Source organism: Ahaetulla prasina, chromosome 5, assembly GCF_028640845.1.
Source record: "Ahaetulla prasina isolate Xishuangbanna chromosome 5, ASM2864084v1, whole genome shotgun sequence".
In the NCBI taxonomy this organism is placed as follows: Eukaryota; Metazoa; Chordata; class Lepidosauria; order Squamata; family Colubridae; genus Ahaetulla; species Ahaetulla prasina.
Window position 1 is genome coordinate 1543602 of NC_080543.1, and position 137691 is coordinate 1681292.

General features: G+C 50.1%; 7 protein-coding genes across 17 annotated transcripts in view; 3 read left to right on the top strand and 4 right to left on the bottom strand.

Annotated features, from left to right (window-relative positions):
* Window positions 1-23094: 23094 nt before the first annotated feature.
* On the top strand, window positions 23095-27518 carry LOC131199596 (uncharacterized). 2 transcript variants are annotated; one of them, XM_058185536.1, is made up of 2 exons: window positions 23095-25011; window positions 26291-27518. In XM_058185536.1, exon 2 carries the CDS (start codon window positions 26299-26301, stop codon window positions 27451-27453), a length of 1155 nt encoding a protein of 384 aa, XP_058041519.1. In that variant the 5' UTR covers window positions 23095-25011; window positions 26291-26298; the 3' UTR covers window positions 27454-27518. The 2 variants fall into 2 exon arrangements, with proteins under 2 accessions (XP_058041519.1, XP_058041518.1); XM_058185535.1 differs by having other exon boundaries at window positions 23095-24777.
* A 204-nt stretch (window positions 27519-27722) lies between these two features.
* Window positions 27723-42366, bottom strand: HPX (hemopexin). Of its 4 annotated transcripts, none has more exons than XM_058185902.1 (10): window positions 40107-42366; window positions 32263-32384; window positions 31030-31106; window positions 30407-30633; window positions 30089-30242; window positions 29717-29929; window positions 29383-29499; window positions 28973-29103; window positions 28586-28730; window positions 27723-28030 (listed from the first exon to the last, which is right to left on the bottom strand). In XM_058185902.1, the coding sequence occupies exons 2-10, from the start codon at window positions 32277-32279 to the stop codon at window positions 27747-27749; spliced, it is 1365 nt and encodes a 454-aa protein (XP_058041885.1). In that variant the 5' UTR covers window positions 32280-32384; window positions 40107-42366; the 3' UTR covers window positions 27723-27746. The 4 variants fall into 4 exon arrangements, with proteins under 4 accessions (XP_058041885.1, XP_058041884.1, XP_058041883.1 ...); XM_058185901.1 differs by having other exon boundaries at window positions 40102-42366; XM_058185900.1 differs by lacking the exons at window positions 32263-32384; window positions 40107-42366 and adding an exon at window positions 31783-31902.
* A 4181-nt stretch (window positions 42367-46547) lies between these two features.
* Window positions 46548-63370, bottom strand: TRIM3 (tripartite motif containing 3). Of its 5 annotated transcripts, none has more exons than XM_058185791.1 (12): window positions 55807-56170; window positions 55052-55226; window positions 52469-52709; window positions 52079-52230; window positions 51791-51971; window positions 50810-51533; window positions 50611-50714; window positions 50363-50530; window positions 49768-49936; window positions 48929-48999; window positions 48391-48531; window positions 46548-47691 (listed from the first exon to the last, which is right to left on the bottom strand). In XM_058185791.1, exons 2-12 carry the CDS (start codon window positions 55180-55182, stop codon window positions 47539-47541), a joined length of 2235 nt encoding a protein of 744 aa, XP_058041774.1. In that variant the 5' UTR covers window positions 55183-55226; window positions 55807-56170; the 3' UTR covers window positions 46548-47538. The 5 variants fall into 5 exon arrangements, with proteins under 5 accessions (XP_058041774.1, XP_058041775.1, XP_058041776.1 ...); XM_058185792.1 differs by lacking the exon at window positions 55807-56170 and adding an exon at window positions 55550-55747; XM_058185793.1 differs by lacking the exon at window positions 55807-56170 and adding an exon at window positions 55397-55413.
* An 878-nt stretch (window positions 63371-64248) lies between these two features.
* LOC131199725 (FH2 domain-containing protein 1-like) lies at window positions 64249-70283 on the bottom strand. The gene is made up of 10 exons (XM_058185797.1): window positions 69330-70283; window positions 67270-67331; window positions 67087-67189; window positions 66922-67007; window positions 66736-66836; window positions 66448-66518; window positions 66152-66259; window positions 65572-65642; window positions 65141-65420; window positions 64249-64992 (listed from the first exon to the last, which is right to left on the bottom strand). Exons 1-10 carry the CDS (start codon window positions 69756-69758, stop codon window positions 64426-64428), a joined length of 1878 nt encoding a protein of 625 aa, XP_058041780.1. The 5' UTR covers window positions 69759-70283; the 3' UTR covers window positions 64249-64425.
* Window positions 70284-94117: 23834 nt separating this feature from the next.
* On the bottom strand, window positions 94118-101184 carry ARFIP2 (ADP ribosylation factor interacting protein 2). 2 transcript variants are annotated; one of them, XM_058184750.1, is made up of 9 exons: window positions 101040-101184; window positions 100347-100454; window positions 99025-99133; window positions 98608-98703; window positions 98336-98469; window positions 96101-96322; window positions 95329-95486; window positions 95067-95241; window positions 94118-94964 (listed from the first exon to the last, which is right to left on the bottom strand). In XM_058184750.1, the coding sequence occupies exons 2-9, from the start codon at window positions 100443-100445 to the stop codon at window positions 94809-94811; spliced, it is 1149 nt and encodes a 382-aa protein (XP_058040733.1). In that variant the 5' UTR covers window positions 100446-100454; window positions 101040-101184; the 3' UTR covers window positions 94118-94808. The 2 variants fall into 2 exon arrangements, with proteins under 2 accessions (XP_058040733.1, XP_058040734.1); XM_058184751.1 differs by lacking the exon at window positions 98608-98703.
* TIMM10B (translocase of inner mitochondrial membrane 10B) lies at window positions 101045-102710 on the top strand. The gene is made up of 3 exons (XM_058184757.1): window positions 101045-101209; window positions 101296-101391; window positions 101518-102710. Exons 1-3 carry the CDS (start codon window positions 101171-101173, stop codon window positions 101686-101688), a joined length of 306 nt encoding a protein of 101 aa, XP_058040740.1. The 5' UTR covers window positions 101045-101170; the 3' UTR covers window positions 101689-102710.
* A 142-nt stretch (window positions 102711-102852) lies between these two features.
* Window positions 102853-137691, top strand: part of DNHD1 (dynein heavy chain domain 1) — a 94130-nt gene continuing 59291 nt past the window's right edge. Inside the window, exons 1-26 of one of the 2 annotated variants that reach the window (XM_058184723.1) lie at window positions 102853-104761; window positions 104840-105016; window positions 105350-105553; window positions 105685-105795; window positions 105890-106046; window positions 107232-107483; window positions 107651-107794; window positions 107948-108035; window positions 108333-108598; window positions 109285-109528; window positions 109610-109767; window positions 113646-113771; window positions 114171-114447; window positions 114542-114669; window positions 115007-115205; window positions 115403-115494; window positions 115596-115812; window positions 116105-116230; window positions 116541-116638; window positions 116731-119752; window positions 119858-119990; window positions 128003-128195; window positions 128284-128587; window positions 128689-130414; window positions 130503-130711; window positions 131275-131479. In XM_058184723.1, the coding sequence (XP_058040706.1) occupies window positions 103746-104761; window positions 104840-105016; window positions 105350-105553; window positions 105685-105795; window positions 105890-106046; window positions 107232-107483; window positions 107651-107794; window positions 107948-108035; window positions 108333-108598; window positions 109285-109528; window positions 109610-109767; window positions 113646-113771; window positions 114171-114447; window positions 114542-114669; window positions 115007-115205; window positions 115403-115494; window positions 115596-115812; window positions 116105-116230; window positions 116541-116638; window positions 116731-119752; window positions 119858-119990; window positions 128003-128195; window positions 128284-128587; window positions 128689-130414; window positions 130503-130711; window positions 131275-131479 (9872 nt within the window). In that variant the 5' untranslated portion in view covers window positions 102853-103745. Of the gene's footprint in view, window positions 104762-104839; window positions 105017-105349; window positions 105554-105684; window positions 105796-105889; window positions 106047-107231; window positions 107484-107650; window positions 107795-107947; window positions 108096-108332; window positions 108599-109284; window positions 109529-109609; window positions 109768-113645; window positions 113772-114170; window positions 114448-114541; window positions 114670-115006; window positions 115206-115402; window positions 115495-115595; window positions 115813-116104; window positions 116231-116540; window positions 116639-116730; window positions 119753-119857; window positions 119991-128002; window positions 128196-128283; window positions 128588-128688; window positions 130415-130502; window positions 130712-131274; window positions 131480-137691 lie in introns of those variants that run through there. The other variant, XM_058184725.1, reaches the window with a different exon arrangement.

Sequence of the window (137691 nt, forward strand, 5' to 3'; positions counted from 1 at the left end):
TTGTCACCCTTTGCTCTTGTGGTTCCTCTAATACTGGCAGCAATAAAGGCTCTTGGGTCACCACGCCTTCTTGAGTCTCTTGAAGTTGTTCTAGCACTTGTATTTCGACTTTCAAAACTGTAGAAAGAAAATCCTTTGCCTTTAAAACAGTGTCAATTCTATATCTCCTTCCTTGATAGAATAGTGCCAGTCCAACTGGCACCTCCCATCTGAATTGAATCTGATGTTTTTTAAGTTCTTGTGTAAAAAGCAAATTCTTCCTGTCTCTTAACATCCTTGAAGGAATCTCTTTCAACACCTTCAACTCCTGTTCTCCAATTTTTAAAGTTGTCTGATATGAAACTTGCAGAATTTGATTTCTCATAGTCCTTTTCACAAAATAAACCACAATGTCCCGAGGAAGCTTTCTCTGTCTTGCAATCCAAGAATTAACTCTATATATTTTATCAATTTGGTAAGCTACCTCTTGGGGTCCGCTTCAATAAATTCAGCCAATGCTTCTGATATAATTTTCTTAAGTCTTCTCACGCTCTTCTGCATACCACGAATTCTAAGAGCTCCTTCCATAAGTTTATATTGTAATATCACAACCTGATCTTCATTTTGATCCACTTTTTCTGAACACCTTTCATTTCATCTTCTAAATACTTATTTGACTGAGAGATCTGTTGCATTTCCACTTCCAATCCTTCAATTTTTACTCAGTCCTTGAACTGCCATAAGAATATCTTCTCTTATTTTTGCATTAAAATTCTCCATCATCTCTTTTTGCGTATCTTCAGAAAGTTTTAATTGTTCTTTCAATATTTCCTCAAGACTTGGTTCAGATCCCTTCTTCCAGAAGGCTTTAAAGGTTTAGCTGCCATTCTGTCTTCAAAAGAATCAGGAATTCAAACTTAATAACTCTCCTTCCTCCTTTCAGTATAAAAAACTCCGTTTGTAACAATCCACAAGTAACGCTGCTTCATCGTACTAAAAAATTTTACTTTCACTTTTAGACGCCATTTTAAAAGTCAATTAATCAAAGACAAAGAAAGGTTTCAAATTTCAAAAAGGGAGTCGGTACTTGCCGTGCTGATTCTACATCAAAGTTCGAACGCTTGTGAAATTCCCGTCCTGCTTGGAATATCAATCAATTTAATAAGTTCTCTAGAGCAGAAGCAACATTCCTCTCCTTCCCTGATAAAAACAGGGCGTGTTGAAGTTGGAAGGAGTGGAATTCGTGGGGTCATAAATCCAGGAAAATTCGCTCTTAAGAGCAAACCCCCTGTCAGACCTGCCACTCTTCCACAATTCTGATAATCTCTTTCACCCAGAGATTATGCTAAGCTCAGTGAACAGTGATTTATTTTCTGTTTCACTGACTTTTACAATCTTCTAACACGGAGTGCTCTGTTTGAGCACCCAGCAGGAGGGTGACGTCACTGGAGCCTAATTTGATATCATTCTTAAGCACCGGTATCATTTGAAACAAAAATAGAAACCTGGGCAAAACATTCATTTTTATAGCCGCTATTCTTCCCAACAAGGATAGCTGTAACTTCTTCCAACTCTCCATTTCTTTCCATACCTTCTGCCACAATACCTCATAATTATTTTTGTATAATTTGACATTTGAAGCTGTAATATATATTCCTAAATATTTAACCTTTTTAACGATTTCAAAACCTGTAGTTCTTTCTAACTTCTTTTTGTTGTAAAACGAAAATAATTTTATGGTTGGGGTCGCCACATCGTGGGGAATTGTATTAAAGGGGTCGCAGCACTATAAAGGTTGAGAACCACTGATCTAGTCCAACCTCCTGCTGAAGCAGGAGACCCTATATCATTTCTGACTAGTGGCTGTCCAGTCTCTTTTTCAAAGCCTCCAGTGGTGAAGCACCCACAACTTCTGAAGGCAATTTCTGTTCCATTGGTTGATTGTTCTCAGTCAGAAAATGTCTCGTTTTCAGGTTGAATCTCTCCTTGTTCAGTTTCCATCCATTATTCCTTGTCTGGCCTTTGGGTGCTTTTGAAGATAGGTTGTCCCCCTCCTCTCTGTGACAGCTCCTCAAATATTGGAACACTGCCATCATGTCATTAGAATGCTATTTGATTTTTTTCCCCCTTACTGATAAGCTTTAAATAAAATTACAGCATAAAATATTGTTTTAAATATGCTATGGATATTGTATCTAATAAACTCCTATAATGAAAAGGTATTTGGGTGTAAGTATTTAGAACTGTGTCCAAATACGTATTCTATAATGAATAGAAATTTCTCAAATATACCTTTATTAGTTTTTAGAATTTATTTGGTACCAACACCAGGCTTCCATGCATTTCATCAGCCGAGGGCCCAGGGTAGGGGTGGAGGGGTGGCGGTTGTTATTAAAGAGGTTCTGAGACCGAGGGAGGTCACTGTACCACAAATAGCTGGCTGTGAATCCCTCTGTGTGAAGTGGGGTCATGGGATACAGGTGGGTTTGCTGCTCACGTACCTGGCTCCTTGCGGCATGACAGCTGCCCTGCCCGAGCTATTGGAGGTGATAGCCGGGGTGGCAGTTGATAACCCCCAGACTTATGGTCATGGGGGATTTCAACCTGCCATCGACCGGTGAAGCATCTATTGCAGCTCGGGAGTTCATGGCTTCCATGACGGCCTTGGACCTGACCCAAGTAGTTGATCCCATGCACACAGGGGGAAACACGCTGGACTTGATTTTTGTCTCTGGACAGTGGCTGAAAGATCTTGAATTAGGGGATTTAGTGATTCAACCCTTGTCACGGTCTGATCATTCTCTCCTTCGGCTGGACTTTCGAACTGCCAACCAAACAGCAGGGAGACGGAACCGACTTGTTGGTTCCGTCCCAGGCGCCTGACGGACCCAGAGAGGTTTCGGACGGAGCTTGGGCCATTTCCTGAGGACCTGGCTCATGGCTCGGCTGAGGAACTTGTCGCCGCCTGGGAACAGGCGGCGGCGGGGGCCTTAGACTGTGTCGTGCCTTTGCAGCCTCTGACCCGGTGTCGATCTCGACCAGCCCCTTGGTATTCTGAGGGGCTGAGAGAGATGAAATGCCGGAAAAGACGCCTAGAGAGCGCCTGGAGGACCAGCCGTTCTGAATTGGACCGAACACTAGTTAGGTCTTATATTCAGACCTATCTAATGGCGATAAGAACGGCGAAACACGAGTATTTCGCCATTCTTATTGCATCGGCAGATAACCGCCCAGCTACTCTGTTTAGGGTGACCCGCTCCCTTCTTGTTCAGGGAGCCAGGGATGATCCCTTGCAGGGACGGGCTGAGGACTTTGGAAAATATCTGCACGATAAAGTCGCTCAGATCCGGGATGGGCTGGATGCAGTTTGGGTGGATCCAGACGGGATGACGGAGGCAGATCTTGGAGATGTTGTCTGGGATGGGTTTGACACTGTGGTTCCTGAGGACATGGACAGGATACTGAGGAGGCTGAACGCAACCACATGTTTATTGGACCCGAGTCCCTCCTGGTTGGTGCTGGCCACACAGGAGGTTACACGAGGTTGGCTCCGGGAAATTGTGAATGCTTCTTTGATGGAGGGTGTCTTCCCTACCGTCCTGAAAGAGGCAGTGTTGAGACCCCTCCTCAAGAGGCTTTCCCTAGACCCAACTGTTTTAGCAAATTATCGTCCAGTCTCCAACTTTCGCTTTGTGGCGAAGGTGGTTGAGAGTGTGGTGGCGCATCAGCTCCCTCGGTACCTGGATGAAACTGTCTGTCTAGACCCATGCCAGTCCAGTTTCCGGCCTGGGTACAGCGCGGAGATGGCGTTGGTCGCGCTGGTTGATGATCTCTGGAGGGCCCGGGACAGGGGTTGTTCCTCTGTCCTGGTCCTGTTAGATCTCTCAGCAGCTTTTGATACCATTGACCATGGTATCTTGCTGCGACGGCTGGAGGGGTTAGGAGTGGGGGGCACCGTTTTTCGGTGGTTCTCCTCCTTCCTGTCCGACCGATCACAGACGGTGTTGGCTGGGGGGCAGAGATCGGCCGCGAGGCGCCTCTTATGTGGGGTGCTGCAGGGGTCGGTTCTCTCACCCCTCCTGTTCAACATCTATATGAAGCCGCTGGGTGAGATCATCCTATCTCTCTGACCGTTCGCAGACGGTTTTGGCAGGGGGGCAGAGGTCGACCCCTAGGCGCCTCACTTGTGGGGTGCCTCAGGGGTCTGTTCTCTCGCCTCTCCTGTTCAACATCTATATGAAGCCGCTGGGTGAGGTTATCCGTGGTTTCGGGGTGGATTATCATCTGTACGCTGATGATACTCAGCTGTACATTTCCACCCCGAACCACCCCAATGAAGCCATTGAGGTGATGGGCCGGTGTCTTGAGGCCGTGCGGGTCTGGATGGGGAGGAACAGGCTCCGACTCAACCCTTCCAAGACAGAGTGGCTGTGGGTGCCGGCGTCCCGGTACAGTCAGCTTACACCATCGCTGACTGTGGGGGAGGAAGTACTGACCCCAGGAGGAGTGCGAACTTAGGCGTTCTCCTGGATGATCGGCTGTCCTTAGAGGAACATTTGACAGCCGCCGGGGAGCTTTTATCAGGTCCACCTGATCCGCCAGTTGCGCCTTCCTTGACCGGGACGCCACGCACGGTCACATTCACGCCACTTCCGCCTGGACTATTGCAATGCTCTCTACATGGGGCTCCCTTGAAGAGCACCTGAGGCTCCAGTTAGTCCAGAACGGCCGGGTGATAGAGGGAGCACCGCTGTTCTATATAACACCTATCCTCGCGGCCTACACTGGCTACCGTAGTCTTCCGGTGCAATTCAAGGTTTTGGTTACCATCTTTAAAGCGCCCATGGCTTAGGACCGATACCTTCGAGACCGCCTTCTGCCGCTGATTGCCTCCCAACGACCTGTGCGCCCCACAGAGTGGGCCTCCTCAGGTGCCGACCAAACAATGCAGGTTGGCGACCCCAGGGGAGGGCCTTCTGTGGCGGCACCAGCCCTGTGGAACGAGCTTCCTCCGGGATTACGACAACTCCCCGACCTCCGGACCTTCAGAAGGGAACTGAAGACTTTATTATTCCAGCGTGCGGGACTAGCCTAAGAATAAAATGTTTTAGTTAAATTTTAATGGGGGTTTTACTGGTTTTTATTGTTTTAGTGATCAGGCCAGGATAATATTTAGTTTTAACTGGGTTTTAATGTTTATTTATTATATTGTTTTTAATATGCCTGTGAACCGCCCTGAGTCCTACGGGAGATGGTGCGGTATATAAGTTTGATAAATAAATAAATAAATAAATCCGTGGTTTTGGGGTGAGGTGTCATCTGTACGCTGACGATACGCAGCTGTACATTTCCACCCCAAACCACCCCAGTGAAGCCGTTGAAGTGGTGTCCCGGTGCCTGGAGGCCATACAGGTCTGGATGGGGAAAAACAGTCTCCAGCTCAATCCAGCCGAGTGGCTGTGGATACCGGCATCCCGGTATAATAAGCTGAGGCAATCGCTGACTGTGGGGGGCGAATCTTTGGCCCCCACGGAGAAGGTTCGTAATCTAGGCGTCCTTCTGGATGCACAGCTGTCATTAGAAGAACATATGACAGCTGTCGCCAGAGGAGCTTTTTATCAGGTACGCTTGATACGCCAGTTACGTCCCTTCTTGGACCGGGATTCCTTATGCACAGTCACTCACACCCTCGTCACTTCCCACCTGGATTACTGAACCGCTCTCTACATGGGGCTCCCCTTGAAGAGTACCCGGAAGCTTCAACTGGTCCAGAATGCGGCCGCGTGGGTGATAGAGGGAGCGGCTCGAAGCTACCATATAACACCTATCCTGCACAGGCTGCACTGGCTTCCGTTTGCCTTCCGGGTGCAATTCAAGGTGTTGGTTCTCACCTTTAAAGCGCTCCATGGCTTAGGACCGGGTTACTTATGGACAGCCTCCTGCTACTGGTGGCCTCCTATAGACCAGTGCGACCAGTGAGAGGGTCTCCTTAGGGTGCCGTCGGCCAGACAATGTCGACTGGCGCCCCCCAGGGGGAGGGCCTTCTCTGTGGGGTCTCCAGCCCTCTGGAACGAGCTACCCCCAGGGATACGCCAACTCCCTGACCTCCGGGCCTTCCGGCGTGAGTTGAAGACTCTTTTATTCCATATGTAAGGAATAAGGACTGGCCTAATTCCATATGTAAGGAATAAGGACTGGCCTAATAGTTTTAATGGGGATTTTAATACTTTTTTAGTATTTTCAGCCTATCTAAATTAATTCTTTTAAATCTGTTTTAATTTTTGTATTCGTTGTTCTTAGTTGGCTGTAAACCGCCGAGTCCTTCGGGAGAAGGGCGGTATAGAAATTGAATAAACATAAACATAAACATTTATAGCCTATTGTCTTGAATAGTTAAACCTGCAACAATAGAATCTGTAGTAAATTCAAAACTTTCTGATTAGCCACATGCTAAATTCTTCATTGCTGGCACAATCTTTTCTTTCTTTTTCTCTGGAGGCAGAGAGTCAACCTCTAGAGAAGAGTTCTGAGGCAATGAAATTCCTTTAGAGCTGCTAGACATATGCAGTGCCTTCAACCTTTCACTGTTTAGCCTCCAGATCCTTCATCATCTTGGTTGCTCTTCTCTGCACTCTCTCTAGGATCTTTTTTGTCATCGTGATCAGAATTCCTAGTGTGACCTCACCAGTGCAGGAACAAAGTGCTACTGTCACTTCACATGAAGTTGATGCTGTCCCTCTATTGAGCCCAGGACTGGGCTGGCTTTTTTGGCTGCTTCAGCATACTGCTGGTTCAGACTTCAGTGACCGGTGCGCTCAGACTCCTTGATCTCTCTCGCAGTTGTTGCTGTCCGGCACTGCCTATTCGGGGCCTGGTTTTTTGTTTGTTTGCTTGTTTTTGCCCAAGTGGCAGGACCTGGCTTTTCTCACTATTGAGCTGCATCTTGTCGGTTAGGACCAATGCTCGAGTCTGTCGAGATCTTCCACAGGGTTAGCAAACCCCAATTCTAATCCTGGGATGTAAACCATCTGGTCTTGGTGATTGGAACTCATCTAAAGTGCAAAGGTGTTTTCTTACTATTTTGCCTGTTTCGACCTGCTTTCCTATTTTGTATCTAACAATTTTGGTAGATTGGGATATTTTTTTCCTTTTCTGTAAAAACGGGTGCAAAGAAGAAATTAAGCAGTTCCACTTTCTCCCTGCTGCCTGTCACCTTCTTGCCATCTTCCTCCAGTACCAAACCAATCATTTCCTTGATTTTCTTCTTATTCCTTACATATGGAAAAACTTTGTTATTTTGGGCATTTGTTGCAAGTTTTAGCTCATTCTGTGTCATAGCTTTCCTGAAACCCTCCTTGTAGATTCGGGCTATCTGCTGATATTTTGTTCTAGTTATGGGCACCTCATTCCACTTTTTACACTTTATTGCCCCCCAACAATCTGGGTCCTCATTTTACCTACCTCTTGTCTGATGTCCTTTGTTTTTCTTTCCCTGTGGTATTGTTTCTGCTTGGGCCTTCATTTCTCATTTTTCATTGTTTCTCAGGCATCTTGAATCGTTTTTCCCTTTGATTTCTGTGGACGGAATCCTTCCTATTCCTCCTCTTAGTTTGTTGAAGTCAGTCAGCTCTCTAAATGTCTGACATTGTTACCTGTACCTGTATTATGGTGAATTCTAGTATGACATGGTCACTCTCCCCAAATTCTTGTGATCCGAGGCACCTCTTACGTGGGGTGCCGCAAGGGTCGGTTCTCTCGCCTCTTCTGTTCAACATCTATATGAAGCCGCCGGGTGAGATCATCCGTGGTCTTGGGGTGAGTTGTCATCTATACGCTGATGATACTCAGCTGTATATTTCCACCCCTAACCACCCCAACGAGGCTGTTGAAGTGATGTCCCAGTGCCTGGAAGTCATACGGGTCTGGATGGGGTGAGCTATTGGCCCCCGCGGAAAGGGCTCACAATCTGGGCGTCCTCCTGGATGTACGGCTGTCTTTAGAAGATCATATGACGGCCGTCGCCAGGGGAGCTTTTCATCAGGTTCGCCTGATACGCCAGTTGCGCCCCTTTCTGGATTGGGCTTTCTTATGCACGGTCGCTCATGCCCTTGTTACATCCCGCCTGGACTACTGCAATGCTCTCTACATGGGGCTCCCCTTGAAGGGTACCCGGAGACTCCAACTGGTCCAGAATGCGGCTGTGCGGGTGATAGAGGGAGCACCTTGTGTGTTGTGACCCAGGTTCCTGGACCCGGACTCCTGGACTCGGATGATTCAGAAAGTGAGGGAGAAGACCTGGCAAGCCCTGCTTCTTTTGGGCCCTCTCCCTCCCTGGCACCCACTCAAAGGGAGGAGGAGGGGCCGGCAAGGCCTGATTCTCTTGAGCCTTCTTCTGATTTGGCAACGCCCCAGGAACAGTTTTGGAGTGATGCAAGACTGCGCAGACGTGAACGGCGCGCGCAGCAGAAGCAGCGTTGGGATAAGGCCAAGGAATGATGGTCATGCAGTGACATCTGCAGAGACTATAAATAGGAGGCGGGACTTCCTGGTTTTTTGTCTTGGACAAAGCAATGAATTTGCGCGGGCAAACTATCAATGGAGGGAAGAATATATGGCTCCCGAGGACGTGGACAGGTTGTTGGGGAGGCTTCACGCCACTACATGTTTACTGGACCCGTGTCCTTCCTGGCTGGTACTGGCCACTCAGGAGGTGACACGAGGCTGGCTCCAGGGGATTATCAACGCTTCTTTGTTGGAAGGGGTTTTCCCTGCCGCCTTGAAAGAGGCGGTGGTGAGACCCCTCCTCAAGAAGCCCTCCCTGGACCCAGCTATTTTGGGTAATTATCGTCCGTTGCTGTGAGAGTGCTGTGGCGCGACAGCTACCCCAATACCTGGATGAAGCCGTCTATCTAGACCCGTTCCAGTCCGGCTTCCGACCCGGATACAGCACGGAAACAGCTTTGGTTGCATTGGTGGATGATCTCTGGAGGGCCAGGAACAGGGGTTACTCCTCTGCGCTGGTCCTATTAGACCTCTCAGCGGCTTTTGATACCATCGACCATGGTATCTTGCTGCGCCGGTTGGGGATTGGGAGTGGAGGCACCGTGTATTGGTGGTTCTCCTCCTATCTCTCTGACCGTCGCAGACGGTGTTGACAGGGGCAGAGGTCGACCGCGAGGTGCCTCACTTGTGGGTGCCGTGAGGGGTCGATCCTCTCGCCTCTTCTGTTCAACATCTATATGAAGCCGGGTGAGATCATCAGTGGCTTTGGGGTGAGATACCAGCTGTACACTGATGACACTCAGCTGTACTTTTCCACCCTGGGCCACCCCAATGAAGCTGTTGAAGTGCTGTCCCGGTGTTTGGAAGCCGTACGGGTCTGGATGGGGAGAAACAGGCTCAAGCTTAATCCCTCCAAGACGGAGTGGCTGTGGATGCCGGCACCCCGATTCAGTCAGCTGCAGCCGCAGCTGACTGTTGGAGGCGAGTTATTGGCCCCAAAGGATAGGGTGCGCAACTTAGGTGTCCTCCTGGATGAACGGCTGTCGTTTGAAGATCATTTGACGGACGTCTCCAGGAGGGCCTTCCACCAGGTTCGCCTGGTTCGGCAGTTGCGCCCCTTCCTTGATCGGGATGCCTTGTGCACAGTCACTCATGCACTGCTACCTCTCGCTTGGATTATTGTAATGCTCTCTACATGGGGCTCCCTTGAGGTGCACTCGGAGACTTCAGTTAGTCCAGAATGCAGCTGCGTGGGTGATAGAGGGAGCACCTTGTGTGTTGTGACCCAGGTTCCTGGACCCGGACTCCTGGACTCGGATGATTCAGAAAGTGAGGGAGAAGACCTGGCAAGCCCTGCTTCTTTTGGGCCCTCTCCCTCCCTGGCACCCACTCAAAGGGAGGAGGAGGGGCCGGCAAGGCCTGATTCTCTTGAGCCTTCTTCTGATTTGGCAACGCCCCAGGAACAGTTTTGGAGTGATGCAAGACTGCGCAGACGTGAACGGCGCGCGCAGCAGAAGCAGCGTTGGGATAAGGCCAAGGAATGATGGTCATGCAGTGACATCTGCAGAGACTATAAATAGGAGGCGGGACTTCCTGGTTTTTTGTCTTGGACAAAGCAATGAATTTGCGCGGGCAAACTATCAATGGAGGGAAGAATATATGGCTCCCGAGGACGTGGACAGGTTGTTGGGGAGGCTTCACGCCACTACATGTTTACTGGACCCGTGTCCTTCCTGGCTGGTACTGGCCACTCAGGAGGTGACACGAGGCTGGCTCCAGGGGATTATCAACGCTTCTTTGTTGGAAGGGGTTTTCCCTGCCGCCTTGAAAGAGGCGGTGGTGAGACCCCTCCTCAAGAAGCCCTCCCTGGACCCAGCTATTTTGGGTAATTATCGTCCGTTGCTGTGAGAGTGCTGTGGCGCGACAGCTACCCCAATACCTGGATGAAGCCGTCTATCTAGACCCGTTCCAGTCCGGCTTCCGACCCGGATACAGCACGGAAACAGCTTTGGTTGCATTGGTGGATGATCTCTGGAGGGCCAGGAACAGGGGTTACTCCTCTGCGCTGGTCCTATTAGACCTCTCAGCGGCTTTTGATACCATCGACCATGGTATCTTGCTGCGCCGGTTGGGGGGATTGGGAGTGGGAGGCACCGTGTATTGGTGGTTCTCCTCCTATCTCTCTGACCGGTCGCAGACGGTGTTGACAGGGGGGCAGAGGTCGACCGCGAGGTGCCTCACTTGTGGGGTGCCGTAGGGGTCGATCCTCTCGCCCCTTCTGTTCAACATCTATATGAAGCCGTTGGGTGAGATCATCAGTGGCTTTGGGGTGAGATACCAGCTGTACACTGATGACACTCAGCTGTACTTTTCCACCCTGGGCCACCCCAATGAAGCTGTTGAAGTGCTGTCCCGGTGTTTGGAAGCCGTACGGGTCTGGATGGGGAGAAACAGGCTCAAGCTTAATCCCTCCAAGACGGAGTGGCTGTGGATGCCGGCACCCCGATTCAGTCAGCTGCAGCCGCAGCTGACTGTTGGAGGCGAGTTATTGGCCCCAAAGGATAGGGTGCGCAACTTAGGTGTCCTCCTGGATGAACGGCTGTCGTTTGAAGATCATTTGACGGACGTCTCCAGGAGGGCCTTCCACCAGGTTCGCCTGGTTCGGCAGTTGCGCCCCTTCCTTGATCGGGATGCCTTGTGCACAGTCACTCATGCACTCGTTACCTCTCGCTTGGATTATTGTAATGCTCTCTACATGGGGCTCCCCTTGAGGTGCACTCGGAGACTTCAGTTAGTCCAGAATGCAGCTGCGTGGGTGATAGAGGGAGCTTCGCGTAGCTCCCACGTAACACCGCTCCTGCGCAGACTGCACTGGCTACCTGTGGCCTTTCGGGTGCACTTTAAGGTTTTGGTCACTACCTTTAAAGCGCTCCATGGCTTAGGGCCTGGGTACTTACGGGACCGCCTGCTGTTACCTCATGCCTCGCACCGACCCGTACGCTCTCACAGAGGGACTTCTCAGGGTGCCCTCCGCCAAGCAATGTCGGCTGGCGGCCCCCAGGGGAAGGTCCTTCTCTGTGGGGGCTCCCACACTCTGGAACGAACTTCCCCCGGGTTTATGCCAAATACCTGACCTTCGGACCTTCTGCCGCGAACTGAAGACACATCTTTTCATTCGCGCGGGGCTGGCTTAAATTTTATTGGTTTTAAATTTTTTATTATTAATTTTAAGGGGTTTTTAGTTTTATATATTTTAAAGTTTTTTAGGCCAATCATAAAATAAGTTTTTTAATTTGTATTTTAATTGTATATTGTATTGTCTGTTTTACCTTGGCTGTACACCGCCCTGAGTCCTTCGGGAGAAGGCGTATAAAATCAATTAATAATAATAATAATAATAATAATAATAATAATAATAATAATAATAATAATAATAATAATAATAATAATAATAATAATAATAATAATAAGTAATTCTGGCCTTATCTATAATTTCCTCGTTATCTCCAGAAACTTGGCAGGCCCGTGGGTAGACGTGGCCAGGACATTTTTTTTTTTAATTGAAAAAGTTTTAAAAAACAAAAACATTTCCCCACCTTTTCCCCCTCCTCCCAGAAACCCCTCCCTCCCCCGGCTTCCCGGGTCAATCACAAGGTATTGTTATACAACCAAACATAGGGTAAAATTTTCCCTTCCAATCCAATTAACCTCATCCAAATCTTTTCATCTCCCAACCCCCTCCCCATTACATAAAATAACTTCCTAATTATTCAAAGGCAATCTGATATTTCTTAATCTGATATCTGTTTTGTAGATAATCCATTTTTTCCATTCAATTAAATATCTTTCCTGCGTATTGTCTTTTAAAAAAGCTGAGATTTTAGCCATCTCAGCCAAATTAATGACTTTCAGTATCCATTCTTCTATTGTAGGTACCTCTTCTTTCTTCCAGTATTGTCCAATCAACAGTCTTGCTGCTGTTATTAAATTCAGAATCAGTTTAGTCTCAATCCCTGTACAATCCGTTATAATTCCCAAAAGGAAAAATTGCGGCAGGAACTTTATCTTCTTCTTCAGTACATTTTGAATAATCCACCAAATTCTTATCCAAAAGGCCTTAATTTTCTTGCAAGTCCACCAAATATGAAAATATGTAGCATCATCACAATCACACCTCCAACATTTCGCTTGGATATCAGGATACATACATGATAATTTTTTGGGATCTAAGTGCCATCTATAAAACATCTTAAATTCTGTGCTTTGTGTAAACTTAACATTTCTAACCGGGGAGCTGCCAGAGGACTGGAAAAGAGCTGATGTAGTTCCCATCTTCAAAAAAGGAAAAAAAACAGATCCAGGAAACTACAGACCAATCAGTCTGACCTCAATACCGGGGAAGATTCTGGAAAAGATAATCAAGCAACGAATCACCGAACACCTAGAAGCAAACAAAGTAATAACCAAAAGCCAACATGGGTTTGTCAAAAACAGATCATGCCAGACTAATCTTATCGCATTCTTTGACAAAATGACAAAATTAGTAGACCAGAGGAATGCTGTCGATATAATTTACTTGGACTTCAGTAAAGCATTTGATAAAGTAGACCATAACCTACTACTAGATAAAGTAGAAAAATGTGGGTTAGACAGCACCACCACCAGATGGATTCGTAACTGGCTGACCAACCGCACTCAACGTGTAGTCCTCAATGGAACTACATCCACATGGAGGGAAATATGCAGTGGAGTACCCCAAGGCTCTGTTTTAGGCCCAGTACTCTTCAACATCTTCATCAATGACTTGGACGAGGGGATAGATGGGGAACTCATCAAATTTGCAGATGACACCAAGCTGGGAGGAATAGCCAACACTCCAGAAGATAGGCTCAAGTTACAGAAAGATCTTGACAGACTTGAACATTGGGCGCTATCTAACAAAATGAAATTCAACAGTGAAAAAAGTAAGGTTCTACATTTAGGCCAAAAAAACAAAATGCACCAGTACCGTATATGTGGTACCTTGCTCAATAGTAGTACTGAGTTAGTTTTTAGTTTGTGGGTTTTAACTTGGGTTTTAATTTTTTATATTTTTAATTATTAGGCTTTTGAATAAGTTTTTTAATTGTTTTTAGAATTGTATTTATTGCTTTTAAATGCCTGTAAACCGCCCTGAGTCCTTTGGGAGATAGGGCGGTATATAAATATAAACAATAAATAAAATAAATAAATACCTGTGAGAGGGATCTTGGAGTCCTAGTGGATAACCATTTAGATATGAGCCAGCAGTGTGCAGCAGCTGTTAAAAAAGCCAACACAGTTCTGGGCTGCATAAACAGAGGGATAGAATCAAGATCACGTGAAGTGTTAGTACCACTTTATAATGCCTTGGTAAGGCCACACTTGGAATATTGCATCCAGTTTTGGTCGCCACGATGTAAAAAAGATGTTGAGACTCTAGAAAGAGTGCAGAGAAGAGCAACAAAGATGATTAGGGGACTGGAGGATAAAACATATGAAGAACGGTTGTAGGAACTGGGTATGTCTAGTTTAACAAAAAGAAGGACTAGGGGAGACATGATAGCAGTCTTCCAATATCTCAGGGGCTGCCACAAAGAAGAGGGAGTCGGGCTGTTCTCCAAAGCACCTGAGGGTAGAACAAGAAGCAATGGGTGGAAACTGATCAAAGAAAGAAGCAACTTAGAACTAAGGAGAAATTTCCTGACAGGTAGAACAATTAATAAGTGGAACGACTTGCCTTCAGAAGTTGTGAATGCTCCAACACTGGAAATTTTTAAGAAAATGTTGGATAACCATCTGACTGAGATGGTGTAGGGTTTCCTGCCTGGGCAGGGGGTTGGACTAGAAGGCCTCCAAGGTCCCTTCCAACTCTGTTGTTATGTTAACCCAGATTTTCTCCCATGTTTCCAACATTATTGGTTCCTGAATATTCTGTGCCCATTTTATCATACAGTCCTTTACCAAATCCTTTTCCGAATCTATTTCAAGCAACACATTATACAATCTCTTTATATGCTCCTGGGTCTGATTTCTAATTTGCTTTATTAAATTTTCCTCCCTTTGCATTATACCAATTTTTTGATCTTCTTTCCATCTAGCACTTATTTGCCCACATTGAAACCAAGTATAATTCCTCCCTTCTTCATTTAATACCTGTAATGATTTTAATTGCAATCTACCTCCTTCAACATACAAAAGTTCTTTATAAGTAATCATTTCCTGTTTCTGTTCTATATTTATATTCTCTATTGCTTGTCTGGGGCTCGCCCATATAGGAATCTTGTATTCTAATTTATAGGAATATTTTTTCCAGACCCGCAAAAGAGCACTTCTCAAAACATGATTCTTAAAAGCCCTATCCACTTTTTTTTCATAAAATAAGTACGCATGCCATCCATATAACAAGTCATAACCTTCTATATTCAAAATTCTTTCCTCTGTTAAGTTAAACCAGTCACTTATTACTGAAAGGGCTACTGCTTCATAATATAATTTAAAGTTAGGCATTCTTAAACCACCTCTTTCCCGTGAGTCCTGTATTATTTTCATTTTAACCCTCGCCTTTTTACCCTGCCATATAAATTTGTTAATCCCAATCTGCCAGTCTTCCAAATTTTTATCCTTTTTAATTATTGGTATCATCTGGAACAGAAACAAAAATCTAGGTAACACATTCATTTTAATAGCCGCAATCCTTCCCAATAGGGATAACTGCAATTTCTTCCAGCCACTCATATCATTCTGAACTTTTTGCCATAGCAAGTCATAATTATTCTTATAGAGTTTCTTGTTCGATGAGCTAATATAGACCCCTAAATATTTAACCTTTTTTACTACCTCAAATCCTGTCATTTCCTCTAGTTTTTGTTTCTGTTGTATAGACATATTTTTAATTATCACTTTTGTTTTATTCTGATTTATTTTAAATCCTGATACCTTTCCATATTTATCAATTACTTCCAACAAAAATCTACTTGAATTTATAGGATTCGTTAACATAACCACTACATCATCTGCAAAAGCTCTAACTTTATACTCATATTGTCTAAACTTAATTCCCTCTATTTTCATTAATTCTCGTATTTTATCTAATAATGGTTCCAGAGTCAAAACAAACAATAATGGTGATAAGGGACATCCCTGTCTCGTTCCTTCATAATCTTAATAACTTCTGTCAAGCTACCATTTACTATAATCTGTGCTGTTTGCTCTCCATAAATCGCTTTAATTATTCTAATAAAACAGTCTCCAAATTGCATTTTCTCTATTAATTTAAATAAAAAATCCCAATGCAATCGATCAAAGGCTTTCTTTGCATCCAAAAAATAAGTGCCGCTGAAGTATTCTTCTTTTCCAAATATTCCAATATATTAATAATCTGTCTAACATTATTCCTCATCTGCCTCCCTTTATAAAACCAGATTGATCAGTATGAATTCTTTGTTGTAAAACTAACATTAATCTATTTGCTATTATTTTACAAAATCTTATAATCATTATTTAAAAGTGAAATCGGCCTGTAGTTACCAGGTTTAGAGCAGTCTTGCTCCTCTTCGGTATCAGTGAAATAAAAGATGTTTTCCATGACGGGGTATTCCCACCCTAATTGTATCTGATTAAATAATTCTTTAAGTGGGCCTAATATTTCATCCTGTGTTTTTTATAATAAGTTGCTGTAAGACCATCTGTACCAGGGTTTTCCCATTTTAATTGTTTAATTGCCTCCACTATTTCTCCAGTAGCTATCGGCCGATTCAACTCCTCCTCTGTTCTAATGTTAGAATATTAACCTTATAATCTTTCAAATAATCATAAATGTCCCTATTCAATATTTTGTCTTTTGCATCTATCACCAGTTCAATAGCAATAAATCTTCCTTGAATATCTGCCTCAATTAACTTAGCTGGTATATCCTTCCTGATATATACAACAATTCCATGCTTCTTTTCCAAAGCTGATGCAACAAAATGGTTACCCAATTTTGAATTAATTAAATATTTTTGGTCTGATAATTTTATATGTGTCTCTTGCAAACAAATCACATCATTTTTAAATTGTTTCAAGTAGTGAAATATTTTCCTTCTTTTCTGAGCTGAATTCAAGCCATTAACATTCCATGACAAGATTCTATTTGCCATTACTGGCCTCCTGAAGCTTTGAAGCAGACAACGGAAGCTCCTCCTCCGGTATCTTCCGTCTAGCTCCTCCCACAGCTTCCATACTGGGATCCTGACTTTTACTTTGAAGCTGTTGCTCTTCTTACGCTTAAGGGCTCCTCTTGTCACCCTTTGCTCTTGTGGTTCCTCTAATACTGGCAGCAATAAAGACTCTTGGATCACCACGCCTTCTTGAGTCTCTTGAAGTTTTCTATCACTTCTATTTCGACTTTCAAAACTGTGGAAAGAAAATCCTTTGCCTTTAAAACAGTGTCAATTCTATATCTCCTTCCTTGATAGAATACTGTCAGTCCAACTGGCACCTCCCATCTGAATTGAATCTGATGTTTTTTAAGTTCTTGTGTAAAAAAAGCAAATTCCTTCCTGTCTCTTAACATCTTTGAAGGAATCTCTTTCAACACCTTCAACTCCTGTTCTCCAATTTTAAAGTTGTCTGATATGAAACTTGCAGAATCTGATTTCTCATAGTCCTTTTCACAAAATAAACCACAATGTCCCGAGGAAGCTTTCTCTGTCTTGCAATCCAGGAATTAACTCTATATATTTTATCAATTTGGTAAGCTACCTCTTGGGGTTCCACTTCAATAAATTCAGCCAATGCTTCAGATATAATTTTCTTAAGTCTTCTCCTCGCTCTTCTTGCATACCACAATTCTAAGAGCTCCTTCCATAAGTTTATATTGTAATATCACAACCTGATCTTCATTTTGATCCACTTTTTCTGAACACCTTTCATTTGTCTTCTAAATGCTTATTTGACTGAGAGATCTGTTGCATTTCACTTCCAATCCTCAATTTTTTTACTCAGTCCTTGAACTGCCATGAGAATATCTTCTCTTATTTTTGCATTAAAATTCTCCATCATCTCTTTTTGCCTATCTTCAGAAAGTTTTAATTGTTCTTTCAATATTTCCTCAAGACTTGGTTCAGATCCCCTTCTTCCAGAAGGCTTTAAAGGTTTAGCTGCCATTCTGTCTTCAAAAGAATCAGGAATTCAAACTTAATAACTCTCCTTCCCTCCTTTCAGTATAAAAAAACTCCGTTTGTAACAATCCACAAATAACGCTGCTTCATCGTACTAAAAAATTTTACTTTCACTTTCAGACGCCATTTTAAAAGTCAATTAATCAAAGACAAAGAAAGGTTTCAAGTTTCAAAAAGGGAGTCGGTACTTGCCGTGCTGATTCTTCATCAAAGATCGAACGCTTGTGAAATTCCCGTCTGCTTAGAATATCAATCAATTTAATAAATCCTTTAGAGCAGAAGCGACATTCCCACTCCTTTTTCCTGATAAAAACAGGAGCGTGCTGAAGTTGGAGGGAGTGGAATTCGGTGGGGTCATAAATCCAGGAAAATTCGCTCTTGAGAGCAAACCCCCTGTCAGACCTGCCACTCTTCCACAACTCTGATAACCTCTTTCACCCAGAGATTATGCTAAGCTCAGTGAACAGTGATTTTTTTCCTGTTTCACTGAGTTTTACAATCTTCTAACACGGAGTGCTCTGTTAGAGCACCCAGCAGGAGGGTGACGTCACTGGAGCTTCCCTGGCGGAGTTTGCTTTTAACAACTCTCAGCACACCTCTACTCAAATGACCCCGTTCTTTGCCAATGTGGGGTACCATCCGCGGCTCTTCCCTCTGGCACCACCGGACTCTCCTGTTCCCGAAACACAGACCTTCCTGACGGAATTGCATGCGGTCCAACAGTTGGCACGTCAGCAGCTGGATCGGGCAAAGGAGGACTACAAACGATCCGCCGACCGCTCCCGACGGGCAACGCCCCCGCTGGCGGTTGGAGACCGGGTGTGGCTCTCCACCAAACACCTCCCATCCAACCGCCCGGTAAAGAAATTGGACCATCGATTCATCGGCCCATTCCCTGTTGAGGCAGTCATCAACCCGGTAGCCTACCGACTGACCCTGCCACGATCCATGCGGATCCACCCCGTCTTTCACCGGTCCCTTCTGGTTCCTGAGGCCACACCGAGTCCCCTTCGGTGCCCAACAGCACCTGTCACTGTCGCCGAGGACGGGTCGGAGGAATACGAAGTCCACAGCGTACGAGATTCCCGCTGGCTGAAGGGTCGTTTCCAATATTTGATCGCGTGGAAGGGATACAAGACTGATTTCTCCTGGGTAGATGCCTCCGACGTTCATGCCCTGACGTGGTGCAGGCCTTCCATGAGCAGAACCCAGCCCGACCGCATCCCGATCGTCAGCCCCGGGGGAAGGGCCCTGCGGTGAGGGATAGTGTTGTGACCCAGGTTCCTGGACCCGGACTCCTGACTCGGATGATTCAGAAAGTGAGGGAGAAGACCTGGCAAGCCCTGCTTCTTTTGGGCCCTCTCCCTCCCTGGCACCCACTCAAAGGGAGGAGGAGGGGCCGGCAAGGCCTGATTCTCTTGAGCCTTCTTCTGATTTGGCAACGCCCCAGGAACAGTTTTGGAGTGATGCAAGACTGCGCAGACGTGACCGGCGCGCGCAGCAGAAGCAGCGTTGGGATAAGGCCAAGGAATGATGGTCATGCAGTGACATCTGCAAAGACTATAAATAGGAGGCGGGACTTCCTGGTTTTTTGTCTTGGACAAAGCAATGAATTTGCGCGGGCAAACTGTATCAATGGAGGGAAGAATATATTCTTGAGTAATTCTGGCCTTATCTATAATTTCCTCGTTATCTCCAGAAACTTGGCAGACCCGTGGGTAGACGTGGCCAGGACATTTATCTATGTAAATAAAGAAGAAGAGGAGGCCTTTGACGGACTCTTTCTTGGGAGTATTGGGGGAGGGAAACAGAACATTGTGGCTCCCGTGTAACACCCCTCCTGCGCAGTCTGCACTGGCTCCCGGTGGTCTTCCGGGTTCACTTCAAGGTACGTGTTATCACCTTTAAAGTGCTCCATGGCTTAGGGCCGGGATATTTACGGGACCGCCTACTGCCACCAGTAGCCTCTCACCGACCAGTGCGCTCTCACAGAGAGGGCCTCCTCCGGATACCATCAGCTAAACAATGTCGGCTGGCGACCTCCAGGGGGAGGGCCTTCTCTGTGGGGGCTCCTACCCTCTGGAACGAGCTTCCTCTGGGGCTTCGTCAACTCCCCAACCTCCGGACCTTCCGCCGTGAGCTGAAGACATTGTTGTTTCGACGAGCAGGACTAGCGTGAACATAGTTTTAAATTGGGGTTTTAAATCAGGGGTTTTAAACGGGGTTTTAAATTTTTATTTAAAAGTTTTAGGCCATCAATTGAATAAGTTTTCTATACTGTTTTAGCTGTTTTATATGTATTATATGTTTTCTGTTGTTTTTATTGGCTGTGAACCGCCCTGAGTCCTTCGGGAGAAGGGCGGTATACAAATATAATAAATAAATAAATAAATTTCCACCCCCTTCTATCATTTCATCTCTGTTAGTAAGAATTAAGTCGAATGTAGCTGATCCCGATTCCTTCATCTACCTTTTGGGTAATGAGCTGTCAGCCAGGCAGGTCAGGAGCCTATTTGGTCTCCCACTCGCTGCGTAGTTTGTTTCTCAGCTGATGTTAGAGCAAAGTCCCCCATTGCTGGAGTGGCACCTTATTTAACCGTATAGCAAAAGGTCCATCTATTTCCTTTGCCTGGCTGGGTGGCTTGTGCTATATTGTCAGGGTTCCAAGTGGTACCCCCAACGAAATCAAACTCCAAGGCTTGAAGTTCCTCAAAGCTAATTTTTATTAGAGATGTCATATTGGCACATCTGGGAAAACCCGAATCTGAAAGCTTCTGGGTTTTCCTGACCCAAAAGAAGATTCAAGACCTTGCCCACATCTCCCAGATGTCCACCACAACTCCGATCAGTTCTTTCTTGGGCAGAAGACATCCTCCAATTTCTTCTTTGCATAGCTGCCAGACACCATGGTCTGGAACTTTGTTACAGCTAAATCTACTTCACTCTTGCCATCCCCCTGTCCAACTTCCCACAGTAGGATTGTGGCAGGCCTGGACCCTGAAGGCACAAAGGTAATAAGGCTTCCAGGCATGACAATTATTCACCCCGATGCATTCAACGCTTCAGGTTGCCCCCCCCCCTCCAAGTTTGGGAAAGCAAGTTATGTCCCTGGTCACACTGGGGCAAGGGCACAGGAGTGGCACTCGTTCCTCTAGGCAGAGGGTTCCTGTTCTGTGACACTCTAGCTGCCACTATACACGATGGCCAGCCAGCCCACCTACCCATTACCCAGGGTCCCCAGAGGCCTATTGCACAAGGTCAGGGGGCTCCCCAGGGCCACGTGCCATTAAAGGCGCACCGTTGGTAAAGGGGAGGGGGCAGGAGTGAAATGCTCCTGGTTTGGACCAGATCACCCGATCCAGTAGTGATGGTGGCAGGTGGTTTAGAGAACCGATAGCAAAAATCCCTCCCCCCACAATGCCCAGCTGAGCCACACGATCATCAGAGGTTTTTTTTTTTTTTACTTTTAAAAGCATTTTTTCTTCGGCACTCAGCTGGGTGCTAGCCAAAAAACGGGGGGTGGGGGTGGGAGTCCATTTTTCCTCCCAGTAGACTTCCCTTCAGGGAAACCTGCTGGGAGGAAAAACGGACACTCCCCCATTTTTTAGTTTGGCTAGCAGGACTCCCCTCCCCCCTTCTTTTGGTTTGGCTAGCAGGACCCCCCCCCCCCCCGTTTTTTGGTCTGGTTAGCAGGCTTCAGGGAGGAAAAATGGGGTGGGGGGGTTCATTTTTGAGAGAAAGAGAAAAAAAGGAGGAAGGAAGGAAGGAGTACAAACCTGGAACTAGACGCAGCTTCAGAGGATAATCCAGGGCTGGAAGGGACCTGGAGGTCATCTAGTCCAACTCTGCTCCAGCAGGACATTGTTAATGAGTTTCTGTCTTTTGATCCCCGTCACATGGTTACATAGCCATGCTCACCCAGTCACATGACCCCCACCAAGCCACGCCCACAGAACTTGTAGCAAAAAATTTTAGATTTCACTCCTGGGAGGGGGGCTACCTACAGCAACTACTATGGAGCAAACAATGAAATTTTTGAAAATGCCCACCTAGGGCTTAAAATGGGCATCTTGGCAGGAGAGAAGAAATGTGTGCAACAGAGAAAGTTTAGTTGCTGAGGAGATATTGCAAATTATAAAACAATACAATTATTCTTGTTTTATTATATATTATTATTTTGTAAAAATATTATCCTTATGATTCTTGATGAATGTATCTTTTCTTTTATGTACACTGAGAGCATATGCACCAAGACAAATTCCTTGTGTGTCCAATCACACTTGGCCAATAAAAATATTCCCTTCCCTTCCCTTCGCACTGGTAATGTTTTATATACTTAGAATAAAACCATGTTTGAATTAAAAATCTATAAAAAGACCTGAAGTTGGTCCTTTATTTATCTAGGGAAAGCAGAAAACCAGCAGCAGAGCGGGGTTTCTGCCTCAGATGCCAGGCTGTGGCCCGGGCAAGAAAGCTTGGGCATGACACATCTTGGAGGTCTGCATACCAAGCTGGGCAACCGGGTGGTAGGCCTCTGAATCCTGGGCCAACTTGAGAAGGCAGCCCTTGGTGCCACTCAAACAGAGTCCTTTGCAGCCACGACCGCTATGATGCTCTGAAGAGGGCAAGCATCAAAGTGCCCTGGGAGCCAAGGGCAGCGAGGAAGAGTCTCGACAGGCAGGCAGGGACAGGGCACCAGCAAGAGAAGCAATGCAACAGTCCCCATCTTATGCCACTTTGTACCATCAATTTTTTTCTTCCCCAAGATTTTGTAAGTACGATGCCATATGCAAGAGAGCATTAGGAGGGAGACAAAGGTGCCCCCCCCGATCACAGCTGGGTCCCCCTCCCCAGCATGCAGCTGCACCAGGGGTGAAATGCTCCCGGTTCGGACCGGATCTCCCGATCTGGTAGCGATGGCGGTGGGTGGTTCGGAGAACCGGTAGCAAAAATCCCTGGCCCCGCCCCCTGCCCCTGCTGAGCCGCGCCATCATCAGGTTTTGGGTTTTTTTACTTTTAAAAGCAGTTTTTCTTCAGCCGAAAAAATGTCTTTAAAAGTAAAAAAAAAAGCCTTTGATGATCCTGCGGCTCAGCTGGGATCATCAGAACCTTTTAAAAGTTTTTGTTTGTTTGTAAAAAAAAAAAAAGGTTTTAGAAGACTCCTCTGGCGATCCCAGCTGATTTGCCTCATCACCAGAACCTAAAAAAACATATTTTCTACAAACTCTTCGGCTGAAGAGGTTGTTAAAACAATCCTTTTAAGAAGTTCTGGTGATGAGGCAACTTCAGCTGGGATAGTCAGAGGAGCCTTTTAAAATCTTTTTTTCCTCTGGTGATCCCAGATGAGTTGCCTCATCATCACAGGCTTTTAAAATCACTTTTTTACAACCTCTTACAACAGCCCCCACCCATGCCCCCCCAATGCCCCGTCTCCACTTGCCTTATTGCTGCTTCTTTTGGGCTTGCAAAGCCATGCTTTCCTTTGGCTGCTGCAATCAGTTGCATCGGCTAGCAACTCAATCTGCCTGCCTCAATTGGGTAAGTAAACTATTAAAAAAAAGTTAATTGGGTTTTCTTTTTAAGGAGTTGGGTTTTTTTAGACAGCAATTTAAAGTTAAGGAAGTTTTAAATTTAGCTGCTTATATCTAAAACAGGGGTTTCCAACCTTAGTAACTTTAAGGCTTGTGGACGTCAACTCCCAGAATTAGGGTTAGGGTTAGCAAAGTTAGGTTAGGGTTAGCAAAGCTGGCTGAGGAACTCTGGGAGTTGAAGTCCACAAACCTTGAAGTTACTAAGATTGGAGACCCCTGATCTTAAAAAATACAAATAAAATAAAATAATAAAATATTTGTGCAGCTTTCTGAGATTTGGTGTGTTTCTGTAGTGTTCCACTCTAACTACACAAACACACAAAATCTCACAGTGGCATTTTGTGTGTGTGTGTGTGTGTATGTGAGTGAGTCAGTTGTGGTGTGTGTGTGTAAAGTGTGAAAGTTGGTTTTTGAGCTTTTTGTGGCTGTGTGAGGTTCCTGTTTGTTGCAGGGGCCATTTTGGGTGAAGTGCAGCTGCTTTTACATTGTGTGTGAGTCAGTTGTGTTGTGTTGTGTGTGTGTAAAGTGTGAAAGTTGGTTTTTGGTACCTCTTATTGTTTTGTATACTTCGTTTATTATTTTTATTATTTATTGTTATTGGCCACGCCCACCCAGTCATCTGACCACCAAGCCGGTGAATAGCGCAGGCTGGTAAAGCCTGTTATTAAGAACACAAAGCCTGCAATTACTGCAGGTTCGAGCCCGGCCCAAGGTTGACTCAGCCTTCCATCCTTTATAAGGTAGGTAAAATGAGGACCCAGATTGTTGGGGGGGCAATAAGTTGACTTTATAAAAATATACAAATAGAATGAGACTATTGCCTTATACACTGTAAGCCGCCCTGAGTCTTCGGAGAAGGGCGGGGTATAAATGTAAACAAAAAAAACAAAAAAAAAAGCCACGCCCACATAACCAGTAGGGAAAATTTTTAGATTTCACCCCTGAGCCTTGCCCTCTTTCCCCAGCACTGGCAAAGGGGCTCAGGTCTTGTGCAGTTGCCAATCTCCTCCAGCATCCATGGGCTCCTGCACCAGAGCCCTTGCCTGCCAGTAAACACCCATCCCCCTGCAGCTTAACCCTTCCCCTTCTGGCTGGGTGTCTCCTAGTCCTGTGAAAGAGAAGCGGGAGCTACCCTGAAGGTTCCAAGGAGGGGGCATGGAAGTCACTTCCTGCTCCAGAGCAGAGGTGCTTCCTCTGGGGCTCGGCCAGGGCCAGGGCCAAGGCTTCAAGGGCATCTCCTTTCAACGGGGCCAAACAGACCAGAGCAGCTGGGCACCAACCAGCCAAGCAGGGCAAACTCCAGAGCCTTCAGAGCTTCAAAAACTGGCATGCAGGCTCCCCTTCCTCAGGAGTGGGGAGGCGGCTTTAAAAAGGGACAAGACACAGCCAAATAAATAGGACTCCTCCCACCCAGGAAGAGAGAGGGGACAGAGGCCCAATGAGCACAGCCTGTTTGAAGGGTTGGGATTCAAGCTGCCTCCACCTGCCGGCTCCCGCAAAGCCACCAACAGGCAGAAAACCAGGTGGGAAACCCCTAAGAGAAGGCATGAAAGTCACCTCCGCATTCTCTCCAGAATGGCACTTATCCACCCAATCCCCACAGAGAATCTGGAGCGGGTCCAGGAGGCCCAAGGCAAAACCTCGGAGTAGGTGGCTCAGGTGGGCGGGGCCAAGATAAGTTGGGGATTTATCAGGGAGGCAACAGGTACCAGCAGGTGCCCAGTCCAGGTGGAAGCTTGCAAGAGCCAGGCCGACAGGTAAGGCTAAGCCAGATCTCTCCCCAGCCCAAGATCCAGCTGTGGCATCTCTTGAGGCCATTAGCAGGGAACTGGGCAGGCAGAATCCCAGGGAAAAACCTGAGAAGGGAAGCTCAGAAAGGGGAGGCTCTCTTGTCCTTGAGGAGAGGGCTCTGGGTTATGGGCAAGCTGTTCATTGCCCCTGCCCCCACCCAATGGGGGCTGACCCACCAGGCCAGACTATTTATCTGTGGGACTGTATGCTTGGGGTGGGGCACACACTGACCAAGGTAAAAAACCCGTTTCTTCTCAACCATCTTGACAAAGATTTGAACTCCCCCTTCCCTGGGAACAGGCTGCCCTGTCCCTCTTCCCCCCCATGCCCAGCTGACCCCTGGCAGTGCTTGGCCAAGGATACAGGAGGTGAGCCAGGCCCTCGATGCCCTTGGCGATCTCACAGCACAGGCCGGGAGGGTGGGCCCCTCCTCCTCCTCTTGCAGCCGACTGCCTGCCTCCCCTGGAGGGCAGCACAAGGACAGAGAGTCCTGAGGATGAGTCCTGCCCAGCCTCCCAACAGAGCCACAGACTGGGGGAGCCGGGCCCCTCCACCCTCCTCTCTGGCCTTGGAGAAGGCAGAGTTGCTGTGGGGATCACCAGCTTGGGTCACCCGGAGAATGAGCTCAGTTCAGCTAGACTTGCCTGTGGCTTGTGCTGGGGGAGGGGGGTCATGAATGAAGTAATAACTAGCTACCTGTCTCCATTTAGGCCTGGGGTGGCTTCCCTACAGGTTGAATGCAGAAAATTAAACGTTTTTTGGAGACATGTCACATAAGACAGGGAGGGAGGGGGGCTTGCCTGCCTCTTTTCCATCCACCCACCCACCCACCTTATCCCCCATGGGGCCCTGAGGCCAAACCTCCAAGAATTCAGCCACTGTGTTCATAGCTGGGTGTTTCGCACCTCCCAGAACTTCAACTAGTCTCAGCCACTACCTGGTCTGCTCCTTTCTGACCACAGGCCGGTATACCACGGATCCCTCCAAAGCCCCTTGGCCCAGTCCTTCCACAGCCAACCAAAGAAGCCAGGAAAATCCCTCCGTGGGCTTCCAGTAAACAGGCCACCCAGACGGGCGGAAGGGGCATCCAGTCAGGGAGGTCGGCTCTTGGGGGGAAGGAGCGAGACCCGCAGTACTGGCTGGCTGGCGGGTCAACAACGCCGCCTCGGGCAGGGGGCGGGGGTCCCGGGCTCCGGCCTCTTGTCTCGCGGCAAGCCTCCTGAGCCCTCCCGCCTCTCCTTGCAGGACGCGGCATGGCGCTCTTCTCCCAGTGCCTGGAGCCGGTGGGCTTCCTGCAGTCGCTGCGCTCGCTGGCCCTGGGGGTCGTGTCCCACCTGCAAGGCTCGGCCACCGCCGAAGAGCTGGCTTTCGTGCGCAGGGAGGTGGAGCTGCTGGAGCGCGAGCTGGCGACGGGCCCGGGGCTGCTGGAGGACGGCGGGCTGGACGCCTGTGAGGACTGCGTGGCCGCCGCCTTCGGTCACCTGTGCCTGGCGGTGCGGGCGGCGGCCCCCGCCGCGCAGCTGGAGACCGAGCTCTTTGTGCAAGGCTGCGAGCGGGAGAAGCTGGAGCGCCGCCTGCTGGTCCTGTGGCGCCGCCTGCAGGGCAACGCCGTGCTCACTCTGCAGCGCCCCCTGCTGGAGCAGGCCGTGCAGCGCCACCGCCCGCGCCGCCCGCAGATGGCGCTCTTCTGCCAGAAGCTGAACGCCGTGCTGGGCGCCGGGCTGCTGTGCCTGCTGTGCCAGGCGGGGCTGGCCAAGCGTGACCCGGCGCTGCTGCTGGGCGTCTGGGACCAGCGCGTGGCTGCACTGCACAAGCGCATGAAGGAGGCACTGGCCCAGTGCAAGGGCTACTTCCACCAGCAGGCCCAGGAGGACGTGGAGCGCGCCCTAGAGCAGGCCCTAGAGCAGGCGGCGCCCCCCGACCCGGCCCAGCTGGCCACCTTGCTCCTGCGTCAGCTGGAGCAGAACTACGATTGGCTCTGCTGGGCTGTGATAGCCTGGCGGGCGGAGGGCAAGGCGGAGGGCGAGACAGGTAGCGGGGAGGTGCTGGCCCAGGGCAGCTTTGTGACGGCGCAGGCCGCTGCGGGGCTCCACCTGGTGGCCTGCTACCGGGAGAGCCCCTCGGCCCTGGACAGGGCTCGCACCAACCAGCTCATTGGTGAGCTGGAGTGGAAGCTGCCCAACCCGCCGCCTGAGGTCTACGCCAGTTTGGAAGCCGAGCCGGGCCGAGCCCGTGGCTACCTGGCCCGCCGCATGCTGCAGAAGCTGGCCGAAGGGCTGGGGCCTGACGTCACCCTCCTGGTAGTGCCAGGGAAGTTGGAAATGAAGAGCAGCTTCCCGCTGGCCGCCAGCTTCCTGCACGAGTACCACCACCGCCTGGCCTCGGGCACCGTCTGCATTTTCGCCTAAGCCCACGAAGCCAGCGGGCTTCCGCAGTCCCAGCTGACAAACGGCTGAGTCAAACAGCTCGCAATAAAAACCTCTTCTACCGAACCGGACTCATTTTGCCCTTCCTGCACCCTCGTCCCCTCTGAGCCAATGACATCTGTGCCCGGGGGAGGGAGGGCCTTCGGTGCCATCTTGGTCAAGCCCCACACTTCTGGTCTGCAGCGCTCCCTGCCGAGAGGCCGCCACACACACACAAACACAAACCGTACACAAAAACAAACAAAGCAGCATTGACACCATGGCTGAGACATGATTTATTGAGGGTTGTGTCCAGGGTGATGCCCTCCCCAGGGAAGAGGCTGGGGAGCCCCTGAGGAAGAGCAGTGGAAAAAGACAGCTGCCGTGTTCTGGGCTGGCGCCGGGACGGTAGCAGCACTGAGCTTGGCCACGTCCTGGTACTGGTGGAAGTCAGCCCCCACAAACAGGAAGACCCCCTTGGTGGTGCAGATGGCGCTGTCCACATGGGGATGGGGGAGGAGCCGTGGTGGTCCTGGGCGACGAGGACTCTGCTGCAGGTCAATCGGCTGGAGGTGATTTCCTGGGAGGGAGGGAAGGAGGGAGGGGGCATGTGGTCAGAGGGAGCCTTGATCTGGGATGCCAGGCTGGGTGGGGTTGGCCACCAACAGAAACAGTCCTCTTGTCTTCCCCTGACTTTCATGCCTCCCCCTTCCATGTCTCCAAAGCCCCTCCTTCACTCATCTGTTTCCTTTCTGCACAACTTCTTTGCACGCACACACCCATCTAAAATACGGATGGGATCTTGCTCAGCCCCAAGAGTGACTTCCAGGGCTTGCACCTCCCTGTTGCTGCCAGACATTTCCCAAGTGAATGACACGGTTTCAGATCAATATCTTGGGGGGGGGGGGTTTCTTCACCTGCCTTTTGAGTTAGGACCAGAGCTAAGGTTGTTTTTGTTTTTGTGTTCCTTCTCTAGCCGATCAGAGGTCTAAGCCACTTGCAACACAGATTGCTTTGGAATTTAAGTGGCATCAGGGCCTAGCTTGACCAAGAAGGGATGTCGTCTTTGGGAGGGATTGCCCACTGAGCCCCCTTATCAAGAAAAGTGACCATCCACCCCCGCTTGGTTGCACACCTTGGATGATGTAGAGCACCGAAGAATAAGGGCAAGTGAAGGCAGCATCTGCTTGGGACACACCCAGCTCTTCCACGAGGGGCCGGGGATAGCCCTCCACCCGGCTGTAGCCGTGCTCAGATCTATAGATGGTAACCTGGGAGTCCTGCAGGGAAGGGGGAGTGAAAGGTCAGCCGCTGAGCCTCAGATGCCCTCCCCCACCCGAGTTGACCTCCGAGACTGGCATCCCCAGGATGCTCTGTTTGCTGCTCCATGCTTTGTTTCCGTTCGGTGGCTCTGGTGGTGACCCACCGCTCACTTGTCCACCCCTAAGGGAGCACCCTGCGATGGGGCAGAGCCCCGGATCTTTTGAAGGATGCCAAAGTCCAGCCTCCCTCGGCAGCTCACCTGGATGAAGTAGAGCTTGTCTGCCCAGCTGAAGGCGGCATCCACCTCCCCCTCCAGCCCTGACCAGGTGTGGTTCAAAAGCCAAGCATGCAGCCCGTCTCGCACAGAGTCCACCCGGAAGTAGTGACCCCCTGAGGAGAGCCGGCAGCAGTTGGAGGCCCCACCAGGATGACACACTCCAGCCCAACCCTCCCCTGGAAGTGGAGACAGGCCACCTCATGCCCTCTGGCTGGGCCGCACAGCACCTGGACCAGGGGAGTCCCCTTAACTCACAGTCAGCTTCACTTAGAGCTAACTCAGGGCCATAGCCCAAATTCACCCACCTCCTCCACTACATTCCCTGGTTGAGCTGCCCTTTGCAGCACACAACATTTCCCCTGCCTGCCACCACCACCATCCTGCTTGCTTACCGCGAAAGGCATAGATGCGCCCAGGATCATCAGACGAGAAAGCCGGGAAAGGACGCCCACTGCAGGCGTTGAGGATGCCCCAGAGCGTGGCGTTCCTCTGGGACTCCCTCCCGTGGCCTATCGGGGTGCAGGGCAAGGCAGTGAGACAGATGCCACCATTTGGATCCCAGCCAGGAAGAGCAACAGCACCACTACCCCGCCTCCTTCAGGAACCAGGACTGAGCCCCACAACTTTGCCCACCCCGGCACCAAAGTTTTCCTGTGTCCCTCTTGCAGGCCAGGCGCCTGTCCTGGGCTCAGCTGCATCTTTCTCAGCAGCCATGAGGTGACCTACCTCTGCCAGGGCAGCGCATGAAGTAGTCCCGGGCATCCCGCGGGTAGTGGGATGGCACACTGCCCCGCAGTGGATCAAAGCGCAAGAAGCGGATGCCTTGGAAGCAGTAGTAGCGCTCCAGCCAGCGTACGGCTGCAGTGCAGTTGGAGATGGCCGGCCAGGCACGCAGCTTCACTGCCTTTGTCCGCAGGTCATAGGTGAATGCCTTCGGGCCTGCAGGGAAATGGTAGGTGGGTCAGTGCAGGAGGCCAAGATGGTGGCCCGGGGGGTGGGGGTTGCAGCCGCCGCCAGAGTGAAGGAGCAAACGGCTTCCTCCATCGGGCAAGACACAGAGACCTGCCTTGGGCCCTCGAGCGAGGGAGCCTTTCTTACCCTTGAAGAACACAATGGTTTCAGACGGGCATTCCTTCGGATGGCATTCCACGGCTGCGTCCAGGTCGGCTGGGATGCCCGGGAACTCCTGCTCAATCAGCTTGGGGTAGCCATGTCTCAGCCTCCCTTCATGGTACACCCAGACTCTCTTGCCCTGCAAGGGGATGCAAGACTGCCATTTTGCACAGACTCCTCAACCACCCGTCCATGCCTCTGGACGCACCTCTGCCCAAGCTAGCCAGCCCCTCCCTGTCACAGCCTGGCAGCCCCTGGTGGCTCCAGCTGCCCCTCCGAAGGTCGGCTGCAAGTCAGCAGTACCTGGAAGAGCAAAACATTGTCGTGAAGACTGTCTGGGTGGTCGTGGTAGTGGATTCGCAGGGCTGCGTCAACGGGGCCTTGGATTTCAGGCCAGGAGTCCTCTATGGGCTCCGCAGCACCGGTGAAGCCCTTCCAGACCGAAGAGCCTTTGAAGAAGACCATGGTGCCCATCTCGTCTAGCGTGACGGCGTCAAAGCCCTCCTCATCAGCACAGCGCTGTATTAACTCTGGGCAGAATAGTGGAGGTAGCAGTCAGTGACACCCCCACCCTGCAGTGATGGTCCCCTCAGCAGGAGCCTCTGTTCTGCAGAGGAGGATCATTTCCACAGCAGCCCCATCCCCACCCCCCATCTGCAGGCCTGGGAGACTCCTCTGGCTGAGGGTGAAAGTCAGAGGGACCGAAGTTCTGTCCTCCCAGCCAGAGTTCTTCTGGCCGTTCCTTAGTGTTCCCCTGGCTGAAGACTTCAGAGTGGGTCCAATGGGCTCCCCAGGAAAAAATTCTGCCCTTCCCACACCCCTCAGGGAAGGGGAAGGAGATTTGGGGGGAGCAGACTTTCCCAGATGGGATCCCAGCAAAGAGCAGCTTGCAGGCTCTGCTTCTGCCCAGAGGGCAGCCCACTTACCAGTGCTGTTGGCTGGAGGCTCCGAGCCCAGGTGATGCCAGATGCCGATTGTCTTGTTGCCATGGCCGCCGTGTCCCCTGCCAGAGAAATCCCCCCCCCCCGTTAGCGTTGGCCTTTCAGGGCACCCCCTTTCACAATCCAAGGGCCAAAAAGGATCCCCAGTCAGATCCTGGTTCAAGGCTCCTATTACAAGTCCCATCATTCAGAGAAAATGGACGGCCCCCTGAGCACCAAGGCTCTTCCAAGGACTGTGCTTGTCCCCTCCTCCCCATGCCCTCCCCCTGGTCCACAGCCACTCACAAGGGGTGGGTGCCCACTAGCGCCAGGGCCCAGCTGAGGCAGAGAGCTGCAGAGAGGCCACCCATGTTGCTGCACTGCCAGGCCACCCCTGCTGCCTGGCTTCTTATATCAGGGCAGCTGGATGTTTCCCAACTGGGGAAAGCACCCAGCGCGTTGCTTAAGCCGGGCCACCCCTTTAACCCCTTGCACCCTGTCATGGCTGCTCTTCCCTAGAGGGCAGTACAGCCCCCCCCCCAAGCACACACCTTCCCCCCACTCCAGGCTAAACAGCTGAGTTGGATCTGGTGCTAAAATCAATGCCACACCCCCAGAAGTCAGTTCCCACCACCAGCACCAGAAAAAGATCAACCGGACTGCTGGGAATCTCTCAATGGCCTGGGTGAAGTTGAGCCACTCCCGCTCCTGCCCCCATCCTGAGACACCCCAGTGCTACTACAGAAGCAGATGCAGAACCTTGGGGGGAGGCAGCTGTGGGGGAGGCCCAGGGGTTTCTTTGGGCTCAGCAGGCCCATTGAGTGGGAGATCTGAAACGGGGAAAGACGCTCGCCTGCTCCCTTCCCCAGCTGGCCCCGAGCAAGAGCCGGATGGACAGGCTCTGCGTATCTGCTCTGTGTACTCAGTGGACAAGAGCCCAGGCTCAGGAATGCACCTCCTGCCCCTCCCACCTCCCTTGCTTCTCTATCAAGCTGTCTGCCGAGCTGAAGGCTTCCAGAAAGTGACACACACACCCCTCCGCACCTCTCCAGGATCTCTGGATGGCAAGCCCTCCCTGGAAGGGGGTTATTTGGCTGTCTGCTCCAAGCAGGGAACAATCCAGGCCCAAAGCAGCCGTATGGCCAAAACCTTGCAAGTCTTCCCTTCAATGGGAGCGAAACCAGAAATCTAGCTCTCCAGCCTCTTCTTAAAAACGTCCAGTGATGGAGCACTCCTAACCTCTGGTGGCAAGCCATTCCACTGCTTGATTGTTCCCACTGTCAGGAAATTCCCACTTCCTTCTCGGTTGGGTCTGTCTTTAATGATCTTCCACTTGTAACTTCTTGTCCTGCCCTAGAGTGCTTTGGAGAACAAGACAAGAAGTACTGGATGAAAGCTTACCAAATTTAAGGGGACTCCTTAGTTACAGGCAAAATGATGACCTCCAACATTACAAACAGCCCCACTCTCAGAGCCCTGGAGGTGATGTCTTTATTACGATAGCTAACTACTTTGTCAGCAATCATCCTATCAAGGCATGAAACGGGTCCCACAAGGGTTTTCAGAATCATTACAAACTGGCTTGAAGGAAGATGGCAAAGCTATCAAACCTGCGGAGGAGACACGCTTGGGTGGGAAACCCAACAGCCTACAAGACGGAAATAAAAGCCAAAGAAGTGAAAACGACGGAATAAAATTTGGCCGAGACAGGCTTGATGGCCCTTGGCTGGAAGAGAAAAGGCTAGGGCAGAACTCTAGGATGGGCATCTTAGGCTCAATAATAATTATCTGCAAAAAGAAAAAATCTGCAGAAAAGTGGAACGCAGTTTGGTGCTGCATCCACATAACCAGATTCCCTTTCTTGCCACACTTGTAAAGCGAATCACTGCAATTGTTAATCACATGGTTGTTAAGTGAATCTGGTTTCCCCATTGACTTTGCTGGTCAGACAGTTGCAAAAGGGGATTACGTGACCCTGGGAAATTGTGACCGTCATAAATAGGAGTCAGTTTCCAAGTGTTTGAATTTTGATCATGTGACAGTGGAGATGCTGCAATGGTCATCAGTGTGAAAAAGTCAAGTCATGTTTTTCAATGCCACTGTAACTTTGGACGGTCATTAAATGAACTGTTTTAAGCGGCGAACTACCTAAAATCGGAGTGTGCTGCTCTGTGATGTTCTTGGGCACTTATAACTTCTCTGCAGCAACTTTTCTAAAGCATCTGGGGGGGGAGGGGAGTACATCCAAGGACCACCCTCCACTGCATTAATGAGGATTCCCCCCTAATTGTTGCAGTTTTAAACGCACTGTGAAACGTTTGTTGTATTTAGAAAAATGGGCAAAGACCCACCACACAAACGCTGGAGATCCCAAAGCTGCAGATTTAGAGGGGTATTAAAGTTCAGTGCATTTTTTTTTTATTGAAAAAGTTTTAAAACAACAATTAAATTTTTCCCCCTCCCCCACCTTCCCCCCTCCCTCCAAAACCCCCTCCCTCCCCCCCGACTTCCCGGAGCAAACACAAGGTATAGTTCATTAAACAGTCATACATTAAATTTTTAAAATCTAACACAATTATAATCCTTCTCTCTCACATAACCTGACTTCTTCCATTAAAATCAAAAACATCATCCTTCATTCAAAGGCAATCCGAAATTTCTTAATCTGATATCTATTTTGAATATAATCAATCCAGTTCTTCCATTCATATAAATATTTTTCTTGAGTACTGTCTTTCAAGAAGGCTGAAATTTTAGCCATCTCAGCCAAATTGGAAACTTTCAATATCCATTCTTCTATTGTGGGTAATTCTTTTTTCTTCCAATATTGTCCAATCAACAGTCTTGCTGCTGTTATTAAGTTCAAAATCAACTTAGTCTCAATCACTGTACAGTCCGTTGTTATTCCCAAAAGAAAAAATTGCGGTAGGAACTTTATCTTCTTCTTCAGAACATTCTGCATAATCCACCAGATTCTTATCCAGAAAGACTTAATTTTCTTACAAGTCCACCATACATGAAAATATGTAGCATCATCACAATTACATCTCCAACATTTCGCTTGCATATCTGGATACATACATGATAATTTCTTAGGATCTAAATGCCATCTATAAAACATCTTATAAAAATTTTCCCTTAAATTCTGCGCTTGCGTAAATTTAACATTTCTAACCCAATTTTTTTCCCATGTTTCCAACATTATTGGTTCTTGAATATTCTGTGCCCATTTTATCATACAATCCTTTATTAAATCTCTTTCAGAATTTATTTCTATCAACACAGTATACAATCTCTTTATATGCCTCTGGGTTTGATTTCTAATTTGTTTAACCAAATTTTCTTCATTTTGAATAATACCAATTTTCTGATCTTCTTTCCATCTAGCCTTTAACTGTCCATATTGAAACCACGTATAATTCCTCCCTTCTTCTTTTAATGTATCCAAAGATTTTAATTGTAGATTTCCCCTCTCATTGTATAAAAGATCTTTATAAGTAATCATTTCTTGTTCCTGTTCTATATTTATATTCTCTACTGCGTGCTGAGGACTTGCCCATATAGGAATTTTATAATTTAACTTATAATAATATTTTTTCCAGACACGCAGAAGAGAAATTCTCAACACATGATTCTTAAAAGCTTTATCTACTTTCTTATCATACAATAAATATGCATGCCAACCATATAATAAATCATAACCTTCTATATTCAAAATCCTTTCCTCCGTCAAATTAAACCAATCACTTATTACCGAAAGAACAACTGCTTCATAATACAGTTTTAAATTAGGCATTTTTAATCCTCCTCTTTCCCGTGTATCTTGCATTATTTTCATTTTAACTCTCGCTTTTTCCTTCCCATATAAATTTATTAATTCCAATCTGCCATTCTTCCAAATTTTTGTCTTTCTTAATTATTGGTATCATCTGAAACAAGAACAAGAATTTAGGCAAAACATTCATTTTTATAGCTGCTATTCTCCCCAACAAAGATAATTGTAATTTTTTCCAAGTATTCATTTCCTTCTGAATCTTTTTCCATAACACATCATAATTATTCTTATACAATTTTACATTTGATGAAGTAAGAAAAACTCCTAAATATTTAACTTTTTTTACAATTTCAAATCCTGTTATTTCCTCTAATTTTTCTTTCTGGTTCTTAATCATATTTTTGGTTAACACTTTTGTTTTATTTTGATTCACTTTAAACCCTGAGACCCTTCCATATTGATTAATTACTTCCAACAAATATACACTTGAATTTATAGGCTGAGTCAACATAACAACCAAATCATCTGCAAATGCTCTAACTTTGTATTCATGTCTTCTAATTCTAATACCCTCTATCTCCCTTAACTCTCTTATCTTATCCAGTAAAGGTTCCAAAGACAAAATAAACAATAAAGGTGATAAAGGACACCCCTGCCTTGTTCCTTTCGCAATTTTAAAACTATCTGTTAAACTACCATTAATTATTATCTGAGCTGTTTGCTCTCCATAAATTGCCCTAAGTATTCGTATAAAACCATTTCCAAATTGCATTTTGTCTGTTAATTTAAATAAAAATTCCCAATGCAAACGATCAAAAGCTTTCTCTGCATCCAAAAATATAAACGCTGCCGGAATCTGATTTTTCTTTTCCAAAGAAAAGAAAAGCCTCTGGTGGCTCAGACTGGTAAGACAGTCTGTTATTAACAGCAGCAGCTTGCAATTACTGCAGGTTCAAGTCCCACCAGGCCCAAGGTTGATTCAGCCTTCCATCCTTTATAAGGTAGGTAAAATGAGGACCCAGATTGTTGGGGGCAATAAGTTGACTTTGTATATAATATACAAATGGATGAAGACTATTGCTTGACATAGTGTAAGCCGCCCTGAGTCTTCGGAGAAGGGCGGGATATAAATGCAAATAAAAAAAATATATATATTCCAATAAATTCACTATCTGCCTAACGTTATTCCTCATTTGTCTCCCTTTTATAAAACCAGACTGGTCAGTATGAATCCTTTGTTGTACAATTTCCATTAACCTATTTGCCATTATTTTCGCAAAAATCTTATAATCATTATTCAAGAGTGAAATCGGTCTATAATTCCCAGGCTTAGTACAATCCTGATCCTCTTTTGGTATCAATGAAATAAAAGTAGTCCTCCATGATGGTGGCACTCCTCCTCCCATCAGTATCTGATTAAATAACTCCATAAGTGGACCAACTATCTCATCCTGTAACTTTTTATAATATATTGCTGTAAGTCCATCTGTGCCCGGGGATTTCCCTATTTTTAATTGCTTTATTACCAAAATAATTTCCTCAGAAGTTATAGGCCGATTCAACTCTTCCCTTTGTTCATTAGTTAAACCTTTAACCTTATATTCTTTCAAATATTTATCAATATCCATATTCAGTATTGTATCTCTGGCATATAAATTTGTATAATATTCCAAGAAAGCTTTTTTAATTTTATCCTGTTGAAATCGCACTTTACCCTTGTATTCAATTCTTTCAATAGTACCTGCTTTCTGTCTTTTCCTTAACATATAAGCCAACCACCTCCCTGATTTATTGGCATTAAAAAAAGTATTATGTTTAGCATATTGTATATTGGTTGCCACCTGATCTGCCATTAACATATTAAATTGACTCTGTAATATCTTTATCGCCTCAGTAGTTTTTAAATCATGTGGATTATATACCAATAATTGTTGTTTCCTCTGAATTTCCTCTTCTAAATCACTCCGCTGTTTTTGTAATTTTCTCCTCTGTCTACTATTAATATATATCAAATTTCCTCTCATAAAGGCCTTGCTAGCGTCCCACACCATTTCTATCGAAGTTCCCTTACCCAAATTATAATCAAAAAATTCTTTCATTTGTTTTTTACATTGATTTACATTATCCTCATATCTAAACAATTTTTCATTTATTCTCCATGATCTTCTTCCACCTTCATATTGCAACTCCATCCATACCGGACTATGATCAGTTAAACACCTTGGAAATATCTTTGTTTTCCTAACCCTAGAAAGCAAGTCATTGGTAATTAATATAAAATCAATACGTGAAAAAGATTGATGCCTATCCGAAAAATAAGTATAGTCTCTATCATCAAAATTCTGCCTTCTCCATATATCTTTCAACTCAAAATCTTCCATCAAATCAAAAAAAGATTTAGGCAGTTTTGCATACATAGGAATTTTCTTAGAAAGAGTTCTTTTATCTTTTCTAATGTCCATTACACCGTTCCAATCCCCTAATATAATAAACGTTTTATAGTCCCAAAGAGTCAATTTTTCATGTAACAGTTTATAAAATTTTTCTTGTTGTTGATTAGGTGCATATATAGGTGTAGGTGTATATATATATATATACACCTACACCATATATTAGGTGTAGTGGCTCTGCACTACATCCTACAACATCTTGAGTCTCCAAAGACCTATGCAAGGGTCCTTTTTGTAGACTTTAGTTCAGCATTCAATACCATCATTCCAGACATTCTTCTAACTAAGCTAAACCAGCTACAGGTACCGGAACAGACTTGTAAGTGGATCACAAGCTTCCTAACAAACAGGAAGCAGCAGGTGAAGCTAAGCAAGATCACATCAAATACCTGTACAATTAGCACAGGGGCCCCCCAAGGCTGTGTGCTCTCCCCACTTCTCTTCTCTCTGTATACCAATGACTGCATCTCCAATGATCCATTTGTTAAGCTACTGAAGTTCGCAGATGACACAACAGTGATTGGTCTCAGTCGAGACAATGACGAATCCGCATATAGACGAGAGGTCGAACGACTAGCCTTGTGGTGCAACCAAAACAATCTGGAACTGAACACACTCAAAACCGTAGAAATGGTGGTAGATTTTAGGAAAAACCCTTCCATACTTCCACCTCTCACAATACTTGACAACACAGTATCAACAGTAGAAACCTTCAAATTTCTGGGTTCTATCATATCGCAAGATCTCAAATGGACAGCTAACATCAAAACATCATTAAAAAGGACAACAAAGAATGTTCTTTCTCGCCAACTCAGTAAGCTCAAACTGCCCAAGGAGCTGCTGATCCAGTTCTACAGAGGAATTATTGAGTCTGTCATTTGCACCTCTATAACTGTCTGGTTGGTTCTGCAACCCAACAAGAAAATCACAGACTTCAGAGGATAATTAGAACTGCAGAAAAAATAATTGCTACCAACTTGCCTTCCTTTGAGGACCTGTATACTGCACGAATCAAGAAGAGAGCCGTGAAAATATTTGCAGATCCCTCGCATCCTGGACATAAACTGTTTCAACTCCTACTCTCAAAACGACGCTATAGAGCACTGCACACCAGAACAACTAGACACAAGAACAGTTTTTTCCCGAAGGCCATCACTCTGCTGAACAAATAATTCCCTCAACACTGTCAGACTATTTACTGAATCTGCACTACTATTAATCGTTTCATAGTTCCCATCACCAATCTCTTTCCACTTATGACTGTATGACTATAACTTGTTGCTGGCAATCCTTATGATTTATATTGATATATTGATCATCAATTGTGTTGTAAATGTTGTACCTTGATGAACGTATCTTTTCTTTTATGTACACTGAGAGCATATGCACCAAGACAAATTCCTTGTGTGTCCAATCACACTTGGCCAATAAAATTCTATTCTATTCTATTCTATTCTATTCTATATGCCAATCACAAGTATCTTTTTTCCTTCTAAAATCAATTCAATAGCAATATATCTTCCTTGAATGTCCGTTTCAATTAATTTAGCTGATATATTTTTCTTCAAATATATATGATAATTTTATATGTGTCTCTTGCAAACATATCACATCATTTTTAAATTGTTTCAAATAATGGAATATTTTTCTTCTTTTCTGTGCTGAATTTAATCCATTAACATTCCATGTAAAAAATTTATTTGCCATCACTGGCCTCTTGAAGCTTCTGAGCAATTAGCTGAAGACTCTCACTCTTCGGTTTGGCTCCTCCCACAGCTTCAGTAGTAAAATCCCGTTCCTGTCTTTGAAGTCGTTCCTCTAGCTCCTTACGCCTAATAGCTCCCCTTGTCACTCTTTGTTCTTGAGGTTGTTCTTGAGGTACTGACATCACAGGTGCAGTTTCAACTTCCCCACTCTCTTGAAGACTTTTATCCACTGTTTCTACATCCACTTTCAATACATTAAAAAGAAAATCTTTTGCTTTCAACTCAGTATCAATTCGATATCTCCTGCCTTGGAAAAATACTGTTAAGCCAATTGGAACCTCCCATCTATATTGAATCTGATGCTTCTTAAGCTCTTGTGTAAAAAACCTAAAATCCCTTCTATCCTTTAACATTTTAGCAGAGATCTCTTTCAAAACCAACACCTCCTGTTCTGCTATTTGCAATTTCTTTTGGTATGTAGCTTGCAAAATCTGATTTCTTATTGTAGAAGTCAAAAAATAAATTACAATGTCTCTTGGGAGCTTTTTCTGCCTCGCTACCCAAGAATTAACCCTATATGCCTTGTCAATTTGAAAATCAACTTCTTGAGGGTCCATTCCTAACATTTCAGCTAAGGCTTCTGATATAACTTTTTTAAGATCTTCTTCCTTCCGGTCTTGAAGACCCCTAATTCTCAGAGCCTTCTCCAACGCTCTATATTGCAATACCACCACATGGTCCTCATTTTTATCCACTTTCTTTTGGAGCTCTCCAACTTTATTATCCAAATACTGATTTGCTTGACTAATTACTTCCACTTTATCCTCCATTACTTCCAAATTTTTTGCCAAACCTTGAAAAACCATCAATAAATCTTCTCTAATTTTTTTATTAGTCTCTTTAATTTCTTCCCTAAGTTGATCCTTCACACCATGAATATTATTCATAATTTCTTTAAATCGCTCTTCAGAAACTCTGTTCTGTTCCTTTAACATATCTTCCAAGTTAGTTTCAGACCCCCTTCTCGTCATGGGAGCTTTTGGTGGCTTAAAAGCCATTTTAATTTAAGTAAAGTCTCTAATTAGAATTGTAAAATCTCAGAGTCTCAAAAAGTCTCAAATTAAAGTTGTAAAATAAAAACTTTCACCTTGCCTTCTATGGAGAGCTTCTATTCAGCCAAAATCCACAAAGACGAACTTCCTTTCTCTCACAATCAGCCTCCAATCCACTTCCTCTCAGACGCCATTTCTTCCTTCACTAAGTTAAAGTGAAAAAAAGTTTTCCCCTTTTTTTAAAAAGAAGTAGAAGTCAGCTCTCTTCTTGCTTCCCCAATAATCGATCACTTCTATTTGTCCCGTCTGCTTTTAGTTATTCAAAACGGAATCAATGGAGCAGAGGTGGGCGTCTCCTCTTGTCCTGCCTAATTAGCAGGATCAAGCCGAGTCTGGAGTAAGGCTGGATTAAGCAGGCACCCCTCTGAGACTCTGCATAAGAAAGCAGAGCCCCTGGGGCAATCTTCTGCTATCCAGCCACTCTTCGCTATTCTCTTTCACCCAGAGAAAAGCTTTAAAGCTGGCTAACAGCTGTTCTCCGCTGTTTCACCAGCTTTTACAGAATCTCAGTTCAGGACGCCATTCCAGACGTCCTCCGGGGAGACGGAGCCACCGGAAGTCCTAAATTCAGTGCATTTTTGAATCCAATCTGTGCAAACATCCACAGATCAGACTAATAAATAGAATAGAATAGAATTTTATTGGCCAAGTGTGATTGGACACACAAGGAATTTGTCTTGGTACATATGCTCTCAGTGTACACAAAAGAAAAGATACATTCATCAAGGTACAACATTTACAACACAATTGATGGTCACAATTAATGCTGAAAGGTAAAACACATTCCTGTTTCTAGACTACGAGCAGCGTTCCCAGAAGCTCTGAAACACCAGGAAGCAGCACATCGTGTTCCACATCCCTTGCAGAGTGAAGCTGCCAAAAAGAACAAGAACAGCGCTGGCAGGTGGGGGATGGGTCAGTGGATGGAGGGTGCAGTCGGGCCTCCCACTATGAGGAAATCTCCAGGACAATCCCAAATTGTGCAAGACTCTGCACCCATCCCTAGTCCTCAGTCAGGAGGGGCCCAGGGGAAAAAGGGAGGGAAAGAGGATCCTTCCCCCCCTCCTCCCCTTTCCAGCAAAGATACAATAGCTGCCCAATCTGCTCCTTTACGACTCCCAAGGAAGGGAAACCTCTGCCCACTTGTGCAGTTTCCTTCTCAGGAGCACCAGCTTTGCCAGGCTGATTTGGGGGGTGCTCTGAATTATTCCAGCAGGGGGCTGAAGATAAAAGTTTCCCTGCTCTCTCTCTCTCTCTCACACACACACACACACACACACACACACACAGAGCTCCAAAGCCCACTTGCTATTCTGTGACATTTCAGGCGACAATTCAGCTGAGGGCTCAGCAGAACGAAAAGGCCCATTTCTTGGCCTTTGAGAGACTTCAGCTTTTAAGGCTGGCAGCTCCATCGGCCCATGGCCCCCTCAGGAGCCATGCCAGTCCCAGAGTCAGGCTGACGCTGCCCCAGATTCCCCCCTCCCCCACTATTGCACATAGGGACAATATTTGCCTTCCTCTGGCATGCCGGTCAATAAGGGGAAATTGTCAAGGCCTCCTGTTCCCAGGGAAGGAGACACCAGGTACCCAGAGGCGGGTCTGATTCTTTCCAGCAGCTTCTCTGGAGAACCACCCACGCAGCCTCGACTTCTGACCAACCCACTTTATGCCGAGGCAGCAGCTCTCCCCAGCCAACACCAGCTGGGTTAGTGCAAGAAGGCAGACGCGCGCCCCTCCCCCTCCCGGGAGATCTGCCAGGCCCTTCGGTGGTCCCAGGGAGATCGGGATGCATCCCCCAGAGCATCCCGAAGCCGGGAATCAGGTTCCCCTGGGAGGCAGAGGGGGTCCGTGCGAGGTGAAAGAGCGGCGGGGGGCGGGATCAGGCAGAGAGAGAGGATCCCGCCTGGACTCGGCTCTGATCTGCAGTGGAAGCGGGCAAAGGGGCTAGCAAGGAGCGGCCCCCTCCTTGCTAGTCCCTTCGTCCCCTCCATTGCAGACCACACCCGAGTTCAACTGGTTCAAAAGGAAGCGCAGCCACAGAAGGCTCCCCGCCTGAAAGGCCGGACTTGGTGTGTCCCCCCCACGCAGCCCCGCTTCTCTCTAGCTCTGCTCCCCGAAGGGGAGGGAAAGCCGCTCTCTCTGCCGAGCCCTGGCCTCCCTCTTGGGGCGGTCAAACCAAGCGGCAGATTTCAGACTCCCTTTGGCTAAAGGCTGGAAACGCTTTTGACTCCCCGGGAGCGCCCCGCCGCGCACGCGCACGCGCCCTTGCAGGAGGAGACCACAGCGCAGCAGCGCGTCCGCCTGTCCTGGGACGCTTCCCCTTACGTCAAGCGACGGCGGCCAATCAAGGCGCTGTTGCCGAGGCCAGGAGGACGCAGGCGGGACCTTCCCGTCCCGTGACTCTATCCTCCGCGGCCGAGGGGTGGGGCTGAATGAAGGACGGGCGCGCCGACCAGTCAGGGGAAAGCCGGCGGCGTCCGCGACGGTGATTGGAGGTCGGACGGGTGTGAGGGTGTCGGGTTTAGGACTGCAACTGAGGCCAGAGTTACGGTCTGAAGCCGGGCCGGTCCTTAAGCAGCCCGAGGCGGCGGGCCAGCTTTGCGAGCGTTTTTGTGGCGCTCCGCAGCGCCCGCGCTCAACCACCGTCACGTGACCTCGGGATGCAGCCGGTGGCCGAAACTGCGCCCACGTCACTGGCGGAGCTGCGAACCCGCGTGGCTAGCGCTTTTTTGGGGGTCGGGGGGGGGGCAAAGTTGTTAATCGTAGGGCAGCCCGCAAGTAGCCAGCAGAGGCGGCCGGTGTCTAAGGAGGAGAACTGGCCTTCCTTCCTTGGGGTGCCAACGCAGCCAACAAGCCCTGCTAGGCTCCGGACACTGGCACAATAAGCAGCGCAGCCATTAAAGAGGAGCGCCTGCAGTTGGGAAACTAGCCTCCGGGAGTTTTTCAGGGCCGGAAAAAGCCACCGGCCAGGGAAGGTCCCACGAGGAGGTGGTCCAGCGACGGCGGCGGATTAAAAGGGGGGGTGTCATTCACTTGGCAGGCTTAAGCCGAGGAGTGCAGATCTCCAGGAGGAGGATTGTGTATCTTCTTTCTTTTTTTTTATTTGCATTTATATCCCGCCCTTCTCCGAAGACTCAGGGCGCCTTACACTATGTCAAGCAATAGTCTTCATCCATTTGTATATTATATACAAAGTCAACTTGTATTGCCCCCCCCCAACAATCTGAGTCCTCATTTTACCTACCTTATATTTACCTTCTTACCCATCCACTGTGATTATCAAGTTTGCAGATGATACCACCCTATTTGGGCCTCATTACAGGTGGAGATGAAGCAGCATACGGGAGGGAGGTTCAAAAATTATCCACGTGGTGCTCAGGAAACAACTTTCATCTGTACATCAGCAAGACAAAGGAGATGGTGCTAGACTTCCAGAAGAAGAGAGGAACCTGCCCCACTTTACGTCGAGGGGGGCTGTGTGGAGAGAGTCCCCTCCTTCAAATTCCTGGGAGTCCATTTTAGTGAAGATCTCACCTGAAAAAATAACACAATCCAGGTGCCCAACAGAGACTCCACTTCCTTAAGGTCTTGCGGAAGAACAAGGTGGGACAACTGATGACCTCTTTTACCAGTCCAAAATAGAAAGTGCCCTCACTTATTGCGGATAGAAAGACATTACAGAGGGTGATGAGCACGGCACAAAATATCATGGGCTGTCCACTGACACCACTAAACGAAATTGCTAGGACTCCCTGCCTTAGCAGAGCGATGAAAATCCTCAAGGATGACACACACGCTGGTCAGCACCTCTTTACTCTCCTACAATCGGGCAGGAGATATAGAAGCCTAGCCAGTCGTACGAACAGGCTGAAGGGTAGCTTTTATCTGTGGGCTGTCAGACGCCTGAATGCAACATAACATTATAACTATGTAGTATGACAGACTTGCAGAGCAGGCGCAACATGCTCATATTGGCGCAATATATTACAATGTAATGTTATGCACATATATAGTATATCACAGAAGTGAGTACACACCCTCACATTTTGTAAATACTTAAGTATATCTTTTCATTGACAACACTGAAGAAATGACACTTGGCTACAATGTAAAGTAGTGAGTATACAGCTTGTGTAACAGCATAAATGTGCTGTCCCCTCAAAATATAACACACAGCCATTAATGTCTAAACTGCTGGAAACAAAAGTGAGTCCACCCCTAACTGATAATGTCCAAATGGGGCCCAAGTAGCTGGTTTCCCTCCCTGGTGTCATGCGATTCATTAGTGGTACAAGTGGGTGGCTCAGGCTGTAAGATAGCCTGTTATTAAAACACAGCTGCTTGCAATTACTGCAGGCTCGAGTCCCACCAAGCCCAAGGTTGACTCAGCCTTCCATCCTTTATAAGGTAGGTAAAATGAGGACCCAGATTGTTGGGGGGGCAATAAGTTGACTTTGTCAATATACAAATAGAATGAGACTATTGCCTTACACAATGTAAGCCGCTCTGAGTCTTCGGAGAAGGGCGGGATATAAATGTAAATTTAAAAAAAAAGTTCTCCAGTGCGAAGGGGGAGCAGGTATGTTAAATTTGGTGTTATCACTCACTCTCATACTGATCACTGGAAGTTCAACATGGCAACTTATGGCAATGAACTCTCCGAGGACCTGAAAAAATGAATTGTTGCTCTACATAAAGATGGCCTAGCCCTAGGCTACAAGAAGATTGCCAAGACCCTGAAACTGAGCTGTAGCACAGTGACCGAGAACATACAGTGGTTTAACAGGACAGGTTCCACTCGGAACAGGCCTCACCATGGTCAACCAAAGAAGTTGAGTGCCCGTGCTCAGCGTCATATCCAGAAACTGACTTTGGGAAATAGATGTAGGAATGCTGCCAGCATTGCTGCAGAGGTTGAAGGGGTGGGGGGGGGTCAGTCTGTCAGTTCTCAGACCATACGCTGCACGCTGCATCAAACTGGTCTGCAGGGCTGTCATCCCAGAAGGAAGCCTCTTCTAAAGATGATGCACAAGAAAGCCTGCAAACGGTTTGCTGCAGACAAGCAGACTAAGGACATGGATTTCTGGAACCGTGTCCTGTGGTCCGATGAGACCAAGAGAAACTTATTTGGTTCAGATGGTGTCAACCGTGTGTGGCAGCAACCAGGTGAGGACTACAAAAAGGCAAATGCGTCTTGCCTACAATCAAGCTTGGTGGTAGGAATGTCCTGGTCTGAGGCTGCGTGAGTGCTGCCAGCACTGGGGAGCTAAAGTTCATTGAGGGAACCAGGAATGCAAACATGTACTGTGACATACAGAAGCAGAAGATGATCCCCTCCCTTTGGAGACGGCCGCGGGGCAGTATTACAACATAATGACCCCAAAAGCACCTCCAAAATGACCACTGCCTTGCTAAAGAAGCTGAGGGTAAAGGTGATGGACTGGCCAAGGGTGTCTCCAGACCTAAACCTATTGAACATCCGTGGGGCATCCTGAAACGGAAGGTGGAGGTGTGCAAGGTCTCTAACATCCACCAGATCCATGACGTCATCATGGAGGAATGGAAGAGGACTCCAGTAGCTCTTCTGCTGAACTTAACCCAAGAGGGTTAAGGCAGTGCTGGAAAATAATGGTGGCATATTGACGCTTTGGGCCCCATTATCACTTAGGGGTGTACTCGCTTTTGTTGTCAGCAGTTTAGACACTAATATGTGTGTTGCATTATTTTGAGGGACAGCACATTTACACCATTATACAAGCTGTATTTCAAAAGCGCATAAAAATGCAAGTAGAAAAAATAGGGACCACCTTTGGTTGGAAGGTAACAGCGTTCTGTGCGCCTTTGGTGTCGAGTCATGCCGGCCACATGACCACGGAGACGTCTTCGGACAGCACTGGCTCTTCGGCTTTGAAACGGAGATGAGCACCGCCCCCTAGAGTCGGCAACGACTAGCACGTATGTGCGAGGGGAACCTTTACCTTTACCTACAAGCTGTATACTTACTACATTGTAGTCAAGTGTCATTGCTTCGGTGTTGTCACATGAAGAGATTTACAAAATGTGATGGGGTGTACTCACTTCTGTGATATACTGCATGTATAGTATGTTTGTTAGTATGATTTACTGGGTTAGAGATTTTCTTTCCTTCACTGTGAGTTATTGAGATGTATTATGTTAGGTGTGTGTGCACTAAGGGAGGCTCAGCCAATCTCATTGTGCATTAACAATAAAAAATTGAAATTGAAGGGCATCCTAACCCTAACCCCAAGTAGGGCAGGCAGGGAGGGGATACATCTTTCTAGGTCCCGGCAATGCAGGTTTTGTTCCGGGGGTGGGGGCTTCTGCAGGGGAAAGCTGCTTTCAGCCCCCTCCCACACTACACTGGTTCTTGCAGCATGGGGCAGACATGGCCCTGGGCAAGGAGCAGCTGCACCTTCTCTGTCCCTCCCGCCCCCACCCAAGATCTGACAGAGAGCCGTTTATTTTCAGAATACTTTATTTGTACATAATTCCATTAGCACATGGCTGCCTCTGCTCAGCCAAAGGGGAGGGGCGTGTAGAAAGCCAGGGGCACGAGGGCAGAGCTGGTGCTCTTTGGGAGACCGGCTGAGCTGGGTCGGGCATCATCGGCCAGGCTGGAGTCGGGGTGGGGATGGGCAGCACTTCCAAGGGGTTGGGAAAACTGACGCGTCCCTTCCCCCCTGTACAGAGCAGCTCTTCCCCAGCACCCCCCCCCAAGCACAGAACTCCCCTGGGGCCTCTGGTTGCTCCCCCGGCCCCCATTGGCTCCATGTAGGGAGGGCGCCAGACTGGCCGAAGGGCTTTTTTTTCCAGAAGAATCGTTGGCTAGTCCAGAGATTCACCCAGAAGGGAAAATGGAGACTGGGGGTGGTGCGTGGGAAAAGCGAACCCCACCCCCATGGCCAAGGGGGTGGGGCCTGGCCTTCTCAGTGGACCCCAACTTCCAGCTCCTGGGAAGTCATCCGGGTCCCCCACTGGAAGCCTCTGTCGGTTTCGCTGCTCTCTGTAGGCTTTGCAGAAACCCTAACCCTAACCCCTTTCTGGGCAATGATAAAGTGCAGAAAAAAACAAGGGAAGGGATATTCGGGGTGGCGTGGAGCCAGGAGACTCCAAGGGATTCCTACTTGGGGGGCTCGGGCAAGACCCCGCCGAGAGCCATAAAAGCAAGAGCTGCATGGTGCCCATAGGGATGCTCTCCCCCCCTCACTGGAAAAGGTCAGCTTTTGGGGAGATTGCGGGACCATCCCCACCCCCACTCCCTAGAAGCCGTCCCAGTGCTGCGTAGCTGCCATTGTGGCTGTTGGCACCCTTCACACACAGCTGCCAGAGCCCACAACCTGGTGTGGAGTGGAGGACCCGGAGGGCCAGCCCGCCCCCAAGCGCATAGTCCAGCAGGCGGGCCAGAAGGGACTCAGAGAGCCCCTCCCTTCCAGCCTGCCCTGCCAGGGTTACTGCAGGTAGCGGTAAGCCTTGAAACAGTGGTTGCCTGAGTCGGCCACCACCACGTGTCCGTCCGAGGTGAGTGCCAAGCCCTGTGGCCCATAGAGTGGATCCGCCGTGGTGTTGATATAGGACAGGAAGGAGCCCGAGCTGTCGAAGACCTGGAAGAGAGGAGGGGGCCCTGAACTCTTGTCACGAAGCGGCGCTGCCACCATGGCTGATCTTGTGAGTCAAGAGGACCATTGGAGTCACTGCCCATGGACTCCAATGGCCACTTCTGGTCACCACATCTCAAAAGCCATGTGGCTCATTCAGGAGGAGCAGGAAAGGGTAACAAGAATAATTAGGGGCTGCAGCCCCTCCCCAATGGGGTGCAGTCAGGTTCAGGCCTGAAAGGAGTCACCCTCCACTCCCACCACCTGGGAACAAGGTGCTCAGGCCCACTTTACAGAAGTGGGGTGTGGCTGACCAATGGCAGAAGGGAACCCCCATGCCACATACTGGCCACACCCCAGCATGAAGGGCCATGCAGCAGGAGCACCAGTGGCTGCACCACTCCTGGGAGCAAGAGCTAGTCACTGCCTTCAACCCCATAGCTCAAGGGACACTGGGAACAGGTTGCTGGATCATTAGAACCCCCTGTCTAGGGGCCCATGAAAGACCCCGAAAGAGATGAAGGATTAGATTGGCAACCTCTGCTTTGATGAATGGGCTCAGCCCTGATTTTAGTGGCAATTGAAGAGGTAGCTGGCCCTGGAGCCACCTCTGCACCTCCAGAACATATCAGCTGTCCTCCGAATTCACCCCCAGGCTGGCTGCTGAGGAAGAAGAGGCCAAGCTGCCCAGCTCCCATCAAGCACCTGGATCCGGCTATTCCCCCAGTCAGCCACAATGATGTTCCCATTGGAATCCACAGCCACGCCTGTCGGAGCGTTGAACTGCCCGTTCCCTTCACCATGGGAGCCAAACTTGAAAAGAAACTCTCCATCTGCACTGTAGACCTGAGGACAGGAAGGGAGATGGCTTGGTGGAGTTTCTCAGGCCCAGCATGGCACCACAGAGGGACCACCTGGCTTGGTCTGGCCCCTGCCTCCAGCTGCCTGCTGGGTGATTTGGGTGTATGTGCGTGTAAAGGAACCAAAGGCGCAGGTCTTGGCTTTGGGAGAAGAGCTTCCCTCCCCATAGCCAGCGGGGACCCAGAATCCTCACCCCGCCCCCCTGCCCCGCTTCAGCACAGGAAAGTTTCTCCTCCTCAAAGCAGAAGTGCTGGGGGGGGGGAGCTGAGGCCCATAAGTCACAGGAGCAGCTGAATGTCCCAGCCAAGCTTTTCTCACAGCAACAGCATAGTTCCCCTTCCGGACCTCAATATCACCTGGAATGGGCGGGGTTTCCTCTCACCTTCACAGAGTGGTTGTGGAAGTCGGTCACCACAATTTCATTCTTGTTGTTGACAGCCACAAAGTGTGGTCCTGAGCAAAGAAAATGGGAGGAAAGAAGTGAAGAAGAGCCCTGCTGCAAGGAGCAAAGGAGTCCAGAAGGAATGAGCCACTGGGAAGGATCTGAAAATCGGAGACTAGGGAGACCGGGTGCTGTCCCGATCCTGAAGATAACGAACGAGAGAAAAAGCTCTAGCTTCTCCACCCCAACCCCCCAAAAAAGTCTATTTAGTCTAGAAAACCCCCAAAATCTCTGAAGGCTTTTAACAAGCTTAGGCTCCAGATCAGCAACGGCGCGTTGGGCCAAAGGCAGCCCAGGAGAGCCCAGCCGGACTGAGCATCCAGAACCAGAGAGATGCGTCTGAGGAGAGTGGCTGCAGCCAGGGGCTGCTCTGTAGGGCAGCCAAACGGGCACTGCCTCCACAAAGACCCAGCAGAAATGCTGGCAGAGCAGACCACTTGCTGATCCTTGCTTGAGGAATGGGCTGGTTGGGGGCATAAATCCAACCCTTGTCTGCCTCAACATTCCCATCGCTCCCGAAGTGTGAAAGCTGGCAAGAGGGAATCTGCTTCACTACCCACCCTCTGCCGGGCACCCAGAGGAGGGTTCTAGAATCTGGAAGGACCCAACTGCTCCTGGGCGGCAATGGAAGGCAACAGTCCAAACATGAAGGAGGCGGGGGCAGTCCCCCTCTTCCGATACCACACTCTCACGGGCAGGATGAGGGTGGCCCTGTGAGGGTGGCTTCCCAACCCTTCCCAGCTGGGCCTGAGGCATAGGAGAGGAACTACTTGGGGCACCTGCAAACTGGCGCTCCGACGTGCCACGGCTCCCAAACTTGGCTACTAGCTTCCCATTAGATTGGAAGATGAAGACGCAGCATGCCTTGTTGTCCACCACAATTATGTGCCCGTTGCGGTCCACCGCCACACCCTTGGGGCCCATCAGGCGCCCGGCTCCAATCTTGGTCTGGGAGGAAAGGCATAAGGGCATGTGCCAGCTCCAGGGCATCAACACATGGATGTCAACACATGGAGCCCTGGGAGCAGGTCCTACTGACCCCTTGGCCTGATCATCTGGCAGACCCCTCCCTTCAGAGGAAGGATTAGGCACAAGGGCTGTGCAGCCTTCCCCAGTCCCCACTGCAGCCGATCAGTGGACCAACACTCCCCAACCAACATGGGTTGCAGCACAAGTCCCATGACCCACTCCCTGCTCCAAGCACCGAGAACAGGAATCCAACATATCTGAAGAGGCTCTGCCAGAAGACTGGCCCACCATTGGGCAAAGGCAGATGGCAGGCTGACCTGATGGGGTCCCTGACCTGATGGGTACCACCAAAACCACTCTAGAGACTCTGAGCTGCAAATCACATCTGCCTCCCCAGATGCTCACCTTGAATTTGCCCTCAGGGGAGAAGATGCTGACCCAGCGATTGTCATAGTCTGCGATGATGATGTCACCATTAAGGTCCACCGTGACTCCAGTTGGGCGCTGTAACTGTCCAGGAGAGCGTCCTCGTACACCGAAGCGCAGCCTGAACTGGCCCTCGTTGGAGAAGACCTGGTGGGGGGGAGGGGAGAGCATGCCTGTGAAGGGGTCCCGGGCAGCCACCCTGGTGCCTGCAGAGGAGCTGCTCCTACCTGCACGCATTGGTTGTTGCTGTCTGCCACCACGATGCGCCCACTGCTGGAGGTGGAGATGCCCTGCAGGTTGGTGAATTCGCCTTTTTCCCGGCCCCGGCTTCCTACCAAGAGAGGAGCACCGAGTGAGGCCAGGAGGGGGCCACCAAACCAGCCAGGAGCTACAGTGGCCCTCTTGCCCTCCCACCCAGGCACTGACCGACACGAAAGATCAGCTCATCTTCGATGGGATTCTCCTTCTTCTTGCCACTGCTGTACATGCTGGAGGGGCGGCGGACTGCCTTCTGGCGGATGTGGCCGCTGCTGGGAGACTTCACACGGCGCTTGACATCATCTGGGGAGGGGGGCACATCAGAGGCCTTGACGGCCTTGACCCGGAAGGGACTGCTGCGGATGGGCTGTCCGTAGAGGCATATGGAGAGGATGTGGTCGCCTTCCTGGCGTGGTGTATAGAGCAGTTCGTAAGTGCCATTCTTGTTGTCCTGCACCTCGTGCTCCAGGGCGCAGTTGTCAGGCGCCACCACTTCAGCCTGCAGGCAGGCGCTGCCATTGCGCACCAGCTCCCCATCCTTGTCCTTAGTGGTGATGGTCAGTGAGGCGGCCTGACCCACCACAGCATGTCGGAGGCCTTCACCCGTCGCCACAGTCTTGTGGGCAATGGCGCTGGTGGTGAGCAGCACGCCCAGATTCAGGATGGACTTGCGCACACCCTCCGTCTCCACCACATAGTCCACCTGGGCGTTCTCATGGGGCTGCTCAGGGAACTCCCGACTGGCCAACTCGCTCAGCCGCTCACTCATTTGCTTCTTCACCAGCAGCACCTCCGTCTCCGAGCCATGGTCCAGGGCCTGCTCGGTGAAGCTGCAGCTGCTGCTGATGTTCTCCTGGCCCTGGCGCAGGACTTCCAGCTGGGCCTGCAGCACCTGAGCCAGGGAACAAGAGGCTCAGCCCTGCCCAGCCAAGAACCCCCAGGAGCTGGCTGGGGGAGACACCCACCCTTTAGCTGCCAAGGAGCAGAGGAGGGCTGGCCAGGGTGAGTGGCCCCACCTGGCCTGGGAGGCTCTGGCCATGGAGCCAAGGCACCGAGGTCTTCTCAACCATGTGTCTTCTCAAGCTGGGGGAGAAAGCAAGGGGGGCCGCCAGAGCCCCAGAGGAGATCCCCTAAATTATCTTGCTTTACCTTTTGTTTGGCCCCACAGAGTGCTTCCAGGTCTCGGACCAGCAGCCCCTTACGCTGCCCCAGCGCCTTCTCTAGCTCAGTAAAAGTGCTCCCAATCTCAGCCACCGCATCGTTCTTGCGCTCCGCCAGCTGCTGACTGATCCCAGACACGAGTTCCACAGCTGCAGCCAGGTGTGGCAGGCTGAGAGACAAGGAGGACCCCTCAGGAGCCTGAGCTGTGCAGCAGAATAAAAAAACCCCAACCCCCAAGCTGGACTTGCAGCCGTGGGCAGCCCACCCGGCCAATACCGGCTCTTGATGGCGTCCAGCTGCTGGCGCAGCGAGGCCTTGTGCTGCTCCACCACATCCCGCAGAGGCACGGTCACATGCTCCCGGTGCTCTCCCACCGTGCACTCGTGGCACATGGCCGTCTCACAGGCCCCGCAGTAGTACTCCATGGTCTAGGGGCAGATGGGGAAGTTGATAAGCCCTGGACTCTTGAGACCCAATCCCCGGGCAGCCCCCCCCCCAGCTCCCACCTGCAGGAAGCCCCTCTGGTTTTGGAAAAGAACACAGAAATGGGGATGCCCCACCCACCCTCCCACTGGCCAGGGAGAGCTTCTGGGCAGAGGGGCAAAAAGAAGGACCAACAAAGCCGCTCCCACTGAGCCTCCCCACAAGCGCAAGCCCCACACATACTTTCCCCTCATGATTGGGGCAGGAGAGTGGCTTGCCCGGCACAGCACTGACAGAGTCCAGCATGGCGATGGCGTCCTCATGGCCGGCACTGTCGGGCTGGCGCTGGAGCACTTCCATGAGGTTCGTGATGAAGAAGTTGTTCTGCAGGGCGGCCACCCCCTTCTCAGGAAGGATGGAGGTCTGGCGGCAGACGGGGCAGGAGAGGGTCAGGCTCTGGGGCGGGATGTAGTTCTGGAGACACCTGGCCAAGGGGGCAAAAAGTGAATCAAGATGGGCACTAGACTTTGGCAGAAGGCAGGAAGCCAGACGGGTGGGGCCCTCAGCCACAGCTAGCTCTTGAAAGGACCAAGTGGGGGGCAGGCACTGGGTGCTCCAAGTAGCCAGCTAGCCCTCTTGCACTAGTCCTCCCCATGCCAATGCTTGGGGCTCCTGCTCTTCCAACCAGCTGTGGGCACCAGAGGTTTTGGATGAACCACCACGGTCTGGCCACTGCCTCAACACCTCCAGCCCATCCCTCGTGCAGGCTTTTCTTCCTTGCAGCCACTCCCAACAAGACTGCAGCTTCAGTGCAGAAGATGGTGTCTGTCCACAAGGTCATGCCACACCCAGCAGAGGATCGGTGCACAAAATCTTTTGCCAGCCTGAACAAACTCAAGTTTCCAGCTTTCCATGCAATGCTGGAAGAGAGCGAGCCAAGCTGCTCCAGGCCTTGGCTCATTACATGGAAAGCCAGGAGTGGGGCAGCTTCCCTCTCACGGGCAGGGTGGGATGGAAAGAGAACCATAGGCCTGCTTAAGCAGGGATGGGCAAGCTCTGGCCAGGATTTGCACACAGAGCCCGGGGCTTCCAACTCCAGGCCAGGGAAGCGGCTGCAGCTGAAATGCCCAGCCAGGCCAAAGTGAAGCAGGTTCCCTTCCTCAGAGGACGGGGTGGCCAGGTCTCTCGAGTCCCGCCAGCTCTGTGGCTGTAACATTCTGCTCAGGAGATGCAGCACATATTCCCTATTCGTTTATGCCCAGAAACCACACACACACCCCGGCAGTGGGTCACACCAAAGAAGCCAAGAGTCACATGCAAGCATCTCCCCAAACGCCTCAGCCGCCACCCTTCCCTCTGCTCTGCAGGACCTGCCTTCAAAGCCAACGCTGGAAGCCAGCCTGTTGCCCACAGAGCAGCCTTGGCATAGTGAGGAGAACCCCATTGCCCTCATGGCCAAGACAGGCACTGCACCAGGAAGCAACCCTTGAGCCTCTTCCCCAGACCAAGTGGCAAGGCCCAAACGCCAGGTCACTGGTTTGGATGCAGCTTCACGGAGAGCCTGAGTCCTGGGGGAGGGGTTTTGGGCAGACCTCTTAGATGGCCCGCCCTCGGCACCTGTCTTATGTGGGAAGTGTCCTCTGGCCAGGAGTCAGAGCCCAGTGGAGAGCTTTGTCCAATCCAGAAGCAAAGGGGCACATTTTGGCTTCGGGGGACTGCAGAGACCGGCGCAGCTGCTAGCAAATTCTGCCCCAGACAAATCCAGCTAACAATCAGCATGGAGTGGGGACCAGAGACAACATCACCAGCAGTGTCCAACATATGGGAGACAAAAAGGGCAGTCACCTCTTTGCTTCTGAGCAAAGTTTAAAGGGTCTCCTTGACAGTGGGAGACCAGTGGGCTGCCCAAAGATCAGCACTGGTCAAAGAGCCTGACTGGGTCACCCAAGAGGCATCACTTCCAGGAGCAGAATTTGCTCCATCCAGGACCTTTGGGGACCTGGCAGTCTGCCTATGCTGTGGTTGCACGAATGACCTTGGCAGATAGGAGGCAGAGCGGCAAAATCCAACAGAACATTTCAGAAGGGAACACACAGAAATACAGGGTCTTTGGGAGAGTGGAAGGTGGTGGTGGTGGGAATAGTTTCCATCCTGCAAGAATCTGTTGTCCCCTTACAAGTAAGATAGAACTAGGACTCCCTGCCGTATTCTCGGCTGGACTACCTCCCAGGGCAAAAGGTCTGCACACACGTGTGCTTAAGTGGCCGCTTTATGTCCTCAAGACCAAAAAGCTGGGTTTAAACCGATTTGCTCTGGCTGAAACGGTTTGGCACCCCTTGCTGGGATCCCTGTCATGGGGAATTTTCTGCCTTCTAATATTACAGATGCCTGTAAGGACCCTCAGCATCTCAGCCAGGGATCCCAGTTAGGAAAGACGGCTATTGGTTCAATCAATCCTACTTGGGTGGGTTCTACTCCCCCCCCACACCATCCTTCTTAGACTGTCACACATACTCGAAGTCTCAAAGGAAACACAGAGGCTGCAGTGCAACCAAAGTCCAGTGCCTGACCCACCTCAACCGCTTCGGCAGACTGCAGGCTTTGGGACTCCTGCAAACCTCGGGGGAGAGGGGCAATCTGCGGAAGGAGGACTGAAGAGAAGAGCTTCTCCCCACCCCTCCTCCGCCCACGCAGCGCCCTGTCGCCATTCCTGATCCGCTCAGCGATCCACTTGGCCGGACGCCAACAGCCACTCGGAGCCGGGAGGGGGGAAACAGGCCGTGACTCCCCCCCCCCCCGGGCAGACGGCGGGGCCGCGGCTCTCACCTCTCGCAAAAGGTGTGAAGACACGGCAGCACCTTGGGGTTGTGATAGCGGTCCAGGCAGATGCTGCACACCAGGAACTGCTTGTCGATCTGCCGCACCACCGGGCTGGAGCTCGACTCGCGCTTGGCCATGGCGAGGGCCGGCTGGAGGCTGCGCGGCGCCTCTGGCTGGTGCTCTGCCCAAGAAGAGACAAGCGGCCCTGCGGCCCTCAGCCCCGCCGGACGGGAAGGATGAAGGGCGGCCGCGCCTTCGCCTGGCTTCCTCTCGCGGGAGGCGGCAGAGCGCGGATCCGCATCCCCCACACCCCACCCCACCCCTCCCCCGAGCATGCGCCGCGCCACTCGCCTGAGCCCCCGGCCCGCCTGAGCCCCCCGCGCCCGCCTGGTCTGGCTCCGCAGCAACGCCGCGGAGACGCCGAACCCGGCCGCCACCCCCGGCCAACGCCGCTCCGCCCGGCGCCTTCGCCGCCCCCGCTCCGAAGAAAAGGAGGCCTCTCACCGGCCGCGCCCGGGGGCTTCCGGCCTTTTGACGCGGAGGCTGCAGCTGCGGACGGCTCCTCCCCTTCCCTGGAGGGAAGCCGGGCAGCGGCGGGAAGGCGGCCGGGCCCGGGACGCTCTCGAAGGCAGGACGCCCGCCACGCCCTTCTGCGGAGACTGCCAGCCTAATGGCACCGCCGCCCTTCTCGCTCGCTGGGCTGGGCTGGGCGGGGACGGTGCCTGAGTTCCCGCCCTCCACCCGCCGCAGCTTCCGCTCACCGCAAACGTTGCCCGGCCAGGCGGCGTCAGCGCGGGCGGCGTTCGAAGCGCGGAGTCCGCATCTGCGGCCGCGATGCCGCTCCCGGTGGCGGCGGCGCTGCGAACGGGCTGGTCTTCTCACCGCATCTCCTCTGCTGATGGGGCCGGAGCGTACCACTGCTGGCGACGGCGGGGGTGGGGGCAGAGCGGAATCGCGCCTGGTACCCTCCGCAGCGAGCCCGGCGCCGCCCTCGCCCGTCTCTCTCGCCGAACCCGAGGGTGGCTCGGCCGCCGAGAAGGCGGGACGGTGGCGCTGCCCCGCCTCGCTCCCCCGCCGCCGCCGCGGAATGGTCGCACCCGCCGAGCCCGCTTCAGAGCTGCAGCAACTGCGGCTTCTCCGCAGTGCCCGAGCGGGCAGAAGCGAGCGGGTGGAGCGGCGAGGGTTGGACTCGCTCCCGCCTCGGAGGCAGCCTAGTCCGCGACAAGAAAAGCCCTTCGCGCGCGCCTCCCCCCCAGCTGCAGCGGGAGCCGAGGGATGGTGGTTGCCATAGGAACTGCATCTGGGCAGAGGGTACCAGAGCAGGTGGGGGCGTGGCAGGAGCAGCGGCGGTCATGGGGACGGAGGGGCTCCTGCGAGGGACCCCTTCCTTTGCCACCCTCCTTGGCGTGATGAGGCTCCGGATTGTTTGTGGGCACCTTTTTCTTCAACCTCCCAGGCAGAGGAGGGACATCACACTGGCCTGGCAATCCAGAGCGGGAATCATACGGCACTTCCATGCTCCCTGAAGGCCTCCCCACCCATCTTCAGGATCTGAGCCCCATGGGCCCTCCGCTCCAGTTCCAGCCAATGGGGAGAGGCTCCCAGTGCTGGCTCTGCACCCCTGGCCACCCTCTCAGAGCTTTCAGGGTGAAGGAAGTCAACATGAGCGGCCGAACCTGCTGGCCCTGTGGCCTGGCCCTGCCCTTCACCAGAGACAGGATCCAGCTGAGGAAATGCTCCACTGTACAAGCTAGCCAGGCTGGGGGCAGGGCAGTCAGGGTTGTTCTGAGCAGATGTCTTTTCTGGTGACACCCCCTCCCACGAAGAACTCGCAATTGGAAGCAGATTGTGCCAGGGACCCTACTTTCACTTACCATGCATTACCAAGATTGCATCCTCCTCAGGGGATCAAGCCCATCCCCTGAAAGGCATCATGAACATCACCAAAGGTGCCCAAGAACCAGAGGGTCCAAAACCCCAGAGCCACTCAGCCTTGCCAGGATTCAGCTGAAGCCTGCTATTCTCCTATCAGCCCACCCCCTCAGAGCCTCCAGACAACAAAATAAGATGCTCCAGGCTCCCAAGCGCCATCATCACAGCTCAGTTCAGAAAGTATTTCGTCCGGTGTTGCCATGAAAACCAGGGATTTGCAAACAAGGCAAGACTTCCATTGGATGGACCCAGAAGTAGATCTCCTGGTGGTGCTGGATCCACTTGCCAAGGACATCTATCCTGCTGCTGTGTGTAGCTGCAGCAGCCCTGCTAATGAATCGATCCCAGAGTCTGGATCTAGGTCACCCCTCCGCAGCCTCTACCCCACTTCTGCAAAAAACCCTAATCTTTCACTCAAGGGCTTCACTCAATGCTAACAAATTTTCCCAGCTGCTGAAACCATTTTCCAAAGAATGCCCTTCAGGGTCAGTTTCTCTTGTGCCAGTTTCACAAGGGCCACCTCTGTCCTGGCATTTCACTAAGTGTTCAGCTAATTCCTTAGCCTGATTTACCACCACTAGCACCCTATAACTTCTGTTTAATTCTTTTCTCCCGTGGTTCTTGCCATCTAAGTGGGAAATTATGTTCTGGATATTCACTCTCTCAATGGACTGTGATGCAGCTTCTCGACTCTCTAGCTGGGCAACCCAGATCATTTGCAGGCCTGGGCATCACGTTGCAATTTTCACATCCCGTATTGCTCCTCCCCCCCCCCCCGAGTCCCACCTATGTTGAATGGCAGACCCAAGACCTCCGCATTTCTCATGGGAATCGGAAGCATTCCTAACTGGAAGCCCCTCTCTCCCTTTCTGAGATGTATTCCCTGGCCCTGGACCCATTATTCACCATGCTGCTGACAACGCAGCCCACACTGAAGAGTGGGGCTGAGCTGCCTGGATGTGGCCCTTCCTTCACTGCCCTCCAAAGGAACCTTTGACTTAACATGGCCCACCCCACTTTTCCAGCCCTGAAGCAAGCAGCTGTTTTGACTGACTGTAGAGCCTTGGAAGCCCAATTCCGTGCAATGCCCTCTCGGCTCTTTAGGATTTGCTGGTACTAAATGCAGTGATGGGATTCAGCTGGATGTGACAAACCTGTAGTTAAATTGGTGGCTGGCCCCTCCCCTCCCCTCCCCATCCTTTCCAGGAGTCCCCACACGCCCGTTTTTGCCCCCAGGAGGCTGCAGGAAGGCCTCCTAGGCCCAAAATAGGGTGGGGGGCGCATCTCCCTCCCCCCCACCTGTTTTTGCTCCCAGGGGGGTGCAGGAAGCCAAGTGCTGCCTGTCATACTTCCTGGCCATGCCCACCCAGCTGGTCATTAGGGCAGAGAACTGGGTGTTAAATTATTTGAATCCCACCACTGACTAAATGGCTGATGCTTTTCACATATTTTGGCCATTTGCGACAGGGAGAGTTAAGGCTGGGAGTAAAACCTGCTGCTTAGAATGATTTGCAAGATGACGGAGTGATCGGGTGGATGCCTGTTATTATTCCTTTCAAAAACCAATGGCAATCCAGCTCTTTCAGGATAGGAACAGCAGGTGCCAGCCTCCATTTCCTGCTTGGGTTTGTTGACTCAGCCTGATAAAGCTGAGGGATGAAATAACAAGGGGCAGACAAGCCCCCTCTTAAAATCTGACTGCAGTGCTCAACATCTGGATAGGAGGCAATGGACCCCATCAGGGACTCCCAAAGGTTATGCACCAAACCTATCCTGGATTCTCTTCCCATTAAATGGAACATTTATGGAGATCCCACATTCATCCCGGCCCCCCAGGGTTAACCTAATGAGACCCGACTAGGATGGACAGCCTGACAGAAGCAGTTATAACAGAGCACAGTGCTTAGTCAAAACTTGCTAATGCTTAAGGTCTTCAATTCTTGGAAATGCTATCCTGACTAGAAGCACCACACTAATCATTTTATGTGGGTATTACAGCACCAGGTAATTTATACTTGTTGGAATAAAGCTGATAAAGCTTTTCCCCAAGAGGAAGGGGATTTAAAGGCTCAGTTGCTGTACCTCAAAGTTTTCCTGGTAAGCCCAGCCCCTCCCTCCCTCTCTTGGAATTTCACGCATTCCTCTGCTTGCCCATTCCTGAGCTGGGAGTCTCCTCCATCAAATGAGCACTGCATAAAGTGTTCACTAACCTGGAACTTGTTTTCAATGCCATCCTAGTTTTGGGAGAAAGTCTGCAGGAGGAAGCCAGTGCCATGAAACTGAAAGGACCATCATAGACAACTCTGGGAGTTTTTCATGGGTGATTTTACTTTTCCCAAACTTTAGGCCAATTTTAAAACCTGTGGACTAACTCCCAGAATTCCCCAGCCAGTGGAACTCCGCAAAGAGTGTCATTTAATAGGGGAGAGAATCAAGGATAGGTTTGGTACCTTAAGGGTTGCTGACGGAAATAGATACTAATCACATTCAGGCCTTGTAGGGATAAATATGAGATTCATTGACACCAACTAGTTAGGTTTAAAAAAATATGATAGTCATAAACCAACCCATCCTTTGCTACCCATACTCCATGAACACGGTAAGTGGCCTAAATCTTTAGCTGGCGATACTTCCCCTGGAAGAAGGTGGCATGAAAGCCGGCTGGCTAGCTTTGGGCCAGCCCGCCCCCCCCTCTCTCTACCCAATGCTCCTCAGAGGAGTCTTAGGCAGTATGTTCATCGTCTTAATTTTTATAAAAACAATAAAGCCAGGATATCAATAAATAGATAATTAAATAAAATTCAAAGGTTCTGTTAGTGTCCCATGGCCACTAGGGGGCGCTGACACTGAGTGGAGACCAAGAGGGGTTCAGCATGTTCAGAGGGAAGCTGGGATGGCTCTTTTGCCAACCAGGCACCCTTGGAACTGACAGCCTCCATCCCCCGCTCCTACTTTGCCATCTTGCCAGACCAGCCTCAACTATTGGTGTAGGCAACGACTCTCTTGAGGCTCCCAAGTGGCATCCCTGAGCCTGGGCATCCCTGGTTTGAAAGCAGGAACCAGCCTTGCAACCATTTTCACGTTTGTTCTGTCCAGTCATGTTCTCTTCCATTCTGTGCCGCTGAGGGATTTAGCCCTTGTTATTCTTTATTCTTGTCGTGTCCCACTCCTCTGCTGATGGCCGGGTCAGGGAAATCCGAATCAGGCTTGCCTCTGCAGCTCTGCCCAAAGTCCTAGCAAAGTCCTCAGAGCAGGCAGGAGACCAGAAAGTGACTTCAGCAAGATAAGTTCGACTTTGCCTGACTCAGAGACTGCCAGAAAGCAGATCCTTTATATAGGCCATGGGGTGTGGCTCCATGACTCAGCACTCATTAAGGCCTGCCCCTCCCTTCCTTCTGTTGCCTCCGCCTATCCAGTCTTCTGATGCGAGGGTCACTCCAATCAGCAGCTGTTGGAAATAAACCCTCCTCAGGCTCACATGCTGTGGAGGAGGGGGAGGGGTCTAGCTGCTCCGTTTGCCTAGGCATGGAGCCAGGGCTGGGGCCGGGAGGTGCTCCTTCCTCTGCAGCTTGTCTGGGCATGGAGCCAGGACTGGGGCCGGGAGGCATACATTCCTCCGTGTTCGGGAGCAGGTAAGAAGGCCCCGGCTGCTGTGAGAGCGGGCAAGACACAACAAGTCTAGAACTAAGTTCTGAAAAGAAAAACCAGAAAGTCCAGTTGCCCCTGGAAAAAGCACCTTTGGAAGAACCAGGAGTTGGATGACTGAGAACCTCCATAGACATTTAGCCTGTTTCTCCTGCGCCCACCTCTCCCCCGGAAAGGTGTATTCCCGGGCCTGAACCACTTCCACACCACAGAGTCCTCGGCCACCGAGGATCAGGTGGCAAGCTCAGGTAGCTGGGCAGATGCTGGAAGAGATGGGCCTCAGGTCACTGGCCAGCCTGCCTTGATACCCCCCAAGTCCTCTCTGCAGAGGGAACAGGAGCTCTGGGTTCAAGTCCAACCCTCTGAATGAGCCGGGAAGGTTATCAGATCCTGATTCCACCTGCTTGTAGGTAACAGCCAGGCTGGGGCCGGGAGGTGCTCCTTCCTCTGCAGCTTGTCTGGGCATGGAGCCAGGACTGGGGCCGGGAGACATACATTCCTCCGTGTTCGGGAGCAGGTAAGAAGGCCCCGGCTGCTGTGAGAGCGGGCAAGACACAACAAGTCTAGAACTAAGTTCTGAAAAGAAAAACCAGAAAGTCCAGTTGCCCCTGGAAAAAGCACCTTTGGAAGAACCAGGAGTTGGATGACTGAGAACCTCCATAGACATTTAGCCTGTTTCTCCTGCGCCCACCTCTCCCCCGGAAAGGTGTATTCCCGGGCCTGAACCACTTCCACACCACAGAGTCCTCGGCCACCGAGGATCAGGTGGCAAGCTCAGGTAGCTGGGCAGATGCTGGAAGAGATGGGCCTCAGGTCACTGGCCAGCCTGCCTTGATACCCCCCAAGTCCTCTCTGCAGAGGGAACAGGAGCTCTGGGTTCAAGTCCAACCCTCTGAATGAGCCGGGAAGGTTATCAGATCCTGATTCCACCTGCTTGTAGGTAACAGCCAGGCTGGGGAGGTGAAAAAGCAAGGAAAAGTGAGAATAAGCTATTATCTCTGTGTTCCTGTCCCAGAGATGGCAGGAAGCTATGATGGTAGCTTGGCCAGAAGGGTCAGACTTGGCCATAGAGGCAAAGAAACAGGCTTTACTTTTGCCTGTGCTCTAGAGGGGAAACTCACCCATTATGAGCTGGACTGCCCAGGAGGAAAAGAGGGACCCTTGTATCGAAAGTAAAAACACTCTTCAGAGTCACTTTAGGAGGCCCCTCCCAGAAAAACACCCCACAAGAAAGCAAGATGAAAAACACCCAAAGCAAACCCCTTCCCTTCTTCCCCAGGTCTGGCGGTCGTGTTTTCTGTTATCATTCTGCCCAAATACTGTAAGGAAACTCTCCCCCTTGTTGGAAGCCGGAGAGGCTGGTGCCCAAAATGGGAAGGGAGGGAGTTGCTTGCTCAGCCTAACAGCTGCAAGAAGGGATGGAGAGCTTCTGCCTTTGAAGATCAGCCTTCAACAGAAAGGAACCAGCATTCGATGGAGCAGTGGTGAAGGCTTGGAGAAGAGACACAGATGCCATGAGGGCTCTGAGTCTGCACAGGCCAGAATCCTGCAAGTCATGATCCTTCCTGTGACCCTCTATGGAAGCAAAAGTTGGAGACTGAAGAAGGAAGAGGACTGATGTCTTTGACCTTTGATCCTGGAAGAGATTCCTGAGAATACCTGGGTGACCAGACAAATACCAAGACAAAAACACCAGTGGGTCACTGGACAACTCAACCTGAGGGACAAAGGGCCCTCCAGGAAACCAGGGCCAGGAGAACAATTAGGCTACCTTTGGATTCGTTCCATGAAGACCCAGCAGCTCTCTGGAGAAGGCACTGATGCTGGGAAGGAAGGAAGGAAGGAAGGAAGGAAGGAAGGAAGGAAGGAAGGAAGGAAGGAAGGACAGCCAGCAGCAAGGCTGCGGGGGAGGGGGGATAGGGAAAGATCGCCCGGTCGCGGGGGAACGACTCGGGAGTCTCCTAATCAACCACATCAATCAGGTGGTCGGCCGAAGGCTCAGCTGCGGCAAGACTCAGCGCCTGCCTCGCGCAACTTCCGACGTCAGGCGCCAGTCGGGGGGAGTGGGAGGGCAGCCCAACTAGCGCTCGAACCGCTGGGGCGGAGCTGCTTTCCGAAGCCGGACGCAAGACTGAGACTCGGGGTCGGACATCCAGTTTTGCTTGAGGCGCAGAGCTGGGCTGCCGGAGGGGAGGGCGGGCACAGAATCCCTTCCGAAGCTGCCACGCCGGCCTGGGAGACGTTTTCGGGCCGCAGGGGACGAAAGAAGCGGGCGCGCCCCAGCCCGCTCTCCTCCTGCAGGCGGGCGGCCTCGGGCGGGAATGTGGCCTGACGGGTGCAGCTAGCCCAGCGGCCTGCGCCTTCTCCACCCGCACACCTGCCCACGCCCGGCCCTGCTGTTCCGGGGGCTTTGTCCGTGGACAGCGGCAGGCGGAGCGAGGAGAAGGGTGTGCGCACGGTCGGGGCTTTCTACCTGCCCGACCGCTCCGAGAAACCAGGCAGCCGTCTTCCCCTGCGGCTCCCGAGCAATTCGGTGGGACAGCTCGGGCAGAACGGCTCCGGCGCCCGAGCCACCTCCGGCCTAACGAGCTGAATCGATAGCCGCGCTCCGAGCCGACTCACCTGCAGAGGCCCCCGCCGCGAGAGGCGACAGGTAGCGAGCAGTGCCGGCGCCGCCTCTCCGCTTCCAGGCCTCGGGACGCCAGCTCGGAAGACGCCGCCCTGCCAAATCGGCCCCGCCGCCGGCTCCCTCGCGGACGAGCCCTCCCCCGGAGCAGAGGCGGCCGCTCCCTGCCGGGCCCGATGGGAGGACGCCTGGCTGCCTCGCCTGCCGCCCCTCGCTCTCTCCTGCTGCCTGCGCTGCTTCGAGTCGGCGGCCGAGATGCGCTTCCCTGGGGCTAGGGCGCCCTGCCGCTCCATGCCTGGCCGAACCGGAGGGCAGGTGGCATCCCCGCCCGAGATGTGGGAGCTTCTCAGGCATCCCAGGCTCCCCAGTGCCCTTCTGGAAGGTGAAGGACTGCTACTTTAGGGGCCACTTGGGGTGTTAACACCCTGCCGAGGTTGCTGGGGTAGCTCCTGCTGGCCTTGGAAGCTGGATTCCCAAGACCCTTATCCAAGCTTCCTGGGGGGAGGGTAGTCCTCGGGAGCCGAAAGATGTTCCACTAGGGAGCAGCTTTAAGCAGAGCAGGATGAATGTACAGTGATGATGGCCAACCTATGCTGTCTGTCACTGGTGACATTTCATTTGTGGTCTCAAACCAGGCCTCTGGCCCCCTGGAAGCCGTGCCTGAGGGTCCTCTCTTGTCTGGCCTCTGGAGCCTACCAAAGCAGAGGAGAACAGGAGGTCTTTCCCACTCCTGCTTTTGAGGGACTGCAAGGCCACACGAACATCCTCCAAAGTTTCCAGGCCTCAGGTGATCAGGAGCTGCTTAGGATACCATTTCAAGTATTTACAATTAAAAATTATGAATTTCTGATACACCTCTAAGCCCCAAAAATTCATCCTCACAGCCCCAGTGCAGCACTGGGTCGGAGGATTCCTCCGGCCCGGCCAGCTGAGCTTTGGTCGGGTGTTCAGGGCTTTCACGCCAGGGTAGGAGAGTGTGGCTCAGATCAGACAAGGCAGAGGGAGTTGAAAAAGGTTTATTGAGTGTAAACAAAGTAGTCACTTAACACCAGTCAAGGCAGATAAACAAGGGAAGGTTAAAACAGCCCCCGTCTGGCCCCCCACATGGAGGGAACAGGAGGGGCTGGAGGGGCACAGGGGACAGCTCCCTTTGCTAGACTAGGGACCCAGCCTTGGACTAGGAGGGGCTGCGGGGCTTCTCCCCTATACTCAGGCGACGCAGGAATCCCACCAGGCTACAGACCTCCTTGGAGATGGGAGACGCGGGGCTCTCTGGCCCCTTCACTTGGAAGAGGGCAGGCAGGCGGAAGGTGCTGGGGGAAAGGGGGCCCTGGGCAGAGGTGGGGGAGGCAGGCACGGCTGGGTGGGTGCTGAGCAAGACCTTGAGGTTCTGGCTGAAGCACCTGGGCTTATTGCTATGACTCAGGGGGGCTGGGGGAGGGGGCTCAGGGGCAGCCTCAAGGGGCTTAGGGCAAGGGGGCAGCATGGTGAGTGTGTGGCGCCGGTTGAGGTGCAGGGACCTCTCCTGTCCCCGAGAGCTCCCTGCAGAGGGGCGAGGACCTCGCAGAGGGCGGTTGCGGCGGCCAGAGGAAGGAGCCCAGAGGGCAAACAGGACTGGGTCCATGTCCTGAAGGCCAGGGTCCTGGGAGGAGCAGGTGGCAATGGAGCGCCGCTTCTGCTTTGCCTGCTCCTGCTGCCTCCGCTGCTGCTCTCGGTGCATGGCAGCCTCCCGGGTCTGGTTCTCCTGCAGGGGGCAGAGTCCAAGGAAGAGGTGAGCAAATTCCCCCCTCCTCATCCTTTCAGGTGACCTCTGTGAACCATGCTCCATTGGCAGTGGGGAGACAGCCACACAAAGGCGGGGGGGGGGGGCGCAGACAGCCAGCTGGACCTACCTCGATGGCCATGAGAAAACGCTCTCCAAAGGCGTGGAAGATGCCGCAACACTCGGGCAAGCAGAAGGCCTCGGGGTCTTCACAAAGGAAGTCGGAAAGCCTGGTTGTGACCCGCTGGAGGTCTTGCTGGGCAGCTTTCACAGCCCGGAGTTCCAGCTCTGCCACATGCAAGAAGGGCCCCATTTGGCCCTCCAAGCCCAGACCCTCCAGGTCCCCCTGAGCTCCCAAGAGACGCTGCTCCAGGGTCTGCAATTCTGCTGCCACTTCCTGGGCATTAATCCTGCAAAGGAGAGCAGCCATGGGCATGCCATCAGGCAGGCAGCAGCAAGAGCAGGAGGGTGGTCTTGCCTATCTCCTCGGCCCGGCAAGATGGGGCTGATCCGGCCTGCCCCTCTCCCCACCCTCAGGGTCTCGTCTATTGCCTTCCTTACCGTGAGGCAGGGGCCGCGTGCTGGAGCTTACGGGAAAAATGCAGAAGGCTGGGGTCCTTCCTCTCAGCCTCCTGGAGAGGAGACAAAGGGTGGTCCAAAGGTGTCCCCTGTTGCAAGGCCTGAAGGAGGGCAGCACATGCTCCGAGCCCCCTCCCCCTGCCTCCACCCAAGCCCCTTCTTTGGCCCCGAAGGATTTTCTCTAATACTCATTTCAGCCCAGCATCTGGGCAGGGATTTGGAAATGGTTTAGCCCCATGAAAAGTGTCAGAACAGGACCTCCCCTTTCTAGAGAACCTTTTAAAAAAAATCCGGCTGTGGGATGCATTTGAGCAATTTCCCACCTATCCACCCATCACACTGAATCTGCCCAGAAACTCCATCAAATTTCACAAAGAGCCTGAGACAGTGCCAGGCCAAGGCGTGGAAGGGGTTCCCTTTATGACCAGGTCCCAGGGTCCTTCCACTTCACCCCTCAGAAAAGCTGCCCGGCAAGCTATGGTCCCCCTCCCCAGCAAAGGCCTTGTGTTCCAATAGCTTCCCATGGCTAAGACCCCTCCCTCCCCCAGGCCCGAATCCTCACCAAGGCCACAAAATGCAGGAGATCCATGCCTGGTTGGTTGCCCCTTGTGTCTGGCAACCTCAGGAGGGATGACACATGAAAGCCGCAGGCAGAGCCAGCATAGCCTCCCTGCAAAAGGAGTGGGGGCAAAGGGAATCATGCACCTGCACTGCCCACCCTCAGAAGGCCTGAAGGCAGCCACGCTCTCTGGAGGCTGGCCATATGCCTCCCCCACTCGGGGCCAGCAAGGTGCTTCCTCAGGTGACAGAGTTCCCAAAAGCCATACCCCCCCCAGGGCTGCTGTCCCAAGAAGGCACCTCATTCAGGTAGTTTCCTGTCTTCAGCACCAGCCGAATGAGGTCGTGCAGTTCTTCACAACCCAGCAGCTCTGCAGGAAGGGAGGTGGTGAGCTGAATAAGGGGGAAGGCACCCTCTGTTCCAGAAGGACCAGACCCACCCTGGCCTTCTGCGGAGAACCCTTCTGGGCCCTCTCCCCTGCCTGGATGACGGGCCCCAGCTTGGCCCCCATACAGAGGACAGTGGCCCCTCACAGTTACTCCTCTTGGTCAAGGGGGGTAGGGAGAAGAGAGCCAGACTCTGCGCACCCAAGGCTGCCTTGGTCAGGGTCTGGATGGCCGACTGGAGGGCGCTGAGCTGGGGGAGCAGCTGCAGCTTCAGCACAAGGAGCTCCAGGCGACGGGCATAGCTGGAAAACAAGAGGGGGTGGGATGGGGAGTCTGTCCAGCAGTATCGTCAGAATGGCACCCTCCATACCCAGACCAGCCCCTCACCTGGGCACTTGGACGAGAAGCAGTGCAAAGACCTCGGCCTCAGAGAGGTGGCTCCGGTCACCCTGGAAAGACTCCAGTTTCTCCACCTTCCCAGGAGAAACGGCAATCATGAATCTGGCGAGGGGGCAAGAGCCCCTCCGCCTCTCCCCCGAGCCTCCTAATCACCTCCTTCCTGTCAGGAAGCATTTTAAAGAGCTCCAGCAGCTTCTCCGGTCCATAAGGGACTCCAGTGCCATGGTGTATATCAGTCACGATGTCTTGAACTGGCCTGGGGGGAAGGGAGAGCTTCCTCGTGGCTTGTCCCACCCCAAAGCCGGGGTCCCTCCACCCCACCCCCCGTACCCTCACCTCTTGAACTGCTTGAGGAAGATTCCCAGATTCAGGATTTTCTTGGCATCCAAAAGGGAGGCCTAAAATGAGGAAGAGACCCACGATTAAGATTAGGGGAGGGGAAGGAATTGGGGCTGTTTTTGCCCTCTTGAAAAGAGATTAGCAGCCCCTCTTGAGTGCCACCACCTGGCAGTGATTCCCCATTTCTCCGCAGACCCCCTGGTGGTAGACAAGAGGAGCCCTGGACCCTGCTCAGTTCCATCTCTCGAGCCACGGGGTCCCTGAGAATCCAAGCCAAGCCCCCAAAGATTTGGCCTTTGCCCCTGCTTCTCCGGTCCAGGTCCCTGGCCTCCCTGCACAGGTGCCTGCCTCATCCCCCATCACTCAGCCTCACTTCCGAACTGGTTTGCCATTTGTTTCCAGGCTGCTCAACTCCAGCGACTGGGTGGCTTGTTGGATGCACACTAGAAACCCCTAAGAGGCCCCCTCCAGACCCTCACCCCACCCCCTCCCCCTGGAAGAATTGCCAGCAATACTTTGCACTGGCAGCCGCCCAGAGTTGGTTAAAAGAGGGGTGGTCATATATACATATTTTAAATATAAACATACATACGTGCATATATTCTGTGCCAATTGGCATCCTCCCCGTCCTTCTTAAAGGCAGCCCTCAGCTGAAAGAGTACCATTCCATGCCCATCCCCCCCACTCCCCCTCATGTATCCAGCTTAGGTGGACTCTTGGCCCTCCTTCACCTTTCGGTGTATATGTGAGAGAGGGGGGGGGGAGGAGGGGGAGAGAGAGAAGAAGAGAGACGGGGGGGGGGGAGAGATCTCCCCTCTGCCAAATCTTCCAGTTTGGTCAGATTAATCTAGAACTCATTTTGTCTTCCAGGTGTTGCTCCCATTGGTGGCATCAAAACCCAGGTCAATAAATAAAAAAGCCATGAATAGTACCCACCCCAGACAGATCCCTAAGGGACCCACTGGCCATTAGCTCTTTTCAGCCAGAAACACACAGCTTTTTAAGCAAAGAAACTACCAGGCGTTACTTCCATCTTTCTTGGAAACAAGCATATATTAAAATTAAAATTAAAAAATATTATATTAAAGCAATTTGCAAGAAAACTATGTGCTGGTTTCACACATTCTGCTCAGATGTAGGGCCCAGGCTGGGGTGCACTGCACTCTTTCCCCAGAGAACAGCACTAAGTGTGTTGTGTAAATGTGGCCACAAAGTCTATGGACAATAGGCGGATCAGTCATGTGAGTCCAGCAATGGGAAAGGTCTCCCCAAGGCTGGGAGGCCAATGATACTCCTCCGCCCCCCCAGTAGAATCAACCTTTCCTGGATTTCAAGGCCAAGGCCTTCCAGAGCGAAGCCTGGGTGACTCTTGAGCAAACAAGCCTTAATCCAAGGAGTTGAACCTCAATTAGCATTCCACACTAAAGAAGACTCGATTTCCCTGAGCTCCTAAGGATTTGGGTGAGCTTCCATTGCTCAGGGTGCTCTACTTGGCAAACTCTTCTGAGGACAAAAGAGCACCTCCCCCCAGACTATCTTGAGCTGCCTAAAGGAGGACTGCAATTAAATGCTAGACGGGAGGGAAGGCCTGTCTGGCAAGGCTGCCCAACAGGGCTCTTGCTGCGAGTCCCTGGGGGTCTTCTCGCAAGAGCCTGAATTGGGGGGATTTCCTAGAGCTTTTCAAAGGTTTGTTTGCACCGAGCACTTCCTGTTTCTTTCGGGGCACGGGGTGGGGGGGATGTGAGCAGATTGGGCAAATCCAGGCCGGGCTGGAAGCTTCAAAAATTCTCATTCAGAAACAAGCAGCTTCGACCACTGGATTAAACTGTCCTGCGAAGGCCCCCCAGAAACGCGCTACCCAATCTCGGGGCGGCGCCCAATCCCCGCTCCTCTGGCCGGGGAGACCGAGCTGCCGGGCCGTGCCACTCTCTAGGCTGGCTCGGCCCTGCGTGGGGCACACTCGGTAAACCGGCCAGGAAGCGGCCGTCGGAAGAGAGCGAGCACGTCGGGCGCGACCTGCCCAGCGGAGCCCGCGATTCACCTCCGCCCGCCCTCACCTGCTCCGTCGCGGGGACGGCTCGGAGGCTGCTGCCGGCCGGCTCCGGCCGCTGGCCGAAGAGCTCCTCCAGCAGACGCCAGTCGGGCGTCCATTCGCCGCGCCGTCGCGCCGCCGTCCAGAGGTTGGGACGCCCGCGGATGCGCTCCGCCGGAATGGCCTCCCAGTTGAAGTTCCGTAGCCGGACCGGGCGCCGCGCTGAGGGCTTGTCGGCCGCCCGCTCGCAGGGCGCGGCGTCGACCAGGCTCATGGCCGCCGGCGGGGGCGGAGGCGGAGGCGGAGGCGGCGGCAAGGAAGGACCCGCGGGAGAATTGCGGGCAGAAGAGGCGGCGGCGGCGGCCCCCGAGGCGGACGGGCTCGGCGGTCCCGGCCCCGGCCCCGTCCACTCCTCAGGCGACGCCGCGGCAGACGCGCCCTCAAGAGTCACCATGGCTGGCAGGGGTGGGCTGGGGGCGGTCGGCGGCAGGAGAGCCCGGTGCGCTTTCGGCCGTCCCCTCGGGGGCAGCGGAGGGCGAGCGTGGCGCTCAGGCGAAGGGCCGAGGCGGAAGAGGCGCTCGTGCTGTTGTCCAGCGCAAGGCGGTGGCCTCTGCCACGCTGCCCTCTGAGCGTAGAGAAGACCCGGAGCCGCCTTCGGAACGCGCGACCCCCTGCCCGGGGAGGCAAGGCGGGGCAGTTCCCGGGGAGACGTGCGGGTCCGAGGGCGTGGGAGCCTCTTGAGGCGGGTGGGCTCGCGGGGAGGGCCGCGCCCGGCCTTTCTTCGAAGGGACGTCCGACGGAAGCGGCAGGCAAAGCTGGGGCTTCTCTCGGGGCGGCGGCGGCATCTCCCTCCCTAGCTGAGCTGACTCCGGGACGCTCAGTCCGCCGGCCCCGCCCGTGCCGGCTGAGTCGTTGGTCTGGCAGACAACAAATCCGTCGTCCGCGGCCAGGTGCAGCCGCTGCCTTCGGGAGGCGGTTCCTTTCTGGGCTCGGCTCTGAGGGTCAGCTTCCGGCCGCGTCCTGCTTGGACCGGCTGCTGCCCTCCTCTTCCCCGGAGCCCCGCTCACACCTATGGCCAAGCTTGCGTCGCGTTCTCGCAAGCGGCTTCCTGGTGGCTTGGCCGGCGAGAAAGACCTAAGGCTCCCCTAAGGCCGGCAGCGGCCCCGGTGGCAGAGGAGAGCGGCCGAGGGACCCCGCGGAGAGAGGCTGTTGGAGGAGCGGACTCTTCGGTGGATTGTGTGAGCTTTCTCTGCCTCTCGCGGCGTCTCTCGCCCGCAGGACAGAAGGAAAGTCTGGAGGGGCCTTGGAGGAGGGAAGGAAACGGCTGAGGAAAGCAGCTACTTCTTCAGCCGGAGGTTGTGGGCAGGAGAGGAAAACTGGGGTCCTAAGATTCAAGGAGGAAAACTGCAGAGAAGGATTGAAAGGGGGGGGGGAATGATTTGGGAAGAATCAACCAGGTGTCTCCAGCAGAACTGAATGGAACATGAATGCTATAAAACTCCCCTTTCTGTCTGTGAGCTTTAACCAGGCTGTAGGATGGTGCAATATTTTTGAACCACGGTTAGCCTCAAATGGGCTAACTTTACCAAATGCATCCAAAATTTGGGAGCCATGGAACTGAGAGTTGGCAAATGTTATAAAACATTTTATAAATAGTGCAAAATGTCATAAAACATTTCCTGTGGTCAATTCCTGATGCTTGACTGCTAGTTCAGCATGGGTAACTTTCAAGGCAGCTGCATCTCTGAACATAGCGCTGAATTTTTAAGACCTTTTCTAGTCCAGTTGAAGCCCTGCTCTTTCTGAAGGGATTGAGAAGTCTGCTAAGGAAACACTCTGAAAGGATGGCCTGTACAACCTCACGTTGCTGTCGTATTGGGACATACAGGATAGGGCATCCGCCAGGAAATCCCTTCCCCTGGGTATATATTTCAGGCGAAAATTAAATCGCCCACCTGACCTGTTTAGAAGACAGTTTACGGGGGGGCGGGTTGGAGAGCTTCCAGATTCTTATGATCCATCCATACCTTGAACAGCAACCCCCCCCCATCCAACAGGTGTCTCCACGTCAGCAAGGCCCACCGAACTGCAAATGCTTCCTTCTCCCAGATGGCCCATTTGCGTTCGGTCAACACGATGGTGGAGCATTACCTTCAGTGCTACGTGAAACACCAGCAGACCAACTGGGTGGACTTGCTCACCTTCGCTGAGGTGGCCTATAACAGCACCCTTCACAGCAGCATCGGATTTACTCCCTTCCAAGTAGCCACGGAACGTGAGTTTGTTCCAATACCCGAGTGTCCCCAGCTGGATACTCGGGTATGGGACCTGGAGTCAGGGGGCAGTGGGTGAAGGGGATGGTGGGTTGTCCAGTAAAGAAAAAAAGTGATCTGGGCTGAGGATGAAATGCATGAGATGCTTGTATCAGAATGATAGCAACGCCTCAGAGACCGGAATCGAAATAAATATTAGTCTCAAGAAAAAAATGCATGGAAAGGAAGTTGTAAATACTAAAAAAAATGTTGAAAAACTATCAGATTGAGGATGCTGTAACTAGAGAAATGTTAAAATGGGTGTGATTCACATGTAGTGCATTGGCAACTTGTCCAATTGTGTGGTTGTAGCTGTGTCTGGCAATTAGAAAAATGCAAGGAATTTTCCTTTTGTATAACGGAACAATAACTAGAATGAATGCAAAGCCTATATTGAGATGTGTTGTGTGCCCACAAAGACATTCAGCAAAATTCCAGCTGAAGGATATCATGACTGAAATTAGAGAAGTACAACTTCATATGTCAGGCTGGTAGCGTGCAGACCATGGAATCATAGAATCTTAGGCCTGGAGTGGACCTTGGAGGTCTTCTAGCCCAAGGCAGGATCCTTATATCATCCCAGACAAATGGTTGCCCAATCTTTTCTTGAAAACCTCCAGTGATGGAGCACCCACAACTTCTGGAGGCAAGTCGTTCCACTAATTGTTCTGCCAGGAATTTTTTCCTTATTTCCAGACTGAATCACTCTCTTACCAGCTTCCGCCTGCCCTCAGGTGCTATGAAGAATAAATCCAGACCCTCTGATAGCCCTTCAGCAGTATTGGAAGATGGCTATCATGACGGATTTTTGCTCTTCAGTAAGCAGTGTGAAAGTGGAAAGTTTATTGTACCTCTATTGATTTCGAGAAGAGGTCGGCAACTTGCAACCTGCAGGCCCAATTCAGCCCACTGTCTGTTTCTGTATGTCTGTAAGCTAACAACAGACTGATGGACAACAGATTGCTAGGCCTTGGGGCAGTGGCAGCCTATCAGTAGCCTCCCCAATGGCTGTTGCATTCCTTGGCTTGGAGACCTGCCAGCCCAGCCATGCCCACAAAGATGAAGAGGGATGGGATCTGCCTGTAAGAGGAAAAGCTTGCTGACCCTCACTTAGAGGAGCAGGTGGCGGCACGATGGCCCAGGAGCCCAAGCCACGGTGACCTGGGCCTCCTTGCCACTCAGCTTGATTACAGCAAGTCACCCACGAGAAGCAACCTTGGAAGCTAGCACTCAGCTAGAATGAGTGCCCAAGCTGTAAGCAGCCCTAACCTCCTCCTGCCAAAGAATAGCTCTAAGGGGGCGGGGTGTCTCTTTATGGCTCCCTTCCCGGGACCGTCTTCTAAGGTCAGATGCCCCAAAGGCCTAATTGAGGCCTGCCTAGTTGGGAGTCGCTGGGGCCTTCCCTGAGGTGGGCCTGGCCCAGTGCTGAAATGTAAAATTTGTTACTACCGGTTCTGTGGGCGTGGCTTGGTGGTGGGGGGCTAATGTGCTGGTGGGCGTGGCCAACTTTTTTTTTTTTACTTTTAAAAGCATTTTTTCTACAACCTCTTCGGCTGAAGAGGTTGTAGAAAAAATGCTTTTAAAAGGCTCCTTAAAAAGGGAGGGGAAGGGGGGAGGGGGGGAGATGAAGAATTAATGTAAAGGAATGATTGAAGATATGTATTTAAGAAATAGAAATAATTTGAAATGAAATCGGGGCTGCTCAGCTGCCATTTCAGAAGGGAATGGAAAGGGAGAGGAGAGAGTGAAGGAAGAAAGTAGGTAGGAAAGAGAGAGGTTAGAAGAGGGGGAAAGGAGAGGAAGAAGAAAGGGGAAAAAGAGAGGGTTAGAAAGGGTGGAAGAGAAGAGTGGGGAAGGAGGAGAGGAAGTAGAAAAGCGAAGGAGAGGAAGGATGAAGAAAGTAGAAGAAAGTAGAGAAGGGAGGAGGAAAGGTTTGTTAAGGAAGGAAGTGGTAGCTGGGCAGGTCCGAATAAGTAACAAATGAAAGTTAATGACTAATGTTGAATAAGAGACTGTATATTGAATAGGCTGTTGGAAAATGGAAATAAAATGGACTTCTGGTGGTTTCCGTCTTCCCCGGAAGACGTCTGGAATGGCGTCCCGAACTGAGATTCTGTAAAAGCTGGTGAAACAGCGGAGAACAGCTGTTAGCCAACTTCAAAGCTTTTCTCTGGGTGAAAGAGAATAGCGAAGAGTGGCTGGATAGCAGAAGATTGCCCCAGGGGCTCTGCTTTCTTATGCAGAGTCTCGGAGGGGTGCCTGCTTAATCCAGCCCTACTCCAGACTCGGCTTGATCCTGCTAATTAGGCAGGACAAGAGGAAGACGCCCACCTCTGCTCCATTGATTCCGTTTTGAATAACTAAAAGCAGATGGGAAAAATACAAGTGATCGATTACTGGGGAAGCAAGAAGAGAGCTGACTTCTACTTCTTTTTAAAAAAGGGGAAAACTTTTTCTCACTTTAACTTAGTGAAGGAAGAAATGGCGTCTGAGAGGAAGTGGATTGAATAGAATAGAATAGAATAGAATTTTTATTGGCCAAGTGTGATTGGACACACAAGGAATTTGTCTTGGTGCATATGCTCTCAGTGTACATAAAAGAAAAGATACGTTCATCAAGGTATAACATTTACAACACAATTGATGATCAATATATCAATATAAATCATAAGGATTGCCAGCAACAAGTTATAGTCATACAGTCATAAGTGGAAAGAGATTGGTGATGGGAACTATGAAACGATTAATAGTAGTGCAGATTCAGTAAATAGTCTGACAGTGTTGAGGGAATTATTTGTTTAGCAGAGTGATGGCCTTCGGGGAAAAACTGTTCTTGTGTCTAGTTGTTCTGGTGTACAGTGCTCTATAGCGTCGTTTTGAGGGTAGGAGTTGAAACAGTTTATGTCCAGGATGCGAGGGATCTGCAAATATTTTCACGGCCCTCTTCTTGATTCGTGCAGTATACAGGTCCTCAATGGAAGGCAGGTTGGTAGCAATTATTTTTTCTGCAGTTCTGATTATCCTCTGAAGTCTGTTTTTCTTGTTGGGTTGCAGAACCGAACCAGACAGTTATAGAGGTGCAAATGACAGACTCAATAATTCCTCTGTAGAATTCGATCAGCAGCTCCTTGGGCAGTTTGAGCTTACTGAGTTGGCGCAAAAAGAACATTCTTTGTTGTCCTTTTTTAATGATGTTTTTGATGTTAGCTGTCCATTTGAGATCTTGCGATATGATAGAACCCAGAAATTTGAAGGTTTCTACTGTTGATACTGTGTTGTCAAGTATTGTGAGAGGTGGAAGTATGGAAGGGTTTTTCCTAAAGTCTACCACCATTTCTACGGTTTTGAGTGTGTTCAGTTCCAGATTGTTTTGGTTGCACCACAAGGCTAGTCGTTCGACCTCTCGTCTATATGCGGATTCGTCATTGTCTCGAATGAGACCAATCACTGTTGTGTCATCTGCGAACTTCAGTAGCTTAACAGATGGATCATTGGAGATGCAGTCATTGGTATACAGAGAGAAGAGAAGTGGGAGAGCACACAGCCTTGGGGGCCCCAAAGTAATTGTACAGGTATTTGATGTGATCTTGCTTAGCTTCACCTGCTGCTTCCTGTTTGTTAGGAAGCTTGTGATCCACTTACAAGTCTGTTCCGGTACCTGTAGCTGGTTTAGCTTAGTTAGAAGAATGTCTGGAATGATGGTATTGAATGCTGAACTAAAGTCTACAAAAAGGACCCTTGCATAGGTCTTTGGAGACTCAAGATGTTGTAGGATGTAGTGCAGAGCCATATTAACAGCATCATCTGTTGATCTATTTGCTCGGTATGCAAATTGCAAGGGGTCTAACAGCGGATGTGTGATGGTTTTCAGGTAGGAAAGCACTAGCCTTTCAAAGGTTTTCATGACTACAGATGTTAAAGCAACTGGTCTGTAGTCATTCAGTTCCTTGATGGTGGGCTTCTTCGGCACTGGGATGATGGTAGAGCGTTTGAAGCAAGAAGGAACATAACACATCTCTAGTGATTTATTGAAAATATGGGTGAAGATGGGGGCCAGTTGGTCAGCACAGACTTTTAAGCAAGAAGGAGTTATCTTGTCTGGGCCTGGAGCTTTTCCTGGCTTTTGTCTGTGAAATAGGTCCTGCACTTCCTTTTCTGTGATCACTAGGGGTTGTGAACCCAATGAAATGGGGTCAGTTGTAGGAGGCTTGGCTGTTGTTGGTGTGTCTGAGATGGGGGTTGTGGAGATAGGTGGCTGTAGTTTCCTTTCAAACCTGCAGTAAAACTCATTCAGGTCATCTGCCAGTTGTTGATTACCTTCAGCCTGGGAAGGAGGTTTGCCATAGCCGGTGATATTTTTAAGAGTTTTCCACATGTTTGCTGGTTCATTTGCTGAAAACTGATTCTTTAGCTTTTCAGATTGGCTTCTTTTTGCTGCTCTTATCTCCCTTGTTAGTGCATTTCTGGCCTGATTGTACAGCATTTTATCACCTTTTCTGTAGGCCTCCTGTTTGGAATGTCGTAGCTGCTTAAGTTTAGGTGTAAACCAAGGTTTGTTGTTACTGTGTATTTGCAAATTCCTTGTAGGTACACATAGGTCTTCACAGAAGCTGACATATGATGTTACAGTATCTGTGAGTTCATCCAGGTCTGCAGAGGTATCTTTAAAAATATTCCAATCAGTGCAGTCAAAACATGCCTGTAGCTTTAATTCTGATTCCTCCGTCCAGGTTTTCATTGATTTAATTATTGGTTTTATGGCTTTAAGTCTTTGCCTGTAGGCAGGTACAAGGTGAATCATGCAATGATCAGTACCACAGCTGCACGTGGTAAAGACCGATAGGCATCTTTTAGTGTTGTGTAGCAATGGTCTAGAGTATTCTTGGAGGCTGATTGTGAGAGAAAGGAAGTTCGTCTTTGTGGATTTTGGCTGAATAGAAGCTTTCCATAGGAGGCAAGGTGAAAGTTTTTATTTTACAACTTTAATTTGAGACTTTTTGAGACTTTGAGATTTTACAATTCTAATTAGAGACTTTACTTAAATTAGTAATAATAATAATAATAATAATAATAATAATAATAATAATAATAATAATAATAATAATTATTATTATTATTATTATTATTATTATTATTATTATTTAATTTTTATACCGCCCTTCTCCCGAAGGACTCAGGGCAGTGAACAGGCAAATAAAATAGTACAATATATTACAATAAAACACATTTTAAAAAACTTATTCAAAATAGCCTAAATTTAAAAATACCATACAAAATATAAAAAAAAAAACCCCAATAAAATCCATATTTAAAAACCCTATTTAAGCCAGTCCTGCTCGAAAGAATAGATATGTCTTCAGCTCGCGGCGAAAGATCCGGAGGTCAGGAAGTTGTCGAAGTCCTGGGGGAAGGTCGTTCCAGAGGGTAGGTGCGCCCACAGAGAAGGCTCTCCCCCTGGGGGTCACCAGCCTACACTGTTTGGCTGACGGCACCCTGAGAAGACCCTCTATGGGAGCGTACCGGCCGGTGGGAGGCATGTGGTAACAGAAGGCGGTCCCGAAGATATCCCGGTCCTATGCCATGGAGCGCTTTAAAGGTGGTAACCAACACCTTGAAGTGCACTTGGAAAACCACAGGTAGCCAGTGCAGCCTGCGCAGGATCGGTGTTATATGGGAGCCATGAGTGGCTCCCTCTATCACCCGCGCGGCCGCATTCTGAACCAACTGTAGTCTCCGGGTGCACCTCAAGGGGAGCCCCATGTAGAGAGCATTGCAGTAGTCCAGGCGAGAAGTGACGAGAGCGTGAGTGACCGTGCATAAGGCATCCCGGTCTAGAAAGGGGCGCAACTGGCGGACCAGGCGAACCTGGTAAAAAGCTCTCCTGTAGACGGTCGCCAAATGTTCTTCAAAAGACAACCGTCCATCCAGGAGAACACCCAGATTGCACACCCTCTCCATCGGGGGCAATGACTCGCCCCCAACAGTCAGCCATGGTTGCAGCTGACTGTACCGGGATGCCGGCATCCACAGCCACTCAGTCTTGGAGGGGTTGAGCTTGAGCCTGTTTCTCCCCATCCAGACCCGTACGGCCTCCAAACACTGAGACAGCACTTCGACAGCTTCATTGGGGTGGTCAGGGGTGGAAATGTACAGCTGGGTGTCATCCGCGTACAGTTGGTAACTCACCCCAAAACCACTGATGACCTCACCCAGCGGCTTCATGTAGATGTTGAACAGGAGAGGCGAGAGAACTGACCCCTGTGGCACCCCACAAAGGAGGCGCCTCGAGGTCAATCTCTGCCCCACTGCCAACACCGTCTGCGATCGGTCGGAGAGATAGGAGGAGAACCACCGAAATACGGTGCCTCCCACTCCCAGTCCCTCCAACCATCGCAGCAGGATACCATGGTCGATGGTATCAAAAGCCGCCGAGAGATCTAGGAGAACCAGGGCAGAGGAATAACCCCTATCCCGGGCCCTCCAGAGGTCATCCACCAACGCGACCAAAGCTGTCTCCGTGCTGTACCCAGGTCGGAAGCCGGACTGGAACGGGTCTAGATAGACAGATTCATCCAGGTACTGGGGTAACTGATGTGCCACCACACTCTCAACAACCTTCGCCACAAAGCGAAGGTTGGAGACTGGACAGTAGTTGCCCAGAACAGCTGGGTCCAGGGAAGGCTTCTTGAGGAGGGGCCTCACCACCGCCTCTTTCAAGGCGGTGGGAACAACACCCTCCCTCAAAGAAGCGTTGACAATCCCCTGGAGCCAGCCTCGTGTAACCTCCCAGGTGGCCAGCACCAGCCAGGAGGGACACGGGTCCAATAAACATGTGGTGGCATTCAGCCGCCCCAGCAACCTGTCCATGTCCTCGGGAGCCACAGGATCAAACTCCTCCCAGATGGTCTCAACAAGACTAGCCTCCGCCTCTCGCCTGAGCCACCCAATTTTGGTCCAAACCGTCCCAAGCTGAGCGATTTTGTCAAACAGATACCTACTGAAATCCTCAGCACAACCCTGTAAGGATCATCACCACCTCCTGATGAAGGAGGGAGCGAGTCACCCTAAACAGGAGGCTGGGCGGTTCTCTGCTGACGCAATGAGGGTAGAGACATAGGCCCGCTTGGCCTCCCTCAATGCCACCAGATAGGTCTGGGTAAAAGACCTAACTAGTGTTCGGTCAGCTTCGGAACGGCTGGACCTCCACGCGCTCTCTAGGCGTCTTCTCCGGCGCTTCATCTCCCCCCGCTCCTCAGCAAACCAAGGAGCTGGTTGGGACCTACGCCGGGTCAGAAGGCGCAAAGGCACGACTCGATCCAAAGCGCCCACCGCTGCCTGTTCCCAGGCCGCAACAAGCTCCTCGGCCGAGTCGTGGGCCAGGTCACCAGGAACGCCCAAGCTCCATCAGGAACCTCCGGGTCCATCAGTCGCCTGGGACGGAACCAACGATTGGTCCCGTCTCCTGCGGTGTTGAGCGGCGGTCCGAAGTCCAGACGAAGGAGAGAGTGATCTGACCATGACAAAGGTTCAATGACTAATTTCTCCTTCCAGATCACTCAACCACTGTCCAGAGACAAAAATCAGATCCAGTGTGCTTCCCCCCACGTGGGTGGGGCCATCAATTAATTGGGTCAGGTCCATGGCCATCATGGAGGCCATGAACTCCCGAGCCGCTGTCGACGACACACCGGCTGATGGCAAGTTGAAATCCCCCATGACCATAAGCCTGGGGGTATCAACTGCCATCCCGGCTATCAACTCCAGCAACTCGGGCAGGGCTGTTGCCACGCAGCAAGGAGCCAGGTACGTGATCAACAAGCCCACCTGCATCCTACGCCCCCACTTCACATAAAGGGATTCACAGCCGGCTATCTGAGGAACAGTGGTCTCCATCGGCTCCAGACTCTCTCTAATAACGACCACCACCCCTCCACCCCTACCTTGGGCCCTCGGCTGATGAAATGCCCGGAAACCCGGTGGGCACATCTCTACCAGGGGAAACCCCCCTTCCGTGCCCAACCAAGTATCCGAAATGCCCATAAGGTCCGCAGCCCCCCCCTGTATAAGATCATAAATCAGGGGGGCTTTATTCACTACGGACCTAGCATTGCATAACATCAGCCGAAGGTCCAAGCCCTGGAGATACTGGCCACTCGGGGAACGGGAAAAGTCTGAGGGGCCGGAGCGTGCAATCGCTCTCAAACAGCGCGTGCGCACCCCCTGATGATACGGCCCCCCACTTCCGCCATATCTGCCCCTCCCACTTACCGTGCTGATGGAACGACCCTCTGGAACTAAAAAATAAGGCTTCCCCTTCGCCTCCGAACCTGATGAAATATCGCCGCGAGCAACTGCAAGGACTGGCTCCCTCCCCGACGGGTTTCCCCCGATACCCACCTTTACCCTCCCTCCCCTTAAAAATTGTTTATCTAAAAAACCCCAAAGTTTCTTTCTTGACACATGCCATCTCTCTGGGTCCCAAAACCCATCATTGAGATAGGCCCCCGATAACGTAGAGGGCCATTTCTGCGAGGTGGAGGACCCTCGCAGACAATGGAGTTCTGACGAAGAATAAATCATGTCTCGTGTCGGGCATAATTGGCGCAGAAATGAGTTTATCCCTAAACGCAGATGATGATAAAGCAGTCATATTCGGAACCGATCACAAAAGTCCCACAGATGGTAGAAGATGATTGTCGTGTCCCACTCCTCCGCTGACGGCCGGGTCAGGGAAATCCGAATCAGGCTTGCCTCTGCAGCTTTGCCCAAAGTCCTAGCAAAGTCCTCAGAGCAGGCAGGAGACCAGAAAGTGACTTCAGCAAGATAAGTTCGACTTTGCCTGACTCAGAGACTGCCAGAAAGCAGATCCTTTATATAGGCCATGGGGTGTGGCTCCATGACTCAGCACTCATTAAGGCCTGCCTCCTTCCTTCTGTTGCCTCCGCCTATCCAATCTTCTGATGCGAGGGTCACTCCAATCAGCTGTTGGAAGTAAACTTTCCTCAGGCTCACATGCTGTGGAGGAGGGGGAGGGGTCTAGCTGCTCCGTTTGCCTGGGCATGGAGCCAGGGCTGGGGCCGGGGGATGCTCCCTCCTCTGCAGCCTGCTTGGGCATGGAGCCAGGGCTGGGACTGGGAGGTGCCCCCTCCTCTGCAGCTTGTCTGGGCATGGAGCCAGGACTGGGGCCGGGAGGCATACATTCCTCCATGTTCGGGAGCAGATAAGCAGACCCCGGCTGCGGTGAGAGCGGACAAGACACAACAACGATGGATGTTCTCACATGGAGTCCCCTTTCAGGATAGTACAAAATATTCAAAGATGCTAAAGATGTTAAAAATTGCCGATGCCAGCATCCTCCCCCATTAACCACCAACCACACTCCAGAGTCCAGGGGAGAGTCCAGGGGTGGGGGGGGGAGACCAAGCTCCAGAGTCTAAACTCCCCATTCTCCCCATTCAAACTCCAGAGACTAGGGGAGGAAAAGGAGATCTCCATGACTGAGTATGAGTCCAATCACACCATCGCTGCAAACGACCCACTCCAACAGTCTTATCCGGTCCAGGAAGAATCCAGGAAAAGGAAGAAGAAGGAGGAAAGAGCCTGCTGCCGCCGCTGCCGCTAAGAAAGCTCCTACATCGCCACTATCCATGGCAGACATCATCGCCGTCAACGCCGCAGTCACGGCCACGCCCCCCCCCCTCGTCAACCCCCAATTCCTAGGGGACCTCGCTGGGGCTCCCACGTTGATTCACATTGTGCCAAAAGTTGTTCCACAGCTAAGTTGTTCCACAGCAAAATTTCCAGGGCTTTCATCGCTGCCGTTGCCCTCCTCCCCGCAGCACAAGTCCGAACAAAGCTGCCGGGGAATAGGCCGGACGCCGCCCCCGCCCCGCACCAAGATGGCTGCCGCCATTCGCTGCCGCTCAGCCCCTGGCTCGGTACTCGGCAGCCGCAAATCTCTCGGGCGAAAAACCCCTCCTGCGGCTGCCAAGAAGATCTCCTATCCGCCCAGGCAGCCCAGGCAGCCCAGGTCGCCCACTGGCTGCATCCACGGCCCAGGGACATCTCCGCCTTGCCGCTCCGAGAAACGGTCAGACCACCATCTTTGTCATGCGCAGAAAGAAACCTCAAATTAAAATGGCTTTTAAGCCACCAAAAGCTCCCATGACGAGAAGGGGGTCTGAAACTAACTTAGAAGATACGTTAAAGGAACAGAACAGAGTTTCTGAAGAGCGATTTAAAGAAATTATGAATAATATTCATGGTGTGAAGGATCAACTTAGGGAAGAAATTAAAGAGACTAATAAAAAAATTAGAGAAGATTTATTGATGGTTTTTCAAGGTTTGGCAAAAAATTTGGAAGTAATGGAGGATAAAGTGGAAGTAATTAGTCAAGCAAATCAGTATTTGGATAATAAAGTTGGAGAGCTCCAAAAGAAAGTGGATAAAAATGAGGACCATGTGGTGGTATTGCAATATAGAGCGTTGGAGAAGGCTCTGAGAATTAGGGGTCTTCAAGACCGGAAGGAAGAAGATCTTAAAAAAGTTATATCAGAAGCCTTAGCTGAAATGTTAGGAATGGACCCTCGAGAAGTTGATTTTCAAATTGATAGGGCATATAGGGTTAATTCTTGGGTAGCGAGGCAGAAAAAGCTCCCAAGAGACATTGTAATTTATTTTTTGACTTCTACAATAAGAAATCAGATTTTCTTGTAACGTGGACGGAGCAGAAACTGGAGTTCTAGCACTTGTTTGTAAGAAGACTGTAAGCCCCTGAGGATTTATTTGCTGCGAAGATAGGAGAGAAGAAAGCAAATGGCGGTTTTGTGGAATGTGTGTACTGAAAACGAAAGTAGAAATGCTTACTAACGGCTAGTGTTGAAATAGAAGAAAGAAGATACATAGAAACATACTGACTAAACGGAAGACATGAGAATTTTATGATTTATATCTTTTCTTTTTCTTTGGGATTATAGTGATTTAGAAGAAAAGTTTTTTGAATTTTTTTTTCTAAATATTTTTTTTTTCCTCGGTCTGTTATTAAGTTATTTTTTTTTAAAAAAAATGGCTTTTAAGCAAATAGTGCCAAAAGTGTGTCGAAATAGAAGATACATAGGAAGATACTGACTAAATGGAAGAAATGAGAATCTTATGATTTATATTTTTTCTTCTTCTTTGGGATTATAGTGATTTAGAAGATAAGTTTTTTTGAAACTTTCTTTTCTAATTTTTTTTTTCTTTCTTTTTCTTGGTCTATTATTAAGCTATCCTTTTTTTTTTTTAATGGCTTTTAAGCAAATAGTGCCAAAAGTCATTAAAAACTTTGAAATTTCTTCAGCTCAGATTAAAAAATTAAAAGAAGAAATCAAAAAGGAAGTAAGAAATTCTTTACAGGAGTTTTTGGAGAGTCACTTTTTAGAAATAGATCAAAAATTTGACGAAATAGAGAAAGAGATGTTGGATTTCAAGGAAGTGGTGGAAGAGCAGAAAAGGGAAATGAAAATGGTAAAGGATGCAATTGCGCAAATATTAAGCTCTTGTATTCAGATGCAGGATGATCTTGCAGAAATTAATAAAGCTAATTTAGAGTTGCAAAGGAAAATAGAAGAAATTCAAAAAAATCAAAACAATTGGAACTTAGATAATAAGATGGAAGATATAAAGGCAAAGGTAGATAGGGCAGATGAAGAAAGAGTAATATTACAATATAGATTAATGGAATATGCTATAAGGGTGAGGGGGTTGAAACAAAATAGGAAGGAAAATTTAAAGGAGATTTTTACGCAAGCCTTTGCTCAGATAAAGGGTGTGGAGCCAGAAGATTTTGAGACTAATATTGAAAGAATTTATCGTGTTAATTCTTGGTGGGCAAGACAAAATAGAGTACCTAGGGATGTGGTTATTTATTTTACAACTAAAAAGGTTAGGTATGAAATTTTGCAAGCCTTTTATAAAAATAAATTTCAGATATTGGGACAAGATATAAAAATGATGAAGGAAATTCCTCCTAAAATGATAAGAAACAGAAGAGAATTTGCTTTTTTGGTGGATGAGTTTAAGAAATATCAGATATATTTTAGATGGGAAGTCCCAATGGGTTTGTCAGTGAATTTTAGAGGTAGAAAGTATTTTCTTAATTCAGTTATGAAAGCGAGACATTTTTATATTAATGTTTTAAAGAGTGGGAATCCTTTGTTGTTAGATGCTAAGTTAACTGGTGTGGAAATGATGGAAAATAGAATGGGAGAGGGGAGGAATGTTTAAGATGTGAATAGGATGATTATGGTTAATTTTTGGAATTGATTTGTTTAGGATATAAATTATAGGATTTTTGTTATTTGCTATTTGTATGGTATAAATCTATGGGATGATATTACTCAATTGTGAAGGATGGAAAGTGAAATTTATGAATTTAGATAATGTGGATGTAATGATTTTAACTGTTTACTGTTATATTGTGGATGTAGTCTAAATGATTATTTGCTTGATATTTGATTGATGGAGTAGTATTGGAAGACTGAATATTAAATCTTATGACAATTGAAGAAATATATAAGTGATGAAAATTTGAATTTGAGAAGCTGGATTGTAATTTAAGAAATGGACTTATGAAATTTGAAGGAATATACAAGTGGGCGGGGAAAAAAATTTGAACTTTAGAAGATGGACTAATTTTTAAAATGGACTGTAAGAAGAATGGACATTAAATGTTATGGCAATTGAAGAAATATATAAGTGATAAAAATTTGAGTTCGAGAAGATGGACTGTAATTTGAGAAATGGAACTTATGAAATTTGAAGGAATATACAAGTGGGAAAAAAATTGAATTTGAGAAGATGGATTAATTTTAAAAATGGACTAAAAGAAGAAGTAATATGTGAAGTTGGTATTGTTTCTTTTCTTTTCTTTTCTTTTTTTATTATTCTTTCCTATCTTTTTATTTTTATTGTGAGGGGATCTATAGTTTTAAATTTTTTAAGGTGGGAGGTTATGTATATTTTGTATACTTTAGCTTGTGATTGTTGGTCATAATACCCGGTATTTGCTCTGGGAAGTTTGGGGGGGGAAGGGGGAGGAGGGGGGAAGGGGGGGAAAATGAATCAACAAGTGATACATGTGATTATTAATGTACAGTAATTTTTGAAGATATGAGATTAAAAAATTTAAAATGATATTGGGGATGCTCGACTGCCATTTCAGGAAGAAAAGGAGAGAGGAGTAGAAGGAGGGAAGAAAGTAGGTAGGAAAGTGTAGAGAAGGAGGAGGGGAATAAGAGGGTTAGATAGGGTGGAAGAAGGGAGGAGTGGAGAAGGAGGAGAGGAAGTAGTAAAGTGAAGGAGATGAATGATGGGAAAGTAGTAGAAGGTAGAGAGGGAGGTTGTGTAGTAAGGAAGTGGCAGTCGGGCAGGCCTGAATCAGTAATAAATAAAAATTAATGATTAATGATGGATAATAGTTTGTACATAAATATGATGTTGAAAAATGGAAATAAAAAATTATTTAAAAAAAAAAAAGAAATCAGATTTTGCAAGCTACATACCAAAAGAAATTGCAAATAGCAGAACAGGAGGTGTTGGTTTTGAAAGAGATCCCTGCTAAAATGTTAAAGGATAGAAGGGATTTTAGGTTTTTTACACAAGAGCTTAAGAAGCATCAGATTCAATATAGATGGGAGGTTCCAATTGGCTTAACAGTATTTTTTCAAGGCAGGAGATATCGAATTGATACTGAGTTGAAAGCAAAAGATTTTCTTTTTAATGTATTGAAAGTGGATGTAGAAACAGTGGATAAAAGTCTTCAAGAGAAACAGAGTGGGGAAGTTAAAACTGCACCTGTGATGTCAGTACCTCAAGAACAACCTCAAGAACAAAGAGTGACAAGGGGAGCTATTAGGCATAAGGAGATAGAGGAACGACTTCAAAGACAGGAATGGGATTCTACTACTGAAGCTGTGGGAGGAGCCAAGCCGAAGAGTGAGAGTCTTCAGCTAATTGCTCAGAAGCTTCAAGAGGCCAGTGATGGCAAATAAATTTTTGACATGGAATGCTAATGGTTTAAATTCAGCACAGAAAAGAAGAAAAATATTCCATTATTTGAAACAATTTAAAAATAATATGATATGTTTGCAAGAGACACATATAAAATTATCGGATCAGAAATATTTGATTAATACGAAATTAGGTAAACATTTTGTTTCTTCTGCTCCGAATAAGAAAAATGGTATAGTTATATATTTGAAGAAAAATATATCAGCTAAATTAATTGAAACGGACATTCAAGGAAGATATATTGCTATTGAATTGATTTTAGAAGGAAAAAAGACACTTGTGATTGGCATATATGCACCTAATCAACAACAAGAAAATTTTTATAAACTGTTACATGAAAAATTGACTCTTTGGGACTATAAAACATTTATTATATTAGGGGATTGGAATTGTGTAATGGATATTAGAAAAGATAAAAGAACTCTTTCTAAGAAAATTCCTATGCATGCAAAACTGCCTAAATCTTTTTTTGATTTGATGGAAGATTTTGAGTTGAAAGATATATGGAGAAGGCAGAATTTTGATGATAGAGACTATACTTATTTTTCGGATAGGCATCAATCTTTTTCACGTATTGATTTTATATTAATTACCAATGACTTGCTTTCTAGAGTTAGGAAAACAAAGATATTTCCAAGGTGTTTAACTGATCATAGTCCGGTATGGATGGAGTTGCAATATGAAGGTGGAAGATGATCATGGAGAATAAATGAAAATTTGTTTAGATATGAGGATAATGTAAATCAATGTAAAAAACAAATGAAAGAATTTTTTGATTATAATTTGGGTAAGGGAACTTCGATAGAAATGGTGTGGGACGCTAGCAAGGCCTTTATGAGAGGAAATTTGATATATATTAATAGTAGACAGAGGAGAAAATTACAAAAACAGCGTAGGGATTTAGAAGAGGAAATTCAGAGGAAACAACAATTATTGGTATATAATCCACATGATTTAAAAACTATTGAGGCGATAAAGATATTACAGAGTCAATTTAATAAGTTAATGGCAGATCAGGTGGCAACCAATATACAATATGCTAAACATAATACTTTTTGTAATGCCAATAAATCAGGGAGGAGGTTGGCTTATATGTTAAGGAAAAGGCAGAAAGCACGTACTATTGAAAGAATTGAATACAAGGGTAAAGTGCGATTTCAACAGGATAAAATTAAAAAAGCTTTCTTGGAATATTATACAAATTTATATGCCAGGGATACAATATTGAATATGGATATTGATAAATATTTGAAAGAATATAAGGTTAAAGGTTTAACTAATGAACAAAGGGAAGAGTTGAATCGGCCTATAACTTCTGAGGAAATTATTTTGGTAATAAAGCAATTAAAAATAGGAAATCCCGGGCACAGATGGACTTACAGCAATATATTATAAAAAGTTACAGGATGAGATAGTTGGTCCACTTATGGAGTTATTTAATCAGATACTGATGGGAGGAGGAGTACCACCATCATGGAGGACTACTTTTATTTCATTGATACCAAAAGAGGATCAGGATTGTACTAAGCCTGGGAATTATAGACCGATTTCACTCTTGAATAATGATTATAAGATTTTTGCGAAAATAATGGCAAATAGGTTAATGGAAATTGTACAACAAAGGATTCATACTGACCAGTCTGGTTTTATAAAAGGGAGACAAATGAGGAATAACGTTAGGCAGATAGTGAATTTATTGGAATATTTGGAAAAGAAAAATCAGATTCCGGCAGCGTTTATATTCTTGGATGCAGAGAAAGCTTTTGATCGTTTGCATTGGGAATTTTTATTTAAATTAACAGACAAAATGCAATTTGGAAATGGTTTTATACGAATAGTTAGGGCAATTTATGGAGAGCAAATAGCTCAGATAATAATTAATGGTAGTTTGACAGATAGTTTTAAAATTGCGAAAGGAACAAGGCAGGGGTGTCCTTTATCACCTTTATTGTTTATTTTGTCTTTGTTGGATAAGAGAGTTAAGGGAGATAGAGGGTATTAGAATTAGAAGACATGAATACAAAGTCAGAGCATTTGCAGATGATTTGGTTGTTATGTTGACTCAGCCTATAAATTCGAGTGTATATTTGTTGGAAGTAATTAATCAATATGGAAGGGTCTCAGGGTTTAAAGTGAATCAAAATAAAACAAAAGTATTAACCAAAAATATGATTAAGAACCAGAAAGAAAAACTAGAGGAAATAACAGGATTTGAAATTGTAAAAAAGGTTAATATTTAGGAGTCTTTCTTACTTCATCAAATGTAAAATTGTATAAGAATAATTATGATGTGTTATGGAAAAAGATTCAGAAGGAAATGAATACTTGGAAAAAATTACAATTATCTTTGTTGGGGAGAATAGCAGCTATAAAAATGAATGTTTTGCCTAAATTCTTGTTCTTGTTTCAGATGATACCAATAATTAAGAAAGACAAAAATTTGGAAGAATGGCAGATTGGAATTAATAAATTTATATGGGAAGGGAAAAAAGTGAGAGTCAAAATGAAAATAATGCAAGATACACGGGAAAGAGGAGGATTAAAAATGCCTAATTTAAAACTGTATTATGAAGCAGTTGTTCTTTCGGTAATAAGTGATTGGTTTAATTTGACGGAGGAAAGGATTTTGAATATAGAAGGTTATGATTTATTATATGGTTGGCATGCATATTTATTGTATGATAAGAAAGTAGATAAAGCTTTTAAGAATCATGTGTTGAGAATTTCTCTTCTGCGTGTCTGGAAAAAATATTATAAGTTAAATTATAAAATTCCTATATGGGCAAGTCCTCAGCACGCAGTAGAGAATATAAATATAGAACAGGAACAAGAAATGATTACTTATAAAGATCTTTCATACAATGAGAGGGGAAATCTACAACTAAAATCTTTGGATACATTAAAAGAAGAAGGGAGGAATTATACTTGGTTTCAATATGGACAGTTAAAGGCTAGATGGAAAGAAGATCAGAAAATTGGTATTATTCAAAATGAAGAAAATTTGGTTAAACAAATTAGAAATCAAACCCAGGGGCATATAAAGAGATTGTATACTGTGTTGATAGAAATAGATTCTGAAAGAGATTTAATAAAGGATTGTATGATAAAATGGGCACAGAATATTCAAGAACCAATAATGTTGGAAACATGGGAAAAAATTTGGCTTAGAAGCGTTAAATTTACGCAAGCGCAGAATTTAAGGGAAAATTTTTATAAGATGTTTTATAAATGGCATTTAGATCCTAAGAAATTATCATGTATGTATCCAGATATGCAAGCGAAATGTTGGAGATGTAATTGTGATGATGCTACATATTTTCATGTATGGTGGACTTGTAAGAAAATTAAGTCTTTCTGGATAAGAATCTGGTGGATTATGCAGAATGTTCTGAAGAAGATAAAGTTCCTACCGCAATTTTTTCTTTTGGGAATAACAACTGACTGTACAGTGATTGAGACTAAGTTGATTTTGAACTTAATAACAGCAGCAAGACTGTTGATTGGACAATATTGGAAGAAAAAAGAATTACTCACAATAGAAGAATGGATATTGAAAGTTTCCAATTTGGCTGAGATGGCTAAAATTTCAGCCTTCTTGAAAGACAGTACTCAAGAAAAATATTTAAATGAATGGAAGAATTGGATTGATTATATTCAAAATAGATATCAGATTAAGAAATTTCGGATTGCCTTTGAATGAAGGATGATGTTTTTGATTTTAAAGGAAGAAGTCAGGTTACGTGAGAGAGAAGGATTATAATTGTGTTATAGATTTTAAAAATTTAATGTATGACTGTTTGTTTAATGAACTATATCTTGTGTTTGCTCCGGGAAGTCGGGGGGGGAGGGGGGTTTTGGAGGGAGGGGGGAAGGTGGGGGAGGGGAAAAAATTTAATTGTTGTTGTAAAACTTTTTCAATTAAAATAAAAAATAAAAAATAAATAAAACTTTTTTATTAAAAAAAAAAAAGCTCCTCTGACGATCCCAGCTAAGTTGTCTGATGGTCAGAGGCTTTTTAAAAATTTTAAAAACATTTTTTTGGCTGAAGAAAAAATGCTGTTAAAAGTAAAAAAAGAAAAAAAAAACCTCTGATGATCGCGCGGCTCAGCTGGGCATGGGGGGGGGCAGGGCTTTTTGCTACGGGTTCTCCGATTCACCCGCCGCCATTGCTACCAGATCGGGTGATCCGGTCTGAACAGGGAGCATTTTGCCCCTGGCCTGGCCCCTTCTTGCACCAAGAGTTTTGGGAGCTGAATGCTGACCTGGCTGTCCCAAAGGTGCTTTTCCAAAACGCAACTGGACTTTTGTTCTTTTCTTGAAGAGAAGAATCTTGAGTTCTGGAAAAGCACCTTGGGAGAACCACGACCTGGATGACCCAGAATCTCCATAGACATTTAGCTATGCCCAGCTGGCTGGACTGTCCCTACCTTCCCGTCCTCCAATCTCCATTAATACTTTAATTTCACCGGGGTGTGTGTGTGTGTCCATTTTATTCTGTTGGTGCTGTTAGGTTTCTGTAGGCCGTCGGAGTTTTGTGCTGTTAATAAATGAAGTGAATCGCATTGATCCAGGAAGACTTTGCACAAACAAGGCGGAAGGCTGACTGCTTAATACTGTGAGTGGAATCATATGGGGGAAAAGCACATGCAAAATTGAAGGGATTCAGGAATTACACCCAGGAAAACAAGGTGTGATGTTTGACATCTTGATGGATAAGCGCACAGGCTTGTGGTGACTGTAAAGGTGCATTAGTTGCAAACAAGACATTTCTACATAGGCAGTGCCCTGTTTTGGCTAAGTATCTGGTATGCAGTAAAGTTTAAATTTCTGATACAAACAGGAATTTGGATCTGAAGATAATTGTAAAGAAAAGTTGTGGTTAACAGAAAGAGAAGGTGTCCTCCCATATGATACATCAACAATTAAAATTCACAAGTAGATGAATTTGTGCACTTTATTCATTAAAAGGGGAGATGGTGAAATGTGCCATGTGTTCTGTTGTGAAGCATTGTGAGAAGCAAAAGGGCTGCAGTTAACCACTGAATGCTGTGGATTTTGGGCTGCTAACATGTCTGCGCTGCTCAAGGAGGGGATGGACGGCATTGAGGTCGACGTGACTCGCTTCTGGCTGAGAGTGAATGAGGATTAAATCCCAAAACAAACACTGGGAGGACTGAGGAAGCCTTGGCTGCACTAGACAGCAGAACAGACTCCTAGAGCTGGAAGGCACCTTGGAGGTCATCTAGTCCAACAGCCTGCTCAAACAGGACTCCCTGTACCATTTTGGACGATTGTCCAGTCTCTTCTTAAAACCTCCAGGGTTGGAGCAGCCACAACTTCTGGAGGGAAACCATTCCACTGACCAACAGAAATTTCTCCTTAATTCTAAATTGGTTTTCCTTTAGTTTCCATCCGTTGCTTCTTGTCCTGCCCTCAGGGGAACACTGCAGCTGAGCCCCCTTTATTATTAAATTATATCTAATCTACATCTTTCATCCACCCAGAAAAAACTGTATGATTGGACAATATTGGAAGAAAAAGAATTACCCACAATAGAAGAATGGATATTGAAAGTTTCCAATTTGGCTGAGATGGCTAAAATTTCAGCCTTCTTGAAAGACAGTACTCAAGAAAAATATTTAAATGAATGGAAGAATTGGATTGATTATATTCAAAATAGATATCAGATTAAGAAATTTCGGATTGCCTTTGAATGAAGGATGATGTTTTTGATTTTAAAGGAAGAAGTCAGGTTACGTGAGAGAGAAGGATTATAATTGTGTTATAGATTTTAAAAATTTAATGTATGACTGTTTGTTTAATGAACTATATCTTGTGTTTGCTCCGGGAAGTCGGGGAGGGGTTTTGGAGGGAGGGGAAGGTGGGGAGGGGAAAAAATTTAATTGTTGTTGTAAAACTTTTTCAATTAAAATAAAAAATAAAAAATAAATAAAACTTTTTTATTAAAAAAAAAAAGCTCCTCTGACGATCCCAGCTAAGTTGTCTGATGGTCAGAGGCTTTTTAAAAATTATAAAAACATTTTTTTGGCTGAAGAAAAAATGCTGTTAAAAGTAAAAAAAGAAAAAAACCTCTGATGATCGCGGCTCAGCTGGGCATGGGGGCAGGGCTTTTTGCTACGGGTTCTCCGATTCACCCGCCATTGCTACCAGATCGGGTGATCCGGTCTGAACAGGGAGCATTTTGCCCCTGTCCAGGCCCCTTCTTGCACCAAGAGTTTTGGGAGCTGAATGCTGACCTGGCTGTCCCAAAGGTGCTTTTCCAAAACGCAACTGGACTTTTGTTCTTTTCTTGAAGAGAAGAATCTTGAGTTCTGGAAAAGCACCTTGGGAGAACCACGACCTGGATGACCCAGAATCTCCATAGACATTTAGCTATGCCCAGCTGGCTGGACTGTCCCTACCTTCCCGTCCTCCAATCTCCATTAATACTTTAATTTCACCCGGGTGTGTGTGTGGGTCCAGTTTATTCTGTTGGTGCTGTTAGGTTTCTGTAGGCCGTCGGAGTTTTGTGCTGTTAATAAATGAAGTGAATCGCATTGATCCAGGAAGACTTTGCACAAACAAGGCGGAAGGCTGACTGCTTAATACTGTGAGTGGAATCATATGGGGGAAAAGCACATGCAAAATTGAAGGGATTCAGGAATTACACCCAGGAAAACAAGGTGTGATGTTTGACATCTTGATGGATAAGCGCACAGGCTTGTGGTGACTGTAAAGGTGCATTAGTTGCAAACAAGACATTTCTACATAGGCAGTGCCCTGTTTTGGCTAAGTATCTGGTATGCAGTAAAGTTTAAATTTCTGATACAAACAGGAATTTGGATCTGAAGATAATTGTAAAGAAAAGTTGTGGTTAACAGAAAAGAGAAGGTGTCCTCCCATATGATACATCAACAATTAAAATTCACAAGTAGATGAATTTGTGCACTTTATTCATTAAAAGGGGAGATGGTGAAATGTGCCATGTGTTCTGTTGTGAAGCATTGTGAGAAGCAAAAGGGCTGCAGTTAACCACTGAATGCTGTGGATTTTGGGCTGCTAACATGTCTGCGCTGCTCAAGGAGGGGATGGACGGCATTGAGGTCGACGTGACTCGCTTCTGGCTGAGAGTGAATGAGGATTAAATCCCAAAACAAACACTGGGAGGACTGAGGAAGCCTTGGCTGCACTAGACAGCAGAACAGACTCCTAGAGCTGGAAGGCACCTTGGAGGTCATCTAGTCCAACAGCCTGCTCAAACAGGACTCCCTGTACCATTTTGGACGATTGTCCAGTCTCTTCTTAAAACCTCCAGGGTTGGAGCAGCCACAACTTCTGGAGGGAAACCATTCCACTGACCAACAGAAATTTCTCCTTAATTCTAAATTGGTTTTCCTTTAGTTTCCATCCGTTGCTTCTTGTCCTGCCCTCAGGGGAACACTGCAGCTGAGCCCCCTTTTTATTATTAAATTATATCTAATCTACATCTTTCATCCACCCAGAAAAAAACTGTATGATTGAGACACAACATTCCTAGAAAGCAGCCGGTGACCTTATGATTAATAATCCACTTTTCACCCCATTCCTAATTGGCTGAAGAAATAAAATTATAGACGTGGACTAAGTATGCCAGAATAGAAGTAAAATTCTTCACTTAGGAAAGACAAACCCAGGAGCTCAGAAGAGAGATGTGGGGCTCTGTCCTGATCCTAGAGGATGAAGAGTTACAGGGTTGTTGGCTGCATTCAGTGTGTGAGGCTGCAAAGGGGGACCAGAAGTGAAATGGCTATTTTGCTTTCACACACAGAGAGTCCTGGATCTGCCCTGGGAGATTTTAGTGTTTATGATGCTAGGCCCACATTTGCGGGAGCAGTTGGTCCAAGGGATGAGGAGAAATGATGGGGCCTGTGCCCTAGACATGCCAGCTGCAGCCTGTCAAGATCCCCGCATCCCAATTCCTGCTTGCTGCTGCTTGTCCCAGATCCCTGGCCTGGGACAGCGCTCGCCAACTCTCTCTTCCTTAGCCCGAATCAACCAAGCTCCACCAGCCCCTTTGGATGGGACTGGCCTTGACCTGTCCTCCTTGGGCTGTGCCCCAGGAAGCACAGCGGAGCAGGACCTCAGCCTGGTGCCTGCAGAGGCAGCCCAGGGCAGACTTTGGCTCCTGTTGCAGCCGCAGCACACAGCCGGCTCAGGCTCTGGCTCCGGCAGCCATGGCCGGCAATTCCCACTATAAAAACCACCTTAAGTGAAGAGGGGAACTCAATGCGTAACTGGAGAACTGCCCCTCCTCCCTGGCAGTTGGGAGTCGGCTCTGACAGCAGCATCTTTGCCCACCAGGGGGGCACCAGATGGCAGAGCTGCCTGCCCTTTGCTAGGTCGCCCCCCCCCCCGTGCCATCCTCTGCTTTGGCCAAGGCAAGCCCCGGGCTTCGTAAAGAGATTTCTGCAGCCATTTGGTACCGTTTATTGGGGAATCTTTACAGATGTGGGGGCCGGAGTGTCGGTCGGGGGCCGGCTGGGTGGAAGGCCGGAGTTCACCACCCACAGCCCCCACCGGGAACACAATATGGGACACTGGCCATGATGAACGCACACACCACACACACACGCACGCACCCTCCCTAGAGGCTGGAGCCGGGAAGTGTTTGGTCCCTGGCCCCCAAAACGGGGGGCCAATATCATCTTGGGCTCTTCACCCCCAGAGCAGCCCCCGCAGGTCCAATGCCACCAACCCATAGCTGCTTTCCTTGAAGGTGTGGGGCAGGATCTCCAGGCTGAGGGATGAACAGGCCGAGGGATGGAGGGCCAAGGCCGGTGATGGCCAGCCAGGAGATGGAGAGAGTGGCTGGGATCAGATTGGGCCTGACTCCCAGAAGAGACCCTTTATTGGGAGCAGATGGGGACACCCTTCCCCCCACCCTCAGAGTAAGAAAGTGCTTGTAGCTTCCTGGCATTGTGGAGGGACAGGGAGGTGGGCTCGGCTGCCCCAGCTCTTCCCCCCCCCAGCCCCGCGAAATGGGAAGGGACTTAACCCAGCCCCTGAAGGGCACGAGAGAGGAGAGGGCCCCACGGCAGGGCCCTCCCTCCAAGTCCAAGTCCGTGAAGGGCAGGAGGAGCATGGTGGGGGGGGAGGACCCCTGCTCACTGCTCCTCCAGCCAGGAGGGCTTGTCGGCCCCGGGGCTCTTGAGCTTGATGTTGAACTGTTTCAAGGTCTGCTCCAGCTGCTGCTGGTTGCCAGCGAAGTAAGCTGAGATGGCGTTGTGAAAGAGCAGGAGCTGCTTGTGCATCACCTTCACCTGGGGGTGGGGGTGGGGGGAATGGAAGTGCAAATCAGCGTCCATCTGGCACCAGTGCCCTTGGTCAAAGCTGCCCCTCCCTCCTCCGCCAGCCAGGCTCACCTTGTTCTCTTCCAGGAACTTCAGCTTGACGGCCACGTCCGCCCGCAACTTCTCGTACTTGGCTCGATGGGCCTGGAAGTTGGCCTGGGCGGCATCCAAGCGACAGAGTGTGCTGGCATCCCGGGGCCCCAGGCTGAGCTCCTCCAGGTCTGTGCGGTAAGCGTCGTACTCCAGCCTGTACCGGGTGTGTGTGTGTGTGGAGGGTCAGAGGGGCCACGGCAGCCCTGCCCCGACCGACCCCCTTCCCCTAGGGAGGACCCACCTGGCCGTCTCGTACTGCTTGACGGTCATGAGGGTGTCCTCCATGGTTTTGTTGACAAGGGTGTTGATGCTGGAGACGAAGAAGTTGACAGCTCCCAGCAGGGTCTCTCCATTCTTGCACAACAGCTTCTGAGTCTCGGCGTTGTAGCCGAACTCTTCCTGCGAGAAGGAGGGCCAGAGGAGATGAAGGAAGCTCCACCCACCTGGGACCCTCACCACCCCTACCACGGAAGGGCAGCTGCACCTGCTCTGCCTCAAAGGGAGGGCTACCCCGTTTTAAGAGGGGGAGGAAGCTTTGACCTCCCTCTGGGTATTTTGGAGGGGAGGAAGCAGCCATCCTCCTCCTCCACCCAGAATTCTCTTTTAGCCAGCCCCCCCCCCAAACCCGCCTCGCATATCCACCCCAGCCATGCCCTTCCCCAGGCCTCATCTCCATGCTGGAAGCCTGGCTCTACCACTGCTGGGATAGACCACTGGGGGAGGGGGGGCAGAAGAGCCCACCAGCTGCCTCCTCCTCCTGGGAACAGCAGCTCCCTCCCCTCCCTGCAGCTGTCCTCACCCAAGGGTCCTGTGGGCTGCTCCTCTTTCACGGGCAGCCTTCCCAGAGCAAGTGTTCCCCTCCCAGAGTCGACACTTTCACTTCTGCCACTGCCCACTGCCTGTCCCAGCAGGGTGAGTCAGCCTTCTGAAAGTCCACAGGCCAAGGGAAAGAAAGCCTGCCCACCAAGAGGGTGGGAGGTCTGCCAGGAGGAGGGTGGGAAAGGTGCGCTCACCTGGAGCTCCGGGGACTTCTGGCTGAGGTCCGAAAACGCGTCCGCCAGGGCATGCTGCGTCTGGACAAGGCTGTAGAAGTGGTTGGTGAGGGCCCGTGCCAGGCCCAGCAGGGACTCGTACTTGCGCTTGGTGTCACGCAGCAGCTCGATCTGGGTCTCAAGCTCCAGGTCGACAGTCCGCGAGCCACGCCCAAAACGCTCTGACAGCAGCTGCTTGGTACACTGAGCGGGTGGGGAAGAGCAGAGAAGAGTTTGGCTTTTGGGAAAGGGTCTCTTGCAGGGGTGAAATGCTCTTGGTTTGGACAGGATTGCGCGATTTGGTAACGATGGGAACGAGTAGTTCGGAGAACCGGTAGCAAAAATCCCTGCCCCCCTCCACCGCCCACACCTTGCTGTTCCTCTTCTGTCCCTGAAGCTCTCGGTGATGATATAGCTGCAAACGGCCTTAAATGACTGCCGCGGCATTTCAAAGGGCCGCACTACAGCTGATCAGCGCTGTAGGCAGCTAGTAGACTGGTGCCTCTATTTTTAAAGAAGGTAGACCAGTGTGCTCCCAAGTTTTCTATACTTTATTATTTTTATTATTTATTATTATTGGCCATGACCATTCAGTCACCTGACCAAGCCATGCCCACCAATTAAGCCACGCCCACAGAACCTGTAGGGAAAATTTTTAGATTTCACCCTTGGTCTCTTGCCCTTATTTACCTGGTGACTCTGAGAAGAGCGTTCCCTGAAAGCCATCAGAATGGCCGGAAATCAACTTACAACAGGAACAAAATGGCCAAGACCTGAGGAAGGGCACTTTCTCTGGCATGGAAGGGGCCGGTGGGTGCAGGCGAGCTGCCTCAGAGGAAAGGGAGCTGCAGGAGAGGCACACCTGACAGTCCTCAGTAATGCAGGACAGCTGCCTGGGCAGACACCTTCTACCCAAAGTTTCCACAAGCATCCAGGGAAGCCGCTCACATAGCCCCACATAGCCCAGGGGCTATGTGAGGATGTTTTTTGTAGATTTTAGCTCTGCCTTCAACACAATATTTCCACATAGACTACTGTCTAAACTTATGGATCTTGGACTTTTTTATTCAATCTGCCTTTGGATTATGGATTTCCTGTCTGGCTGCTCTCAGAGGGTCAAATTAGGTAATCATCTCTTTCAGCCCTTATTCTTAACACTGGTACACCACAGGGTTGCGTGTTGAGTCTCTTACTCTATATGCTTTATGTGCATGACTGCATTCCCACTCACGCTAGTAATACTATTACTAAATTTGCAGATGATACCACAGTGGTGGGACTGATCTCCGCGGTGGTGGTGGATGAGTCTGCCTATCGAGAGGAGGTGGACCGGTTGCTTTTGTGGTGTGGAGACAATAACTTGGTCCTTAACACCATTAAGACCAAGAAGCTTATAGTGGACTATAGAAGGAACATATCAGACATCCAGCCCTTGCTTATCAATGGAGACTGAGTGGAAAAAGTGGCCGTTTTAAGTTTCTGGCCGTTAGCATAAAAAGAGGAGCTGACCTGGGACGCTCACCTTCAGCACTGGTCAAAAGGGCACAGCAAGATTATACTACCTGAGACTTCTCAGGAAACAACAACTGAATGGAAAACTGCTGGTGACCATGTACTACTGTACCACAGAGAGTATTTTAACTTACTGAGCTTGTGTATGGTTTGCCAATTGCACAGGGGCAGATAGGACAATGCTCCAAAAGGTCAATGTCATTGTCCAGAGGGTCATTGGTTGCCCCCCCCTTTGGAAGAGCTTTATAATTCCCGCTGCCTTAAAAAAGTTCAAAACGTTTTTAAAGATCCATCTCATTCTGGGCACCCTTTTTTGGAACTATTACCACCTGGCAGGCGGTACAGGATAATAAAAACAAAGACAAATAGGCTGAAAAACAGCTTCTATCCCAGGGCAATAACTATTTTGAATTCTACTGTACAATGCAATATTAATGCAATATCAGGTTTTCAATTCAATTGTATAGAATGTGAAGGATGTGTGTTTGTTATATTTTTATAGTTATAATGTATACGTAAGATGGTATTTAATTTCGTTGTACGAGGTGCAATGACAATAAAGTAAACTAAACTCTCCCCACCAGCTGTCACAGGCCAACTCATCCTGGAGAATTGTCCGCAGGGACCTGAGGAGCTACAAGAGCCAGTCGTAGCCCTGCAATGGGACTCCATTCAATGCCTCCCCCCATTCCCCAGTGGACTTACTTTGTAGGTGTTGATGCCCCATTTTCTGACAATGTCAAACTTCTCCACGGCCACTCCTCGTGTGGCAGCAGCAGCTGCTGCTGCCTCCTCTCCTGTCATGGCTGGGTTGGGGTGAGGCTGATGCAAGTTGGAGCCTGCAGTTGGCAAGAAAGGATGCCCACCAGAAAGACAGCAACCCCCTTCCCTCCCACCTTGCACATTTCCCCACTGAAAGGGCTGCAAAGCCCCCATTTCCCCAGAGATTCCCCCACTGGCCCCACGCAGGACAATACCTGTGGCCATGGGAGCCTGGCTGGCTATGCGGCTGGCAGCTGAAGGGCTGGGGGAGATGAGTGGTCCTCGGGGAGGGTGAGATGGAACGAGGGAGCCTGAAATGGAGGCCAGGGGAGGGGAGCCATACCAGAGGGGATGAGAGAACACAAGGGGTGGGGAGGCGATGAGCATGACACGTGGGCAAGGAGATGAGGCGAGATGGGAGGTGGCATACTAAGGAGCAATGAGACAGTGAGAGTCCCTCAAGCCGCCCCCCTCCCTCTCGCCTCAAATGGAGCTCTGGGGGGACGGACATGGCTGCCTGCACAGGGAAGGGGGCTTCCAAGTGCTCTCCAACCCCCCAGATAAGAAAGCTAGGCAATGGCCAGGCAGCGCCGCCCCGCTCAGCAGCACCATCAGTCCCTGCAAATGCTGACCTTTGATGATACTGGTGGGGACAATGCCCTCAGCCGTTCCACCATAACCTCCAGAGACAATGCTGGTCTCGTTCAAGTTGGGCCCCGACACCATCACTTGCTGCAAGTCCTAAGGAAGTGGGGAGGGGGGAGGAATCAAGCTGCCAGCTGTTTCCCCAGCAGGGCTGCCAGGTGCAAGGAACCCCAAGCGACACAAGGTGGCACCTTTCCGGCTACTGGCTTGTGGACAACGGGAATTTTGCCACTCACTGCAAAACTGCCAAGCTTTAGGAAGGGCCCCCTTTCTTCAGCCGCTTCCCCCAGGCCTCTCGGCTCAAGTCCAGCACAGGGGGCCTTTCCCCAGGCCTTCGATTCTGCCTTCAGATAGCCAGTGAGAATTCTCAGGGGCCAAAGCTATAGGGTCAGAGGGCGCCCAGCAGAAGGGGCTAGCAGAAGAGGCTAGTGTTTTCATACAGTCAGCACTGGAATGGACCTGAGAGAGCATCTAGTCCAGCCTCTGCTCAGGGCTAGGTCTAGCAGAGGAGGATTTTCCAAAGGGCATTTAGCCCTGATCCCTCGAAAAGGACAACACTGTCATTAGAGCTTCGCCTCTTGACCAGGAACTCTGGGAATCTATTTTAACTAGAGGGTTCGGCAACCTGAACAAGTTCAATCTCCCTGCTGCCCCCACCACCCCCAGCCTTTCTGATAAGAGGGCACCCAGCCTTTCCCAACAGTGGGAGCAATTAATGAGTGGAACAATTTGCCTTCAGAAGCTGCGGGGGCTCCAATAGTGGAAGTTTTTAAGACGAGACTGGACAACCATCTGTCTAAAATGATATAGGGTCTCCTGCTCCTAGGGGGTTGGACTAGACCTCCATGGTCCCTTCCAACACTGTTATTCTATGTTCTACCTTCTGTTTGGGAACCTCTAGGAAAGGCGAAATGCCCACTTCCGTGCCTGCCTGGGCCACTGGTTCTTGTATTTAGCCTGAGCCACCTTTCTTGAATTGCTTCTGTCCCATCCCTCTTCTGCTTGGCAAACCTTCAGATAGTTGAAGGTTGCTTTCATCAGAGGTTAAACATAAGCAAACTGAAGGGCTTGGCTTGGAATCCTTTGCCCCCTCAGTGGCCTCCCCAAACTTCCTCCAATGTACACCCATCTTTTTGGACTGCCCAGGGCTCCAAAAGGGATCTGGTGGGACAGAGAGGAACCCGATCTTTGTGATGTGTGTTTTCTGCTTTTTCCTGCCTCCCTTCCAACTAAGGCCCTTTCCCTAGGAGTCTTGGCCCGAGAGAAAAGGATCCAGGAACTCGCTTCCTTCTCCTTTCCCTCTCTATACCTGCTCCAAGCCGTCGTCATCCGCCAAGCGCCTGGAGTCTCCATTGCCGTGGATGGCGATCTCCATGGTGGCTGCCTTGCTCATGGATCCTTCGCTCATGCTTGGTGCCTGGGGGGCAACGGGGGGGGAGCTTGAGGTGCTCGGCCTCGGCCCACCCGCTCGCCCTTCCGCCCCCCCCCGTCTCTTCCGCGGACGACACTGAGACGGCTCCCAGGGGGCTCAGCCCGGGGCAGGTGCGGTGCTGCAGCCTCCTGGGGAGCCTCGGGCAAAAGGGACAGGTCAGCGGCCGAGGACTCCCCCCTACCGCACGCACCCGCACCCTCTCTCCCGCCGGCCACAGCAAACCTTTCCCGGCGGGAGCAGGGGCTATCGGAGGCCGGGCAAAATCGGGCGAAGGGGTCTCCTGCCGTCCCCGATACCCGCGGAGACCCCCCACCGCCCGCCCCGCGAGAGCGGCTGCGAAGGGAGTCCCATCCTCGGCAGGGAGCGGCCCCGCCGGGCGCCCGCAGCACCGACCGGGGAAGAGTGACGCCGGAGAAGGCCGGACGAGGCCGCCGTCGGGGCCAGGGGCCGCACAGCCCTCGGGCGCCCAGAGCCACGACCGCCGCCCCTCCCGCAACAGGAGGCCGCGCCGCAACCGCAGCCCGCCAGCCCCCCGCGACCGGGGGACGAGGGAGCCAGTGCACCGCTCACCCGCGGCGGGCCGGCCCCGGAGGCTCCGGCGTCGGTCGGGCGCGCGTCGGCCCCAGCGCAGGCAGAGCGGAAGCGACGTCGGGCGGCGGAAGTGGCGTCACGGCGAGCGCAGGGGAGCGCGCCCAGCCCGCATGGAGGATCCCGCGCCGGAGGCGCAGCAGCTGCGCAGCGTGAGCGATCCCCGTCCCGTCCCCTCCTCTCCCTTCCCCCTCCCCGGGCGGGCGGGCGGGCGGCTGAAGCGTGGCTCTCGTTGCAGCTGCGGGACTTCCTGCTGGTCTATAACCGCATGACGGAGCTTTGCTTCCAGCGCTGCGTGGCCGACCTCAACTACCGCGCCCTGACCCGCCACGAGGTGAGTCCGCGGGGGGGGGGAGAGGGTGTCCGGTTCGGCGGTGGGCGTGGGAGCGAGCGAGCTAGCTAGCGAGCCCCTCCCGCCCCGTCTCCCCCTCCCTCCCGCCCTCTCTCCCGCCGCCCGCAGGAGGCCTGCCTGGACGGTTGCGCCGGGAAGCTGGTGCGCTCCAACCACCGCCTGATGGCCGCCTACGTGCAGCTGATGCCTTCCCTGGTCCAGCGCAGGATTGCCGACTACGAGGCCGCCGGACGCGACCCCGCGCCTCCCGCCACCCTCCCGGGGTCCGACGCCTCTTGACCCGCCTGCGTCCAGCCCGCGCTGCCTCCGCGCTGCCCGTTTTGGGAGGAACGCTCGGAGGCCCCGAAGAGCGCGTTTGTGGCAGCGCCAAGCTCCAGGAGACCCCGCGGACGCAGGTATCCTTCGAGCGGAGGAGAAGAGGCAGCGGCTGTAGGAGGACCACTTGGGAGCTGAGACAGGCTCCTTAGAAAAAACGGGCGTTTCCCAAGGCCCAGCTGAGTCGCCAGCAGGAGGCACTGCCCATCAGACACCCGAAGGGCTCAATGGGAGCTTTCCATGACTGAGAAACATCCTGGTCCAGGCGGATGTTCTTGGGGCCGTTGAAACCCAGCCTTCAAAGCTTTTTGTTAACCACCACCTCTGCTTACCAGAGGCTGCTTCTCCTTTTCCCAAGCCGAGGTGGAGGCAAGAGCCTAAAACGCTCCTACCCGAAGGATTCTGGTGAAGGACCATGCCCAGCCCTGGACTAGGTGCTTGAAGGAGGACTCTGACAATCTAGAATTGGTGCTGGTGGAATCTGTTTTCCTAAAGGGTGCCTCAGGTGGCCTTGTTTCTTCAAAATGGCTCAGGAAGTCCCAATGCTTGATACCTGAGATCTGTGTTGCTACTCCATTGCGCAGCTGAGCATTAAGCTTAATTTGTTATGCTTAAGTAAGCATTAAGCAGGCCTGGCCTGGCCTGGCTTCAGCCACAGCACTGGGTTTTCCCCGAGGCACACTTGCTTCCAATGTGACAGGGAGGGTCTGCGGGCTGGTGGTCTTTCAGGGCGCCTGTGAGATCATTGCTTTGAGGCTGGTAGCAGCAGCAGCAGGACCAAGACCCATGTAGGATGTGAGGCAGGAGTGTTTTAAGTTCCTGGAAGGAACTTAATTGGTTGGATCGGATTTTTTTATTACATGTTAAATGTTAAATTCAGTAATTGAATTACCTCATTTTCGGGATATACACTGTACTTGGAATTCTACAGCAATTACACAAGTCTTGTTTTTTGGATTGCATTAAATGATGAAAGCGATACAGTTTCTGAGGCTAGTAACCCATCTCATTTGGCAAGAACTTTATGCTTTGTGTATAGAAACATTGACCACTTGTGGGATTTATCCCTTCAGATCAGCACCTGGCTTATATGGAATGTGTGAGATTTAAAACCCAAATTTGATATTCACAACTCCAAGACAAGTCTGATTAACAAAATCAAAGATTTATTGTAAAAAAATATGAAAATAAAATAAAATAAAAAAAGCGGTTGCAAGCGCGGCCTCTTAGACTCTTCCCAATTGGATTGAGTTCAAAGAGCGCAAGAAGCAGTTTTCAAGCTACACATTTTATACTCCTACACAATGCACGCCACGCCTAAGAAATTCCCCCCTTACCCACTTTGTCCTTTTAGTTGTTTTACACCTTTAAGGGTCATCTTGGCAATTTCCGTCCATTCTCTGATATCTTTTCTTATTTACTTATAATTTTCACCTTGGGCCAATGTTCCTGTCTCCTGATAGGATTTTTGGCTCAGGTGTAAGTTTGTGTCTCTGGGGAACTCTTATCAAGTCATAATACATTGTCTCCACAATTGATTACATTACCAATTATAGTCACTTTGCATAGTCAGAAAACAGCAAACAGATAGTCTCACACTTTGGTATTACATTTGTTACAATTTATAAAAGAATAACCTTTATTTATTTCCTTTAAATGGCAACATGTCTTGGTTACACAGTTCACCTTTAGAGGTGAGGGGTGTCCTGTGAGGAGGGGAGGACAATACAGCTTTATGCCATCTGGGTCGCACAGTCCAAAGATTTGCTTTTCCACAGGTCATGGAGGAACCATACAAGACAGAAATTTTATTGTACTTTTGCTAGTTTAAAGAAAACAAAGTGAATATGCTTGTACTGTGGAACATATTGCATGAATATGAAGGTGGGTTGCTAAATGCAGCAAGAACCCCTAGAATGAATGCCAGGTGAGGCAAGGTAGGGTGAGGGCCACTCAGAGATTTGATCTATTTACGGAAACTTGGAATGTTTGTGATGTCCTGTTAGTCTGCATTATTGTGGATGGGATGTTTGACAGGGAAAATGGAACGAATTTATCAGATTTATACATTGCTCTCAACTCACCCGATGATTTTGGGTGGGGTACACTTAATAGCCAAACAACTTATTATAAAAGAAGCCAAAAAACTTGTGTTTCGAGGGCGCCCTATGCTCGGGACGTCCCCTCGGGCCGGGCTGGAGGCCCAGAAGCCGGGCGTGGGAGGAGCGCGTCGCCCGGTCCTGCCTGCAGGGGGCGCGGGAGGGCGGGCCGTTGGGGCCCCTAGCGACGCCGCGCGCGCCCCTAGCAACGTGGGCCCAGCCATCATGGAGCCGCCCGGCGCCCAGCCGCCCGTCCCGGTGCTTCCCGAGGCCCGGCCCTCGGAACCCGGCGGAGCTTCCCCGCGGCAGCCGGACCCGGCCTGGGCGCGCTCCCCCCGGCGGCGCCTGGCCACGCAGTTGCGGGAGGCGGGCCGCGCGGAGCCGCGGGAGGTGGAGGCGCTGCTGGCCGAGCTGTTGGCCGTGTGCCGGGCGGTGCTGCGAGGCGGCGGGCGGCGGGCGTGGCTGCGGCTGCTGGAGGCGCTTCGGCTCTGCGCCCCCTTCCGCGGGCTGCTCTCCGGGCGCGCCCCGCTGCCCGCCTACCTGCGCGCCCTGCGCTATCAGGCCTGCGGGAGCCGGGCGCTGCTGGCCGACCTAGGCCTGTGGGGGGCGCTGCGGAGGGCCTTCCCCCGCGAGTGCGCGGCGCTGCGGGACGACCCCGAGGCCCCCTGGCCCCTGGCCCTGGCCACCGAGGCCCGCCGCCTGCCCGTTGCCCCGGAGCCGGCCTTCGCCGGGCTGCCCTGCCCCTTCCGCGCCGCCTGGGACGCCCCCGCCGCCGGCCTGCTGCGCCCGCGCCCCGTCTCCCTGCCGGAGCTGCAGCGCTGCGTGGGGCCGGTGGGCGGCCGCCTGGCCCGCCGGGAAGCCCCCTGGGAAGGCGGGCTGGGCATGCTGCCCCTGGCCCTGGCCGCCGCCCTGCCCGTGGACTTCGCCTGCGTCGCCCGGTGAGCCTCGCCGGAGGGAGGGAGGCCGGCAGGTAGGGTCGCCTGAGCCCCTGACTCCCCCTCCCACTCTTGCCACAGCCCCTCTCTGGAATCCGCCAAGGTCACAAGCCCCGCGGCGGCCCTCGCCCACACAGCCCCGGCGGACAGGCAGGCCCCGATGAGCGGACTCCAGGTAGCCGAAATCCTCTCCGGGAGGTACTACGCGGGGGAGATCCGGTTCTTCTACCTGAACACGGCCCCGAACCGGCATTTCAGGTAACCCGACCGAGGCTCCGCTCTCCTTGTGCTTGCTACGGGCGGGAGGAGCTTTGGCAGCCCCTGCTCGCGGGCTTTTGCTCCCTGCAGGAGGGCAGCTTGCAAGAGAGCCACCGGTTGCGTTCCCTGCGAAGGTGCTGGGGACGGGAGTGATCGGCTCGCGTGGGGCGACGGGCTAGGCGAGCCCTTCATGCAGGGCCGGAGCCTCTTCGGCTGCAGCCTCTGACCGGAGGGGGGGGGCTGGAAAGGGCCAGGGCTGTCCAGCCTCTCCGCGGAGACGAGCGTTGTTAAGGAATTTCCTCTATGGCGTTCTTCCTCCCGCCCTGGCTGCAGGCCTTACGACCTAGTAACCGTTCCAGGATACTTGATCAAGCCCCAGCACTATGTCTTCTCACCCTTCGGGGTGCTGTGCGTGCATCCCGAGGAGGGCTCCGAGGCACTTTCCTTGGGCGACTGGCATCGGGAGGCCAGGCTGTGGCAGCTGATGCAGTACATTCCTTTCTTCCGCCTTTTCTTGGTCCACAAAGCCTTCACTCGGTAGGACGCCTGGGAAGGGGAGATGGGGGATTAGGAAATGCCCCTCCTGCATTGTCTGCTGCTCTGTGGAGAGTTGCTTGGAGGAACTTAACTCAGCCTTCCTCAGCTGGTTCTCCCCTCCCCCCCACCAGGTGGTACTTTAACGTCAAACATTTGCAATACTTGAAGTGCCGGGAGAAGCTGAGCCTTCAGTTGCTTCAAGCGGTGCCCCATTTTGGAGCAGCGCTTCTTCACATATCCAGGTTGGGATGCAGAGAAAGCAGCGAGGAAGTCCTGGCACAGGGGTTCCTCTGCCGCTTCATGGCCTCTGCAGAGGTTTCTCTCTTTCCTGTTTAGACTCTTGCAGGAGCTGCAAGCCGTTCACTGGCTGCCAACCGGCACCAGCAGGTGTTACAACTTTGTTGAACTCAAGCGGTCCCTGGCCCAGATGAACAGCAGCGCAGACGGGTACCTTCACAGGTTCCTCTCCCTCTGCACCTCCATCTTGGAGCTGGTGAGCCTTGGCCTGAGTGGGACAGGGGGGCTTGCAAGGGGGAGGAGGGTGTATTTGTAGGGGAGTGTTGAGAAAAGGCCCAAGCTGCTCAGGCTCTGTGTTGCAAAGACCCCCTTCTGCTTATAGAGACAGCCTCTTTCTCTCAAGGAAAGCTTTGGATTAGATTGCAAGAACTAAGAAAATAAATCTCATTTTAACTCTTGTCACATTTCACATTGGAGACGCAGCCTGGTCAGTGGTTGTGAGCTGATGTGGGGAGCATATTTCAGCGAGGCAATTTAATTTAATTACTTTAGTAGGTTTGTAATGGTCACACACTCTATAAGAGTCCAAGAAACTAAGCATGAAAAAGCAGTCCACACTAAATGACAAGGCAGCACACAAAAAAAACCCTTATACAGCTCCCTAGGTTTACTTGTTCTTAAGCCCCGTCTCACACTCACAGAGCCTTTTCTTTCCTGTATTCACCAAACTGTATTCATTGGTCAAGTGCAACCAGCAGCTTCTACAAGTGAGAGGTTTTAGCCAGTTGATTCCTCCCAATGTGTTTGCAAGCTTCTATCTTAAATCGGATAGTCTTGGCAAATTCATTTTTGTAGAGGTCCACTGTGGAGCAAGCAATGCTCTGTTCCATCCGGTTTTTCTTCTCACTGTTGGGTTTTCTGAAGTTGAGAGATGCCTTGGAAGAAAGTGGCCATTCAGTAGCTGATTAATGATAACAGGCAGGCTCTATGTTTAACTATTGCAGGTATCCTTGCCGCTCTCGAAGCTTGTTGTTTGCTTGCAGACGCTTCATTACCCGACTAAGTCACATAATCACAGTAGCGTGTGGGGTTTTCTCCCTGTTTGTAGTCCACAGTTTGCCCAGCCAATGTTGGAGGGCATATGGGTTTCTCCTGGTAGTGCCTTGATGAAAGACTGTTTTCTGCTTGATCGTTTGTCTGGTGTGTTTAACCCTGCTTCTTCCTGGGTAGGCTGCTGGAGAGGGTGTGGGGTTTTTTTGTCTCCTTCCTGGATTTTTGTCTCTTTTAAATGGTGTGTAAATGTGGATTTATATCTTCGCCTCGGCAGACACGGTCTGCAACGCTGGAGGAGTTTCAGACCGGATCTGCGAAGATGAACGACCTCTGTAAAGGGACCCAGGATTCTCAATGGGTTCCACTGTTTTGTGTGTAATGCTGGCAGGTACGAGATGACACCTACAAGATGGTCCATGGGCTGCAGATGGAAGTGCAGGGCTACAAGTTGTACATCACCAAAGAGTCCCCATACCAGCAGCGGCTGCAGTTCGAGAGGCTGCAGTGCCGCTTGCGAGAGGCCGAGTCCTGGCTGCAGAAGCTGGGGGCCCTGGCCCTGCTGGTGAACTTCCTCGTTTGCCAGACCCTCATCTCAGTGATGCACCAGGAAGTCTCCACCTTCGTCAATTGTACCATGCAGGTCTGCCTCAAGAAAGAGGATCCTGAGGGGGGAGGAATTGGTGATGATCTCCATTGGTGGGGGGGGGGGAAGAGATGGAGTAAACCTCCAGGGAAGCCCCGCTCCTTGGCTTCCAGGACTGAAGAGCATCTGTGTTCACACCGGCCTTTTGACTTCTTCCCTTGCAGGCTGATGGCTCCGCCCGGAAAGCCGTCCTCCGGGTGCAGCTGGTCTTCAGTGCAGACAATCAGCTCGTGGTCTTTCCCTCCAGTGAGGATCTGGAAGACTGCCTGCTGGGGGCTCTGCAAACCATGGTGGAGACCGTCCTGGAGGTGGGCTAGAGCAGTCTTGTTTTTGTGGCTCAGCCTCTCCCGCATGCCCTCAGTCGCCAAGCAGGATGGCCCATGAGGGGTGTCCGGGATGGGACTGTGGGTTCTGATCTGAACTGGCTGCAGCCCAACTTTTCTGGCTTTCTGTGCCTGCAGACCACCCAGGTTAAAAGTGAGAAGGCAGAAGCTCAAGCAGGCCCCAGAACCAGGACACCTGAAGCAGAGTGTCCGCCTTCCCAAGCAGGTGGGGAGCCAAAGATCCTGTTGGGAAGATGGTTTGGGAGCAGCGCTGCCTGGTTTTGAGGTGGGAGCAGAGATGCCCAGGAGGGAGGCCTTTTGCTTAGTGGCACAAAAAGGGTTGTGTCCTTTTCAACTCCGCAGAGATGAGGGGCACTTGCTGCCCTGGGTTGGCTTGATCCTCCTGTGCCTCTGTTTCAACCCTTTATCCAATCCATAGCTTTAAGGTTTCTTTTTAGCTGTGTTGCACAAAATGTGCCTTTTCAGCAAACAGCAGTTTGGTCCTTCCTTTTTCTCCTTAAAGCTGGAGACGTGGCTGGCCCAGCCAGTGGGAGTGATCAGATCTCCAGGTTGCGTGAGCAGCTGCAGCAGATGTCGGTGACGGTGCTGTGTGGTGATAAAGCTCAGCTGGTGCATCATTTGGACCTGAAGGCCTGCAGTGGGCTGCAGGTGGTGGGGCACCGGCTGCGGGCCGAGTACCCCTTGATGTCTCGTGAGCAACTAGAGACCGACCTGCACTCAGACAGCATCATCCAGAAGTCCATGGCTAAACTGCGGGACCTCTTCATGGTGAGTCTAGTTCGAGGGCCTCTGCTGGCCCCTTCACCTAATTTGACAATGTTTTCCTACAGCCACCTGAGAAAATTGAGAACTTAACAAGTTGAAGGGATAGGACTCTCGGGTGGTTCCGCCTCCAATCCAACCTATCTTCAGGGAGGCCCCATCCCTGCAGGGTGTGGGAATGGACCCTCTGTGAAGCACAGCACAAGAGCAGCGCTCCTCTGAGGAACTCTCTTCCTGTGAAGGTCCTCACCTGCTCACACCTATGGGACGCTGTTTGAGCAGGGAGGGCACAGCCTCCGGTCTCTGTCCAAATAACCTTTTTGTAGGCTTCCTTTGGGGATGGACATTTTTGCTTTCCTTCTGAGCACTGGGCTACATGTGTCAGGAGGAAAGGAGCTCCTTCGCCCTTCAGAAAGTGACCTTGGCTGTATGTTGATAGGTGACAAATCTAGAGTTAAGTACAGAAGGTATAATAAATGGTCTGCCCCTGCACAAATAAAGTTATTCAAACCCCACCCCCCATTTCCCCGAAAGGAATTAGCCCAGGAACCAAGGAACATGCCTGGCTCCAGCTTTGGCATGCCAGGAGGCCTTCTTTCCCCACTGAAACCCCTTCTCCCCCTGGGCCTTGTTCCGTCAGGAGAGCCTCTTGTCGCCTGAAGAGCCTGGCTGAGCACTCTGTCTTCCCACAGGCTGGGTTGGCAGAAACGCAGCTGCTCTGCCGAGAGTACTCTTGGCTGGGCCAGATCTACCAGTACGTGCACAGCTGGAGTGACGGCCAGCTGGAGAGCATGAAGGGCCTACCGGCAGAAGAATACGTGAATCAGATCCTCAAGTTGCGCACCTGGGCGGTCCAGGTGCAGAAGGTGCCCCAAGTGGTTATCACCTTCAACCGCTTCTTCCTGGTGGACTGCAGTGGCATCCTTCAGGACATCTGTACGTGTTTCCTGGGGTGAGGAGAGGGAAAGGGCCTCTCGTGCTGCCGGCGCCCCTGAGCTTGCCCTGCTCTCTCCCCAGTGCCCCTCCTGGCCTCCATTGACGAAGATATCCTGACCCTCCTGCTGAGCGAGACCACCAAGCGCAGTGAGCAGTTCATCGCCGAGTTGGCCTCGGTCCTGCAGCTGTACATGAACATTGGCACTGACATTTTCACCATTGCCAAGTGCTCACAGAAGGTAGGCGCCTCTTCCGGCAGTGGAGGTGGACATCTTCAGGCACCTTTCCCTTCCCACGCAGGGCTCTCATGCGCACTGGGTCTTCCCTAGAATTATTTTGCTAGCCTGGGAAATTAAGGGCATTGTACCAGTGGTGAGCAGGATGGGTTGTGTTTGTGATCTTGGGCTCTGGAGAGATGCCGATTTGAATGTGAGGGTGAGTTGAGGTTGTCTGGGTGGGACGCTGCTGGAGAGCCTTGGCTGGATCTGAAGTGTGTGTGTGTGTGTGTGTGTGTGTGTGTGTGTAAATAAAATTAGCCTAGGAGAATTCTTGAAGAATCCTTACTGTCTGTTAGATTTTTAATGATTTATTTTACAAAGTGTCTGCATATGTGCATACCCACATGTGTGTATACAGTTTTATACAAAATGCATGTGAGGGGTGGCCTTATTTCTTGGTAGGCATCCATTAGCAGCAGAAACAAGCACTTTGGTCTAGTGCTTAAAGCCCCAGGCTAGAAATGGGGAGATGGCGAGTTCACTTTAGCCATGAAAGACAACTGGGTGACCTAGGGTCAGCTCCTCTCTCAGCCTAACCTGCCTCACAGGGTTGTTGTTGTGAGGAACATAAAAGACGGAGGGTATGTTGGATCTGTTCACCACCTTGAGATTTGTAAAAATAATAAAGAGATATAAATAAATAAATAAATATATTAGATATGAATGCCATCTTCAGTTTATAAAAAATAATAATAAATTAGTATCCAGGATCTGTGAGGAATTCATTCTTACGATACCTCAGATCAGAGGTGAAATGCTCCCGGTTCGGACCCAGTAGCGATGGCGGGTGATTCAGAGAACCAGTAGCAAAAATCCCTGCCCCCCCCCATGCCCAGCTGAGCCATGTGATCATCAGAGGTTTTTTTTTTACTTTTAAAAGCATTTTTTCTTCGGCCAAAAAAATGATGATCGCACGCTCAGCTGGGATCGTTTGAACCTTTTAAAAGCATTTTTTCTACTACTGAAGTGGTTGTAAAAAAAATGCCTTTAAAAGGCTCCTCTGGCGATCCCAGCTGAGTTGCCTAATCATCAGAGGTTTTTAAAAGCATTTTTTAACAACCTCTTCAGGAGAAGAAGTTGTAGAAAAAATGCTTTTAAAAGTAAAAAAAAAAAAAGTTGGCCACACCCACCCAGTCACATTACTTCCCCCCACCAAGCCACGCCCACAGAACTGCTAGTAACAAGTTTTATATTTCACCTCTGCCTCAGATCCTGCTCAGGCGATGGAGCAGAATCCTGGAGGCCTTCCTGGGCTGGAAGAGGCCTTGGGGGTCCTCTTGTCTGACCCCTTGCTCAGGGCAGAATCCTCAGGGCCAGGGAAAAAGCTCTCCCCACTTGGCTACAAAAGCCCCTTTGCCTTTTCCCTTTGAGATGGCGCTGCCATCACTAGGGGGGTGGGGAGGCAGGTGGTTGCACTGCTTCAGAGCTCTCCCACTCAGGGAATCCTCCTCCTCCCCCTCCTACAGAGTGCCTGGCCCTTGGCCCCTGTCCTATTCTTGGGCTCTTTGAAGAGGAAGCCACTCTAATTCCCTGCAGGAGCACAGGATGAGCAAGGGAAAATGTGAATGTCCCAGTGGAGCCAGGGTTAAACGGAGCCTAAAGAGCAAAAGCAATGCCAAGAGAAGGAGCTTCTCTTTGTTCCAGCCAGGTCACACCACCCCTGGACAGTGGGTCCAATTCTGGGGAATGAACAGGAGGCGGGACGCTGACAACCTGGAGTGCGTCCTGAAGGAAGCAGCAAGGATGGCCAGGGTTCTGGAAAGGAATGAAACTTGCCAGGAACAGTTGCAGGTGTTCAATCAGGTCTGGTTAATCTGAAGGAGAGGAGATCTGCTAAAATATCTTAAAGGAAGCTAGACAACAGGGTAGATTGTGAGCAAGGAACAATGAGTTCAAATTACAAAGAAGCAAGTTCAGAAATAATAGTTATGAATGATTCAAGAATGGAACGGGCTGCCTCAGGAAGTATGGAGTCTCTTTAGCCAGATGCGCTCAGAGATTAGTTATCCTCCTACCTCTCTGACCAGACGCAGACGGTGTTGACAGGGGGGCAGAGATCGACTCCAAGGTGCCTCATGTGTGGGGTGCCACAGGGGTCGATTCTCTCACCCTCCTGTTCAACGTCTATATGAAGCCGCTGGGTGAGATCATCAGTGGCTTTGGGGTGAGATACCAACTGTACGCTGATGACACTCAGCTGTACTTTTCCACCCCGGGCCACCCCAGTGAAGCTGTCGAAGTGCTGTCCGGGTGTTTGGAAGCCGTACGGGTCTGGATGGGGAGGAACAGGCTCAAACTTAATCCCTCCAAGACGGAGTGGCTGTGGATGCCGGCACCTCGGTACAGTCAGCTGCAGATGCGGCTGTCTGTCGGGGGTGAGTCATTGGCCCCGATGGAGAAGGTACGCAACTTGGGCGTGCTCCTGAATGGTCGGTTGTCCTTTGAAGATCATTTGGCGACCGTCTCCAGGAGAGCTTTTTATCAGGTTCTCCTGATCCGCCAGTTGCGTCCCTTCCTGGACCGGGATGCCTTATGCACGGTCACTCATGCTCTCGTTACCTCTTGCCTGGACTACTGCAATGCTCTCTACATGGGGCTCCCCTTGAAGAGCACCCGGAGACTTCAGCTAGTCCAGAACGCGGCTGCGCGGGTTATTGAGGGAGCGGTTTGGAGCTCCCACGTAACACCTATCCTGCGCAGACTGCACTGGCTACCTATTGTTTTCCGGGTGCGCTTCAAGGTATTGGTTACCACCTTTAAAGCGCTCCACCCAGCGGCTTCAAACAGTGTCGACTGGCGGCCCCCAGGGGGAGGGCCTTCTCTGTGGGGGCTCCGACCCTGTGGAACAAACTTCCCCTCGGGCTTTGACAACTACCTGACCTTAGGACCTTTCGCCGCGAACTTAAAACCTATTTATTTCGTATGGCTGGACTAGCTTGATTTTTACCTTTAAATTTTAATTGAATTTGATGGGTTTTTAAATTTTTGTAATTTTATGGGGGTGTATGTTATTTTAATATTTGGGCAAATTTAAATCAGTTTTTTAAGGGTTGTTTTAACTATTGTGTATGTCTGTATTTTATCTGCCTGTTCACCGCCCTGAGTCCTTCGGGAGAAGGGCGGTATACAAATTAAAACATTATTATTATTATTATTATTATTATTATTATTATTATTATTATTATTATTATTATTATTATTATTATTATTATTATCCATCTGCAAGGGATTCTGGCCCTGGGCTGGGATTGGAGTGAATCATCTGCCCTTGGATTCTGTGGTACGCTTCATAATTCTTACCCGCCTCTCAAGCCCTCAGGTTAACCCACTGCAGGCACGCTGGTAATCTTGAGGGACAGCCAGCTAAGGATTCCTCCTGATTTGCATTGGGAAAATCCCCTTGGCTGTCTTCACTTCCATGAGAGCTTGGGCAGAAGTTCCTGGAAACGTGGCTTGGGCTGAGGGAACTTTTAGGGAAGTCCCAGTGGCAGATGGCTCTACTCTGTACCTGAGAGCTCAGGTCCTGCAGGTAGCCTTGTGATCACATGACCTCCACACCTGGGACGACTTTCTCTTACGCTTCTCCTGGTTTTCCCCTGCTAAACTCTCAGTTGCAGGCCCCATTTGCCACCATGAAAAGAAGATCGGGAAATTCATCATACGTTTTGGGGTAGAATTGAGGGCTGGGATGAATGTCCAACCTAAAGTAAATCCCCAAGGACTGCAGCAAAAGAGGGGCGGATTCTGTAAATGGCTTTAACTTGTGGAATCGGAATGTCAAACTCTTGGCTTAACTCTGGTAGACATTGTGATTGTGGCTTTGGTTTGTTCCTCTACAGCTGGAGCACTACCAAGGCCAGATGGCTGAGCTGCAGGAATACGTGGACTATGTGCGCGCTCTCAGTGAGGTCATCCAGCAGTGCTATCGCCCTCTGAGCTCCAGTGAAGAAAGTCTGGAAAACATGGTAAGGTCTTCCTCCTAAACCCTGGTAGAGCCATCCCTTTGGCCAACCCCAAGGGAAGAGCTTGCTGGAATAAAGGAAGACCGTGTTTTTCAAGAGGTGTTCTCCGGCAGGGCAAGATGGCTCCCGGGGAACTGAGTGGAGCCTCACTGGCCCTTCTTCACCTCCCTTCTCCCTGCACTCCCCCTGGCTCTTTGGTCTTCCCCTTTAGGGCAGACCCAGGAGAGGGAAGGGGAAGGGGCTCTGCGTCTTCTCTTGCAGCCAGGTGCAAGATCATTCGGCTTCCATTGTGGGCTCCGTCATTGGGTGGGTGACAGCTGCTGTCCCCTCCTCTTCCACCTGTTGGATCCTTGATCCCTTCGGGGATGGCCATGTAGGGGCTGAGCCTTCTCTCCGTCCTAGCTCTTGGACACCTGGGACGCCTTCGTGTACCAGCAGCGGGAGGTCTCCGACTTCATCATTTCACGCCGCCTGAGCATCATTGCTGAGCTCAGCAGCTCCCTCCAGGAAGCGACTCGGGAGCTCCAGGAACTGCTGACTACGGTTACCTTAGGCCGCTTCCAGGACCCAGCCCAGAACCCTTGTGTCATGGAGGACGAGCTGATGCAGCTCCTGCAGCGCTTCCAGGCTGTGGTGGGACGTGTTACGGACCTCTGCCACTCGCAGCGGATTCTGACTGGTGGGGGCAGCTGCTGGCCAAGTCCTGCTGGGGGGAGGAGGGGGTTCACTTGCATGTGACAGGTGAGTCAGGGGTCTCCTGATGCTTTTTGCAGGGGGACGCACGGACCTCTCCCTCCTCACCAAACAGCAGGAGGTCATCGAGATTCATATCCGCGTCTGGCAGCTGTTCCGCATCGTTTCTGAGCAGATCAAGGAGTGGAAGTGCTTGGCCTTCGTCAAGGTGAAGGTGGAGACGATGGAGCCGGCCGGAGTTCCTTAGGCCCTTCCTCCAACATGTCTGCCACCCTCCCTGCCCTTTGGCATCCCTGGTGCCAGCTCCCCTCTGGCAGCAACATCTGGGGGTCCTTTGGAGCAGGGATGCCATTCCATGCTAGTCAGCCGTCAGGATTTCATGCAGCAAGAAATAATTTCATTTGGCCAAAGTGTGTTGCTCACCTGCCCGCCCAGTTGCATCAGGGAACTCAGCTAGGCTGGGAAAGGTCAGGAAGTCAGCTTTGACATCTGAGCCTGATGGCCCTGGCCAACACCCCCCACCCCTCCAATTTCCCTGCTTGCAGTTTAGCGCCCCTCTGGCCTTGGAGAAGACAGAGGAATGGCAGAAAGAGGGAGCCAGCTTGGAGGCTTCTTTGCCCAGCCACCACCGTGTCATGCAGGCCTGCCTATCAGCCATTGGCAACTTCCAGAAGTACCTGCCCTTGCTCCTGAAGCTCGGGAGCCACTTCCTTAAGCTTGGCTGCTGGAAAGAGATCTTTGCTGGTAAGGGGCTGGTGGGGCTGGCCTTGGAGTGCTGGGAAATGACTGAAGCTGGGCTCGGAGGAGCTGCACCCTGGAGGATGGCTCTGGGTGTGTGGCTGAATTAGGGGCGTTGGCAGGGAAGATGCCAGGCTGGAGAGGGCAGACGGACGAGTTGAGTGGGGCTAAGCTGATTTCAGCTGTTCTCTGCTCGTTTTCAGTGATGGGTGCCAAGTGCCCAATGAATATGCAGTTCACCCTGGGCCAGCTCCTCTCCTACCCGCTGCTGGAATATAGCGATGCCATCTTCAGGGTGAGTGGCTTGGCACGTGACTGGCCAGGGGAAACCGTGTTACTTCTCTTGCTCCTGCTGGGCGGGGCTGTGATAAAGCTGTCCTCTCCCTTGACCATCAGGTGTATGCCCACGAGAAAAGCCGTCATTATGCCAGAGACACTCTCCTGCGTGTCCAGAGAGCCTGGGCAGAGAAGCAGTTCCGTCTCGTCAATTTCATCCTCAATGTGCCCTACCAGGAACCGCAGCCGGAACGCTTCCGGCGTCCAACTAGCGGCCGCCAGCGTGCAGCCAAGCTTGAATACATCTCCAAGGACAGTGGCACCTTCGTGCTGTCAGGTGAGGCCCTAAATAATGCAGGTGTGTTTGCGCTGAGCGTGGACCCAAGGAGCAGGAGCCAGCAAGGAGGGGTCCCTTACCTATATACCAGGCCCTTTCATGTCGCTTCACTTGTTTCCCTCCTTTCTGGGAGGGGAAAGTGGCATCGAAGTCCATCGTCAGCTACTTTTTTATGGTGGGAACCTTTCTCACTCTTCTCCCTCACACAAAGTGGGAGGGGGGGTTGGAGGAATATTGTGCTTAATTTGGGCCAAACATCCAGACCATCTGCCCTTCCTCTTGGGCTGCACAGATACCACTGAACTGAAGGCTGCTGTGGAGCACAGCATCTTAATCCTCCAGAACATGATCCTGTCTCCCTTCTCCTCCGACATCCTGGAAGAAGCCAAGAGCTGGGTGTCCACACTGCATACTTTTGGTGAGGAAACAGAAGAGAGGGGTATCCTTTGACTCGCAGGGCAAAGGAGGCCATCGGGCATCTGCAGTGCACTCATCACCCCAAATCCCTTTCTCTTGGGTGGGAGGGAAGCCAGCAGGAATAGAAGAGATGCTGGCCTGACCCAGAAGTTGCCGAGCGGTGAAAGAGGAGGCTTCTTTTGACTTGGTTCCAGGTTCAGTGTGCTGTGAGAACCCAGCCAGTTAGACATTCAGGGATCAGTGTTAAAAACCCTCGGGTGTCGCAGGATCCCCTTCCCTTTTCTTCCTTCTTGTCTTTCTCTTTTATCCAGAATCCCTTCTTTATGCCTGGGTGAGTTTCCAACAGAAGTGGGTGTTCCTGAACATGGTTCTTTACGAGATGAACATCACCCTCCCCAGCGCAGAGCTGGTAAGTCAGGCTTGTGCCTGGAAGGATCGCCCCACTCCTTTGGGCCCCATTTCCTCCCTTGTTCCATCCTCCTTTTCCATGCCCCCCCGCAGGATTCTCGGTTCCAGCGACTGGATGGCCATTTCCGGGAGGTCATGCGGCTGACGTGCAACGATCCCCTGGTGCTGTCCAGTGTCCAGTTAGGGCCAGGCTCTAGCCGGGACAGCCGCTTCATTGGGGCCACACTGCAGGCAGCTTTCCGGGAGGGCTCTGCCGACCTGCAGGGCCTCATCCGGGCCCTGGACTATGTTCTGGAGGCCACCCGGATGGGCTTCCCTCGCCTGTTCTTCCTCAGCAACGAGGAACTGGTGGCCATGCTGTCCACCGCCAATGAAACTGCGGATGCTTCGGCTTGGTCCCAACGCTGCTTCCCTGGAGTGTGCCAGCTGGACCTTCTCCTACCCCCAACTTCGCAAAACCTTGACACTGTCTCTGCTGAATTGCCCCTTGTGCAGGTGGTTGGCCTGCTGGGCAGCCACAGAGAGAAGCTGAAGCTGTGTAGCGCAGTCCCACTCGGCCGGAAAGCAACCCAGTGGCTCTGCGTCCTGGAGCACCACATGAAGGAGTCTGTCTTCAACCAGCTGCAGGAGTGCGTGACTCAGCGCCTGGCTCTCAGGCCACAGCTGGATTTGGCCTTTGAGCGGCGCCCTGGCCCCATGGAACTGCCCCTGCACTTGGTGGCCGAGTGCTGGGCAGGGCTGGGCAACACCTTTCCGACCCAATGTGTGCTATTGGCCGAGGAGGCACTGTGGCGGGTGGCGGTGGAAGAAGCCTTCTTGAACCGACGGCTGCGGAAAGGTCTGGAGCTTAGACTCAGCCTGAAGCTGGAGGCTGTGGTTCACTATATCCGGAATTACCGCAGTGTCCACACCTGGAATCCAGAGCAAGACCACCTGGGCATGTTGCTGGGGGACCTGATCGTTGTCACCATCCAACAACGTGATGTCACCTCCCAGTTGCTCAAGCATGAGGAGGCCTCTGTCCACCACTTTGAGTGGGCCCGGCACCTCAAGTACAGCGTCCATCTGCTGCCCGAGAAAGCCCGGGCAGTGGGGCTCCCTCTGAGTTGCTCCTGGGTGGGCAGTCCTCCTGGCTGCTGGGCCGAAGTCCTGGACAGACGCTTCCCTTACGACTATGAGTTTCTGGGCACCAGCTCGCAGCTGCTGGGCAGCCCTTTGCTGGACAGGACCTTCCTGGGGCTACTGCTGGCCTTGGAGGAATTCTGCTGCGGAGGCCTGCTGGGCCGCCCAGATGTGGGCAAGTCTCACACAGTGCGGGGCCTGGCCCAGTTTCTGGGCCGCCACCTGGTCACACTGCACTGCACCAGGCAAATGTCTATCGGCTGCCTTTCCCGGCACCTCTGTGGGGCTGTGCATTCAGGGGCCCTGCTGCTGCTGGAGTCTTTTGAGCGACTGGAACCCGCTCTGCTCTCTGCTTTCAGCCATCGCCTTGTCGACCTGCAGAGGATGTGTCTGAATTTTCAAGAGGGGGGCCGGGGGACGACCTCTGGCCAGCCCTCGGCTGTTTTTCCCCCTGCCAGCCCAGGTTCTGAGAGCTCTGAGAGCTCAGAGGAGGGCGAGGCACAGCCCGCTGGTTTGCCAGAGCTGGGCACTGATGAGGCCGAGCCCTATCAGCCGCGGGTTCTAGGAAACATTCTTTTTGGGGGAAGGCTGCTCCGTGTGCGGGAGACGTATGGCTGCGTGGTCACCCTGGAGTCTCTTCCAGAGCAACTGCGTCTGGCCCTGCGCCCCTTGGCAGTGATGCCCCCTGACTTAATGAGACTTGCGGAAGTCATGCTGCTTGCGGCTGGCTTCCGAGAGGCCACACGCCTGGCGGAGAAACTCTGTGCTTTCCTTGAGTTGGAGAGGATGCTCAATCCTGGGCCCCACTTCAGCAGCCCCACCCTCATCCGGAAGGTGATTGGGACGGCCATTGACATTTTGTTTGCTCCCACACCCCGGCAAGACCCTTCACTTTCCAGAGCCAAGCCCTCTCCTCGGACAGCCTTCTTCCTGGGTCTTGAAGAAGAACCCGCTGTGGTGAAGGCTCTGTGCCGTTCACCCTTGCTCACTGGCCCCGAGGGTCCTCGGCTGCACAACGTGTATGAGCTGCTCCACGAAGTCTTCCCCAGTGCCTCCCTGCCTCCCTCCGAGCAGCTGCCCCCTCGGCTGCAGAGTGCCCTGGTGGCTCAGTTGCAGGAGGACAAGCTGCAGCCAGACCCAGACCTCCTCCTGGCTGCCGGTCAGCTCTCCCAGGCGATGCAGGGGGCCACTGGCATCCTTCTCCTGGGGCCCTCGGGAAGTGGCAAGACCACCACCTGGCGAACTTTGTCCAAGGCCCAGAGTAGGCTGGCAGCCAGCGATGCCACGCCAGGGATGCAGGATTCGAGTTCCTGTGAGAAGGCGGCCTTCCGACCTGTAAGTACTGTCTGCTTGTGGCCCAATGCCCTGAGCGTGTCCGAGTTTGTAGGCAACTTGGAAGGCAGCCTGTGGCAAGACGGGGTCTTCTCCCGGATCTTGCAACGGGCAGCCACCTCAGCTGCAGCTTGTGGGACTGGCGAGGGCAGCTCCCAGCAGTGGTTGGTGCTGGACGGCGCTGCTTGCCAAGAATGGCTGGAGCCCATCTCCTTGCTCTTCAGTGCCAGGCCTTTCTTCAGCCTGCCCAACGGGCAGAGGCTGCGGGCCCCCAAGAACCTCCGCTTCCTCTTTGAGATGCTGGACGCTTCAGAGATGCCCCCCTCGGTCTGCACCCACTGCGCCCTACTGCACCTGGAGGGCTCCCGGCTCTGGCAGGTGCTGCTCTCCTCTGCCTTTGCCCCAGCGCAGCACAAGTACAGCCTCTCCCTGGAGATCCTGTCCACGCTGCACGGCCAGGCCAAGGAGCTCTTCCCGGCCACCATGGCCTTCCTGCAGCAGCACTGCTGCCCTGCCCTGCTGCCCCACGCCCACCCCCAGCACCCGCTGGCCCAGGGGGTCCAGGAGACCACGGCCTTTGCTAGGATCTTCCAGGCCCTGCTCAAGCACTACATGCGCCGTGACCAGCTCAAGCCCCGGCCGGCTGTCAAGGTGGCCACAGGTAAGGATGGCCTGCTGGAGAGCAGGAAGAAGGCAGTGGCTGGGGAATGGGCCTAGTGCCCCTCCCCAAGGAGCCCAGGTAACCCCCCTGCCTTCTCCCTTCCAGAAATCAGCTCCTGGATGCCTCCCAGCTTGAAGGCTCCCAGCCTGGATGAGGTCCCCACCCATCACCCCCTGCTGGCCCAGAGCATCTTTGTCTTCGCCTACATTTGGGGCTTTGGGAGCCACCTCCAGACCAGGTAGGGTCCCTGGCCCCTCTGCTCCGCCACTTGCGATCTTTTCCCCAGGGAGGAGGGTTCGGCTGGGGGATGGAGGAGCCCAGGCGGAGAAGGAGGAGGAAGGCTGGGAGAAGAGGAAAGGAAGCTGCCCTTGCTAGCACCAGGCCAAAGCTATTTTCTCGGGCTCAGCCACCCCCACCCCCCGGCCCTCCCCTGGGCATTGACGACACACCCCGCCTCACCCCAAAGGCCATCCATGGGTATCCATTTACTCAGCAGGGAAATTGGGAAATGGGCCATTTGATGCCACAGACAGGGTTGAGGATGAGCTGGTTGGGGTGACTTGAGCTGATACGGTAGCTCTTTATTTTTATTTCATCATCTTCCTTTTATGAAAACAACAGAAATGTTCCTGAGCTGCTCTACACACTGTTAAATTCAGAGCAGCTAAAAATAAGTTTAGTGTTAGTTAGTTGTTGTATTAAGTTTCCTAAAGTTAGTTAGTTGTATTAGTTTCCTAAAGGGAGGACCAATTTAAAGTATGTTTATACATCAAGGAGTGAAGGGGCAGTTCAGGAGCCACGACTTGAGAAGGCCATGTTCCTCTGGAAACCCTTTGTGGCTCTTGGAAGATCCAGGTGGTGAGCTGTTTTTGTTGGATGCAGCCAACAGAGAGGGCAAGCCGTCTGAACGGGACAAGCTCCTGGCTGCTCGTCTCCTGCCCCGAGTGGCTCGGCTTGGCAGAAAAGTGTCAAGGGTTTCCCACAGCTTATGTTCTCTGTCATGGTCAGAGGGGGAGGAGTTGGAACCAGGACCGTCTGACAGGGATGGCACGTCTCCCTTGGCATGGTTGTCCAAAGAAGCAGTTGGATTTTCTTGTCTTTCTTTGAAGGAGTTTTGCTTCTCATCCAAGAAGCTTCTTCAGCTCTGACCGGATGATAGGGATTGGAAGGTATCAACCATCCCATTTGGCAAATTCAACCAAAGATACTCTCAGCTCTTTTAGATTACCAAGAGTATAGCTTTATTGAAAGATTCATCTAGGTACAGCAAAAGCAAAGTCAGTTCTGGGATTTTGCCACAAAACCCTACATAGGTAAAATCCCTTTTTCCCCTCTGGGCCACTCACAGTTCATAGTTCACCAATAGGGTTCAGTTCTTTTGTTTTGGGAAAAGACTGTCTGTGCTGCTCGAACATTTCATAACGTGACCTTGGTGTTTAAACGGCTTGCCGTCAACAGAAGGCTCTCTTGCACTCCAGAGCTTCCCTCCCTCCTTAGGAATTTGCCCTTGCTGTTTGGCAAACTGAGAGCTACAGCAGGTGCAACTATGGAGTCAAGTGAGGTTTGACAGAAGGATTTATACTGCTTGCAGGCAGCTGGTCATTTGCATTCTTTTAGAGAGTCTTTGAGGCCGCTTGGAGGTTTGTCTGTGTCCTCAGGGTCACCTGAGTGGTGCAAATGGGTATGGAGCCTTTTTGGAGCTGCTGAAAGGACCATGTTGTAGGCTCCACACCCATTTGCACTACTCAGGTGACCCCAGCTTTGAGTCACACCTTTTACCTTTTGCCTTGCCTAGTTTTGAGAACTGCTTTCTACTTTTTGCCTTGTGGACTACAGTTGCCTCCTGGACTCGCTCAGCCGAGTGGACTGGACTTGGGACCCTGGACGTTGCCTTGTGAGCGTGCTCCTGCTCTGTTGATTTTGTTATATACAGACTGTTGTTTGGGGGGGGGGGTTCCTTCAGGGTAGCATGGATGGAGCCTTACCAGTCATTGGAGGGCTGTTTGTTGGAACATTTACTTCAAGCAATAAAGGACACTCTAGAGCCTTGCCTTGCCTTGTCCACCTCGTCATAGCATATTCATCTATTACCTACACTCTATCCCACTATAATTCTGTACTTCTTCTAAGCAGCCAAGTGGACCTCCACAATGCAGGTGCTGCCCCAGAGGTGCCCTGCCTCCATACTTCAGGCCCCCAAACATCCCTCTATCCCTGAGTGCCAACAGCTTCCCGTGGATATGGAATCCTGAGAGGCTAAATAATGCCTCCCAACAGCTTATGTGGCTATTTACAAAGCAGGGGAGGAGGATCAGCTGCTGTAGCATCCTCACATGCAATGCAATGTTTAGACTAGATTTGTCATTATTGTCTTCCTATCTGGGGTGTTGTGTGGGAGATGCTTGTCTGTTTGAATTCTAAAGTCCCAGAGCAATGTAACTTCTTCATTTTCTATTACTTCATCTATTTTGTGGTCCTGCAGTTACAAGAAGTAACTGCAGGACCACAAAATAGATGAAGTAATAGAAAATACAAGAAGTAACTGCAGGACCACAAATCAATGCACCATTGTTGCTACTTTGTCTTGCTGTTGCTTGTAGCCAATCTATGCAGTCATCTTGCTGTAGCTCACCAGGTGGTTTCACTTCTAAAGAAGTTGCCGGAAGCATCTGCATAACACTGAAGATTCCAGGAGAGCAAAAAGGAACTCACTGCAAACTGCAAAGAACTGGAACTTCGTTCAGTGAATTAAATGGAATCTTACAACTAAAACTCTAAAGCAGGAAGTTACAAGAGAATGTCTATTTGCATTTGCACAAATACACAATGCCATGGAAGAGGAGGCTAGCACCAAGGTGACCTATAAGATATGTGCTATGTTTGGACTCCCACCCATGGAGGACTTATATTATATCTGCCAAGTGCAAACTGATTAGATTGCTGGGGCAGAAAGTGGAAGGTTTAGATTAGAAGAACCTCTAGCCATTCTGAGTCTTAGGCATGAAACTGAGGAATAACTTAGAGAGGCAGAAGTCTGTATTCAAAGGGAGAAACAACTACAAGGAAAAATTAAACTCCAGAGGAAAACCAATGGCAACATGTCACCCAGAGGACAAAAAAACCAAGAAGAGCGTCCCTGCCAGTGGAGTTGAACAGTCAATTTCATATCCGCCCCCACCCCCAGAAGAAAACCCACAGGGATCTGGAGTAGGGTCTTCATCAAGTATTCCAGTGACAGGAAGAAGAGTAGCTCAGCTGTCACAAAGAGGTGAAGTCCGCTGAGTTCCTCAAAGAGAAAAACGTGTGGTGGTGCCTGGCGACTCACTTGGGGTTTGCACAGGGATCAAACGGGGGGAACTTGGGGTCCTAGTGCTGAAGGGCAAGTATGATATTGTAGCTATTACTGTAATTTGATGGGGTGGAACCATGACTGGCCATAGTGCTAGAAGGTTATAAATTGTTCAAAAGAAAGAGACCCAACCAAAGAGAGGGAGGAGCTGCAATGCATGCGAAGAACTACTATATCTACAGAAATATACAATACCAAGGATGAAAGTCACCTTGAAAGTATTTGAGTGAATATTAGGGAGAAAAGCAGTGGCATTGCTATAGGTGTGTACTACAGGCCATCCAAGCAAGCAGAGGAAATAGACGGACTTTTTGCAAATGAGTTAACTGAAGTGTACAGGAAACCCACCAGTGTGGTAATGGGGGACATTAACTATCCTGACATCAACTGAGAAACAAACTCTGCAGGGAGTGGGATGTTGAACAGGTTTCTGACTGCGTAGTTGACTGTCTTATCTCCCAAAAGGTGGAAGGAAGGAACTAGAGGGTCAGCTACACTGATCTTAATTCTTAATAATAGAGACGAAATTGTTGAGAGAGTGGAAGTTGTAGGAATTTTGGGGGAGAGTAATCATGTTATATTAGAAGTCACCATAATGCAGGCACAGGTAACTGAACAAACTGAACTCAAGACTTCAGCAAGCTAACAGAGAGGTTAGGAAGGATTCCATAGATAGAAATCTTAAGCAGGAAAACAGTAGAGAATCTTTGGGATACTCTGAAAACTAAAAAATGGGATAATGAAGACCAAAACAAAACTAAAACCGCAGAGAAAGAAAAACGAGACCCCAAATGAGACCCGCAGGGTTGCATGAAGAGCTCGCTGACAAACTGAGGAACAAAAACTACAAGTATAAAAAATGGAAAAAGGGGCAAATAACTAGAGCAGAATATCAACAAATAGCCAAATCTACAAGGACAGAGTCAGGAAGGCTAAGACTTGCAACAAATGCCAAAAGTAATAAAAAAGATTTCATTCAATATATAAGGAGCAACGAGGAAATGATCAGTCCATCAATGGAAGAAGATGGCAAGAAGGTGATGGGCAGCAGGGAGAGAGCAGAACTACTTAATTCCTTCTTTTGTCTTTACACAAAAGGAAAAAAATAGCCAAACTTATCAAAACCAGCACAGTGAGAAACAGAACAGGAATGCAGGTCAAAATAGGCAAGGAACTTATAAGAGAACACTATTTGCTTTGGACGTGTTCAGATCTCTGGGACCAAATGGTATACATCCCAGGGTTAGGGAGTAGATTAGGGTTTGCCAGCGCTTTGGAAGATAGACTCAAGATTCAGAAGAATCTTGACAGACCTGAGCACTAGGTCCTATCCAACAAGATGCCCTTCAGTGGTGAGAAAAATAAGGTCCTGTGCCTTAAATCCAAATGTGTAGGTATAGAGTAGGAGGTCCTTGGCTCAACGATAGTAACTATGAGAGGGATATAGGTGTCACTGCTTACGTATAAGTCCTCAGTGTGCTGTAGTAGTTGTCAAAAAAGCCAAGACAGTTCTAGGCTGCATCAACAGATACAGTAGCATGAAGATCTTGGGAAATCATAGTACTGATTTATACTGCACTGGTGAAACCATACTTGGAATATGGCATCCACTTCTGGTCACCATGATCCCAAAGAGGTGCTGAGACCCTAGAAAGAGCATAGAGTAGAGCAACAAAGATGATAAGGGGTCTGGAGGAGAAATCAGACAATGAACGGCTAAGGGAATGAGGTTTGTTTAGTCTAATGAAGAGAAGGTTCAGGGGAGTCACAATAGCAGCCTTCCAATACTTGAGGGGCTGTCACAGGGAAGAGGACATCAATTTATTCTCCAAAGCACCTGAGGGCAGGGCAAGAAGCAATGGGTGGAAGCTCATCAGAAGGAGATTCAACCTGGAAATGAGGAATTTCCTGACAGAACAATCAATGGAACGGCTTGCCTCCTGGAGTTTTGGGTACTCCATTGCTGGAGGTTTTCAAGAAAAGATTCAACATTCATTTGTCTGGGCTGCTATAAGGACTCTTTGCCTTGGAGAGGGGGTTGGACTATAAGATCAAGTTTCCTTCTAGCCCTAGGAATCTGATTCTTTGTACTGATGGTATTTGCTATCTGTTGCTCTCTTCTCAGTTTAGTTTAGTTTAGTTTTATTAAATTTTTATACCGCCCTTCTCCCGAGGGACTCAGGGCGGTGCACAGCCAAAGGATAAAAAATATAAAAAATATACAATTAAAACAACAATTTAAAACCGAGCAAATTAGAAAAAATGGCCAGTATTAAAAATTTAAAATTTAAAATTCCAAACCCTAAAATGATGATAAAACCCCAGTTAAAATTTAAAAATATTAGGCCAGTCCCGCTTGAATAAATAAGTGTGTTTTCAGCTCACGGCGAAAGGTCCGAAGATCAGGCACTTGACGTAATCCAGGGGGAAGTTCGTTCCAGAGCGTAGGAGCTCCCACCGAGAAGGCCCTGCCCCTGGGGGCCGCCAGCCGACATTGTTTGGCGGACGGCACCCTGAGAAGACCCTCTCTGTGTGAGCGTACGGGTCGGTGGGAGGCATAAGGTAACAGCAGGCGGTCCCGTAAGTACCGGGTCCTAAGCCATGGAGCGCTTTGAAGGTGGTGACCAAGATCTTAAAGCGCACCCGAAAGACTACAGGAAGCCAGTGCAAGCCGCGTTCTGGCTTTCTTCTTAAGGCTCGGTCTTGTGCAACCAGAATTAGCCCTCTGGTCTCTTCGATGTTTCTGCTTTTGGCCATTGCCAGGTTTTGTTATCTGTTTTGCCTTTTGTCTTTTTATATACTGGGGTTGTGTAATACTTTGCCTTGCCATGACTCTATTCTTCATCTGGTTTCTTGTAGGCCAGTTTGGTCTGTTTCTTCAGGGTAGTTGAGGTTGTCAGCTTGAAGGATGCTTGGATATGGGTAGTGATTGTCTTCATTCAGGCTCTTGAAATTATTTCCATAGGATATCTTGATTTTTTTATTATTATTATTATTATTATTGTTATTATTATTGTTATTATTATTATTATTTAAAACTTATTATAGCCAGCCACTTCCATAGCCGCTAGCAACTTACAACTACAAACACAAAACAATAAAAGCCAATAGAAACATACAGCCTACAGGCAGCCTGCGCTAAAGCAATAACAATAATGAATTCCGACCTGGGCTCCACAAGCACATCAAGGCCAGGCCGGAGCCAAAACTAGGCCTTTAGTTTATGTAGTGTATATCGGAGGTGGAGAGACCCTTTGAGAGCTGTATGCAAGGAATTTTCATTTTAATGTATGCTGATTAGTGTACATTCAAAGTGACAATACAGTTATTCTAAGTCTAAGTTCAGTGTTTTTCTGAACTCTGGGAATGAAGGCACCATCTGTATTTCTGGGGGACGCTGTCCCAGAGGTTGGGGGCTGCAGTGGAGAAGGCCTGCGTTCCTTAGTCCCATAAAAGTCAAGAAGTAATAGAGGGGACATGGAAGGTACCCATAGTGCCACAACATACAGGGTGGGCAGAAACAGCTAGAAACAAGTGGTTTCTTAGGTATCCAGGCATTTGCCATAAAGGACTTTACAATGACCAGCACCTCAACCTGAACCCAGAAGCCAATAGGCAACCAATGCAGTTTGCATAGCACTGGTGACACGTGGGTGTACTGGGAGATCCCCATCACGTTCTTGTGACCACAGCATAGTAACTGTCTGAAGGACCTCCCAGTCGATGAAGGGCAGCAACTGATACACAAAGTGAGCCTGTGCAAAAGCTCTCCTGGCCACCGCTGCCTCTTGCTCCTGGAGCAGTTGCTGAGAGTCCAGAAGAACCCCCAAGCCACACACCCAGGGGTGAAATCCAGCAGGTTCTGACAGGTTCTGGAGAACCGGTAGCGGAAATTTTGAGCAGTTCGGAGAACCAGTAGCGGAAATTTTGAGTAGTTCAGAGAACTGGCAAATACCAGAGTATTTGGCCCCAGAGTGGGGTGGGAATGGAGATTTTGGAATATCCTTCCCCCAGGAGTGGGGAGGGAATGGAGATTTTGTAGTATCCTTCCCCTGCCATGCCCACCAAGCCATGCCCACCACACCCACCAAGCCACACCCACAGAACCGGTAATAAAAAAAAATTGATTTCACCACGCACATACCAGTCTTGACAAGGGAGAGACTGCCCCATGTGGTCATTCCAGTCTTAGTTCTAGGTTTCCCAACTCTCCCTGTAGATTTTGGCTTCATCCAGGATAAAGTTAATACCTCTGGGATCTGCCCAGTGCCTACTGGTCAGCAGCCTTTCTGGCTGATCTTTGGTTAGACTCCTCACCTCACTTCTTTCAGTTTGCAGGAGAACCTAAAAACACATCCACTTCAGGCAAAGAATAGATGGGGGCGAGGCCAGACAGAAGCGGTATTTACCGGTTCTCCAAACTGCTCAAAATTTCCGCTACCGGTTCTCCAGAACTGATCAGAACCTGCTGAAACCCACCTCTGATCCATTTGCTTGACCAGATCTGAGCACTGCACAGGCAAAGCTGCCCCCCCCCTGTAGCTACCTAGATGGTGCTGGTGGTAGTGGCAGTGGTTGTTTAGCCAATTTGTCATTTGTCAAAATTAGCTCCCAATTTTTGTTGGTGTTCGAAGAAAGGGTCAATGCACAGGGACTTAGAAATAAGGAAATGCAATTGAAATTCTGGGCACCAGAAACTTTTTGGTTCAGCAGAGGCACATCAGGTTACCTTTGCCTGAAGGAGACTCAGAAGACAGGATGCTGGGTGTTGTTCAGGAATTGGGAAACCCAGGCCTTTGAGGCAAGGGGCAGATGGAGGCTAAGAACTAGGGAGGGGAAAGGAGCCTTTTGGGGTCATGGTTTACTTTGGACTGGCCAGCCTTCTCTCTCTCTTTACATAGGTACTGGCCTCTCTTTGACCAATTTGTCCGCCAGGCCCTCCGCAACAGCAGCTTGTCCATCCACCTCCCTGTGGAGGTTTCAGCTTTTGATCTTTATCCTCTGGCCGAGGACGGCACTCTGAGGCCTTTCAATGGCCGTTACCTGCACAGTTACCTCAAGACTCTTCCTGTGGGCTTCTCAGTGTTGCCGCAGGTACGGTGGAATCCGGAGGTTCCCATTTCCCCTTTCTGATGTGCGGCACAAGTCTGTGTCTCCATGACCTCTTTTTCCTCCTCTGCAGTATGAGCGGGTGCTTTTTGTACTGAACATGCTACTGGGCTCAGAGCAGCCCATCCTCCTGGTCGGGGAGCCGGGCTGTGGAAAATCCACCTTTGCTGAGATGCTTGTGCAGCCCAATTACTTGTTTCACCGGGTGTCCCTCACGCCTGCATTCAACACAGTGCACCTGCGTCAACTGCTGCACAGGAGGTCTCAGAGCACCCTGCGGGAGAAAGGCCTCTTCCCCACTGGCAAGCCCACTTGGGGTGCAGCGAGCAAAGGACGCTTCCTCTTCTTGATGGAGGATTTGCACCTGGCTTTTGTCGGTGAGCTCCCCTTCCTTCCTCTCCACCCTCCCTTCTCTAAGATTGGGGAGTGAGCTTGGAAAATGCTGCACAGGTCCCATGGTCTTCTGCCTCCTTTTCAGATCCAGTTCGAGGCACCAGCCCTGTGATTGAGTCTCTGCGCCAGACCCTCACCCTCCAGCAGTTCTACCACGCCGAGACTCTGGAGCTGCAGCAATGCCCAGCCACAGGTTTCAACTGCTTTGGTACTCTTTCCATCCCAATCACCGGCAGCCTTCCACTTTGTCCTCGTTTTGGCAGGCTTTTCAGCACGGTGGTGCTACCGGCCATGAACAGGGAGTCTTTGCTCAGCATGCACATTGGCACGGTTTTAACCTGGCTGGAGAAATTCCCTCTGCTGACCCGGCATCACGAGTTGGCCTCTGCAGTGGTCAAGGCCACCCTGGACACTTACGAAGCAGTGAGAAGAAAGTTCCGCCCCTCCCCTGCCTGCTGCCTCTTCCAGTTCTCCTTGCATGATGTTGCGAAGGTGATCAAGGGGATGCTTCTGCTGCGGCCCCGTCCAGGGGTTCATCTGAGCACCCCCCTGGAAGACCATGGTTCCAAGGGGTCAAGCCCCAGGCGCACCTCTGTTATGGGGAGGCCGGCCGTGGGCACAGGGTACACGGCAATACTCAGCACCCGGTTGATCATCCGGCTTTGGATGCACGAGAGCCTGCGCACCTTCTGTGACCCTCTGCGAGGAAAGCAGCAGCGAGACCTCTGTGAACAGATACTGTTGGAAATCGCCACCACTCTCTTCTGTGCCAAGCATTGTGTTTTGCGGGTGGTTCCCTCCCTTACTTCCCCTGTTCACACACGCACCACTATTCAGTTTCGCAGCACATCTGACACCTGTCTGACCACAGTCTCTGTGGCGGAGGAGGACCCCAGAGAGGAGCACCTCCTCTCGACTCTGCAAGCTGAGCCTGAGTTCCCATACAGTAGTGAGATCGGCTATCCAAACTCCTGGGATCCTGTGGAGCAGGCCCCAGCCCTGGCACTTGACCCACCCGATCCGCCTCCTTGGGGAGAAGTTGCCCTGGGAGAAACAGAAAATGAGGCCCCCGAAACAGAACCCGAAGAAGTGGATGGGGGAAAGAGGCCAAGCAGTGGGAAGCCCAGCCAACTTAGAGTGCCTGAATCTCACGCCACTCCCCACCGATCTTTCCTCATGCGAGTCAAACGCCGTACCTCAGGCAGGAAAGACAGTTCTGGCCCGCTGCTGCCGCTTCATCTCCTGCTCCTGCAGGGTGAGTCCCCAGCAGATATTGTCTTCAGCAAGGACCTGGGCCCTGACTTCTACGGCCCCAGTGCTCACAATCCCTATCAGGAGAAGCTCTGGAAAACCCTAGAGACACAGCTGGGCTCTTGCCTGCCCCCTGACTTCTTGTTGTGCTCAGATGTACTGAGGCATGTGGTACGGCTGGCCCGTCTGCTTTGGGGCCCAGACAGGCACGGAGCCCTGGTATCTTTTGTCCGGTGCACAGGCCGGCAGTCCCTGGTGGCTCTTGTTGCTCGTGCCACAGACACTCTGCTCGTGAACCTGCCAGCAAACGCTAGTGAGGCAGAGGCATTGGCACTACTGAGGTCGGCAAGCTGGCAGGCTGGAATTACAGGGAGTCGAGTAATGGTGCTGGTGCACTCAGGAGTGAGTGTGGCCATCTTGCACCAGGTCCTGGCGCTGATGACTGAAGGCACTTGCCCTGGACTCTCTAACCCAGGCGATTCCGTGGCCATCATCCAGGCCATGCTGCAGGAGAACCAGAGCATCAAGCGCAACATGCGGGAGGACCTTGTGCTGCAGAAGTAAGGAATGGGGAGGAGAGGGGAAGCATCTCTGCCAGAGCAACGGGCAGGAGCTTCTACAGAGTCCCCTGCTGTCTTGGCCTTGCAGGTTTTTCCAGTTGGTGCGTTCCAACTTGCATGTGTTCCTGCTCTTGGGGACTCCTGGGTCCTTGGCACTCCCACCCCTCACAGCCACAGCTTTGGCTCAGTCGCTCTGCAGCTTGGAGATCTACCAGAACTGGAGCCAGGAGTCCTTGCTACAGGTGGCCTCCAAGCACTTGAAGGGCCACTTCAAGAGTGCCATACGGTTTACCCGAGGTTGGTGCCAGCCAAAGCTTTACTTTCTTTGCCTTCAGCCTCACCTTCTAGCTTCAGGGCAAATGCTGAGAATGCTGCTCTTTCTCCTCTCATTTCCTTACTTTGCACTCAGTTCTCACCCCAAGCAAGAACAGTGTTAAACTTCAGGGTTTAGGGATCGTGCTCCAGAGAGCAAAAGTCTTGATCTTTCGCTGGCAACTCTGGCTGGCCTCTCCACAGACGGGTGGTCTCCTCACACACCTGAGTTGACCTCCTTGTCTCTGAAGGGCAGCCTTTGCTGCCGGCAAAACATTGGGACCATGACCGCTACAGCTTGAAGCCCAACCCGGCCCACCTAATACTGGCCAAGAAAGCCCATAGCATTCTATTTCCCCAGCACTGCTTTTCCCCTCAATTAAGTCCCAGAGATGCTCACTGTCTTGGTCTCTGTGCTCCCTAACCTTGAAGCCTCTTTTAGCATATTTTCAGCAAGGGGAGAGACTTCAGGTGTAGAGGGGGTCCTCCCCCTCTTATCACACTTTTGCAAGCTCTCTGAACAGGTGTTCTCCTGTGTTGCTTGCCAGAGCCCCTGTCCTTGCATGCCCAGAAGGACCTGCTGCACAATATGTCCGTGGCTGCATCCCAGATCCACTCCTCGGCAGCCGATTACGCCTCCTCCCTGGCCGACAGCCTGCCCCTCATCAGCCCCAAGAGCTTTCTGGATTTCCTGGATTCCTATGTCTACCTGTTGGACAGCCTGCAGGAACAAGTCAACAGGAGAGCTGAACGGTGAGTCTGCCTTCTCTCAATTGCAACACTTTCCCAAACCCTGTCACAAGATTATCTAAAATAAGTTTAGGAGTTCGGGTTGTGGTGCTCTGTTTTTAAAACACCTCCATCCATGCCCACCTTTGCCATTCAGAGTTAGCCTTGCAATGCCTGAAGTGCAGAAAAGGAATGCAAAACAGGAAATTGGAGGCGAGAGATGAAAGAAAGTGACATTGAATTAAACGTGCACAACCCCCCCCCTTCATACCTTTCCAGGCCTTTCTTCTCCGTCTACCAATTCCTGTCATCTCTTCAACTTTTATATTTTTCTGGCAAAATGGATCAAAGCTTATATCCTTTCACTTCTGTCAGACCTGCCCCAGTCTGATTTCCTTCCTTCCTCCCTTTCTGACCTTTTCTCCTACTCTTGTTTCCCCTGCCTTTCTTTCTTCCTGTCCTTTCCCCTTTTTTTTAAATTTATTTTTGTCACAAAAGTATACACAAACAATTGTCATAGATAAAACAACATATTTTGAAGAATATATATATATATATATATATATATATATATATATATATATATATATATATATATATATATATATATATTTGTTTTCTGAGGTTTTCACGGGTGTTTGTATATAGGTCTTTGGTTGTTGAGTTTTCTCCGTGTAAAATTGGAAGTGTCTTGGCGACGTTTCGAAGTCTCATTCGTCATCTTCAGGCTTCAACCGTGCTTCTGGGAGCAATGTGTGATCGCAGCTATTTCTTCCTTTTAACTGCTAGTGGGGTTTGAACTGATTGGGTGGGAGCTTGGCTGTGCTCTGATTGGCTGGGGTTTTCTGTGCTCTGATTGGCTGGGGGTGTGTCCTGTGTTGGTGGGGGCTTGGTTGTGCTCAGTCTAATCTGTGCTGCAGGGGGATTTGAGCTGGTGAGCTGCACTGCTGCTGTTTGGCTTCGTGTTCGTGGTCGTGCTACATCTTCGTAGTGGGTGTCAGTCTGCTGCATGTATGGATTGGAGGGGTTTGAAGTGGCTAATGTTGCAGCTGCGGTCTGGCTTCTGGTCCTTGGTCGTGCTTCCTGATCAGTGTGGGTTTGGGTGTGCTTTCTGGGTGGATGTGTGGTGGTGACATCCTGTGTGGACCTCGTGAGTGTGGGTCTGGTGTCATTCCTCGTGTTAGGGACACGTTTGTCAATAAGGGCAGGTTTCCAAATGGCTGGTAGGCGGGAGGTATCATCTCGTTTGTTCATGCTGTGTGGGCGTTTTCTATCTCGATGGCTTCTCTGATTATTCTGTTGTTAAAGTGTTCAGTTTTGGCGATAGTTCTGGTCTTTTAAAGTCAATATCGTGTCCTGTGACTTTAAAGTGTTGGACCAGGAAGAAGTTGGTTCCTCTTTTTGAATGAGTTCTTGTGTTCTTCAATGCGTGCACTTATTCTTCTGTTGGTTTGTCCAATGTATGTGGTGGGGCAGGCGGTGCATGGATTTCATATACTCCTTGATTTTCTAACTCAATTTTGTCTTTGGGGTTTCTTAGGATGGTGGATATTTTTGGTTTGTGCAGAATGCTGTCTTGATGTTATGTTTGTGGAGGATCTTGCTGATTCTGTCTGTGGTGCCTTTATATATGGGAGGAGGGCTGTGCCATTTTCTTGCTCTCTGTCTTGGGTTTTAGTGGGGGTTCTTTTGGATTAGTTTGGTAATTTTATTTCTCTGGAATCCATTGGATGTTAAAATGCGTTTGAGAGTGTAGTTCGGTTTTAGGTGTTGTTCGTCAGCTAAGCATTTTGTTCTAGAGATGAGTGTCTTGGCTCTGGAGTTGATCTGTGCTGGGTGGTGGTGTGAGAGTGCATGCAGATATCGGTTTGTGTGTGTTTTCTTCTGGTAGATGATGTGTCCTAGGGTGCCATTGGGTTTCTTGTAGACTAAGACATCTAGGAAGGGAAGTTGGTTGTTAACTTCTGTTTCCATGGTGAACTGTATTTTGGGGTGTAGGCTATTGAGGTGTGTGAGGAAGTTTTCAAGTTTTTCTTTCCCATGTGGCCAGATTATGAAGGTGTCGTCTACGTATCTGAGCCAGAGTTTGGGTTTGTGATCAGATTTTTCTAGTGCTTGGGTTTCAAAGTGTTCCATGTAGAGGTTGGCAATGACAGGTGAGAGGGGTGATCCCATGGGTGCGCCTTCTATTTGTTTGTATTTTGTCCGTTATAGATGAAGTATGTGTTGGATAGGCAGTGGTTGGTCAGATCTAGTATGTGCTTGGGGGTTATATTTGTTTTGGATAGCTGTCAAGGCTTCTTTGATTGGCACTTGGGTGAAGAGGATATGACATCAAAGCTCACAGTAGGTCGCTGGGCTGTAAGTTTTGTTTCTTTATGATCTCTATGAACTGGAATGAGTTTTTACGTGAGGCGATGGATTCTGCATAGGGCTGTAGTTGTTTGGCAGAAATTTGGCTAGGTTTTGTAGAGGTGAGCCTATGGAGCTGACTATGGGTCTGAGTGGGGGTTCCTTCTTTGTGTATCTTAGGGAGGCCGAGAGCTTAGGGCATCTGGATGATTTCTCTCTGGGAATGATTCTTTGTTGGATTTCTTCGCTGATGGGGAGGCTTTTATTTTGGATCTAGTGGTTTTTCTAGGTAGGTGGTGGGGTCTGTTTTAGGGGCTTGTATGCAGGGTCTTGGAGTAGGTTGGTTAATTTGGTTTGGTAGTCAGATGTGTTCATAACCACCGTGGCGTTGCCCTTGTCTGCTGGTAGGATTATTATGCTGGTATCTTTTTCAGGTTAAGTAGTGCTGTTCCTCTTTGGGTAAGTTGCTTTTGGGTGGCTTGCTGCTGCAGAGGATGTTGGTGATTTCGAGTCTGATTTTGTTAGCCATCGGGGTTGATTTTGGTCAGGCTGGTTTCAACTCCATATAATGGTCTCAGTGGGGATGTATTTGGGAGTGACTGCAAAGTTGAACTTTGGAAAGGACATCGGTTTCAGCTTTGGTGAGGATCCTATCTGAGATGTTATGCACTGTTTGTTTCATGTGTTGCTGTGAGGGTGGAGGGTTTGTTTCTGGCGTTCTTGTAGTCTTCGGAGTTTGTTGGTGTGCGTGTCTGTCTTGAGGGTGGTCTGTGTTTCGCCTCCAGACGGCAAGTTGTTTGATTTGTCCCAAAGTGCAGGTGCATCTTGTTGCTGAGTTTGAGGTGAAGTGTGAGGAGATCTTTGTTGATTTGATCTAGGAGGAATCTTTTGTGTGAAGTTCATTTCTGATTAAGGCCAATTCTGTTCTTTTTAGGATGCGTTGGTGGCTGCAGAGTTGGAGGAATTTCAATTGGAAGCATTTGGGGATTAAATTTTCATCGCAGCAGTTTCAGGAATGCGAGGTCACATAAAATGGAAGCTCTTGACTTCTAGTTTTCATAGGTCCTGGTCAGATGGTGGATTTCTCCCGTAGAGGTGCAATATTTGTTTTCTGAGGTTTTCACGGTGTTTGTATATAGGTCTTTGTTCGGGTTTTCTAGGTAGGTGGTGGGGTCTGTTTTAGGGGCTTGTATGCAGGGTCTTGGAGTAGGTTGGTTAATTTGGTTTGGTAGTCAGATGTGTTCATAACCACCGTGGCGTTGCCCTTGTCTGCTGGTAGGTTTCTTAGGATGGTGGATATTTTTGGTTTGTGCAGAATGCTGTCTTGATGTTATGTTTGTGGAGGATCTTGCTGATTCTGTCTGTGGTGCCTTTTATATATGGGAGGAGGGCTGTGCCATTTTCTTGCTCTCTGTCTTGGGTTTTAGTGGGGGGTTCTTTTTGGATTAGTTTGGTAATCTTATTTCTCTGGAATCCATTGGATGTTAGTACGTTTGTGAGAGTGTGTAGTTCGGTTTTTAGGTGTTGTTCATCAGCTAAGCATTTTGTTCTAGAGATGAGTGTCTTGGCTACGGAGTTGATCTGTGCTGGGTGGTGGTGTGAGTGCATGCAGATAGCGGTTTGTATGTGTTTTCTTCTGGTAGATGGTGTGTCCTAAGGAGCCATTGGGTTTCTTGTAGACTAAGACATCTAGGAAGGGAAGTTGGTTGTTAACTTCTGTTTCCATGGTGAACTGTATTTTGGGGTGTAGGCTATTGAGGTGTGTGAGGAAGTTTTCAAGTTTTTCTTTCCCGTGTGGCCAGATTATGAAGGTGTCGTCTACGTATCTGAGCCAGAGTTTGGGTTTGTGATCAGATTTTTCTAGTGCTTGGGTTTCAAAGTGTTCCATGTAGAGGTTGGCAATGACAGGTGAGACTGGTGATCCCTTGGGTGCGCCTTCTATTTGTTTGTATTTTTGTCCGTTATAGATGAAGTATGTGTTGGATAGGCAGTGGTTGGTCAGATCTAGTATGTGCTTGGGGGGGTTATATTTGTTTTGGATAGCTGTCAAGGCTTCTTTGATTGGCACTTGGGTGAAGAGGGATATGACATCAAAGCTCACAGTAGGTCGCTGGGCTGTAAGTTTTGTTTCTTTATGATCTCTATGAACTGGAATGAGTTTTTACGTGAGATGGATTCTGCATAGGGCTGTAGTTGTTTGGCGAGAAATTTGGCTAGGTTTTGTAGAGGTGAGCCTATGGAGCTGACTATGGGTCTGAGTGGGGGTTCCTTCTTTGTGTATCTTGGGAGGCCGTAGAGCTTAGGGCATCTGGATGATTTCTCTCTGGGAATGATTCTTTGTTGGATTTCTTTGATGGGGAGGCTTTTATTTTGGATCTAGTGGTTTTTCTAGGTAGGTGGTGGGGTCTGTTTTGGGCTTGTATGCAGGGTCTTGGAGTAGGTTGGTTAGTTCGGTTTTTAGGTGTTGTTCGTCAGCTACATTTTGTTCTAGAGATGAGTGTCTTGGCTAGGAGTTGATCTGTGCTGGGTGGTGGTGTGAGAGTGCATGCAGATAGCGGTTTGTGTGTTTTCTTCTGGTAGATGGTGTCCTAGAGCCATTGTCTTGTAGACTAAGACATCTAGGAAGGAAGTTGGTTGTTAACTTGTTTCCATGGTGAACTGGGGTGTAGGCTATTGAGGTGTGTGAGGAAGCAAGTTTTTCTTTCCTGTGGCCAGATTATGAAGGTGTCGCTCACGATCTGAGCCAGAGTTTGGGTTGTGATCAGATTTTTCTAGTGCTTGGGTTTCAAAGTGTTCCATGTAGAGGTTGGCAATGACAGGTGAGAGGTGATCCCATGGGTGCGCCTTCTATTTGTTTGTATTTTTGTCCGTTATAGATGAAGTATGTGTTGATAGGCAGTGGTTGGTCAGATCTAGTATGTGCTTATATTTGTTTTGGATAGCTGTCAAGGCTTCTTTGATTGGCACTTGGGTGAAGAGGATATGACATCAAAGCTCACAGTAGGTCGCTGGGCTGTAAGTTTTGTTTCTTTATGATCTCTATGAACTGGAATGAGTTTTTACGTGTGAGGCGATGGATTCTGCATAGGGCTGTAGTTTTGGCAGAAATTTGGCTAGGTTTTGTAGAGGTGAGCCTATGGAGCTGAGGGTCTGAGGGGTTCCTTTGTGTATCTTGGGAGGCCGTAGAGCTTAGGGCATCTGGATGATTTCTCTGGGAATGATTCTTTGTTGATTTCTTCGCTGATGGGGAGGCTTTTATTTTGGATCTAGTGGTTTTCTAGGTGGTGGTCTGTTTTTACCATGCAGGGTCTTGGAGTAGGTTGGTTAATTTGGTTTGGTAGTCAGATCATAACCACCGATGCCTTTGTCTGCAGGATTATTATGCTGGTATCTTTTTCAGGTTACAGTGCTGTCTGTTCCTCTGTTGCTTTTGGGTGGCTTGCTGCTGCAGAGGATGTTGGTGATTTGAGTCTGATTTTGTTAGCCATCGGGTTGATTTTGGTCAGGCTGGTTTCAACTCCGCATATAATGGTCTCAGTGGGATGTATTTGGAGTGACTGTGTTGAACTTTGGAAAGGACATCGGTTTCAGCTTTGGTGAGGATCCTATCTGAGATGTTATGCACTGTTTGTTTTATGTGTTGCTGTGAGGGTGGATTTGTTTCTGCCTTGTAGTCTTGAGTTTGTTGGTGTGCGTGTCTTGAGGTGGTCTGTGTTTGGCTCCAGACGGCAAGTTGTTTGATTGTCCCAAAGTGCGGGTGCATCTTGTTGCTGAGTTTGAGGTATGAGGATCTTGTTGATTTGATCTAGGAGGAATCTTTTGTGAAGTTCATTTCTGATTAAGGCCAATTGTTCTTTTTAGGATGCTTGGTGAGAGTTGGAGTG

Coding starts and splice junctions, on each gene's coding strand:
- ARFIP2 (XM_058184750.1), bottom strand. CDS start 100,445: ATGAGCGAAGGATCCATGAGCAAGGCAGCCACCATGGAGATCGCCATC. Junction 95,487..96,100: donor AGAAGTCCCCGGAGCTCCAG/GTGAGCGCACCT, acceptor TCCTTCTCGCAG/GAAGAGTTCGGCTACAACGC. Junction 94,965..95,066: donor AGTTCCTGGAAGAGAACAAG/GTGAGCCTGGCT, acceptor CCCCACCCCCAG/GTGAAGGTGATGCACAAGCA.
- HPX (XM_058185898.1), bottom strand. CDS start 31,394: ATGGGTGGCCTCTCTGCAGCTCTCTGCCTCAGCTGGGCCCTGGCGCTA. Junction 29,104..29,382: donor GCGCATCTATGCCTTTCGCG/GTAAGCAAGCAG, acceptor GGCTCTCCTCAG/GGGGTCACTACTTCCGGGTG. Junction 28,731..28,972: donor ACAAGCTCTACTTCATCCAG/GTGAGCTGCCGA, acceptor CCTTCCCTGCAG/GACTCCCAGGTTACCATCTA.
- TRIM3 (XM_058185791.1), bottom strand. CDS start 55,182: ATGGCCAAGCGCGAGTCGAGCTCCAGCCCGGTGGTGCGGCAGATCGAC. Junction 50,715..50,809: donor TGAGCTGATCTTTCGTGTCG/GTCAGTGCCTGG, acceptor CTCTCTTGGTAG/GAAGCCGGGGCCGGGAAAAA. Junction 50,531..50,610: donor GCAACAACCAATGCGTGCAG/GTAGGAGCAGCT, acceptor CCCCCCCACCAG/GTCTTCTCCAACGAGGGCCA.
- TIMM10B (XM_058184757.1), top strand. CDS start 101,171: ATGGAGGATCCCGCGCCGGAGGCGCAGCAGCTGCGCAGC. Junction 101,210..101,295: donor AGGCGCAGCAGCTGCGCAGC/GTGAGCGATCCC, acceptor CTCTCGTTGCAG/CTGCGGGACTTCCTGCTGGT. Junction 101,392..101,517: donor GCGCCCTGACCCGCCACGAG/GTGAGTCCGCGG, acceptor CGCCGCCCGCAG/GAGGCCTGCCTGGACGGTTG.
- LOC131199596 (XM_058185535.1), top strand. CDS start 24,693: ATGAGCACAGCCTGTTTGAAGGGTTGGGATTCAAGCTGCCTCCACCTG. Junction 24,778..26,290: donor ACCAACAGGCAGAAAACCAG/GTGGGAAACCCC, acceptor CTCTCCTTGCAG/GACGCGGCATGGCGCTCTTC.
- LOC131199725 (XM_058185797.1), bottom strand. CDS start 69,758: ATGGTGACTCTTGAGGGCGCGTCTGCCGCGGCGTCGCCTGAGGAGTGG. Junction 67,008..67,086: donor TGCTTCCTGACAGGAAGGAG/GTGATTAGGAGG, acceptor TCTCCTGGGAAG/GTGGAGAAACTGGAGTCTTT. Junction 66,260..66,447: donor CAGGAAACTACCTGAATGAG/GTGCCTTCTTGG, acceptor CTCCTTTTGCAG/GGAGGCTATGCTGGCTCTGC.